The following is a 131,325-nucleotide window of genomic DNA, read 5'->3' on the forward strand; positions in this document are numbered from 1 at the left end:
TCCATCCACCCATGTCCAGCAACTCTCCTCTCCCCTGCCCCCCTCCAGCTATCCATACCCAGCAATTCTCTTCTCTCCCCTGTCCCCCTCCATCCATCCATCCCCAGTGATTCTCTTCTCTCCCCTGCCCCCTCCAGCCATCCATACCCAGCGATTCTCTTCTCTCCCCTGCCCTCCCATCCATCCATACCCAGCGATTCTCTTCTCTCCCCTGCCCCCCCCTAGCCATCCATACCCAGCGATTCTCTTCTCTCCCCTGCCCTGCCCTCCCCTCCTGCTCCCATCCATGTCCAGCGACTGGATTGGCCACTGTTGGAAACAGGATACTGGGCTAGATGGACCATTGGTCTGACCCAGAATGGCTATTCTTATGTTCTTAAGACTTTGCAGCAGAAAAATCACCAAGCTGAAGGGCTGCACAGTAGGCATGCAAAAGACAAACCTGAAATGGCTTCTGATGTAAAAAAACGAACAAACCCAAACCCCCCAAATTTTGGCCCACTCTTTTCCTTCCCAAATAATACAGAATATTTTCTACAGCTTAGGGCTGGATTAAAAATGCTGGCATTATCTGAGGTGAAATGCTGGTGACCCAGTGGGCCTTGGACTCTCTTCCTCCCCCCCCCCCCCCACATCTAGGGATCAAGCACTAGCATTGCTTCTGCCCCCCCAAGTCAAGAGGTGGGTGGGCAGATCAGGGGGGGCTTTGGAGGTTAACAGGGAAATCTTTGTGGGGGGGCTTTGGAGGTTAGCAAGGAAATCTTTGTGGTGTGGAGTGACAGGAGCCTGGTGTGTGAGCCAATCCTCTCACACACTGAAAGGAGGATACAGTAAAGGAGGATGCACTGGTTTTTGTCAGCCCAGTTTTTAACATAGTAACATAGTAAATGACGGCAGATAAAGACCTGAACGGTCCATCCAGTCTGCCTAACAAGATAAACTCATTTACATGGTATGTGATACTTTATACCAGAGTTTGATTTGTCCTTTCCTTTCTCAGGGCGTAGACCGTAGAAGTCTGCCCAGCACTGTTCTTGTACTAAAAGTTCTGAAGATTCTGGAATCCTAGAGTTACAAGATTCTGGAATCCCAATTAGTAGCAACATTCCATGTAGAACCCCAAAGAGTAACATAGTAAATGACAGCAGATAAAGACCTGAGCGGTCCATCCAGTCTTCCCAACAAGATAAACTCATTTTACATGGTATGTGATACTTTATACCCGAGTTTGATTTGTAATTGCCATTCTCAGGGCACAGACCGTAGAAGTCAGCTCAGCAGTGTTCTTGTACTAAGTTCTGAAGCTAACGTCGAAGCCCCTTAAATTTACACTCCAGCCCATCCATATCTATTCAGTCATGATCAGGGCGTAGACCATAGAAGTCTGCCCAGCTCCAGTTTTGTTTCCCAATTACTGGCGTTGCCACCCAATCACCGCTCAGATTCCACGGAACCATTCCTTCTAAACAGGATTCCTTTGTGTTTATCCCACACACGTTTGAATTCCATTGCCGTTTTCATCTCCACCACCTCCCGCATATCCACCACCCTCTCCGTCATGGTAATTTGAATGCTAATAGTTTACTACATTGAGAATAAAAGATTTTTTTTTTTCTTTTTACTACATGCATTTGAAAACTGTGCATTGATACTGGGTGCAACGCACTGAGCTCAGAGCTTTGGCTCCTCAGTGTCTGCACCGGCTGTCACCACAAGAGGGCACCTTAAGACTGGACAAGAGCACATAAGGAGTAATGTCAGAAAATTCTTTCTCACGGAGAGGGTTGTTGATGCCTGGAATGCCCTCCCGAGGCAGGTGCTGGAGAAAAAAATGTTGGCGGAATTCAAAAAGGTGTGGGAAGAACACAGAGAATCTCTAATTAGAAAATGAATGGTATAAAAAAACCCAAAACTTAAAGGGTTGCATATGTGTTTGCATGACAAGTTCTGCTAGATGGCAACCCTGGCTGTAAAAACTAAGGCTGGTGCTGGGTTGGCTTGTAGGATCTATTTCCTTAATATAACAATCCCAGTTTAGGGTGGACTGGAGAGAGCTTCAATGGAGACTCCAGTAATTTGGAACACAAATGACAAGAAGGATTCGGATAGGCTGGAGTGGGCTTATGACAGCAACTCCAGTAGTTGGAACATAAGGACATAAGACATAAGCATCGCCACACTGGGACAGACCAAAGGTCCATCTAGCCCAGCACCCTGTCTCTACTACTACTACTACTATTTAGCATTTCTATAGCGCTACAAGGCATACGCAGCGCTGTACAAACATAGAAGAAAGACAGTCCCTGCTCAAAGAGCTTACAATCTAATAGACAAAAAATAAATAAAGTAAGCAAATCAAATCAATTAATGTGAACGGGAAGGAAGAGAGGAGGGTAGGTGGAGGCGAGTGGTTACAAGTGGTTACGAGTCAAAAGCAATGTTAAAGAGGTGGGTTTTCAGTCTAGATTTAAAGGTGGCCAAGGATGAGGCAAGACGTAGGGGCTCAGGAAGTTTATTCCAGGCGTAGGGTGCAGCGAGATAGAAGGCGCGAAGTCTGGAGTTGGCAGTAGTGGAGAAGGGAACAGATAAGAAGGATTTATCCATGGAGCGGAGTGCACGGGAAGGGGTGTAGGGAAGGACGAGTGTGGAGAGATACTGGGGAGCAGCAGAGTGAATACATTTATAGGTTAGTAGAAGAAGTTTGAACAGGATGCGAAAACGGATAGGGAGCCAGTGAAGGGTCTTGAGGAGAGGGGTAGTATGAGTAAAGCGACCCTGGCGGAAGATGAGACGGGCAGCAGAGTTTTGAACCAACTGGAGAGGGGAGAGGTGACTAAGTGGGAGGCCAGCAAGAAGCAGATTGCAGTAGTCTAAACGAGAGGTGACAAGGGTGTGGATGAGGGTTTTGGTAGAGTGCTCGGAAAGAAAGGGGCGGATTTTACGGATGTTGTAAAGAAAGGAACGACAGGTCTTGGCGGTCTGCTGGATATGAGCAGAGAAGGAGAGAGAAGAGTCAAAGATGACCCCAAGGTTTCGAGCTGAGGAGACAGGGAGAATGAGAGAGCCATCAACAGAAATAGAAAACGGGGGGAGCGGGGAGGTGGTCCATCCAGGTCACAATCACCCGACAAGATCCACGGAGCAAAGCATTTTGTACTGCTTGTCCCAGGGATAGTGGATTTTTCCTTACGTTCCTTTAATAACATTCTATGGCCTTTTTCTTCAGGAAGCCGTCCAAACCTTTCTTAAACTCTGCTAAGCTAACCGCCTTAACCACATTCTCCGGCAACGAATTCCAGAGTCGAATTACGCGCTGAGTAAAGAAAAATGTTCTCTTATTTGTTTTAAACTTTCTGCACTCCAGCTTCATCGCGGACTTCTATGGTCTATGTCCCAGAAACACCAAAGAAAGACCATGAACAATTATATAATATCACGCTCATTGTTGACTTAATCTTGAATTGATAATGAATGTGACTGTTGGGCAGAGTGGATGGACCGTTCAGGTCTCTTTATCTGCCGTCACTTACTATGTTACTATGGGAATAAGTATAAGTTCTTTGATATGCTTATGGGTATAACTCTTATTGTCTGAATGGAAGGGTAATACTGAGTTGAGTATGAGTGTGAGGGATGGAATGTTGTGCGTCTCATGAGAAAGTATGAGGAAGTGGCTGCTACACATCTAAGCAAAGGCCTAGTGGTTAGGGTGGTGGACATTGGTCCTGGGGAACTGAGGAACTGAGTTCGACTCCCACTTCAGGCACAGGCAGCTCCTTGTGACTCTGGGCAAGTCACTTAACCCTCCATTGCCCCATGTAAGCCGCATTGAGCCTGCCATGAGTGGGAAAGTGCAGGGTACAAATGTAACAAAAATAAAATAGATACTATTGGATATTCTACATGGAATGTAGCTACTATTGGAGAGTCTACATGGAATGTTGCTACTATTGGAGATTCTACATGGAATGTTGCTATTCCACTAGCAACATTCCATGTAGAAGGCTGCGCAGGCTTCTGTTTCTGTGAGTCTGACAGACTCACAGAAGCAGAAGCCTGCGCGGCCACATTGATGATCTGCAAGGGCCGACTTCTACATGGAATGTTGCTAGTGGAATAGCAACATTCCGTGTAGAATCTCAAATAGTAGCAACAGTGGAGGAGTGGCCCAGTGGTTAGGGTGGTGGAGTTTGGGGAACTGAGGAACTGAGTTCAATTCCCACTTCAGGCACAGGCAGCTCCTTGTGACTCTGGGCAAGTCACTTAACCCTCCATTGCCCCATGTAAGCCGCATTGAGCTTGCCATGAGTGGGAAAGCGCAGGGTACAAATGTAACAAAAATAAAATAGATACTATTGGAGATTCTACATGGAATGTTGCTATTCCACTAGCAACATTCCATGTAGAAGGCTGCGCAGGCTTCTGTTTCTGTGAGTCTGACATCCTTCACGTACACTCACAGGAGCAGAAGCTTGTGCAGCCACATTGGTGATCTGCAAGGGCCAACTTCTACTTGGAATGTTGCTAGTGGAATAGTAGAATCTCAAATAGTGGCAACAGTGGAGGAGTGGCCTAGTGGTTAGGGTGGTGGACTCTGGTCCTGAGGAACTGAGTTTGATTCCCACTTCAGGCACAGGCAGCTCCTTGTGACTCTGGGCAAGTCACTTAACCCTCCATTGCCCCATGTAAGCCGCATTGAGCCTGCCATGAGTGGGAAAGCGCAGGGTACAAATGTAACAAAAAAAAACAAAATATTAGTTTACCTTCACTTTTCCTTTAAAATAAACTCATCCATTTCCTCCAGGCTTCTCTTTTTACCCTCACTTTAAGAAGGAAATAAGTTATACTCTTTTTTTAAAATATATATATACTCTATAAAGAACCAGGCCCTACTGAAACTCTTAGCAGCATTACGATTACTTAAAAGGCTAATCAAAGAAATCACTAAATCACATATTTAACTATTACTGATGAAATTTTATTTCCGGGTCTCTAATTAGCAAGATTAATCCCTTGAATTAAGCCTAGAAAACAAACATTACACATCAGATTGATACAATACAGTTCTAAATTCTGAAGCAATAGGGCTAAATCACTGTCCAGCTTATTTTCGAATGAGAAGGCCGGCCATCTTCCGATACAAATCGGGAGATGGCCGGCCTTCTCCTAAAGCCAGCCAAATGGGTATAATCGAAAGCTGATTTTGGCTGGCTTCAACTGCTTTCCGTCGCAGGGCCGGCGAAAGTTCAAGGGGGCGTGTCGGCAGGGTAGCGAGGGCGGGACGGGGGTGTGCTTTGAGATGGCCGGCTTCACCCGATAATGGAAAAAAGAAGAGCATCACTGGCGAGAATTTGGTCCACTTTATTTGGTCCCTTTTTTTTCAGGTCCAAGTCCCAAAAAAGTGCCCAAACTGACCAAATGACCACCGCAGGGAATCGGGGATCGCCTCCCCTGACTCCCCCAGTGGTCACTAACCCCCTCCCACCCTCAAAAAAACAACTTTAAAAACTTTTGTTGTCAGCCTCAAATGTCATACTCAGGTCCATCGCAGCAGTATACAGGTCCCTGGAGCAGTTTTAGTGGGTGCAGTGGACTTCAGGCAGGCGGACCCAGGCCCATCCCCCCAACCCCACCTGTTACACTTGTGGTGGAAAATGGGAGCCCTTCAAAACCCACCCGAAACCCACTGTACCCACATGTAGGTGCCCCCCTTCACCCCTTAGGGCTATGGTAATGGTGTAGAGTTGTGGGGAGTGGGTTTTGGGGGGGGCTCAGCACCCAAGGTAAGGGAGCTATGCACCTGGGAGCTATTTTTATTTTTTAATTTTTAGAAGTGCCCCCTAGGGTGCCCGGTTGGTGTCCTGACATGTCAGGGGGACCAGTGCACTACAAATGCTGGCTCCTCCCATGACCAAATGCCTTGGATTTGGCCGGGTTTGAGATGACCAGCCTCGGTTTCCATTATCGGCGAAATCTGAGGCTGCCCATCTCAAACCCGGCCATCTCTGAGATTTGGCCGGTCCCAACTGTATTATCGAAACGAAAGATGGGCGGCCATCTTTTTCGATAATACGGTTCAGGACCACCTTTTGTGACGGCGGTCATCTAGATGGCTGGCGCCGTTCAATTATGACCCTCCACGTTACTGCAGGGATCAGTCCTATGGCTGGCTCTTTTTAACATCTTTGTAAGTGATGTGGAAGGACTGGTCTGGTAAGGTTTGTCTCTTTGTAGATGATACCAAACTTTGTAATAGGGTGGACACCCCGGAAGGTGTGGATAGCAAGCAGAGGGATCTGGCAAAGCTTGATGAATGGTTCAGCAATTGGCAACTCAGATTTAATGGTAAAAAATGCAGGATCCTACACTTAGGTTGCAAAAATCCAAGGGAACGGTATAGTATAGGGGTTGAAGTACTTCTGTGTATGAAAGAAGAGAAAGACGGGGGTGATTGTGTTGGATGATCTCAAGGTAGCCAAACAGGTAGAAAAGGCAACGAAATGAGAAGGAATGAGAGGGCAAAGGATGGCGTTAAGAAGTTATAGGCGCAGGAGTAATATAAGGCAGGGGCATAGCTACGTGGGGCCACGGGAGCCTGGGCCCCTGTAGATTTGGCCCTGGACCCCCCCCTGCCAATGACCCTTTCGACCCCCCTCCCACTGCCAACCTGCCATCAACCTGCCATCGCCATCTGCTACCTTTGCTGGTGGGGGACCCCAACCCCCGCCAGCCGAGGTCCTCTTCTTCATTCGTTCTGTTTCTGAGTCTGACGTCCTGCACGTACAACCTCGGCTGGCGGGGGTTGGGGTCCCTCACCAGCAAAGGTAGGCAACGGCAATGGCGGGGGAGGGTTGGCAGCGGGAGGGGGGGTCAAGAGGGTCGTCGGCACAGAGGGGTCTTGCCCCATCCTTGGCCACCTTTAAATCTAGACTGAAAACCCACCTCTTTAACATTGCTTTTGACTCGTAACCACTTGTAACCACTCGCCTCCACCTACCCTCCTCTCTTCCTTCCCGTTCACATTAATTGATTTGATTTGCTTACTTTATTTATTTTTTGTCTATTAGATTGTAAGCTCTTTGAGCAGGGACTGTCTTTCTTCTATGTTTGTACAGCGCTGCGTGTGCCTTGTAGCGCTATAGAAATGCTAAATAGTAGTAGTAGTAGTAGTAGGGGTCGAAGTTGTGGTTGTTGGTGGGGTCGGTGGCACTGGGAGGGGCTAAAATGTGCCCCCCTCACCTCGGGCTCTGCACCCCCCCCCCTCCCGCTACGCCCCTGATATAAGGAAATACTTTTTCACAGAAAATGTGGTGGATGCGTGGAATGGTCTCCCGGTGGAGGTGGTGGAGACAAGAACTGGATCTGGTGGGACAGGCACGTGGGATCTGTTAGGGAAAGGAGGAGATAGCGATTGCTGTGATTGGGCAGACTGGAAGGGCCATTTGGCTCTTATCTGCCGTCATGTTTCTCTGTTTCTATTACGAAAATAAATTATTTAAAGAAAATACGGACATCATTAAATGCTTTTTGTCGAATTGGGGATTTGTAGTTTGCAGGTAAGTATACATTGTGATCTGGGGGTTGGAGGGGGGTGTTCTCTTCTTTATTCTTCTTTTTGTTTGTTTATAAAACTAAAAGTAGTAAAAACTACGCTCGACCACCTACATTTCCGAAAAGTCCTAAAAACAAACCAGTTCAGAAAGGCATACCCCACCGAGCCAACATAAAAACCTGGGTACCTGCGACATAACGAAACCGAAGACCGAAATGGACATATCCAAACTCTTCCTCTCCCTCTCTAAGTTCCCCCCTATGTATTTACATGAACCTTATTCTACCGTAATATCACCTTGTATTTGTTCATACCGGAACTGGCAAACGCCGTTACGGTACTATGTAAGCCACGTTGAACCTGCAAACAGGTGGGAAAACGTGGGATACAAATGTAACAAATAAATGAATAAATAAATAAATAATACAAATATTGACCTGAAAAAGGAGACGCGAATGTTGCAAAATAACTCTCCTCTCGTGTGTCTGGGCAAAAAACTCTTTATTTGGGAGTCAATCCCCTTCTTATATACTCTATGAATATTCATGGATATTACATGTATTATCATTACTATTGGTTACATTTTGCTTACACAACCATGATCATGCATTGCTTACAAGAACAACTCTACATGAACAGCTCGTGAACCTGCTCAGGAATGTACAAACATCACCTGCTATTCTGCTACTTTCTCAGGAAAGAACAAAAACATCACATGCTAGATTCTCAGGAATATACAAAACATCATCTGCTGCCTGTATCCAAATACATTCTATCTACATCTCCACCTTTTTTTTTTTTTTTTTTTTTTTTTTAATGAAATCTCCGTGGTGTGCCAGCTGGAGATGGAGGTGGAGATGTTTGTAATAGCTTATAAACATATTGAGCAGAGTGACGTGTTGGAGCGAATGGACGAGGAAAACATAAAGAAAAAAGGTTAGGAATGCATTGTATACAACAGCAAAAAATAGTGAAAACAAAAATACCAATGACTAAATACTGGATAATAGGGCGGAGCCAGGTCCAAGGGATCCATTGCCACAATTGATCCCATACATCAGAGAGTAGGTTATTATGAATAGTAATATGAGTAGTTAAATTCCGTAGGAAAGCTAATTGTTTGTCAATGGCCTTTGAATTGTCAGATAAATTAAAACAGCACATGTCCTGAAACTCTTCGCAACCATGATGGTTAAGTAATAAAAGATAATCAATGGCTGCTCGATTTTGTAAAACTCCATGACGTAATTGCTGTTGCTCAGCATTAAGTAAACTAATAGCAGTGGAGGTTGCATTGATTGATTTAATTGCCCAACAGGCTAATTCACGAATATTTTTTGCATTTGCCGCTGCCAATGCAGGGACACCTATTAATGAAAATGCAAGTGCCAGATATTCAGTTTGACTCAGAAATTTAACATTATCATTGCAATTGGCAGCAAGGGTCATACGCTTGGATCGCATATGTGAGGAGTTAGAAAATAAAATATGTTTACTGGGAAGTACCATAGTGAGTCGACTTAGACAGCATGTAGTACCATCAGATATATTAGCTGGAATATAATTAAAGGTATACATTCCACATGACCAAAACCAACCAGGGGGTAAATGAGTAAATTTATAAATATATGAAACATTTTCGTAGGAGCTACAATTTAACAAAGTTGGTCCAAAATTAACACAATTTGATCGGGTACAATTAACCATACGAGCACATGTCATATTGATACTAGCTATTTGATTGGTTCTCACATGCATTGCCAAAGTAGGCGGCAACAGGGTTTGTGTTCCCCAATTATGGTATTCATAAGAAGCATTTCGATAGGATGAATTAACAGGAAGCTGTGAATAAAACCAAGTATCATTTTGCATATCTTTAGGATCATGACATACTGGAATCAGGCAAGTTGCCAAAACTTCTCCAACTGCCTTTTGATGAGAAAGACAGAAATCAGTTTGGTTCAGTGAAATTGCAAACGCTTCCCAAATATTTTTTGTGGGAAGTAATTGTGACTGTCCACAAGGTATGTACAAACAACAACACAGTAGAAGCAATGTAATGGAATTAGCATTAAGCGCTGCAATAATAGCCACTACGAAGTTATCATCAGTCTTTTCAATATGAGCTTTTTCTAAAGTCTCTGTAGCTTGTTGACTCAAGGCTTTAATTTGTCCCCAAGTAACAGGAGCATTAGGTTGACGAGTCACTGACCGTTTGCGTGTTTGCATCTGCGGTCCTTGAAGGGTGAGTGTGAAATTGGGAATTGGGTTGTGAAGACCTTGATGCCACGACATGAGGTTTCACCCACTTTGCTGGAATCCACACCGGGCCAGAATCTGTTTGAACAGCAGCGTAACCACGACCCCAGGTAAGGAGAGGCACAGGGGAACTCCACTGATCAGAAGGTAGTTGTCGGTATATGACCAAAGGACGAGATAAAGGTGGGGCAGGAGTACGAAAATGTTGTTCAAATCTGGAAGAAAAAGTTTTTGTAGCAGGATTATTGATGAGATTGAGATGATTCAGTGTGTAAAGGATTTGTGCTAAGCATTCATCAATGCTTACTCTATGACGGAGAATACCGTCTTTTTTGTAGTCAGATTACTTAAAGCAGTTTTCAGTGTGCGATTAGCACGTTCAACAATAGCTTGACCAGTGGAGTTATAGGGGATACCAAAAGGTGCTCAATATGCCAGAGGGTCAGGAACTCCTGTAAGGAGGTGGAAGTATAAGCAGGGGCATTGTCTGTCTTGAGAGTTTTAGGAACACCCATGACCGCAAAAGCTTGGAGAAGATGAGAGCGGACATGAGATGTAGTTTCCCCTTTTTGTGCAGTGACCCACAAAAATCCAGAATGAGTATCAACAACCACATGAAGCTTAGACCATTGACCAAAAGGGGGAAAGTGAGTAACGTCCATTTGCCAGAGGCTATTAACTTCCAGACCACGAGGATTAACTCCAGGAAAAAAGGTAGTAGGAGCTGAAAAGGAACATTGTGGACAATTTTTGATAATAGCTCTAGCTTCTTCTAAAGAAATTTGAAACTGGCGAGCTAGGCTAGGTGCATTTTGATGATGAAGTTCATGACTGCAGTGTGCTGTGGAGAAAAAATGAAGATGGCGATCCGCTCGAGCATTCCCTTCAGACAGACCACCAGGAAAAGGTTGATGACTGCGGATATGACCTATAAAGAGAGAAGAAAGGCGATTCTCCAAGTAACCTTGGAGGGTTAACAGTAAAGCATAAAAAGAGGCATCCATTTTGAATGATACATAACTGTCGGGCATGCGACGGACAAGATTAGCACAATATTGACTGTCAACAATAAGATTCAGTGGTTGATCTGAAAATAAAGAAAGAGCCAGGATGATGGCAGCAAGCTCTGAACGTTGAGCAGAGGTTTGTGGAGAGGTAAATTTGACGTGCCATTTGTTAGTGGGTGAATTTAACATTCCCTGGGGCAAAACTTTCCAACAATACCTAGTAGTAGGGTGTGCATTATTGTAAACAGGTACAGTAAAAGCAAAGTATTTATAATCTTTTTCCTGGAGAGGAATTGAAAAAAAACAATCCTTCAGATCTATAATAGCTAATTGATAATCATAAGGAATCAAATTAGGATTTGGAATACCACATTGTAACGGGCCCATTGGTTCTAAAATCGCATTAATAGCTCGTAGGTCATGTAAAAATCTCCATTTTCCGGATTTTTTCTTGATCACAAATACCGGAGTATTATATGGAGAATTGGTAGGCTCAATGTGATTTAATTGTAATTGTTCTTCCACCAACTGATGTAAAATCAACAGTTTTTCTCTGGTAATCGGCCACTGCTCTACCCAAACAGGTTTGTCAGTTTTCCATTCCAAAGGAAGAGAAAAAGACATATTTATGAACTGTTAATCAGGTAGGATCAATGATGCATCTAATTGTTCCAAAAGGTCACGACCCCATAAATTAAAGGGTACTTGTAAAATACAGGGCTTAATATGTCCTAGAACCTTGGTATCGTTAGGATATGTAATAGATAACCATTGAGAACTTTGGGAGGCTGACTGAGTTCCCCCTATTCCTGTCACATGTGAAGTATCTTCAATGGGCCATTCCACAGGCCATTGTTTATAAGCTATGACAGAAACATCCGCCCCGGTATCTAATATACCAACAAAGGGCTTTTGTTGCAATAAAATTTGAGCAGTGGGTCGTGCATTAGAAACCGGTTTTAAAACTGCACTTACCTGTCGCGTAGATCCAAAGCCCCCTGTACGAGAGACAGTAGAAGGAATAGGTGCTGTAAAATATGGTAAAATAATTAATTGTGCCCACGAGTCCCCGGGAGAAATTGTTAAAGGTGATGAGGACCATACTTGAATTTTAACAATGCCTGTGTAATCAGCATCAATAACTCCAGGGATAACATGAATACCTGCCTTCGATGCAGAGGAGCGAGGTAATACTAAACCTACAGTAGCCGCTGGAATGGGTCCTTTAAAGGTAGTATTATATACCAAAACTTCATGAGGTAAGATGGCAGTTTTACATTCCGCTGCAATAAGGTCAATTCCTGCACTACCTTGTGTAGCAGTAGTACTATGAGCAAAAGACCCTTGCACTCCCTTTGGACCGAGGTTAGGAGTTAACCCGGAGCAAAGTTTTTTGGGGGTGGCGGTGTGGAATTAATTGGATTAGAGCGACATTGATTGGCCCAATGATATCCTTTTTGACATCGAGGACATTTTCGAGAAGGTCGAGAAGGTCCTTTTGCAAAGTTGGCACCCCCTCCTGGGGCTCTACACTGAGCTCGAAAATGTCCTGGTTTCTTACAATTAAAACACGTCCCCTGTGGCTTATTACCTTTTTGTATAGCTCCTGCTAACAAATTCATAGAATAACCATGAGTCCCCACATCTGCACATGCGCTCAATAAATCTGCTAAAGTAATTCCTGGGCGATGAGCTACAGTCTGCAATGCCTTTTTGCAATCTGAATTTGCATTTTCTTGGGCTAATTTAATCAATAACTCTGTTTGCGCATCAAGATTATCAATTTGCCTAGTTACAGCTTCCTGCAATCGATTAACAAATTGAAGGTAAGATTCGGTTGCACCCTGTTTAATTGATGCAAAAGATTTTGTTGGTTTATTCCCTTCTGGTGTTCTTTTAAATGCTCGCAAGATACAAGTGCCTATGGCTTGAAAACAGGTATCGTTTTGTTGAATTTGCATATCAAGGGTTGAAAATGGTCCCGATCCATAATTTGATCAGGCACCAAATTAGTCCCAGTGATAAGTTGTGCTGCTTGCTTATATTCATTATCCCACACTACATATTGCGCAGGAGTTAACAGCATACGGAAAAGGTCTTTCCAATCTTTTGGAGTCATTAAGTAACCGTTACTAATCCCTTCTATCATGCCTTGAACAAATGAACTTTTTAAACCTGATTCTACGATAGCTCTACGTAATTCTCTCAAAACTTGATAAGGTAGAGCAGTCCATTCTGCATGATGTGTTTCGTTCCCTGCCTCTATTGTTGTAGTTCTAGTAACTGGGTATAAATTAGGATTAGGTTCCGAATTATCCCATAGATCATCGTTCCAAATGAATTCACCATTTTTTCGTGCTTGCTGTATACCTAATTGAATTAAACTAGGTCGTTCTACGCTCTTTGGTGTTTTGGTAATAATAACGCTATCATTAGCGTTGTTGTTTTGGATATTTTCAATTGGTTTATTAGGGGTAGTAGTAGTAAAGTCAGGAGTTTTGTTTTGCTCTTCCCTTCCCATATCGGTGGCCAGCCGACAAGAAGGAGGAGAAGGTGTAGGTCCAAGAGTCGCGGGAGGTAAAAGAGACCAGGTCTTGCCTGGCAATTTGTTGGATATATTTTCGTTAGTAATGCCTGTCAATCCAGAAGAGAGAATTACTATAGTAGAATATATCTCTCTCCAAGTCAATAATATAGGAGTCGAAACTCTAGGCTCTAAACGAAACTGCTGCCCTATCTTTTCCCATGTTTGAGGATCGAATGATCCCTTCTCTGGATACCAGGGACATTGACAAACTATTTCCTCAATTAAACGCTCTATATCTTTAAGAGTTATTGGATTTCGGGAGGAACCATATCTTTGCGTTATAGTATATAGCTCCTGTGCATGTTGTTTATGTGATGATGTTAAATTTCCCCCCATACTTACAGTGTTCCGTAGAAGGAATGGCGCGCTGACTGTTCCAGTCGTAGTAAGTACGTCACGTTTTCACCGATCACGTCGGGGATCACCAGATGTTGCAAAATAACTCTCCTCTCGTGTGTCTGGGCAAAAAACTCTTTATTTGGGAGTCAATCCCCTTCTTATATACTCTATGAATATTCATGGATATTACATGTATTATCATTACTATTGGTTACATTTTGCTTACACAACCATGATCATGCATTGCTTACAAGAACAACTCTACATGAACAGCTCGTGAACCTGCTCAGGAATGTACAAACATCACCTGCTATTCTGCTACTTTCTCAGGAAAGAACAAAAACATCACATGCTAGATTCTCAGGAATATACAAAACATCATCTGCTGCCTGTATCCAAATACATTCTATCTACACGCGAAGGAGACTATTGGAGCCAAAAGAACTTTCAAACGATGGCGAAAGGATCTGAATGAAGAGAACAGGAAGCAGCGTAAATAATGCTAAGTTAAATGCAAAGCATTGACGAGGAAGGCTAAAAGAGAACTTGAAAAGAAACTTGCCATAGAGGCAAAAGCTCATAATGAAAACTTTAGCAGATACATTAGACGCAGGAAGCTTGTATGGGAATCAGTGCATCTCGACCCGGTCCTCAGGGCACACCCAGCCAGTCGGGTTTTCAGGATCTCCACAATGAATATGCATGAGATAGCCTTGCACACCATGGAGGCAGTGCTTGCAAATCTATTACATGCATATTCATTGTGGAGATCCTGAAAACCCGACTGGCTGGGTGTGCCCCGAGGACTGGGTCCAGAAGTCCTGCATTAGATCATAGTAAAAGGAGCACTCAGGGAGGACAGGTCCATAGGAGAGAAACTAAATGAATTCTTTACTGAAGAAGATATGAAAGAGCGAATCATGCCAGAAATGGTATTTACAGGTGATGATTTTCAGAGGAACTGAAACACATCTCAGTGAATCTGGAAGATGTAATGGGCCAAATCAACAAGCTAAAGAGCAGCAAATCACCTGGAATGGATGGTATACACCAGATTGAAAGAACTGAATGGAATTGCAGGTCTACTATTAGTAATCTGTAACCTCTTCAGATTAAGGAGTCCATCCAGCCATTGGGGATACTTTTTGATTCCAACTTTACCTTTGCTCCCTACATTTCTAACGTAGAACAGAAGCCTTTCTTTGCCTTTTGGAAAATTCATTTTCTGAGTCCATATTTGAACACATACACAATAATTCTATAATCCTAGGGGGTAATATTCAGATTTTAAGCCGCTGACTACTGTGGGCAAAAGTGACCCTGGATGTTCAATTCTGAGCCACGTCTGGGCTCTGGCATTGAACATTCAAGTGTGTGTGGCCACCCGGAAGTTAACCACCAGGCTCCAACTGATATTCAGACCCTCTTTGGATCCACCTCACTACTTTGTTTACCTCATTTCTCCCTTTTTCATAGCCAGGATGACACACGTGTCTGATCCAAATTATATGGCAATATTTTCACTGAAAGTTCAAACAGTATTTCGCAGCAATTCGGTTTCCAGTTCTGGCTTTCAAATGATGTGAAATTTTGGGAGATGTCTTTCCAGCCTAGTTGCCTAAGGCTGTCTTTCTCAGTATGACCCACAGTGAAATCATAGTAATCTCAAGCAACAAAGATCAGAGCGAATCTCCCTGAAATACTCTCCCATGACGTTCACCTGACCCACTTTTTCAGTGTTGTCACTGCTAATTGTTCACAGAGTTCCTGATATTTCCACCCACCCAGTGCCGTAGCGAGGGCGGCTGACACCTGGGGCGGTTCGCCGCTGCACCCCCCCCCCCCCGGGTGCAGCACGGCGCACCCCCCTCGGCACATGCACACACCCCCCCGGAGCGCACACCCTCCCTCCCAAGTGCATTCTTACCAAAGGGGACGGGCGGGAGGGCCGCTCCACCCCGAGTATACGTCGCTGGGAGCTGCGTCGTCTCCGCTGGTTCCCTGCTCTCTCTGCCCCGGATCAGGAAGTAACCTGTTCCGGGGCAGAGAGAGCAGTGAACCAGTGGAGCCGACACCCCCCCAGCGGCGTGCACCCGGGGCGGATCGCCCCACCGCCCCCCCTTCCTACGCCACTGCACCCACCCCAGTTATTTCTAGGGATTTTAAAATCCAACTGTGTGGCAGTGAGTCAAAGGCCTTATTATAATCAATCCAAGATATATCGAGTTCATTTTTTGACATTTGCAGTTTTCCAGGATCATTTCATCAAATCAGAAGCTGATTTTTTCAGCCTCTGATGTTTTCCCACAGTTTCCTTTTTGTTTCCTTGGAAGCAAATTGTTTCTTTCCAAGTGGTCCTGGACGGTGTCTGTTATTTATTTTCTTTATTTAATTATTGGGATTTATTAACCCACCTTTATGAAGAGATTCACCCAAGGCGGTATACAGCAGGTACAATTTAACATAAAACTGACAATTTTGTTAACAGCATAACAATGGTAAAATAACCAAGAATAAACGTAAATGCATTAAATGAGGTAAACTTGAAAACCTAATAATAGAACTACCATGAAACAGTATCAAAAATATACACATTTAACAGCATTGGAATTCAAATACCAAAGATGTGATACAATGTAGGATAATACTAATACACCTAATAAGCATTAGAACATTCAACTAACATAGACATGATGCTAAAGATTTTCTACAGTACAACTTACCATACAGCTGAAGGGCCAAATGCAGATATATAGATGGGGACAAGATGGGTGGTACAGAGTCAGTTGGGATAAATATTTGGGTGGCTAAACTCAAGGCAAGTTCTTTGTATAGTTAAGCAAGAGATAAGGAACTGATCTAAGTTACAATGTACGTAGCAAGTTAGTCCAGGTGCAGAATGAATGTATTAGTCAGTCACCCTATGTATTAAAGGCTTGGGAGAAGAGCCAGGCTTTGTACCTGCTTCCTGAAGTAGAGGTAGTCTCCAGTTACATGTAGCCCCGCTGGGAGTAAATTCCAGAGCATGGGGGCTACTCCTGAGAATGCTCACTGGCAGGTATTACAAGTACAATTTCCTTTGATGAGGGGACCTTAGAGGTGTTAAAGGTGTGTAAAGGGTTAACTTATTTTTTTAAATACTCTGGCTCATTTTGTTTGAGGACCTTGAAAATCAAAATTTAGCCCCGTAAGATACTGGTAGCTTTCGCAGGAAGGGTGTGATGTGGCCACTCCACTTGCAGCCTTCTTTCAGTCCTACTGCATAATCTGAATTAGTTGGAGCTGATACAAAGTCTTTTTGGTTTGGCCAGTGTACAGGGCACTATTATTATTCCTGTCAGCAGTTTGAACATTGTTGTCAGACAGGTTAGTGGCCTGTACTTTGTTTGGGACGGTCCCATTTGCTGGGTCTTTTAGCTCTAGGGTATATTTTACCAGTGCATCAACTTATTAAAGTATCAAAACTTTGCGTCCCCTTCTGTCAGAGGCTACAACCAAGTAGCCCAATAGATCAATACAGCATCAGTGCAACAGCACTTAAAATCTATAAGCACACATTACATAACCCACCCTGACCCCTCCCATTGGTAATCTTGCTGCTGTGTTTTCAGACAATTCCAGCCTCCAAGTCTCCTGCTGTGAAAAACCCGCATAAGCCACCACATTACAGTAATCTAAACTCAATAACATCAGAGATTGGCCAGATGCACAAACTCTTCAGAGACTCATTGGGTCCCAACTGATCAATCAAAAAAAACCCTGATTCTTAAACAACTACTGTGAGCCCTAAAAGATTTCAAGACTCTTTACTACTACTACTTAACACTCCTAAAGCGCTACTAGGGTTACGCAGCGCTGTACAGTTTAACAAAGAAGGCCAGTCCCTGCTCAAAGAGCTTACAATCTAATAGATAAGAGTGAGACAAATATAGGACAATCAAGCCATTGTGACATCACTGATGAGGTTGGCTCTTAGGCATTGGTGGAATGAGGCATTATGACATCACAATCTCAGCTCTGGATACCAGAGACTGAAACTCTTCACACTAAGGGGGGAAGTGGGCCAAGTATAGGACAGTCGAGCCATTGTGACATCACTGATGAGGTTGGCTCTTAGGCATTGGTGGAATGAGGCATTATGACATCACAATCTCAGCTCTGGATACCAGAGACTGAAACTCTTCACACTAAGGGGGGAAGTGGGCCAAGTATAGGACAGTCGAGCCATTGTGACATCACTGATGAGGTTGGCTCTTAGGCATTGGTGGAATGAGGCATTATGACATCACAATCTCAGCTCTGGATACCAGAGACTGAAACTCTTCACACTAAGGGGGGAAGTGGGCCAAGTATAGGACAGTCGAGCCATTGTGACATCACTGATGAGGTTGGCTCTTAGGCATTGGTGGAATGAGGCATTATGACATCACAATCTCAGCTCTGGATACCAGAGACTGAAACTCTTCACACTAAGGGGGGAAGTGGGCCAAGTATAGGACAATCAAGCCATTGTGACATCACTGATGAGGTTGGCTCTCAGGCATTGGTGGAATGAGGCATTATGACATCACAATCTCAGCTCTGGTTAAATCACTGCTATATGTAATACTACTACTACTACTTAACATTTCTAGAGCGCTACTAGGGTTACGCAGCGCTGTACAAAATAAGCAAAGAAGGACGGTCCCTGCTCAAAGAGCTTACAATCTAATGGACAACATGTGCAGACAATCAAATTGGGGCAGTCTAGAGTTTCCCTGAATAGAGGTAGAATGGTTAGGTGCCGAAGGTGGGCTTTGAGCAAGGATTTGAAGAGGGGCAGGGAGGGGGCTTGGCGTATGGGCTCAGGAAGTTTATTCCAGGCATAGGGAGAGGCGAGGCAGAAAGGGCGGAGCCTGGAGTTGGCGGTGGTGGAGAAGGGTACAGAGAGGAGGGATTTGTCTTGTGAGCGGAGGTTACGGGTAGGAGCGTAAGGGGAGATAAGGGTAGAGAGGTAATGAGGGGCTGCAGATTGAGTGCATTTGTAGGTTAGTAGGAGAAGCTTTACCACCTGGCTAAACGATACCAGCAATACTGATGTGACAAGAAGGATCTTTATAGTTTAGTTTATTTGATATACAGCCTATAAAAAAAAATGTTTACCTAAGCTGTGTGGTGAAAAAGAAAAGTCATTTATGGGGAAACTAGGAGGATCGGGAGGCTCATAAAACAGAAGAAAACTGGAATTAGGTTGCTGCAATCAAGTGAGCCAGCAAACACGCCGGAACTGGGTAGGGAAAAAGAATGACTCAAGGGTTAGTCAGGTGGGAAGGCCAAGGGAGTTTAGGGCTTTGGGAAGGCAGTGAATATGGTTTCAGCATGCGGCCAAAATTCACTGCTCAGTTCCATCTGAAAGTGAAATTGGTCCAAATGGACCAGTTCCCAAATGGGAACAGGCCCCACTCCCTCCTTCCTCTGCCACCACGCCCCCTCCAAACCAAAGAAACTCCCTTCCCATTCCCCCTGAACAGAAGAAGCCCTCCTCCTCCCCCCTCCCAAGTAGTCTAGTGGCGAGTCGAGGTAGGACCGATCCCCACTCATTTCCACCCCCGCTGTCTTCATTTTGACTGCAAAGGGATTACTCCTGCCCTGACTTGCCACTAGACCAATGCCGTTGGAAGTCACATCAGACGTTTTGACTACAGAGTTGGCGTAGGCGGGAGCGAATGGCGCTCAATCCTGCCCCAACGTGTCACTAGATCACCAGGGCAGTATGGTATACCCAGTGACCTATGGGTAGGGTCTGGGAGGGGACTTTTTCTGTCCAGGTAAGGGGAAAGCTGTTTTGGCTCGGGGTGAGGAGAACCATGGGACAAAAACTTCACTTTCAGCCAAAAATGCACCAGCATTTTCAGCCGAAACAGAAACAAGGCCAAATGCAAATTTTGGTTGGCCTCTAGAGGGTAACCATGAGATTCTGGTGAGTGGAATGAAGACATCAAGAAGGTTTATAAGGGATGAACAGGCTGAAAACAAATGTTGGACAACCAGAAGGTAATCCACCTAAGTGGATGAACACTAACTCCCACGTAAATGTGGCAGTGTAAAGAGAGTGGGAAGTGGACCAATGACTCCAGGAAAACGGGATATAAGATTTCAGAGTACCACTTTATTCAATGACTCGACACAGAAACTGTGTTTCGGCCACATGCCTGCCTCAGGAGTCTTGGATGATCCTTGTGGTTCAAAAAAATGGATGTTGAAGTAAAGTGGAACCACAAGGATCATCTAAGACCACTTTACTTCAAGATCCATTTTTCTGAACCACAAGGATCATCCAAGACTCCTGAGGCAGGCCTGTGACCGAAACACAGTTTCTGTGTTGAGTCATTGAATAAAGTGGTACTCTGAAATCTTATATCCCGTTTCCCTGGAGTCATTGGACAACCAGAAGGACAGGTGGGCTACGGTAAGAATCTTGAAAAGGAGCCAGTGTTCGGCAGTAAGGAGATGGGTTACTTTGTCTTTGGCACCATGGAGAAGTTTTATGGAGATATTTTGGATAACTACTACTACTACTACTATTTAGCATTTCTATAGCGCTACAAGGCGTACGCAGTGCTGCACAAACATAGAAGAAAGACAGTCCCTGCTCAAAGAGCTTACAATCTAATAGACAAAAAATAAAGTAAGCAAATCAAATCAATTAATGTGAATGGGAAGGAGGAGAGGAGGGTAGGTGGAGGCGAGTGGTTACGAGTCAAAAGCAACGTTAAAGAGGTGGGCTTTCAGTCTAGATTTAAAGGTGGCCAAGGATGGGGCAAAACGTAGGGGCTCAGGAAGTTTATTCCAGGCGTAGGGTGCAGCGAGACAGAAGGCGCGAAGTCTGGAATTGGCAGTAGTGGAGAAGGGAACAGATAACTAATCTGGGTATGGAGTAAACCTTGATATAGGGAACTACAGTAACTGAGATGTGATAAAAATCAGGGAATGTCTCAGAAGGGCAAACTGCTTCAAGAGAGGGTGACAGCATGCAATAGTCTAAGGGTGAAAAGATTTTTTTTACAAGACTGGAGATTTATGTGTGAAAGCTGAAGTGACTGGCTAGGATCACACCCAGTTTAATTAAAACAGGACTCCATTAAATGTTAGGTATGACCATCCCTTGCTGGGTTGTGCACCAAGAGACAATGTCTTTGCTGGATTTCACATCAAGCCATTGTTGGTGATTCAGACAGCAGTACAGACAAGTTTGGCAGATAGGGAGATAAGAAATTCTGATGAATATGAGTGGATGTTGTGGGCAGAGGTGAACAAAGAGAAGTCCATCAACTTATAAAGAGAGTTAGGGGAGCTAGAAAGGGCATAGGGCAAAGAATAGAAGCCTGGGGGAGGAGCTACACCAGTCAACAGGGGAGAAGCAAAGTCAAGCACAGGCCTTTCCGGAAATCCTGCGAGTAAGGATGGCGTGATCAATGAGACCAAAATATGGCAGATCACGGGACAGTCAGGCATTAGGACGTGATATGGCCAGATTTTAACATCCTTTACTTAAAGGGCCCCTATAGTGATCAGCAGTTAAAAACAGCCCTCACAGCTGTAGCCTTCTAACAATGGAAAAAAAGGAATATAAAAATCAGATCTGACACAGTTTTAAAACAGAGACTCAAACAATTCAAAGCTCTCATCTTTAGAGAGTATTCGCTGCCCAGTGTTATACAAAACGCAAAGGGCCCTTTTCCTAAAGCCCGGTAGATTTGGCACATACCACAGGGTGACAGAAAAGATGAGCATGGCGGACATAGCTGCAGGGGGCGTGGCCTGCATCTGCCCTGCATTTACCACATAGGTATCATCAGTGTATTTTTTCTAGCAAAAAAGGTGCCAGTACTCAAATGCCAGACCACCCTTCAGGGGTGGGGTGATCACTGAGGGACCCACCCCACAATAGCCAGGCCCCCTGCAACCAGTCACAGAATCTATGACCAGTGGCTTAGGAAGGGGGGGTGGGAGGGGTGGTCCGCCCCAGGTGCACGCGCTCGGGGGGTGCCGGCCCCACTGGTTCCCTGCTCCCTCTGCCCCGGAACAGGTTCCTGTTCCGGGGCAGAGAGAGCAGGGAACCAGCGGGGCCGACGCAGCTCCGAGTGATGTGGAGGTAAGAATGTGGTCCGGGGGGGGGGGGGGGGTTGCGCAGCGGCGACCCGCCCCGGGTGCCATTAGCCCTCGCTACGGCACTGTCTATGACAAGGCAGAATTGGTGTGTAGAGCCTGAGCTCTTTCATTAAAACTTGGGGACCCTGGGTCAAATTGAGCAGACAATGGAAAAGGTGCCGGTACTCAGTACCCCCAAGTACCCCCTCAAAAAAAGCCCTGGGTATCATGATACAGGCCTGGGCTGATAACATGAGTCCTCCCCCCTATCAGCCCATATACATAACACAGCCTTGACACTGTCAAGCTGACAGAGGTCACAACCCATTACCAGTTCCCCCATCCCCCTGCACACATCATAAAGCTCTGCAAGCTTCCCCCCCCCCCCCCCACACACACACACAAGGCTCCCCCTGATCCTCGTAATCCCCCCTGCTCAGAGAATACCTCCCAATCCTCCCAGAAATATACACTATAAAGCCCTCCAATCTCCTTGCACATATCATATGGCACCTCCGAATACCCCTTAGAACGTTCAAATCCCTCCATGCACAAGGCTGCCCCTTCAATAAACCCCACCCTGGCAGCCAAGCCTTGCCCCCAGAGCCCTTCCCTCCCATGAACATTCAAGGGTCAGCATCAGTGGTGAAGTGGTCCCTGGTGGCAGCGATTCTCCTCCGCAAATTCAGGTAAGACTATCAAGACAATTAATAATAAGTATGCATAATGAAATATATAAACTATAAAAACAACCAGGCACGTAGGAAGTGACATCACTGACGAAGATGGCTGTCTCGAGTTAGAGCTCCGACTGCCTATCTTATATCTTTGATAGTTTTACCTGCATAGAGGGTGATTTTGGCTGCTGTTTATATTCCTTGTTGTAGTTCTTTTGAAGGCATCCAAGAAAAAGCTTGAATAACTCCGCAACATGGGAGGAAACTGAGCACGGAGTCGACGGCTCCCGAGTTTGAAGCTGAACTTGATCCCAGTTCTGAGGAGGAGACCCAAGAAGAACTTACGAGACTGGAAGACTGGACATCTAAATGGTAGATGATGTTTAATGTGAGCAAGTGCAAAGTGATGCATGTGGGAAAGAGGAACCCGAATTATATGCAAGGTTCCACATTAGGAGTCACCAACCAGGAAAGGGATCTAGGCGTCATCGTTGATGATACATTGAAACCCTCTGCTCAGTGTGCTGCGGCCGCTAAGAAAGCAAATAAAATGTTAGATATTATTAGGAATGGAATGGAAAACAAAAATGAGTATATTATAATGCCTTTGTATCGCTCCATGATGCGACCGCACCTTGAACACTGTGTGCAATTCTGGTCACCGCATCACAAAAAGATATAGTATAATTAGGAAAGGTACAGAGAAGGACGAGAAAAATGATAAAGGGGATGGGACGACTTCCCTATGAGGAAAGGCTAAAGCGGCTAGGGCTCTTCAGTTTGGAGAAAAGATGGCTGAGGGGAGATATGATAGAGGTCTATAAAATAATGAGTGGAGTGGAACGGGTAGACATGAATCGCTTGTTCGCTCTTTCCAAAAATACTAGGAGTAGGGGGCATGCAGTGAAGCTAGAAAGTAGTAAATTTAAAACGAATCAAAGAAAATATTTCTTCACTCAATGTGTAATTAAAATCTGGAATTCGTTACCAGAGAATGTAGTAAAAGTGGTTAGCTTAGTGGGGTTTTAAAAAGGTTTGGATGGCTTCCTAAAGGAAACGTCCATAGACCATTATTAAATTCGACTTCGGGAAAATCCACTATTTCTGGGATAAGCAGTATAAAATGTTTTGTACTTTTTTGGGATCTTCCCAGGTATTTGTGACCTGGATTGGCCACTGTTGGAAACAGGATGCCGGGCTTGATGGACCTTTGGTCTGTCCCAGTATGGCAATACTTTTGTACTTGTGTAGTTAAAAGCACTTGGTTCAACCTCCCCGATGGTTCCCAGAACTCAAGAGCAAATTACATCTGATTCTGCCAGATATTCAGGGAGTGGTGGCTGACAAAATCAAAAATTAAGGCTCTGGTCTGGGACAGTGGCAAGCAGAGTGTGAGGCATGCGTGGCCCAGTGTGAGGAGGGCATTGCTGATCTGCACTCCTCCATGAAATCACAAGGTACTGACTCACAAGCACTTTGGGATAAGGTCGAGGACCTAGAAAATAGGTCTCAGCAACATTACTTGAGAATCAGAGGAGTACCAGAGATGCCACGATATGAGGAATGTGGCAAGGTGGTCACTGATACTGCATTGCATGTATTGGTCTCAACGTCCAACTCTCCTAACCATCCGGCTGAAATAAAATTTAACAGAGTACATAGAGTGATGGGCCCCCGATGGAATAATTTACCCAGGACTACGAAGTGAAAGAAAAGATTCTTACAGCAACACGCAAACAGAGGACTATTACATGGAAGGTCGTCTTGCGGGTGAAAATATATCAGGACTTTTCAGCTTTGACCCTCCAGAAGCTTAGGGAGTTGGGTGGAATCACAGCATTTCTCCAGACAGAAAATATCCATTTGCTTTGGTTTGTACTGTGAAGGTGCCACCTATTATAGCTGTAGGTCGTGAATCTATCTGCCACCAGTGGGGTAAAAAATCTCTACTCATGAAGGAAGTGGCATCACAGAACTCACTCCTGCCTCAACCACACAACTGGCATTATCCAGTGCCATCTGTAGCTAGCAAGCTAAATATTTGATGCCCGGTGAGGTCTTAGTATTGTTATCATGGGTAAAGCCCCTTCTTCTGCGAAAAAAAGACGGTGAACACTCCTCGGGGCATGTTGCAGCAAAGGGCACCAGATGCTGCGTATCTCCTGCCCCGCTCTCACCCTCCGATTCAAACTCCGCTGTTACCCGGCGAAGAGAGATCTCTCCCAAGAATCGAAGCAGAGATTAAGACATCCAAGGAGGAGATATTAGAACTCATGGCGTCCCTGAGTGCAGACCTCTGTGAGTTGGGCGGCCGGGTGGAAAATATAGAACTTAAGCTCGATGAGCATGCAGAGGCCCTGGAGACGCAGATCAAGGACTTAGTAACGAAGCATGAAGATTTTTATAAAATGGACGATAGTGAGGGCACTTTCGGGGGGTCCTGAAGGGTGGGGGCTGACAGAGAAAGTGGCAGTAATAGTGCGCTCCAAGCTATTGGATTCGGACAATGTAGTTAAGTCTTCGGACATAGAGAGAGAGAGAGAGCACTGCTTCTCTTGGGCAGCAGCAAGATAACAAACCCAGAGGCATCGTAGTACGTTTCGCTAAGTTTGCTGACAAAGAACGCATTCTCCAGCAGGCTTGTCAAGTATCTTTTCTGGATTACAACGAATCCAAGATTTCCGTCTATCAGGACTTGACACAATTCACCCTGTCGCATCGAAAGCTTAAGAAGCCTGCACTTGACATCTTGTCTAAGGAGAAAATTGTCTATCGATGGGGTTTCCCCTTCTCCCTTTGCTTCGCTTTACAAGGCCGGCAGCACAGGGTCCGGTTGCTCGTTGCTGCCTGGAAGCTCCAGCACGTGGCAGGCTTTGCAACTACTAATGCGCTGCCATAAGTCCAACAGTGGCCAATCCAGGTCACAAATACCCGGCAAGATCCCAAAAAAGTACAAAACATTTTATACTGCTTATCCCAGAAATAGTGGATTTTCCCCAAGTCCATTTAATAACGGTCAATGGACTTTTCCTTTAGGAAGCCATCCAAACCTTTTTTAAACTTCGCTAAGCTAACCGCCTTTACCACATTCTCTGGCAACAAATTCCAGAGTTTAATTACACGCTGAGTGAAGAAATATTTTCTTCAATTTGTTTTAAATTTACTACACTGTAGTTTCATCGCATGCCCCCTAGTCCTAGTATTTTTGGAAAGCGTAAACAGACGCTTCACATCTACCCGTTCAACTCCACTCATTATTTTATAGACCTCTATCATATCTCCCCTCAGCTGCCTTTTCTCCAAGCTGAAGAGCCCTAGCCGCTTTAGCCTTTCCTCATAGGGAAGTCATCCCATCCCCTTTATCATTTTCGTTGCCCTTCTCTGCACCTTTTCTAATTCCAGAATTGAACACAATATTTGAGGTGCGGTCGCACCATGGAGTGATACATTATAACTTCCTCATTTTTGTTTTCCATTCCTTTCCTAATAATACCTAACATTCGATTTGCTTTCTTAGCCGCAGCAGCACACTGAGCAGAAGGTTTTCAACGTATCATCAACGACGACACCTAGATCCCTTTCTTGGTTGGTGACTCCTAACGTGGAACCTTGCATGACGTAGCTATAATTCGGGTTCCTCTTTCCCACATGCATCACCTTGCACTTGCTCACATTAAACGTCATCTACCATTTAGACGCCCAGTCTCCCAGTCTCGTAAGGTCCTCTTGTAATTTTTCACAATACTCCCGCGATTTAACGATTTTGAATAACTTTGTGTCGTCAGCAAATTAATTACCTCACTAGTTAATCCCATCTCTAGGTCATTTATACATATGTTAAAAAGCAGCGGTCCGAGCACAGACCCCTGGGGAACCCCACTAACTACCCTTCTACATTGAGAATACTGACCATTTAACTATACTCTCTGTTTTCTATCTTTTAACCAGTTTTTAATCCACAGTAGGATGCTGCCTCCAATCCCATGACTCTCCAATTTCCTCTGGAGTCTTTCATGAGGTACTTCGTCAAACGCCTTCTGAAAATCCAGATACACAATATCAACTGGCTCCCCTTTATCCACATGTTTGTTCACCCCTTCAAAGAAATGTAGTAGATTGGTGAGGCAAGATTTCCCTTCACTAAATCCATGTTGACTTTGTCTCATTAATCCATGCTTTGGAATATGTAATTTGTTCTTAATAATAGTCTCTACCATTTTGTCCAGCACCGATGTCAGACTCACCGGTCTATAGTTTCCTGGATCTCCTCTGGAACCTTTTTTAAAAATCAGCGTTACATTGGCCACCCTCCAATCTTCCAGTACCACACTCGATTTTAAGGATAAATTACATATTACTAACAATAGATCCGCAAGCTCATTTTTTCAGTTCTATCAGTACTCTGGGATGAATACCATCCAGTCCAGGAGATTTACTACTCTTCAGTTTGCAGAACTGCCCCATTACATCCTCCAGGTTTACAGAGAATTCATTAAGTTTCTCCGACTCGTCAGCTTCGAATACCATTTCCGACACCGGTATCCCACCCAAATCTTCCTCGGTGAAGACCGAAGCAAAGAATTCATTTAATCTCTCTGCTACGGCTTTGTCTTCCCTGATCACCCCTTTTACTCTTCGGTCATCTAGCGGTCCAACCGATTCTTTTGCCGGCTTCCTGCTTTTAATATACCTTAAAAACATTTTACTATATGTTTTTGCCTTCAACGCAATCTTTTTTTTTCGAAGTCCCTCTTCACCTTCCTTATCAGCGCTTTGCATTTGACTTGATATTCCTTATGCTGTTTCTTATTATTTTCAGTCGGTTCCATTTTCTGAAAGATTTTCTTTTAGCTCTAATAGCTTCCTTCACCTCACTTTTTAACCATGCCAGCTGTCGTTTGGTCTTCCGTCCTCCTTTTTTAATACGCGGAATATATTTGGCCTGGACTTTCAGAATGGTGTTTTTGAACAGCATCCACGCTTGATGTAAATTTTTGACCCTCGCAGTCGCTCCTCTAAGTTTTTTTTAACCGTTCTCATTTTATCAAAATTCTGCTGCTCGACTAATATTCCGCCAGGGTCGTTATGCTCATATTAGCCCTCTCCTCAACTCACTTCACTGGCTTCCTATCCATTTCCACATACAGTTCAAACTCATCTTATTGACCTATAAGTGCATTCACTCTGCAGCTCCTCAGTACCTCTCCACTCTCATCTCTCCCTACATTCCTCCCCGGGAACTCCGTTCATTGGGTAAATCTCTCTTATCTACACCCTTCTCTTCCACTGCTAACTCCAGACTCCATTCCTTTTATCTTGCTGCACCATATGCCTGGAATAGACTTCCTGAGCCGGTACGTCAAGCTCCATCTCTGGCCGTCTTCAAATCTAAGCTAAAAGCCCACCTTTTTGATGCTGCTTTTAACTCCTAACCCTTATTCACTTGTTCAGAACCCTTATTTTATCATCCTCACCTTAATATTCCCTTATCTCTTGTTTGCCCTGTTTGTCTGTCCTAATTAGATTGTAAGCTCTGTCAAGCAGGGACTGTCTCTTCATGTTCAAGTGTACAGCGCTGCGTACGTCTAGTAGCGCTATAGAAATGATAAGTAGTAGTAGGTGTTTTTGTGCAGTGCTGGAGGGGATGCAGGGAGCCTGGTACCATGGGTTATATATGGTGGACCTGTATTAAGGCTCAGGCCTTTTGGAGGGCGATTCAGCAAAGGTTGCAGTGCTGGCTGGGCTGTCCGAGACCTTGGTCCCCAGTCTTTCTCTTATTTCCCAAGAAGGGGCCTGGTCTTAAGCCACCTCGAGCCTTGCTAGTATGCCACGCTGTATGTGCTGCTCGAGTCACCTTGGCTACGCACTGGAAACAACAAAGAGTGCCACCCTTGGCTAAGTGGCTTAATAAACGTTGGAATATGAGTGATATGCCCCATCCTTGGCCACCTTTAAATCTAGACTGAAAGCCCACCTCTTTAACATTGCTTTTGACTCGTAACCACTTGTAACCACTTGCCTCCACCTACCCTCCTCTCCTCCTTCCTGTACACATTAATTGATTTGCTTACTTTATTTTTTGTCTATTAGATTGTAAGCTCTTTGAGCAGGGACTGTCTTTCTTCTATGTTTGTACAGTGCTGCATACGCCTTGTAGCGCTATAGAAATGCTAAATAGTAGTAGTAGTAATATGGAGAGATATTAGCTGTTAGACGCCATCTCGTCACAAATGGGAACTGATTTGGGAGCCTTTCATAGGACATTGTTCAGCTTGAATGCTGCTTATTCTTTGTTTCTGGTGTTTGGGTCTGGACTTACATGAGGAAGGGAAGGGTGGGGGGGTTAGTTTCAGGGGGGAATTTGTGTGGGGTATTCTTTCTAACATGTACACCTGTTTTTGAAAAATATAGACATAGAAACTTTTGAAGTTTGCTCTGTTTACCAATTGTGGCCAGGGGTGTGGCCAGGTAATTCAGCTGAAATGTCCTCTGCTTGGCACGGTCACACTGTCTTGCTTTTTCTATCTTTTATAGAGTTGTACACGATGTTCTGTACCTTTTGGTTTTCAATAAAGACTTCTTGCAATTTAAAAAAAAATAAATCTCTACTCATGTCTCAGTCTCGTTGGCAGAGGAAGGAACTAGGAAGGTGCTTCTGGACTGGCCAGACTGTCTGACTGCAAGGTCCCTTCCTCGGAGCAACAAAGGACATCTCCAGTGCAGGAGGGCTGACAGCTTGCTTTTTTGTGATTTTTTTATCTCCTCTTTCAAAGAGTAGCTACATCTTTAGCAGAACAGTACTTGTCTGGGGGTTTTTTTCACTGCCACTATGCTCATTTTTGCTTGTTTATACATATTGACTGACCATATGATAGACACTAGCTTGGTTGCTTATACCTACCCTCAGTTTCTGGGTGAACCCCCAATCCAGGGGTTCAGTTTGGGTCTTCATCACACTAGGCTGTACATAGTTTCAGTGGCTATAATAGCTTGTGTCATATACGGATTGCCCTACGGATTGCAGGGGTTGATGCTCTACGCTCTGCCTCGGTGTCAGGCCTATTTGTCGAGTAGTTGGTTCTTTCTCCAGTGCACGATATCAGAATGTGTGCCAGGTTGAAGGGAGGAGAGGGAGAGGGGGGTGAGGGAAGGGTTTGGGGAGATGATGGGTTCAGTGTTGTTTAACAGTACTGGAGGGGACAGTTTCTTGTTTGGTATGATATGAAGGTAGAGGAAATTGGTTTAGGGGGTTCATATGAACATAAGAGTAGCCATATTGGTTCAGACCAATGATCCATCTAGGCCAGTATCCTGTTTTTCAAACAGTGGCCAAGCCAGGTCACTAGTACCTGGCAGAAACCTAAATAGTAGCAACATTCCATGCTACCAATCCCGAAGCAAGCAGTGGCTTCCCCATGTCCGTCTCAATAACAGACTATGGACTTTTCCTCCAGGAACTTGTCCAAACTTTTTTTAAAACCCAGATATTTATTTTATTTATTGCACTTGTATCCCACGTTTTCCCACCTCTTTGCAGGCACAATATGGCTTACAAAACATCATGGATAATGGAAATGAGAAGAGGATATACATTTGGTGTTACAGAAGGATGTTGGATTGCTTGGTGATGGAATACATGATAGTAATATAATAGAAGGCATTGTTAACATATCTGGAAATATGTAAGAGTTTCACATGATTTAATCTTTGTGGTATATCTTGTCGAAGAGATGGGTCTTTAGTAGTTAATGGAAGTTGGTCAGTTCATAGGTCGCTTTTAGGTTGCGTGGCAGTGCGTTCCAGAATTGCGTGCTCATATAGGAAAAGGTTGATGCGTGCATTAATTTGCTAACTGCAGTTACTACAATCTCTATGAAAGAGTTCCAGAGTCGTCGAGTGAAAAAAATATTTCCTCCTGTTTGTTTTAACAGTATTTCCCAGTAACTTCCAAATAAGTGTCCCCTTTTGGAATGAGTAAAAAATTGATTTACTTCTACTCATTCTACACCACTCAGGATTTTGTAGACCTCAATCATGCCCCCCCCCCCCCCTCAGCCATCTCTTTTCCAAGCTGAAGGGCCATAACCTCTTTAGCCTTTCCAGGAGGAGTTCCATTTCCTTTATCATTTTGGTCACTCTCCTTTGAACCTTTTCTAATTCCGCTGTATCTATTTTGAGATATTACAGTTTGTATTCTTCATGCTGTAATGTCAGGGATTAATCTTCGGGTGGGTTCCCTTAATGCGAAAGGTTTAAATTCCCCTCATAAAAGGAGTTTATTATTTAGAGAATTAACACATTTAAATCTGGATATAGCGTTTGTGCAAGAAAACTCAACTTTTACCTGGGGCTGAATTCTCATTACGTCACCCTTTATACGCATCTAATTATTTTAGCTGTAACAGGGGTGGGTTAAATGAAGAGGTGTGGCCATAGGATAATGATACACCCCAACCTTGCTTGGCAACTATTGCACAGTGCCAAAGACAGTGAGGGGAGACTTCCTTTGATTACCAGAGGACTTCAGGGGATTACAGTATCCCTGATGAATTTAACTAAGCTGTATTTCTCGGTTATGTACTACTACTACTACTACTACTACTATTTAGCATTTCTATAGCGCTACAAAGCTAATTTCTAAAACGCTACTAGACGTACGCAACGCTGTACACTTGAACATGAAGAGACAGTCCCTGCTCAGACAGAGCTTACAATCTAATTAGGCCAGACAAACAGGACAAACAAGAGATAACTTTCGTAGATCTCTGAAGACCTATCTCTTCGACAAGGCATACCACAATGATCAGTAACTGAAATCGTAACACATTACCACTCTACCTTATATTCCGAATGTTTTCTTACTATATCTGTTTGTTTGCTTAATTCAATTATGTCATTCATGTTCTCTATGTAACACCAATTGTATCTTCTACTCTGGAACAGCGAAAGCCGTGACAGAACATTGTAAGCCACATTGAGTTTGCAAATAGGTGGGAAAACGTGGAATACAAATGCAACAAGTAAAATAAAAATAAATAAGGGAATATTAAAGTAAGGATGATAATGGAATTTCTATAAGAACGTGCCAAGGGGCATTTACGAGTAAGGGGAGATTTTAACTTGCTCATCAACCCATTAATGGATGCTACTCCACTTAGACCTCCTCATACTAAAGGTGTGAAGAAAGCGTTGCCTACTTGTTAAAAGACTATACATTTACGGGTTTGCGGAGGGCGCACCATCCGGCTGCAAAGGAATATGCCTTCTATTCTGCAGTCCACGATTCCTGTTCTCAGATTGATATGTTTTGGGGGGAACCCTTTTGGTCCCTAAGTTAACTTCTATTGAGCCTATGACATACACAAAAAGTAGCACATATGAGTTAATCTTGTTGGGCAGACTGGATGGACCGTGCAGGTCTTTTTCTGCTGTCATCTACTATGTTATGTTATGACATGGTCTGACCATGCTCCCCCCCACCTCCCAATATGGGTAGATTTTACCCTTAAAGCTCACAGTTCACCAATATGCTCCTACGGGGCACAAAACTAAGGGACCCTTTTACTAAGGCGTGCCGCAAAATGGCCTGCGCTGGTGTAGGCGCATGTATTGGACGTGCGTAGGTCCATTTTTCAGCGCGCCTGTAAGTATCCTCCTACGGTTACGTGAAGTACATATGTATTGCCATACTGGGGCAGACCGAAGGTCCATCAAGCCCAGCATCCTGTTTCCAACTGTGGCCAACCCAGGTGGCAAGATCCCAGAACAGTACAATACATTTTATGCTGCTTATCCTAGAAATAAGGATCTTGCCAGGTATTTGTGACCTGGATTGGCCACTGTTGGAAACAGGATGCTGGGCTTGATGGACCTTTGGTCTGTCCCGGTATGGCAATACTTTTGTACTTATGTACTTGGGATTCTGAATGGAATGTTACTACTCTTTGGGGTTCTACATGGAATCTTGTTCCTCTTTAGGATTCTAGAATCTTGCTATTGTTTGCAGTTCTACATGGAATGTTGCTACTCTTTAGGATCTTGCCAGGTACTTGTCACCTGGATTGGCCACTGTTGGAAACAGGATGCTGGGCTTGATGGACCTTCGGTCTATCCCAGTATGGCAACACTTATGTGCTTGGGATTCTGAATGGAATCTTTCTACTCTTTGGGGTTCCACATGGAATGTTGCTACACTTTAGAATTCTGCATGGAATCTTGTTGTTCTTTAGAATTCTAGAATCTTGCTACTCTTTGGGGTTCTACATGGAATGTTGCTACTCTTTGGGTTTCTGCCAGGTATTTGTGACCTGGACTGGCCACTGTTGGAAACAGGATGCTGGGCTTGATGGACCTTCGGTCTATCCCAGTATGGCAACACTTAAGTTCTTATATTGTATGATGAGCTCTCCAAACCCCACCAAAAACCTACTGTACCCAACTGTACACCACTTCAATAGCCCCTATGTCTGCAGGTATCACCTATATATGGGTACAGTAGGTTTTTGGTGGGTTTTGGAGGGTCACACTTTCCACCTCAAGTGTAACAGTTAGGGTGTGGATTATTGGCCTGGGTCCCTTTCTCCACAGTGCACTGACCACTAGGCTATTCCAGGGACCCTCTTGCTGCTCTAATAGGACTGGCCATAACATCTGAGGCTGGCATGTACTGTTTCTTTCACAGCTTTGGGGGGTTACCATATGTCCGGTTTTTGAGGACATGGCTGGGCAACCGGGCGGGTTTTGCAAGTCTGTCCATTTGTTCCTTGCTGACGGTCCTGGCGCCGTTTCAAAACGGCCACCGAGAGTTGAAGTCTTGCAAGGCCACTTCAACTCTCGGTGGCCATTTTGAATCGGCGCCGGGACCGGAGCAGCAAGGAACAGTATGCAGGCGCTCCGAGCAGGAAAGAGGGGGCTCTTTCTTTCCTGCCCCAAAGAGGTCACTAGACCACCAGGGCAGTAGAGTAAGTTAAGGGGAGGGGAGGATAGGACACCCTTAGGGGTATGTGATGGGGGGGGGTTGGGGTGTGTGTGTGAAAGGGGTGGGATGGGGCGTGACATGGGTGGGGTGGGATGTGGTGGGGCGTGGCAGGGGTGTGGCTGGGCGGGGCATGTGTCCTCTTTTTTTCAGGGGGGTGGCAGCAAATATGGTAACCCTAGGGAGGAGGTCAGAGACCACTAGGGAAATAAGAGGGGGCTATGCCTTAATTCCTCCAGTGGTCATTCAGGGCATCTTTTATTTTTTTATTTGTTACATTTGTATCCCACATTTTCCCACCTATTTGCAGGCTCAATGTGGCTTACATTTAGTTGTGATTAAAACAGGTCTATTGCAGAAAACCATCTCTCTTTTGATGCTGCCCACCTCCTGCCCAAAACACGCCTCCTGGAAATTTGGACGAACCATGGAGCACGCCCTGGTGAGCCCACTTTAGCCTGACTGCTCCCGATCTGGAGGAAAGGCGTCCCCCACTCATTTCAAACGTTGACATGGGGGGGGGGGAGGGGCAATTGCTCCAAACGGGTCCGTTTTGCGCATACAGCAATGAACCTCATTCCTCCCCCAGTGCCCCGAGCACCGCAGTTCTGAGCTCCGACCCCGGCTGGAGTCACTTCTCAGCCCCGGACCAGAGCAGCCAATGGCAGCGCTTCACCTGGGCGGGTCACGTGCTGGTCGCACACCTGGACTATAAAAGGCTGAGGAGTGGGCGGGGCCGCGCAGAGACGACCCGAGTTAGCGGATAGCGGACACCGATCCTGGGAGCTGGGATTCTTTAATACCGGAGATCTTTGTATCGGTACCGAACCCCGGATCCAAGTACCGGACACGATCACCGGTTCGGGAGCGGCGGAGGCCCCGGCCACTCTCTGCCATGAGCGTCCGCTCCTTGTGTGTCCTCTGCCTCCTCCTGCAGGTAAAGGTGGCCCGACTCCGGGGTCTTCTTCCCTCTCTCCACTCTGTCGGTGCTTCTCTTCCCCCCCCCCCCCCCCCCGGGGCGTCTCCCTCCATTCACAGCCTTTCTGGGGAGGGGGCTTATTCCTGTCCTGGTATGTTGGTCTGGTCTGTCGTTACCTTTCTCATCCCTCGGTGCCCCTTAGCCGTTCTCCGGATATCAGGTTCTATCAGGATCGGGACCCCCCCCCCCCCCCCCAATGATCTCTCCCCCTCCCATCCCGGCTGGATGGAGCTCCTAGTTTGCCTCTTTGGTTTTGACGGTAGTTTGTTCCGGGGGTTCCTGCCACCATGAGCTCATTGTCTTGCGCCGATCACCCCTTCCCCTCTGTTAACTGGGATCTTTTTCTTTGCCTAGGTGGGGCGAGGTTTGAGGGCGACAGAACCGTGTGAGCCCGGCTTTAGCTCGGACATTTACACCTTCCCTGTGGACCGGAGCCGGCTGGAGAGCGGCATGAAGCTGGGCAAAGGTAAAGGGGCGACCTCCCTTGATTTAAAGGAGGGAGGGGGCGACCTTAATTTAAAGCCAACAGAGGCGCTTTTACTGTATTAGGTGAGCAGGTTTGGCTGCTTTTGGTCGGTTTCTCTCCCTTCAGCAGTACTGTGGTTACTCTGTGGACGTCTCACCTACAACTTGGTCATTCCACATGGAATCTTGTCACTCTTTACGATTCCAGAATGTTGCTACTCTTTGGGGTTCCAGAACCTTGATATTCCTTGAGGTTCTATATGGAATGTTGCTATTCTTTGGGGTTCTGCATGGAATCTACTTTCCATGTAACACTAACTGTTTCTCCTAATCTATCCACTAATAACGACACATTGTAAGCCACATTGAGCCTGCAAAGAGGTGGGAAAATGTGGGATACAAATGCAATAAATAAATAATCTTGTCACTCTTTGGGGTTCTGCATGGAATCTTGTCACTCTCTAGGATTCCAGAATCTTGACATTCTTTGGGGTTCTATATGGAATGTTGCTATACTTCGAGATTCTACATGGAATCTTGTCACCTCTTTAGGATTCCATAATGTTGCTACTCTTTGGGTTTCTGCCAGGTATTTGTGACCTGGATTGGTCACTGTTGGAAACAGGATACTGGTCTAGATGGACTATTGGTCTGACCTGGTATGGCTGTTCTTATGTTCTATGTAGCTTGACAAATTGTCACTGTATTATGGTTAGGTCTAAATCCTGGGCAGATGCAGTTTTCCTAGGCTCCTTTGTACATAAGCATGGAGGAAAAACTGGATGTTGCTGTGCTGCTTGTTATCAAATCTTTTCCTCATACCAGTGCAAAGTAACTGTAGAGGGAAAGGAGCTCTTAAAACGTGTATTGGGAGGAGATGGAGTAATAGGGCAGTGGGAGGGAGGTGGACGGAGGTAAGAGGAGTTCGCTGGGATGGAAACTGACCAAATGTCTCTCTCCCTCACCCCCAAATCTCTATATGGAAAGTGTTACTTTCATGGTCCCCCTGACCTCTTAAACCTGCTTTCCTGAAACCTGGCTCATACCTCCCATGATAACTGCCTGTCTCTTAAGGGTGTGAGCCAGGTGTTAATCTCCTGAAAGCTTTTTATTGGGGTGGGGGTGGGGTGTAGGAACAAGCTGAGAAGGAAGTTAAGCAGTCTGCCTCCGATACAGTCCTTTGAAGGAGCACAAAGGGGTGATAGGTGGGATTTGGGAACTCCCAGGAGCGTTGCTGCCTGGGGAATGTTGTCAGTTCAAAGTAATTTCATCAGTGAAGGGGGAGGGGGGAGACTCCCAAGCAAACCTTTCTTAGCCTTTGGTATTAAAACAGCCAAACAAAAGTGTGATTGTTCCAGTGGGTAGAAGATGCCATAGCAGTCCAGTGGCTGTCATGCATACAAGTGCCCTGGAATTTTCTTTAGTCACAGAAACTGGCACCGGGAAATAACATGAAACTGCCCAGGCGGCCTGTTGCCATCCTCCCCACCGCCCCCCAGCACATCTTTTTTCCTGTCCTGCTAGTGCATGATTGACAGTGGGGGAGGGGCTGGGAAGCTTAGAAGGATCTGGAACTAAAGCTCTGGGTTGGCTGTAGCCGGGGCTTTTTATGAGTGGGGGGGTACTTGGGGGTACTGAGTACTGGCACCTTTTCAATTGTCTGCTAAAATTGATCCATGATCCCCCAAGTTTTAATGAAAGCTCTACACAGCAATTCTGCCTTGCCATAGATTCTGTGACTGGTTGCAGGGGGGGCTGGTTCCTCAGTGATCACCCCACCCCTAAAGGGTGGCCTGGCATTTGAGTACGGGCACCTTTTTCAGTAGAAAAAAATGCACTGGCTCTAGTCCTGGTGGCTCTCACTGTATTGGGGGAGGGGCTACTCATTTGCTCTCCTACTCCCCGGTTCCTCTTTACCCTGTAAATCTGTTACCCCTAATGTCTTGTCTGTCTGTTTTACCTAGATTGTAAGCTCTTTGAGCAGGGACTGTCTCTCTGTCAAATGTTCAACGCTGCGTGCGTCTGGTAGCGCTATATAAATGCTATTAGTAGTAGTAGGGGGTGATTGAACAGTTTGGCAGTATTTGACTCTCCCCCCCCCCCCCCCCGGAAAGATCCTCCTGTGTACAGCTGTGCCACAGATGGGGAAAGTGGGTGGTTCTGCTGCTGTGGTTAGCACAGAGCAACATGTGTGTTGGAGCGTGTGGGAAAGGTGAAGGTTTGAGGATAGAAAGATTTAACACTACAAGTTCAAGGTCTTGGATTTGGTCTGCAAAATCCTAAGGGAGCCCTGCAGTATAAGTGATAAAGTACTTCTGTGCATGAAAGGACTGGACCTGGGTGTGATCTGTCAGGTGGCCAGGAAGATGCTTTAGGTGCACAGGAAGAGGAAAGGTCAGCTGCAAAAGGAAGTGAAGTTGCTTGTGTCCCTGGTGACACCTCTCTTGAAGCAGTGTGTGTAATTTCACACCTTCAGACGGATATAAAGTCGGTGTCCATAGGGCGGGCAGCAACTAACAGTGTGTTTCCCAAGTCCAGTCCTGGAGCACTTCTTGCCAGGCAGGTTTTCAGGATTTCCATAATGAATTTGCCTGCTCTACTTTAATTACAGAGGAAGAGGGGACTTGGCTGTTTGGGTAAATTGGTCTTTCTGCCATTCTGTTCCCTGTTTTACAGGGAATCTGAGGGAGGATTAAAACTATAAGGCCTGTCTGATTTCTTTCCCTTTCACCTGCTGGAGGATGTGGTTTGAGGGATAAGTTCCTGGAGGAAAAGTCCATAAACTATTAGCTGGGTGCAGTTTGGTGAGCCGTCGCTCATCCCTGGAAATAGATCTGCGTTTTGTGGTCTGCGGGATACTTGTGCCCTGTCTGGCCTCGATGGAGTTTTTTTTCTTATGGTGTTCTAGGATAGTTAATCTCTGCCTTTTGTCTGGTCCATTGCTCTGGGGTTCTGACATAGGAGAGAGACCTGGAGAAGAAGGGCTGGGGGAGGGGGGGGCTGGATACACCTGAGGGCTTTATAGTTTGTGCATTGTGTGAGGGCTGGACAGGTTCTCTATCAATTGAGCCCCAATATAGCCGTCTGGGACTGGGGATTTTCCATTCAAGTCAGTGTGTGGAAATCAGACCCGATCTCCATTTTCCTGCTCCTCAGGGCCTTATTTTATTTATTTATTGCATTTGTATCCCACATTCCCCCACCTATTTGCAGGCTCAATGTGGCTTACATAGATTTGAAACATTGTGTAATGATTAGGAGAGGTAAGAGAAGGAGGAAGAGAGTAATTTAGGATAGTTTTTTTTTTTGTTTTGTTACATTTGTACCCCGCGCTTTCCCACTCATGGCAGGCTCAATGCAGCTTACATGGGGCAATGGAGGGTTAAGTGACTTGCCCAGAGTCACAAGGAGCTGCCTGTGCCTGAAGTGGGAATTGAACTCAGTTCCTCAGGACCAAAGTCTACCACCCTAACCACTAGGCCACTCCTCCACTGTTGCTACTATTTGAGATTCTACATGGAATGTTGCTATTCCACTAGCAACATTCCATGTAGAAGTCGGCCCTTGAAGATCACCAATGTGGCCGCGCAGGCTTCTGCTTCTGTGAGACATCTAGGCCACTCCTCCACTGTTGCTACTATATGAGATTCTACCTGAAATGTTGCTATTCCACTAGCAACATTCCATGTAGAAGTCGGCCCTTGCAGGTCACCAATGTGGCCACGCAGGCTTCTGCTTCTGTGAGTCTGACGTCAGGACGTCAGACTCACAGAAACAGAAGCCTGCACAGCCTTCTACATGGAATGTTGCTAGTGGAATAGCAACATTCCATGTAGAATCTCCAACAGTAGCAACATTCCATGTAGAATCTCCAATAGTAGCAACATTCCATGTAGAATCTCCAATAGTATCTATTTTATTTTTGTTACATTTGTACCCTGCGCTTTCCCACTCATGGCAGGCTCAATGCGGCTTACATGGGGCAATGGAGGGTTAAGTGACTTGCCCAGAGTCACAAGGAGCTGCCTGTGCCTGAAGTGGGAATCAAACTCAGTTCCTCAGTTCCCCAGGACCAAAGTCCACCACCCTAACCACTAGGCCACTCCTCCACTGTTGCTACTATTTGAGATTCTGTTGCTACTATTTGAGATTCTACTATTCCACTAGGAACATTCCATGTAGAAGTCGGCCCTTGCAGATCACCAATGTGGCCGCGCAGGCTTCTGCTTCTGTGAGTCTGACGTCCTGCACGTACGTCCATTAGCAACATTCCATGTAGAATCTCCAATAGTAGCAACATTCCATGTAGAATCTCCAATAGTATCTATTTTATTTTTGTTACATTTGTACCCTTCGCTTTCCCACTCATGGCAGGCTCAATGCGGCTTACATGGGGCAATGGAGGGTTAAGTGACTTGCCCAGAGTCACAAGGAGCTGCCTGTGCCAGGAATCGAACTCAGTTCCTCAGTTCCCCAGGACCAAAGTCCACCACCCTAACCACTAGGCCACTCCTCCACTCCTAGTTGTAGCAGGTAGGCATTCTTGATTGGGTTAGTGGGGTGACTTAGTAAGGCTATAGGTTATCATTGTGGGACTAGCAGAAAAAGAAAAGTCTTCAGGCTTTTCGAAGGATAAATCTTTTCATTGATTAATTTAGTGAGGCTATAAGTTCTCATTGTAGGCCTTGTTGAAGAAAAATGTCTTCAGGGATTTTCGAAAGACTGTTTTGCTGATTTTTCATTTGACTCACAGGCTGTTTCACTGTGTTCCATTTCTGGCTACAGCCGTTTTTCAGAGATCACCTTCTCTGATGGCATTCCTTTCGTGCTTGGGTAACTGATAAGCATCAGCACAACAGTCTCTCTAGCCCATGGCCCTGGGGGTGACTGGAGGCACTTGAAACCAATAACTCTCAGTAGGGCGGGGAATCCAGGCTTAAATCTGACTGAACTCCCCCCCCCCCCCCCCCCTTATGTGAAGTGGCTTTCTCTGTATTCCTTTGCACTTGTGTACTTTTTAACAATTTCTGGATGTTTCCCTTTTGAGGATTATTGGTTTTATTAAACTCTAGATTTTTATTTCATTGTGAACTTAACTTCCCCTGAGCACTCAGTAATGAGAAAAGGCGAAGAGGGGGTGTGATAAGTAGAAACTCTGCACACATCCAGGGTCTGATTGACTAAGGAGTTAAATTGTGATGGAAGCCCCTCACCTACCCCTTGTCAGCTTGCTCAAGCCCAGTGGTACCAGTTTTAAGTCCAGCCCAAGCTGCAGGAAGTGCGGGTTATTGTGGCTGGTGATGCTGGGGCTATGGGATAATCATTTTATCGAAGACTTTACACTGAAAATGCTGGGGCTGTTCAGCAGGACGCTGAGCTCAGACTTAAGTTCTCCCCTGCAAGCGGTGTTCAAGCACCTACCCCCCCCCCCCCCCACCCCCAAGGATGTCCGCATCATGGGTAAGTAAGGGAGGCCAATGGATGGGGCACAGTTTTGGCACTTCACCTCCCTTATGCCTCTGTGCAGGGCCGCTTAGAGCCTGGCCCGGGGCAAGGCCGCCCCCGGGGCCCCGCTGACGCCCCCCCCTCCGTCCACCACCGGGCCGTGTCCCCCTGAATTCAAATCATAGAGCTTCACCTCGACCTCGCTCCGTGTGAAAGAAGCGTGGCAGTCTGCAGATCATCTCTCTTCGGGCCTTCCCTCCCTGTGTCCCGCCCTCGCGCAAGTTACGTCAGACGAGGGTGGGACACAGGGAGGGAAGGCCCGAAGGGAGGCGATCTGTAGACTGCCGCTGCTGCACTTCTTTCACACGGAGTGAGGTAGAGGTGAGGCACTTTGATTTGAATTCAGGGGGGGCCTGGCCCGGTGGTGGACGGAGGGGGGCGGGTGGAGGGGACTGTGTTGCCGGGAATTTTGTCCCCCCTGCCCCCCCACTTGGCTGCCCTGCCTCTGTGTGGCCACATACAGCTAACTACAGACCTGGCTGTGGATTAATTTGCCCTTCAGAAAATGGGAATCGATTAATAAGACCCCCCCTCTCCAGCAGGACCTGGACCCCTGTATCAGACTGAGCCAGTCTGCACAACATTTCTCTTTGCTCTGCTCTTCCTTGGAATATCGGATCTTGGAATCAGAGCTGTTGCCCCTCCCCCTCCCCTTAGGAGAATAATAATAATTAAAATTTTGGCAGTGAAATGGAGCATTCCACTGAACCTGCCGATCCTGGGCTCTCTCAATACCTTCTTTGATCTGCAGTCAGGTGTTGGCACGTTCTCTGTACTTAAGCCCCTTCTAAGAATATCTCCAGAAAAAGCCGGCCTGGCCTTGCAGTTATGAACTAAGCAAAGTGGGTCTGATCAATAGGAGTCCATTTGCTTTAGTAACTAAGATCTGCTTTGTCCTTGGTGATTTGCAGTAATTCACCCCCTCTCCCTCCCCTCAGCACTGTCCTGTTTACTGGACACTGTTGAACTCCAAAGGCAAAGACCCAGACCTACTGCAGCTCTGTTTGCAGACAATTGAGTTTATTGGTTTTATCTGGGCACACCTGAGCCCAGCATGGGGTTAATGAGCTGCGGGGAGAAGGGTGGGGGGTGTAGTTAATATGTCACTTCCATCCCATAGTGGTGAGATTCACTGAATCCCTCAGTTTCTATTTTGCTGCCCTGTTTGGCAGTGTGGCAGAGGGTCAAACCAGCAGTTGAAAGTAGAAAATCAAGCTTTGGAACTGGAGAAGAAAACCAAGGGAACAGGCTGTGAAGCAAGAGGCCAAGTATGTTTCTTGGCTGCTTCAGGATGCCGTCTTGGCTCAGCTCCACATTTCTGCGTTAGTTGCCAGCTTAAAAGAAAAGAAAGCTTAATATCTCAAGGGCACTAATTAGTCGGTCTGTCCCTTTTCAGCACTTTTTTCCTCCCCGGTTTTTTGTTGGCGGGTTGAAGGCTCTTAGTCCCTTGACTTTGCTCAGTCTCAGGAGTGAATGTGGCTCCTTGGAAACTTTCTGTCTTCCGAAGGTCCTTTATTCTCCCGAGGATACCACGTTGCTACCTGCTCTGTGTCTACAGAACTCTTCCCGGCATCAGCTTTCCATTTCAAAGCTAAATGTGCCGAAGAATCATTTTCTTCATCGTGGACCTGAAACTGAAAGATCAATCAATACGCAATGTCCATTTCAGTGCCATCATGAGCTATTACCGAATGCTGAAGGGCTAGGGAAGGATTTGTGCTTGGATAACCTGCCCCAAGGAGCTAAGGTGGAACAGCAAATGTGTACTAAATATTAATCATTGTAAAGTTACCGGTAGCGGAGGAGGGGTGTAGGGTGGGCACTTGACTGTCAAGAGCAGGGGAGCAGCTGGATCTCCACATCCTGTGTTTGCAGTCTTGTTGGCCTAGATGGTGCTGGGCCAGATGCTGGGGGGGGGGGGGGGGATCGCAGTGATCAGGAGAGGCTGCACCTCAGCCTGGTGAATATACATGATTGCCTGCACTGCATCCTTTCATCAGGGTAATCCAGTTCAGTGGACCCCCTGCCCCACACCCACCACCATAAGCCATAATTTATCAGTTTAAAAGGAGGTTTAGAGCTCTCGGAACCCCACCTCACCCCATACCTTGATATGCATCCACCACATTTCAGTAGAAAGCGGCAGACAGCGACAACAATTTTCATATCCCGTCAGCTGCCGAGCCCAGAGCTCCTCGCTGCTGCTGCATCCCGCCCTTGCGTAAGCAGGAAGTGACATCAAAAGGGGGTGGGACGCAGCAGCGAGGAGGCTCTGGGCTCAGCAGCTGGCAGGATATGAAAATTGCTGCCGTTGTCTGATGCTGTACTGAAATGTGGATGCACATTAAGGAGCAGGGAGGTGTTCTGAGACAGGACGACAGAGATGCGGGGCCCCTAGGAGCATGTGGCCCTGTGCGACCGCCTCTGCCTCCCGGTGGAGGTTGTGGAGTCGAGGACTATTCCAGAATTTAAAAAGGCATGGGATAAGCATGTGGGATTGTTTTTAAGGGTTACAGAGGATGGGTCATGCTGTCATGTTTCTTTGCCTAAAACCAGCCCTGCAGGTTTGTGCATAAAGGTTGAGAGGGCTTGACTTTCGGTTGAGTTCCCTGTAAATGAGGTTGGTTTTGGAGGATACTGTCTTTGGGTGGGATCGTGAGGTAGGTTTAATGTGCTGAGACAAGCAGGCAACAGGTCCGGGCTCACTAGCCCTGAGCAAGCAGAATAGGGTCGACTTCAATGAGACGATTCCAACAGCGTCAGATCTTGGGCTTCTGCTGACAGGTTATACAGGGCAGGATGACCAGCTCATTTGCCCTTCACTAGGGATTTACCATCGCTTGCCATCTTTGCATACTTCCTGTATCAAATACTACATAAGTAGTAAGGGACATGCCAACATCTAAATTTAAGGAACTGATTCACCTGAGCGGTTTCAAGTTGACTTCCTTCAAGTCCACATCCAGAGTGTGAAAGCAAGGCACTCGGATATAACTGTACCCTCCCCTGGAAGCAATCTTCTGTTCACTACTACTTAACATTTCTAAAGTGCTACTAGGGTTACGCAGCGATGTACAGTTTAACAAAGGACAGTCCCTGCTCAAAAGAGCTTGCAATCTAAAGGACAAAATGTCAAGGTGGGCAGTCTAGATTTCTTGAATAGAGATATAATGGTTAGGTGCCGAAGGTGGGCTTTGAGAAAGGATTTGAAGATGGGTAGGGAGGGGGCTTGGCGTATGGGCTCAGGAAGTTTATTCCAAGCATAGGGAGAGGTGAGACAGAAAGGGTGGAACCTGGAATTGGCAGTGGTGGAGAAGGGTACAGAGAGGAGGGATTTGTCCTGTGAGCGGAGGTTTCTGGTAGGAGCGTAAAGGGGGAGATAAGGGTAGAGAGGTAATGCGGGTCTGCAGATTGAGTGCGTTTGTTCAGCACCCTGAGATAACTTTCTGCTTTTCAGGGTTGGATGGAAAATGGGGAGGATGGGTGTAGCTTGGGGTCCTCAAGGTCAACAACCCAGCCTGGTTTTCAGATTTCCACAATGAATATGTATGAGATCTCTTTGCATTCATTGCTTCCATGGCATGCAGATCTCACATATTCATTGTGGAAATCCTGAAAACTGGGCTGGATTTCGGGACCCCTGGTGTAACTTATTGTTGCAGCAGTGATATCTACTAAAGGCCTGCGCTGGGAGTGCCCATCATGGCAGCCGCAATCAATGCAATACAATCAGTGCGTTTTTCTAGCAAAAAAGGGGCCGGTACTCAAATGCTAGGCCACCCTTCAGGGGTGGGGTGATCACTGAGGGACCCACCCCACAATAGCCAGGCCCCCTGCAACCAGTCGCATACTCTATGACAAAGCAGAATTGGTGTGTAGAGCCTGAGCTCTATCATGAGGTCCTTGGGTCAATTTTAGCAGACAATGGAAAAGGTGCCGGTACTCAGTACCCCCAAGTACCCCCTCAAAAAAAGCCCTGAATACAATAGAGCTGACAGTGACACCTACTGGGAGGGTGGGTACTTTTCAAGTGGCCCCTTTATCTGAGTAAATGACCCTAGAAATTGGCTTCACATGCACAGGTGAACCTGTAAAAGTTTGGTCAAATGTGCATTTTTACAAAAATTGTTCTTGGGGGGGGGGGGGGGTGCTAAAGATTTAGTGCACTGGTACCTTTGTCCCAGATCTATGTATACAACAGAAGTATGTGGGAGACCAGTGGCTCTCGTCTGTGATCTAAGAAGGAAATAGGGCTGAAGGGGTCATGGTGGTGGTCTGGGTGACCTTCAGGCCATGTCTCTTACTTGAAATCAGTGAGGTCCAAGCTGGGCCCACATAACCTTGACTTTCTCTGAGAATAAAGCCAGAACCTCACTGAATGGTTCACAGGAGCCCAGAACAAGTTTAACGGGTTATTGGAGTCCTGCTTTCCCTTATTCCTTCCTTTGTCACCCAATGCTCCTGGCCCTGCCTTGCTGGCTCACTGCTGACTATGCCGGGGGGGGGGGGGGGGGGGGGGGGGGGGGTGAAGGTAGCCACCTTGAAAAAGGAGCTCTTCCAGGCTGCCCATGTTTACTGGGACCATTTGCTGCTTCCCTTCCAGTCTGAAGCTCTTCAGGGCAGTGTGGGAGAACTTAACCCTTCAGCTGCTGACCTGTTCTCTCTGTAGGCTTTCAGAGGCTGCTTCTGCAGCTGTGGTATGAGATGGAAAAGCTTTTAAACTCTGTAACCTGATGCATGGTAAATGCAGATGTAATAATCCTGCACTTCTCTGACATTTCTTTGTCCTCAGCAGAGAAAATCACTTGTTTAGTACAGGATTTTTCTGTCAAATTATCCTGCCTTTTTGATCCCTTTTTAACTCAAACTAATGTACATAAGTAATGCCACACTGGGAAAAGACCAAGGGTCCATCGAGTCCAGCATCCTGTCCACGACAGCGGCCAATCCAGGCCAAGGGCTCCTGGCAAGCTTCCCAAACGTACAAACATTCTATACGTTATTCCTGGGATTTTGGATTTTTCCAAGTCCGTTTAGTAGCGGTTTATGGACTTGTCCTTTAGGAAACCGTCTAACCCCTTTTTAAACTCTGCCAAGCTAACCGCCTTCACCATGTTCTCCGGCAACAAATTCCACAGTTTAATTACGCGTTGGGTGGTGAAAACTTTTCTCAGATTTGTTTTAAATTTACTACGCTGTAGTTTCATCACATGCCCCCTAGTCCTAGTATTTTTGGAAAGCGTGAACAGACGCTTCACATCCACCTGTTCCACTCCACTCATTATTTTAATGCTTGTAGTAGTGACTTACCTGAACCAGATTCAACATCCAGTGTCCCAGCAATGCAACCAAGAGCGCTGCTGACATTTCATTGCTGTTTGGGAGGAGGGGGTTCTCCTGCCAGCGTAATGATCTCAACACTTTGCTGTCTGGGCTGATTTTTCTACACTATTATGTTGGCGGGGTCAATATGGGAAATATTTGCTGAACAGGAAGTTACTCCTGATATATATATATATTTTAATCCCTTCTAATGGTAACTTAGTCCAAATAGATCTTCGAGTGGTGGCCGGGAATTCAAGGCAAATGGCAGCGATAATACCTCGGATTCACGTGAGGAACGGTTGATGTCCCCTGGAGACCCATAGCTGGGGCAGCACTGGCCTCTTCAAATACTTTCACTCAGCCCCCCCCCCCCCCCATCTCTAGTTCAGGCTCACTGTGGGTCTCGCCCAGTGGAGGCAGTGAACTGGGGTATCCCCACCCCAAAATGAAGGGCTTTTGAAGACCCCTTGTGTCTAGTGTCCATGAATCTTCAACAAAGTCAAGGTAGAAATAATGCCTTCTGTTTTCTTTCACATGCGCTCTGGAATTCTCTTTGATCGGAAACTTCTCCTCTCTAAAGACCCACCTTTTCCAAATTTCATCTATTAACTTTTTTTTTTCCATCTGCAGAGGGATTAGTGTTTCACTCTGGTATGAATGAATACTTCCATTTTATGACATACCTTTAATTGACTGTAAACTTCTTTAACTTGTACAAATTAAGCAGTATCTCAACACTTTAATGGTTATCAGATACCGCATACAATTGAAGCTTCTCCTCCTTACCTACAAATGCACCCGGTCTGCTGCTCCTCATTACCCTCATCTCCCCCTAAGTTCCCACCCGTAACCTCCGCTCACAGGACAAATCCCTCCTTTCTGTACCCTTCTCCACCACTGCCAACTCCAGGCTCCGCTCATTCTGCCTTGCTTCACCCTATGCCTGGAACAATCTTCCTCAACCCCTACGCCAAGCCCCCTCCCTACCCATCTTCAAATCTCTGCTTAAAACTCACCTCTTCAATGCTGCTTTCAGCACCTAACCTTTCGAGAAATATAGTATGCCCTAACAGTTCGACTCTACACTTGTCTTTTAGATTGTAAGCGCCTTGAGCAGGGACTGTCCTTCCATTTTAAATTGTACAGTGCTGCGTAACCCTAGTAGTGCTTTAAAAGTGTTAAGTAGTGTTAAGTAACACAGTAACATAGTAGATGACGGCAGAAAAAGACCTGTACGGTCCATCCAGTCTGCCCAACAAGATAAACTCATATGTGCTACTTTCTGTGTTTACCCTACCTTGATTTGTACCTGTCCTCTTCAGGGCACAGACCAAGTAAGTAGTAAATATCACGCCACGGTACAGTTTTTACGACTAGTGTGGCTTTAACATGCCACTGACTGAACCATAATAAGCTCACTTTCTAGCTTGGACACATTTTAGTGCAGATCTTAACTGTTTTGTTACCTCAGCCCGATAAATGAAATGGATTCAGCAGTGAGAAGGTCCACTCTGCAGGGTTCAAAGGTCCTCAAAGCCCGTTAGGTTACTGTGAGCAGATTTGGGGCTGGCCTGTTCCCACGGGAGAAATGTTTCACCCCGGTGAGGTCAGATTCTCATAATTGGTTTGACATCTTGTGTTGCCAGAGTTAATACATGATGAGGGTTAATTGTCTAACAGGGCTGCCTAGACTGAAGTTCAAGTGGCGGCTGTTTTTATCACAGATAAAGTGCGCCGGTCAACATTTTATACCTGTTGTGAGCATGTGGGTTGTAAAATAACACATGTGCTCCACCCCCAGACTGCATCCCTGAACATGCTACAGGTGGGACACATTTACATGCCTTGTCCCGGCATAGAATCTTTGGGGTAACTTTTGTTAAAGGCCTTTGCTGGTCCCAGTTGGTGCCCCTCCTCCATCCCTGGACCTTGAAAGCTGTGTGAAACTTGCTAGTCGAACACGGGACCAACACCAGCCTGCAAATACACTATCCATGCCTTCATGGGCCCGGGTGGGCACAGGCTTATTCACTTTGGACTCAAGCCCATCCAGCAATGTGGCTGGTGGGGATCCCCAAGCCCTGCCAGCTGAGGACTCCCAGCATCTGTCCCTCCAGGACCCCTCCCCCTTCTGTACTTCTACATCCATTAGGTCACATTCTCTCTGCTCACGGTGGCCTGAGCTTTCCCTCTGATGCAACTTCCTGTTCACGAGACCAGGAAGTTGCGTCAGAGGGACGGCATGCAGCTGGCACATGCAAGGGGAATGAGTTGGCTGCTGGCAAAGACTTAAAAGGTTTTAAAGGTACAGGGGGTGGAGTTAAGTAACCTCTCGATCACGTGGGTTGGGGGAGATGAGTGGGATTGTCATACACACCCACTTTGGGCTCAGACCCGCTCAAAATTGGGTGGCTGGCTGGCTCACTCCTGCCCTAGCAGAGATCATTTTCATGTACCTTTCTGGTGCCACATTGTTTTCTCTTTCTACTCTCATCTGTTCCACCCGATGTCTATTCAAACGTTGAATGGCACATTGTGTTGACATTGTAAGCAGCAGACTGTCTTGTTGTACTGTTTGAATATTTTAATTCTGTCGCTTATGTTTGACGTATTCTTGGGTGAATTTCTTCAAAAAGGCAGTAAATAAATCCTAACTTTTTTTTTTGCTGACAGTGGACACTTGGGTCCTTCTGTATCCCCAGCATGTGTCCCAGGTGAGGGAGGGCGATGTTCCTGGACCCTGAAGGCAGTGTAGGCGGTACAAAGGATCTCTGTTCAGGCCTTTCCTGTTCTAGGGCCTTATAGAAGGCCGGTTACTGCTGGACTCGGTTTCTACGAAGCAGGAAACTGCTTATATTGCTGTAAGCCGCAGGTGGCAGGTGTGTGGGTTTGTTCATGACTTAGTGCATCCAGTTAATAGCTTAGCCCCAGGCTATAAACACTTTTCTGCTGCTTGGGAAAATCACAAACATTGTAGTTAATCATTTCAGGTTTACTTCTTTGAGAATGGTCCTGAACGCCAGTCTGGGTTTTTAAATATTCTAGAGCTGGCAAAATCCCAAGCACAGCACTTGTTAGCATGAGACCATGCCAGGGATACAGGCAGAAGATGCCCAGGGGAAGGCCATGGCCTAGGCGTGCTTCCTGAATAGAAAGATGGGCAACAGGGAGTGCTCAGGTCTTCAGGGTGGGAGTTCCAGGTTCGTAGGACAATTGCAGTGTGCTTAATAGCTTCCCACAGCCAAATGGGCCCCAGGTGGAAAAATTGAGATGACCTCCTTTAACACCAGGCTCCAAGGTAGTTGGGGGCAGGAGGAGTGTAGAAAAGTGCACGTTTCCTAAACCTGACATTAAAATACAGAAAAAAATATTTTTCTACCTTTTGAGCATTGCTTTAGTCCTGGTGTCTCTTCTGCTTTTCTGTCCTTAACTGTCCAATGTCTCCTGTCCTTTTGAGGTTTCTTCTGTGTCCATCATTCATCTTTCCTGTGTCCCTCTGTCCCTGTCACTCCTTTTGTCCAGCGTCTCTTCAGTTTCCTCCTACACTCCACCCCTGACTCCTCTCTCTGTTGGTCCATCCACCTGTTCTCTGCTTCCCATCCCCCCCAGTCCAGTATCTGCCCTCTCTTCCCCCTCCCTTTCCTCTAGTTCTTTCTTTCCTCTGCCTTCCCTCAAATCTAGCACCTCCCTCTCAGCCATCTCACTATACCTTCTCCCGCGCCTGGGTCCAGCATCGCTCCGCCTGCTAGACCTCCACATGCTACAGCAGGGATCGTGGCAGAGATATCCTGAAAGCTGCCACACTGGCTGGTGAGGCCTTTCCTCTGGGTGAGATGCAGCAGAGGAAAACCCCCATTGGATAGTATAGCAAATTTCAGGGGGGGGGTTGGGGGGGCAATGCTGGGTGAGGGTGTGGGATCAGGTGCATGGCAGCCCTAGGCATTTGACAGGCTCGCTCAATGGTATCGATGCCCCAGCTTCCTTTGAGGCCGACTCCATTTTCAAACTGGTTTCATGTCCGAGGCCCATTGTTCAGCTGGTATGCAGTAGTGGGGGGGGGGGGGGGGGGAATAGAATCTGGGAAATTGCCACATGCTTGTATTCTGATCCATTTGCTGTAACTTTTTTTTTTTTATGTAACAGGAAGTCTTTATTAGTTTGCACAATACATACAAAATGAAATGCAATGACTAACAATTTCAATACAAAAAGAAACATTATAGAAATAACCTTATAATACCTACTAACCTACAAATGCACTCGATCTGCAGCCCCTCCTTACCTCTCTACCCTCATCTCCCCTTACGTTCCTACCCGTAACCTCCGCTCTTAAGACAAATCCCTCCTTTCAGTACCCTTCTCCACCACCGCCAACTCCAGGCTCCGCCCTTTCTGCCTCACCTCACCCCATGCCTGGAATAAACTCCCTGAGCCCATATGCCAGGCCCCCTCCCTACCCATCTTCAAATCATTGCTGAAAGCCCACCTCTTCAATGTCGCCTTCGGCACCTAACCTCTACACCTCTACTCAGGAAATCTTGACTGCCCCAACTTGACATTTCGTCCTTTAGATTGTAAGCTCCTTTGAGCAGGGACTGTCCTTCTTTGTTAAACTGTACAGCGCTGCGTAACCCTAGTAGCGCTCTAGAAATGTCAAGTAGTAGTAGTACCTACCTATTTATAGTTATTTTACCAAACTCCATCCCTATTGCATATAACCACAGGAGGGGGAGGTGGAGGTCGCACACTGTAAACCCTCGATAGGAGTCAACTGCAGCAAAAACGTTAAGGGAAGAGATTTACCAGTTCAAGCTTGTATGCGTCAACGCTCCCAAGTCTTATCCCACCTGGGTTCAGCTTTCCTACATAAGGCAGTCAATTTATCTATCCTGTAAACATAACTAACCAATTACGGAGCACATAGACAAACATGGTTTAATGGGACAGAGTCTGCATAGGTTCAGCCAAAGGAAGTCTTGCCTCACCAATTTGCTTCATTTCTTTGAAGGTGTAAATAAACATGTTGATGTAGTGTACGTAGATTTTCAGAAAACTTTTGACACTTCTTCCTCAGGAGACTCCTGAAAAAAATGAGTCATGGGATAGGAGGCAATGTCCTCCTCTGGATTAGGAATTGGTTATTGGACAGAAAACAGAGGACAGGGTTAAATCCTCCACACGTAGTTAGAAATGTCTTATAATATCTGCTTGTCATATTACTGTCATGGAAAAAGAAGCCAGCAGATCAATATAGCATCAGAAAGATTTTATTGAAGATACCGCATGTAAACAAATTGCCCGACACAGGCCGTGTTTCGCCCACCAAGGGCTGCGTCAGGGGCTAATTTGAAACCTTCTGAAAGGAGCAACTCTAAAAACGGAAAACTTGTGGTGTATAATTGGAAAAAACCAGCGCATACAGCAGATGCCTAAAATGATGTGACTCTTAACACAACGCAAGCAGATGCACTGCTGTCAAACCTGGTTTCAAATTAGCCCCTGACGCAGCCCTTGGTGGGCGAAACACTGCCTGTGTTGGGCAATTTGTTTACATGCGGTATCTTCAATAAAATCTTTCTGATGCTATATTGATCTGCTGGCTTCTTTTTCCATATTGGATTTTGCAGATAGTTTGCCTTGTTGTTTTTTGGCATACTACTATCATGTCATCATTGTTGCCAAAATTTTCCGTAACACTAAATGCCTATTTTTCTATTATATTTCCATGTATTGTAAGCCACATTGAGCCTGCAAAGAGGTGGGAAAATGTGGGATACAAATGCAATAAATGGCCATTTTTCTCTATGGAGGAGGGTGAATGGTGGAGTGCCACATGGATCTGAACTGAGACCAGTGCTATCCTATATAATAATTTGCACCTCCAACGTTCTACATCTGGATGCCTGGGTTCGTAACATCCATTCCCACTCATTGCCCCACCTTGCGTCAAAACGTTATGTCAGAGGGCAGAACAATGAGGGGGAAGGGAACGCTGGAGGCGAGATGTCAGGAGGAGAGAACCGCAGGACATCAAGAGGAGGGAGGAAGGGCAGGGCAGAGGAAAATTGATGGATGGGATGGGAGGACAGTCATAGGTGCCCCGTATAAGAGGCTTGGGGAGGCTAAGCCTCCCCAGCCCAACCATGACCTTCCCCTGGCTGCTGCCCCCCCCCCAAACGCAGGGCTGCCTGGCGCAGCAGCACTGCAGCCAGGCAGCTCTCGGATGGTCCCGCCGCTCCTTCCTGCCCTCAGCTCCCCCGATCGACAGCCCTCCTCTCCATTCCCCCCCCCCCCCGCGTGTTTAACCCTTTTACTTTCAGGTGCAGCGTCGGCAGTGAAGAGGACAACACAGCAGGCTCACCTCCAGCTTCTCCCTTCCCTCACAGTGTCCCGCCTTCTGTGATGATGCATTTCCTGTTTCCGTGAGGGCAGGACACTGAGGGAAGGGAGAAGCTGTGTTGTCCTCTAAACTGCTGTCGCTGCACCTGAAAGTAAAAGGGTTAAATGCACGGGGGGGGGGGGGGGGAAGGAATGGCGAGGAGGGCTGTCAGAGCTGAGGGAGGGCAGGGAGAATCGCTGGACATGGATGGGAGGGCAGGGGGAGAGAAGAGATGGCTGGAATTGGAGAGGAGGGCAGGGGGAGATGACATCGCTGGGCAGGGGAGAGAGAAGAATTGCTGGACATGGATGGATGGAGGGGGCAGGGGAGAGGAAATTTGCTGGATATGGATGGATGGAGGAGAGGGCAGGGGAGAATGGAGAGTTGCTGGACATGGATGGATAGAGGGGGAGGGCAGGGGAAAGAGAAGAATTGCTGGACATGGATGGAGGGGGCAGGGGAGAGAGGAAATTTGCTGGATATGGGTGGATGGAGGAGAGGGCAGGGAGAATGGAGAGTTCCTGGACATGGATGGATGGAGGGGAGGGGATATTATAATGCTTCTATCGCTGCATGGTGTGACCTCACCTTGAGTATTGCGTTCAGTTCTGGTCACCGTATTTCTAATGTTAGGGGAATTAGAAAAGATTCAAAGAGCGACCAAAATGATAAAGGGGATGGAACAGTTCTTGTATGAGGAAAGGCTAAAGTGGTTAGGGCTCATCAGCTTGGAAAAGAGACGGATGATTGGGGTCTACAAAATCCTGAGTGGTGTAGATGGGTTAAAATGAATTTTCACTCTTTCAAAAAGTAAAAAGATCAGGGGGCACTCGATGAAATTACATGGAAATACTTTACACATAGGAGAAAAAATATTTTTTTAATTCAAAGAATAGTTAAACTCTAGAACTTCATGCCAGAGGATGTGGTAACAGCACTTATCTGGGTTTAAAAATGTTTGGACAAGTTCCTGGAGGAAAAGTCCATAGGCTATTGATAGACATGGGGAAGCCACTGCTTGCCCTGGGATTCGTAGCTTAGAACGTTGCTGCTATTTGGGTTTCTGCCAGATACTTGACCTGGATTGGCCACTGTTGGAAGCAGGATATTAGTCTAGATGGACCATTGGTCTGATCCAATAATGCTATTCTTATGTTACAGGGAAAGGGACTTGATATACTGCCTTTCTGTGGTTCTTGCAACTACATTCAAAGTGGTTTACATAGTATATACAGGTACTTATTTGTACCTGTGGCAATGGAGGGTTTGCCCAGAGTCATAAGGAGCTGCCTGTGCCTGAAGTGGAAATCCAACTCAGTTCCTCAGTTCCCCAGGACCAAAGTCCACCACTCTAACCACTAGGCCAGTCCTCCACTCCATTGGTTCCACTTAGATATGGCAAAACCCGGACGACTGCAACATTCATGAGGCCAGCTGCGGAAGCCTAAGAGGAGACGTATTGAAGCCTGATAGGGACGAATCCTAATTTAAAGAAAGTTGTTTACTTTTGTCTGAGCCTTTTCTACCAATCACATTTTTGGGTTGTTTCTCCCAGGTACTGACTTGACCACTGTGTGGAAAACAGGATACTGGGCTAGGTGGACCATTGGTCTGACCCAGTGTGGCTACTCTTAGGTTCTTATGTACCTGTTTTGAACTACTATTTCTTCTGTACCATCTGCAAAGAGAGATGGTGATATCTAAGAACACAAATTCTCTACCATTACAATTTTATTTTTATTTTTTGACTATTTGAAATTGTTGGTTTTCCTATTGATCAGCGCTGGGAAGATTTTCTTTTCAGGTAGAGGATGTCACCAAATTAAAAAAAAATCAAACTCTGGTGAGTTGAATGTCCTTCATATTGTGTTTAAAATCTCTTCTGTCTTTTATGGCTGTACTAATGGTTGACGCATCTCCTGGAGTAAGGTCCATTTCCTGACAGGAAACTAGCTTCTATGTGAATCCAAATCAAACAGAGGATAAAACACTGACTTCCGTGTGGAGAGTGTCTAAAGATAAATCTTTATTGTGGCACAAACAAAAAAAAAACCCCTGTTTCAGTGGATGTGCCCGCCTGCCTCGGGGGTCAGTTACACTATATAGAAAATACATAAAATAGGACGTCAAATTAAAAAGCACACAATCAACAAAAATGACGAATATGGAGAACAATGAGTTGCACAAATAAGATATTAGTTTGCGTATAGATACATATATATAGAGAGAGAATGAATATGAATGAATAACACTGTCAAACTCTAACACTGTGCTGGTGATTAACATAAAGCTTAAGTGTATATTATTTATTGCATTTGTATCCCGCATTTTCCCACCTCTTTGCAGGCTCAATGTGGCTTACAATACACCATGAGTAGTGGAAATATATAAGAAAATAGACATTTAGTATAACAAGGATCTTGGGTAACATGATAGTAGTTTGACAAGCAAATATTGGAAGGCAGTTCTGGATATATGTAGGAGTTCATATTTGTTGATCTTTGTGGTATGCCTTGTTAAAGAGACGGGTCTTCCGTAGTTTGTGAAAGTTAGTTCATAGATCGTTTTTAAGTTGTGCGGCAGTGCGTTCCAGAATTGTGTGCTCAAGTAGGGAAAAGGTTGACGCATGGGTTAGTTTGTATTTTAGACCTTTACAGTTGGGGAAGTGAAGATTAAGGAATGTGCGGGATGATTTTTTTTGGCATTCCTGGGTGGTAAGTCTATCAGGTCTGACATGTAGGCTGGTGCGTCTCCGTGAATGATTTTGTGAACTAGGGTGCATATTTTGAACATGCCTTCTTTGAGTGGGAACCAGTGTAGCTTTTCTCGCAGGGGTTTTGCACTTTCATATTTAGTTTTACCAAATATGAGTCTATTACTGCTAGCTGCAGTGTTCTGAGCTGTCTGAAGTTTCTTATTTGCTCTTTGCAGCCAGCGTAGACTTCTATGTTCACTGAAATGGTTGGTGGGATTAGCCTAAATAAGTGGAAAGGACAAAAACATAAATAGAAAAATGAAAATGAGCTAGAGAATAATGGGACCCACCTTAAAACAGCAAAGCCTGGAGTGAAAACAGCTGTCAGGCATAGTCGGCTGTAAAGGTAAAAAGAGTAAAGACACCCACATGAGTGACAAAAAAATTACATAAAAACATAGACCATACGTATCCACAACTCTAAAACCTCGGGTAAAAATATCACAGGGTTTCCTATTAAAACCCACCATTAAGCCCTGATGAATTAGCAAATTGTTGACCAATAGCAAATGTTCCACTTTTTGCAAAGAGAGCAGAATCTGTAGCAGTGAGTCAACTATTCCGTTATCTGGAGACCAGTCATGTTTTTCTCGGTTATTACATGATTCGTTGATAGCTGACATTAGAAAACTCTTATCCAGGGAGAAACCAGCTGCCAGACTAGTGAATCATGAAATTATTGGAACTGGAATTTCAGGCAGTTTCAAGGTAATCAATAGAAATAAAACAAAATAAAATATGGAACAGAAAATAAGATACCTTTTTTATTGGACATAACTTAATACATTTCTTGATTAGCTTTCGAAGGTTGCCCTTCTTCGTCAGATCGGAAATAAGCAAATGTTGGAAGATGACAGTATATATAAGTGAAACATCAAAGCATTTCAGTGACAGTCTAACAGGATGGGGGCTTTCTAGTATCACTATCCCATGCACTTTTCTGCTGTGCAAAAAAGGAACAAGCACGTTGGATTGGTACACAAATTTGACATGAACAGGTGAAAAAGTGTACTCCTCACATGGGTGTTGGATATGCCAGGGGTCAACCCAACCCAGTTGTGACACTGAAGCAATGACCCTACTGGATTTAGTTTGCTGCTTCAAACTTGACTGCCTGTTTATGCAACATTTTGAACCTGGTTAAAATACCCCGTACAACAAGATGGGCAGAACTGACAGACCCAGTTTCATCGCCAAAGTCTGAAAAAACCTGGGCGAGCCCGCATTAAGGGCATACAAACTCTGCTTTTGCTGTAGTGAAGCCCACTGTCGCCCTCTATCTGAAACCTGAGGCAATACCTTCATTCTACAACACTTTAGCCATTAAGACACCATTTCACTTGTCCTTTGCTAATGAAAAAGGATGTCACCCACTGCTAATGAATGTTTGTGACAAACTGTCTTTAAGAAGTGCTACTTCCGCCCTCAATTGCTGTCCCACTCATTCTCATTATATAAATGTATTACTTAACAGCACTGATAATGGTGCAGCATTTAAATAGTAATGAATCCCACACATGCAAACACCATTTAATGCCCCAATTTTGAACCCCCCCCCCCCCCCGTGTTAAAATTGCACTTTCTCTCCTGTGCAGTAGCAAACAGAAAAGAACAGCCTCACATCTGTGTAGATCACCAAAATGTTGCAGTGAAATTATTTAATGCAAAATTATAAGGATCCCCCCCCCCCCCCCCCAATTGATCAAATTGAATTGGCTCCCAGGGTGGGCTTGTATAAATTTGTGTATTTTTAACGGTGCTGCTTCTGACTCTACAATCATTACTTTTCCTCCAGTAAAAGCTATTATGGTATAAATTTTTCATCCATTGCGCATCGAGTTGCATTGATGTGCGATTCTCTGCCTTTCAGGGTTAGACTTCAATCCAATTAGATGCAGTTCAGGAAATGTTTTGAACACTCATTTAAAACCATATTAGATTGGTGAGATTTTCTTAGCTTAATTGTGGAACATAAGTGCTTGTCAAGTTACGTTTTTATACAAATGTGTTTTTAATTTTTCATGGTTTTTGTTCTGATTGACCCTTATTTTTCTTTTGAATTTAAGCTCAGAAGGTTTTATTTTCTGTGGTTCATTTCAGACTTATGCTTTTTTTTGCTGCTAATATGTATGAGTTTTACCCTCTCTCCCCCCCCCCCCCCCCCATAAGGCAGGCCTAATTGACCCATGATGCTTTCGACTTGGTATTTCATGTTTTTGCTCACACTTCCTGGCATGTTAACACATGTATTGTGTGTTCATATACTTTCTGGCCATATAAAATACATGTTGATAAGTTAGAATTATTTGAAATATCTTGGCATCATTCAAATATTCACAGTTTAAAAATTTAGAGAAAATCTTAAATATAAATTCATTCCTTCCTCCCCTCCTCCTTATACAGCTCCATTTAAACCCGTGGGGGGGGGGGGCAGAATATAATAAAGCATGAGACTGTGTGCTAAGATGGCCACCCAGCATAGGAGCAGACTCTGTGGGTGCTTGAGCCACCCCCAATATTGAGAAAATTCCTTGTATGTGTCCAAGGAGGGGTTATTTCCACTGGGCTTAGCACCCCCAATAATTTTGAAAAGTTGGCTCCTATGCCACCCAGGGTACAGTTCATTTAAATGCAGTGGTAATGAAGGGGTTAAACACAAGTGAAGAGAAAGCTTAACGCCTGGTTTTCTAGTGTTGGGTGTTTAGATTTGGGTGTGAGGAAGAGTAAATGGAGTGAAGGAGTGGCCTAGCGGTTAGAGCACCGGCCTTGGGTTCAAATCCCACTGCTGCTCCTTGTGATCTTGGGCAAAGTCACTTAACCCTCCATTGCCTCGGGTACAAACTTAGATTGTGAGAGAAATTTCCAGAGTACCTGAATGTAACTCACCTTGAGCTACTACTGAAAAAGGTGTGAGCAAAAATCTAAATAATTAAATAAAGATTCCATTCAGAATCTCACAGAATAGCCACATTCCATGTAGAACCCCAAAGAATATCAAGATTCTGGAATCCTAAAGAGTGACAAGATTCCAAGCAGAATCTCAGCGTAGCAACTGGAGTGGAGGAGTGGCCTAATGGTTAGAGCACCGGTCTTGCAATCCAGAGGTGGCTGGTTCAAATCCCACTGCTGCTGCTTGTGATCTTGGGCAAGTCAACCGTCCATTGCCTCAGGTACAAACTTAGATTGTGAGAGAAATTTCCAGAGTACCTGAATGTAACTCACCTTGAGCTACTACTGAAAAAGGTGTGAGCAAAATCTAAATAAATAAATACATAAAGATTCCATTCAGAATCTCAAAGAAACATTCCATGTAGAACCCTAAAGAATATCAAGATTCTGGAATCCTAAAGAGTGACAAGATTCCATGCAACATTCCATGTAGAACCCTAAATGGAGAGGTGGCCGGTTCAAATCCCACTGCTGCTCCTTGTGATCTTGGGCAAATCACTTAACCCTCCATTGCCTCAGGTACAAACTTAGATTGTGAGCCCTTCTGGGACAGAGAAATATCCAGAGTACCTGAATGTAACTCACCTTGAGCTACTACTGAAAAAGGTGTGAGCAAAATGTAGTCTGCTTTTCTGTGGTTAGCGTTACCGAAGGGTTTATGCCAGTTTTGTTGCACCGACTCTGCCAGAAGAACTACCAAAGGAAGAGAGGGATAATGGGTAGGTGGGCTCAAGGTGATATCAGCACATCGGTATCCAGAGGAGCGGGCACGATGACAGTAGATGGATTTTTGTATTGCTTGTATGCCAGATGTGGCTGCAGTGGCTTGCACTTCCATGCCTCTTATGCTTTTATCCAATAGATAGCCAAGAAAATTCCAGATATGTGCATAATCTAATCCCTTATATGTGCATAAAGTGTAATATTAAAATAGTGCCCCAGATCCTGTACAAAATACTGTACTCCCTTCCGTGCTGATTGGCATAACCCCTTTTTTTTATTATTTTGCATCCGTTTGCATATAATTGTACTGCATCAGGTGTAAATATTTTGAGCAATGCATTGAAGCTCAGTGCCTAGTTCTCATTTATAGCTGTTTACATCGCCCCCTATGGGTCAGCACTAATATTTCACTTGAGTTCTAGACTTTAGTCTTTGAAATTCTGAGTTTTCTGTGTAGAATCTGATCTTAAATATTAGAATCAGGCTCTAAATATGCCAAATTTGCTCTTCTTCAAAGCTGTTTCCTTCAGTGCCAGCGGATCTGGTTTCTCTAATATTACAGCATTAGACACTTCCCAGCTATTCGTAGTCCTGTGACTGAAGAATGTCTTGGATCTAGCGTCAAATGAATGTGACGGGGACATTGTACAGATTGGTGCACCTGGAAGGCTATGTACAGGACTGCTCTCCCAAAAAGAGGGATCTCTGGACAGGACCAGATTGTGATGTAGGGTTCAGGGTCTTTGTCGCTTGAGATCCTGCTCTGAACCCACACAGTGCACAACACATAAGATTAAAATGGATTTCTTAACTTGTTTGTAATGTATTCTGGAATGGATCAGCTGTTCTGAGACTTTCAATTCCCTCGTGTGCCATTTTGCAATAAGTTGAACTAACATCTTAGGTTTCAAATGGCATTCATAATTTTCAGAGAAACAAGATTTATCTGAAACACTGGCTGGTAATAGGCTGGGAGTTTCTGAAGCTTCGACAGTATTTGAATTGTAGAATACTTAATTTCTAAAGTCTGCCGAAGTGGCACTCCAAATTAAACCTCCATTTTCATTCAATGACTAATCCGCCTTGAGCTAAGCAGAATGAATGTCATTTAAACTGTCCATTTAGCAAAACAAGTTCTTGCAAAAGCCCCATTACTCAATATTGGGAAGGGGGAAATTCCATAAAGATTTCTCAGTCCCAATGCACTGGTTGCATTAAATAGCTGTCCTGTTTGGCACTCTTGGCATGTAAAGCAGGGGTCCCCAGACCTTGGCATGCTGTGCATTTTCCATCACTCACAGATGTGGCCTGTGGAGGGGAACCTTTCAGTGGTGGTTCCCAGGCTCTGCCAGCTGAACTCATGGGCACAGTCGCTAGTGTGGAGGCCAGACCTCACCAGTGGGATTCGGGAAGATGCCGAGGAGTGAGGGGACCATTCCTTACCCACCCCTCCCACACACAAGGGCATGTAGCATCCAGCTGTTACTGTTAGTTTTGGCAAGGAAATGAGGATTATTTGTCTAGGTGAGAACATTAAGGGATTGACCTTTGTCAGATTCTTGCATGTTTTAGCTCAATACCTAGGAATGCATTTCCTAGAAAACATAAACTTGGAGCCTGAGGCTGGAGAGCTAGACATTCCCACTTGATATGTTGTGCATCGGACATCAGGACATTTTTTTTCCATGATGAGAAGTAGACTTAAGTTTTTAAAACTTCAAAATCACATTGGAGAATGGAGAGGCAACCAAAGTTTTTAAGATGATTCCAAAAATACCTGTTTAAGATCCTTAATCACAAAAGAATCCATCCCTCTTCCTTCGCTCCCACCCCCAATGTACCGAGACAAGAATATAAGAAAGATGTGAAACACTAGGGAGGGAACCGGATAAGTAACCGGATAGGCTTTAACATTTCATATGGAGACATCAGTCTGCATCATTGAGAATGTAAAAAACAAAATGCTACTTGCATCAAAAACTCTTTAATTCTCAACTTAATTTTGTCAAGGTCATTCACTTTCACAAAAGCAAAGTTGACTGTCAGCATTTTCCTTTGAACTATCACTGGTGTGTGGCTCAATAGCTCTGTCCTAACAAACATTTGGACAGTTTGACCAGAAAATTTACACAGCTCGGATGGGCAATTGGAAGCATTAGCATCATGAAATCAGTCTCTGTAGCTCTACATTGGAGATTCCCCTGACTCCCAAACCCAGATGGAATGAGCTTTACCTTTTTAATTTTACTGAATAGTTAATGATCTGAAGTGAGTTCTTTCAATACCTTAGGGTGCATGCCATCCGGTCCAGGTGATTTACTACTCTTATGGGTAAATCTTTATTAATTTCAAGATATAAAGGGGAATATAAAGAAATAGGATATACAGCAAACATCAATATACCCGCCCTTAAACTCTTTCCTCCCAAATCCCCCCCCCCCCCCCCCCCCCCCCCACACACACACACTTACTATTCTTGGTTGATTTGGCTTGGTATGTCTTCAGGTTCATTGAGATTTTTCAGTTCCTCCACATCGCCCTTGAAAACCATTTCTGGTACAAAAGCCCACCTCTTTAACATTGCTTTTGACTCGTAACCACTCGCCTCCACCTACCCTCCTCTCTTCCTTCCCGTTCACATTAATTGATTTGATTTGCTTACTTTATTTATTTTTTGTCTATTAGATTGTAAGCTCTTTGAGCAGGGACTGTCTTCTATGTTTGTGCAGTGCTGCGTATGCCTTGTAGTGCTATAGAAATGCTTAGTAGTAGTAGTAGTATAAACAGGATGGACTCGGTCTAGAAGGTGACTACAAAATTGGTCAGCATATAGTAACAGGCTTATAGACCTATTTCAGGTCAGTAGCACTGCTACCTCTCTTCCAGGCAAAGAACAGAAAGTAACTTTCTTTGAATATAAAGTTTATGCCCTAACTACCCCTTTTTTTAAATGCACTTGGCTGTTAGAGTTAAGTTTCTGCCTCTAGAAGAAAGTTTGTTTAAAACTGAGAAAAAGGGTTGTACAAAATGGAAACTAGTTAAAGCTTGCTTCTTGTTTAAAATAGACTAAACTAGGCCTGCTGTGACTTCTAGAGGCTGTATGCTAATGTTATGGTTCAAGTTTTATGGGGAGAAGGGTGAGGAGACTAGTGAATTTGCTTTTTTAAATTATCTTTATCAATAAACCTACCTTACCTCTTTTAAATCCTGCAGAAGTCCCTTGGAGTCCACTCCTCAGACTGGGGGGGTGGGGGGTGAGTGATTGAAGTCTGTACTCAAGAGGCCTACTTGGTGCAAAACTAGGCACTTTTTATATTTGTTTGAAATTCAGTAGCAGTTCAACTCTCCTGAAACCCTGGGGCCCGGGGAATAAGTTCTGTTGGTTTCTGCAGCCCAGCTGCACCTTCCTCCTTGGTTTCCTCTCAAATTGATTTTTTTTTCTCCTGCTCAGTCTGAAACCCTCAGTTGAAAAACAGTCTGTAGAAGTTCAGTGTCACTGCTCGGAGGGGCTCGGTGAATTCAGCCATTTCCTGTGGATTTTCATGGACCTGACTCCCCAATGGAATTTACTCCAGATTTTGCAGGTGTAACTCTGGTCAGGCACCAGCTATCTTGTTGCAAGTCAGGGGCACCTGAGCCCAGGGCCACAAAGAAAGGGGATCTGAAATCCACTAAAAACACTGCAGCTTTTCTAGTCACACACATTGAGCTGGGCGCAGGCCAGGGCTGGATTAAAAATCCAGAAGGCCATAGAGTTTTGAGCTGGGGCTTTATTTCTTGATCTCTTCCCTTTACCAGTCCTGGGAGTAGATAAATTTCACTCACTCAAAGACTCCAGTCCAGAAAGTTATGCAAAAATAACTAAACTTTTCTGAAGATTTTGCAAAAGGCAGTTCAAACCTTCTTTCAACAGTCAGTTTGTAATCTATCGTGATATCGGAGGCAAACACACCATCCCATCCCTTCTTTGTGTAACATTTTGGTTACTCTTCTTTGAACCTTTTCTAATGCCACTATAAATATATATATATGTATATATATGTATATATATATATATATATATATATATATATATATATATATATATATATACAACCAGAACTGAACGCAATACTCAAGGTCAGGTTGCACCATGGAATGATAGAGGCAATTATCTTGGGCTTATTTTGCATCCCTTTCCTAATAATTCCCAGCATCTTGTCGCCCCCATACTGGGCAGAAGATTTTGGCATATTATCCACAATGAGCATCAGGTTACTATGATTTGGATTCTTTCCAATGTGTGCATCACTTTGCATTTGTCCACATTAAATTTCATCTGCCATTTGGATGCCTAGACTTCCAGTTTCCTAATCCACATGTATTTTGACAACTTTGAATAGTTTTGTCTACAAATTTAGTCGCCTCACTTGTTCCAATTTTCAGATAACTTATGAATGTTAAATAGCACAGGTCCCTGTGGGACTCCTACTATTCAGCCTCATCCATTGAGAAGTGGTCATTTAACCTTTCCCTCTTTTTGTTCAATTAACCAATTCTTAAGCCACAGAAGGACATTCTCTTATCCCATGACTTTTTAGTCTCTCATGAGGAGCTTTGGCAAAAGCTTTCTGAATATCCAGATACACTACATCAACTGGGCTCACCTTTATCCACATAGTCACACCTTCAAAGAAACGAAGCAATTTGGTGAGACAAGACTTCCCTTGGCTGAACCCATGCGGACTGTGTCCCATTAAACCATGTTTGTCTGTGTTGCATAATTTTATTCTTTATAATAGTTTCCATTATTTTGCCCAACACTGAAGTCTGGCTTTCTGGTCTATAATTTTCCAGATCACCCTGGAACCCTTTTTAAAAATCCTCCAATCTTCAGGTACTACAGACTATTTTAACGACAAGTTACAGATCGCCAACAGCAGATCAGTAATCTGGTGCTTGAGTTCTTTCAGTTCCTGGGGTGTATACCCTCTCCCTTGAAAGCTATTTCCGGAGCAGGTAGATCTTACTACTTCTGTAAAGAAGGAAACAAAGAATTCCATCTCTCCGCTATTTTGCTCCTTCATGATCTAACGGTTCCACGGATTCCCTCTGGCTTTTCTGCTTCTGATGTACATGAAAAAGATGTTCTGTCTCCACAGCAAGTTTTTGTTAATATTTTTAGCCTTTTTTATCAGTGCTTTGCTTCTAAGCTTGTTGCTGCATTCAGATCCTTTTCCATTCTTTGGCTCTAACGGCCTCTTTCGCTTCACCTTTTAACCAAGCTGGCTGTCATTTGCTCTTCCTTCCATCTTTAATACATGCAAGACATCTGGTTTGGGCTTCCACGATGGTATTTTTAAACAGCGTCCATGCGCGATTTAAAGTCCTAAAATTTGCGACCGACCCTTTCAGCTTTTTTTAAACCATTTTCCTCATTTTGTCAGTCACCCTCTCGAAAATCAAATGCTGCCACAGTAGATTTGTTTAGTGATGTCAACTCCAGATAGCTCAAATTTGATCATGTTCGGATAACTGTTTCCCAGCAGACCCAACACCGCTACTTCTCGTACCATGCCCTGCATTCCACTAAGGACTAGATCTTAAAATAACTCCCCCTCTCGTTGGTTCCACGAAGCGTCTAGGAATTTTATCTCCCTGATGTAACATTTATCCAGTCAATATTGGGGTCATTGAAATCATTGATGTATTATAATGTTGCCCAACGTGTCAGCTTTCCTAATGTCTATAAACATTCCTTCATCTCTATGTTCCTTCTGTCCTGGTGGACACTCCTTCCCTTCCACTCTGCTATTGGTTTCATATAGAATATTTATTTTGACTCGCTTTCCTCTTTAACATATAGCACAACCCCTCCCCCCCCCATTTGATCCACTCTCATTGTGATATTTGTACCGTAACTGTCCCATTGATTGTCCTCCTTCCACTGGGTCTCTGAGATGTCTCTTTTTATCTACCTCATCACTTAGTGCTATATATTCCAATTCTCCCATCTTTTGTTTGCTTCTAACAATTGTATATAGACATTTCTCTAACTTTTCAGGATCCCAACCCCCTTGTGCTGGATCCTTTACCACCCACAACTCCAGAACCCTCCCCTCAAATTCTGTAGATCTTTAGTAATCCCCATTATAATGGGGGATACACAGGCAATAAATCTCTATTCTCTTTGTTCCAAATAGGGACTCTGGCAAGTTTAATACTCTGTTCCTTGCTCAAAGGGACAGGATGAGCCTCCGTCACAGGTGGGTTCTCCCTGACTAGCCTGAGACGAAATGGCTAGTTGCAGACACACAGGACTCCCGGCTCCAAAAGCCCCCCTCAGGTTCTAGTTGGGCTAAAAACTCGCTCCTTCGCTTGTATGTTTTGTTATAGCTTCATATTGTTAAATAAAAAGCATTTGATAATTGAGCGTAAATCACAAGCGACCAGCGCCTGTACTGCAGTGTGACTCAATGAGGCCTTTTCTGTCTTGGAGACTTGGACCCTGAGGGAACCTTCAGAATCCAACGCTGCAAACAGCTAATTTAAAAAGCCTTTTTGTGAATTATCACATCACCGACACTGCTTGAAACTTCTATTGGAAAGAAATTGTTCTGCAAGTCCATTGTGGTTATTGGTGGTTTTAATTGTTTTATTGTAATTGGTAATCTGCCAAGAACTTTAGATCTTGTACAGCAGAAATTGCTGAAATACCATCCCAAGCTTCCTGGCTTCAGGGAGTCTGAGGAGACATTATCCCTCAGTCACTTGAATGATGTACTGCAGTCCACATGGGTAGTTTTGGCATAAACCATACCCCATTTAATGGAGGCAAACTGAGGTGGATGTGCAACTCATGCCCTAAATCCAAACGGTCAGATCGGGGCTCCCAAAAGTAACCTTAAACTCTGGACAGTCTGGTTTTGTGTGAAATACAGTCTTGAGTATTGTGTATTGACCTGTCTTCTCATCCCACAGTGCACTTCAGGGATTGCCAAGGACTGGTGAAGCCACAATATGTCGTGGGGGACCCTCACTTTGGGGTGTCAGCTGACGGCACCCTCCTAGTGAAGATGCCCACAACCCTGCGAGAAAGGGGGCTCAGCTTCCCAGTGTCTTCCTACGAGAACTCTGGCAAGACGTTTTCCACTTTGGTCACTGTCGAGAGCAAGGGGTATCTGCCCGTGCAGGTAATTTAAGCTCTGTGGCTCCAGATGTTGGCTTCAGCTGGTTTTCCTACTTTGGAACGGACTGAATATACTGACCAAGGGAGCGTGTGAGCCTTCTGTTTTGTGACAGATTGGGTGTTAAAGACCCTTTAAAAAAATAGAGCTTGAATTATTCTCTAAATATTTGTCCCCTTATAATATTGTAAACATTAATCTACAGAAAAATGTATTACAGTTGTCTCACATCTTAACCTAATTTTAACTCATTGCTCGGAGCTCTCCACGTGAATGAGCCATCCCCCATCTCCCTGATGCCATGAGTTTGCTGCTCATGAATCATACCCGTCAATCATGCAGCAAAGTCAGTGTCATCTCCCACCCCAGCGATGTGTGCAAATTGCTCTTCTGAGCTGGAAAACGCTTGTAATATAATGTAAAGTACGATGTCTCTTTGACTATAAACGCTATTGAAGTCTTGGTCAGAGGTGTGACCCAGGAGGACAGGAGTTACGAGAGCTAGTGCTGGAGGAGAGAAACAAGTAGGGTACCCGGCACTATGAGAAGCCCCCTTGCTGAAGCTGGGTGATGATTGCTAGTGGGTCACTGGCTTGGTTTCAGGTTTCCATACAAGCCCTGGTCTGAAGGCCTCTCATTGCTCTTGTGATTTGTGCATGGGAGTTTGAGTAACTGTCTTCTGGTCTGTATGTACAGGATAAGTCCACACTTAACACTTTAAGAATGAGCTCTTACAGCCAGCTGGTTGACATTCTCATTGTGAGATTTAGCTTCCAGCTCAAATATTTTTCTTTCAGCTGTTGGGCCTGGAGCGGGTTCTCTTCCTACAAGCATAGTTTGTCAGTCTGAAAACCAGTTCTGATCCAGATGGGTCTGCCTATAGTCGGACTGGAGACGGTCCTTCTCTTCAGTAAGAAAAGAGCTGCTCTGTTCTGTGATGATGCTCAGCCTTGCCTCTGGCCTTTATTTCAGAAATAAATGAATGAATTTCCCCATTGTAGATTCATTACCAGAGCACGTGAAGTGCGCTGTGGAAACAGTTAGTCATGAGGAGGGAAGGGACTGATGCATCTCCAGTCTGAGATGGGGTTTTGTGCACCACATGATAGCTCAAGACCCCCCTACCCCCCCTCACTCCCATGAATGGTTTGCTGTTTACCCCAGTATCCACTGTCTGATTAAACCCTTTGTGCTGGAGTCTGACAGGTCCAGCAGAAACGCAGGCTCTCCTGTAGCTGAGTCTGGCAGACTGGAGGGGACCTGGAAAGCAGGATTGTTCAAAGCTTCATTAGATGTTACGACTAAGTGGGAGACCCTGAGAGGGTGGAGTACAGAGAAGGGGGGGGGGGGGGGACTGTCTTGGGAAGAGTGACTTCTGTTCTCAGGCAGATGGGGGGAGGGGGGTATACTGAGTTTAATACAGTTTGACATCTTCTCACTTTATTACAGAAAGATGCTGCATTTCTGGTACTGACATTCCCAGAGTCTAGTCACGGACTGAGGAGAAGGAAGAGAGACTGGGTGGTCCCCCCTATCGCTGTGTCAGAAAACGAGAGGGGCGTCTTCCCCAAACACCTGGTTCAGGTACGTGGGCTGTTGGACATCAATGACAGCTACTCTCTTAATATGTAAATCACCTCATTCATGGTATGAGCTGTTCTTGAATCAGATTAATATAGGTAGGTTTCTTAATAGACTTTTTTTTTTCACTTGTTGGATATAGTTAGTCACAGTGTTCAAGCATACGAGTTGTTTACAGCTCTCTGTACTGATGCCTGCCCTTCAGCTGTCTGTGCTGTATTCATGGCAGGATTAAGCCATTGGATCTTCTCCCATCATCCTTTTAAAACTCCCTCAAGGGCTCCATGTGGCTCTGACTAGAAAGGAAAACAGGCCTGAGGAAGCCACTGGTCAGAAGCCAAGTCTTCCTGTAAACTGGTGGAAACTGGCTTATTGGGGGGAGGGGGGGAAGACATCCATGGGCAGCAATGGCTTTGGCATCCTCTCCCCATCCCCATCCCAACTCAACTTAACCAGGGCACTAGAAGCCACTGAGTTAGCACTGCTGAAATCCCTCCTCACTATTTGGGCCCCAATCACATGCCTGGTCTGCTTCGGCCTTGGCTCTGTTTCCATGTATGTGACGTTGCAATGGGAGGCTCTGGCTACTGGCACAGCAGCTCCTGACTGAAACTCCTAATAGCAACAATTAGATGTTTTCTAAACAAAATTTTAACTGTCCAGTCCTTTTTAAATGTCGTTGACAGCTTTTGTCTGTCCTGTATTCAGGAATGTGTTACTTAAGCAAGTGAACAGAGCTTTTCATTTCCAAATGAACAGTCGGTTCATTTGTCCCGGGCTTCTTGTTGGGAATGGGATTTGTGCCAGGAAGATGGGCCCAAAACCCTTGTATTAAAAGATGGGGGCAGGGGGAGAGTGACACAGGATATCTAAAGGAAGGAGAGATGGTACTGAGTTGATTTTAAATGGAGGAATATAGACTTGGAAGTCTGTCAGTCTTGTATTTACTATTAAAAGGTTTATGGCAGGGGCATAGCTATGTTGGGGACCTGGGCCCCCGTAGGCCCTGGACCCCCCTGCCGACGACCCTCTTGACCCCCCCCCCCCCCCCCCCCCGCAGTCAACCTGCCGTTGTCTACCTTTGCTGGCGGGGGACCCCAACCCCCCCCCGCCAGCCGAGGTCCTCTTCTTCCTTCGTTCTGTTTCTGAGTCTGACATCCTGCACGTTGTACGTGGGGTCCCCCGCCAGCAAAGGTAGGTGACTGGGGAGGGTTGGCGGTGGGGGGGGTCTAAGTTGGTGGTGGTGGCAGGGGGGTCAGCAATGGCGGGGGGGGGGGGGCTAAAATGTGCCCCCTCACCTTGGGCTCTGGAAGTCTGGCTATGCCCTTGGTGTATGGTCTCTGCTTTCAAGACGGATATTTCCAAGCCACACCCGGGTAGATTAACTGTCAGAAAACTGTCTTCACTCCAGTGGTAAAAACAAAGGGCTGGGTTCAGTGCGGGAACACTTATCCCTGCAGGATGAGCTCTGTTGGAGGAGATGGGGGGGGGGGGAATTAGCAGTGATTAAGAAGCTCAATACCTGGTTGTGGTAGCAGATTCTAGGGTTAAAGGGTGCAAATTGTTGACTGCCCTCTGCTGGTCATGGCTTCTCCATCCCCCATGGGGCTTTGCTCCTTCCTCGCTGCCATGGTCTGGCTGCAGCCTTCACCTTTTGGAAGCAGTGGTTGCAAGCAGTTCCAGCTGGTGCCACTAGATGGCAAACCAGAGGGAGCTCTGACTTCACTTTCTGCTGTTGGACTGCTGGTGGGGTGGGGGGCACCGATTGGCTACGCTGTGTGTGTGTGGGGGGGGGGGGGGGGGTGCACTTTCAGCTGTTTTTACATTTATAGTTCATTTTTTAAGGAGTTTTCATGGACAGTTCATATAGCCTGTTTTTAAGAAACATTTTAAAATGTAAAACGTTGAAGATGAAATAGTGACACTAGATTGAATTAACTTAAAATTTTCATCTAAAGGTATTTTTGCAATGTGTAAACACAAGAAGCTTTCCTTATTATCACAGTGTGAGATGCTGATGGTAATTGGGTTTATTACGTTGCATATTAAGTCTAAAAATAGTTCCTGATTTTGTTTACTACATCGGTCCTTAGTGATCAAATTCTCTGCTCATTCAATGAAAGATTGGATTTGTCTAAGTCGGTGTCTGGTAAAACCATAGAGGTAGCAGTGGCCCGATTGTATTCAATATTTTCCTATTCTTTCTTCAGTCTTGTTTACCCACCAGTGACATCAAACTCCTTGAACCACTTATGCTACATTCTAGTCTCCTTATACCCCCTTTTATCCCAAAATAAGGCTGAAAGCAGTTTCTGGCCTCAGAATTTGTTAATCCCTGGCTGAGATTTACTCCCCACTGAAGATTGAGCTGGATTGGGAGCTGCACCCTTCAGATCTACCATGGCTCCCGTAGGGTTGCATCTACTAAAGTGGTTTTCCCATTCTGTCCCTGGAAACTGGTGTCAGTGCACAGTTGCACAATACTATCACCATAGCCCCAAACACCCCCATGAGTGTGCTGGCAGCAGTGTGCCGGCTCTTCCCCCCCCCCCCCCCCCCCCCCTCACGAGCGTGCTGGCAACAGCGTGCCAGTGAGCTCAGGGAGCTACACTTAAAATGGCACTGCAAATCAAAACTAAGTGGCTCACAACGTAACCACGTGTCTGAAAAATAAAACACAAATCACTTCACTTATTTCCCCCATCAGTCTCCCTCTTTCCTGCTACCATGTCCCCTGCAGTCTCGCCTCCTGCTGCCAGAGTGCTGTTCTGCAGGCTCAGCCATGTGATGTAGGAATAATACGCACTGCTATCATGAGACTGGACGTTTAGTAAACTGTACTGTGCCTAGGAAAATCAGGTCTTGAATTGATGGCTTATAAATTTAATACAGTGTAGCTTAAACCTTCTGAAGCAGAACCAGATTGTGGATAATAGGGCACCTGCTGATTAGTGAAACAGGCCCCGATCCTGTGGTGAGGTGGCAGGAAGGGACCCTGAGAGTCTTCCTGTGGTGAGGTGGCAGGAGGGACCCTGAGAGTCTTCAGGTGCCCCCGATCCTGTGGTGAGGTGGCAGGAGGGACCCTGGCACTCGCATTCTGTAGCCAGTTAAGCAGCAATGCATATATGTATTTTTCTTTTTTAGATCAGATCCAACAATGACGGACAGACAAAGATATTTTATAGCCTCACAGGGCAAGGTGCTGACGCTCCCCCTGAAGGAGTCTTCATTATCGACAGACTGACTGGTGAGATCAATGTGACAAAGTCACTGGACCGAGAAGATATCAGCAGATATGTGGTGAGTTGCTTTTCTGCTTTATGGAAACTGTGCTAAGAATATTTTTTGTTTGAAAGTTTGACACAGACTCCATTCTTCATTTGCTCACACTGGTTACCTGTGGAGGCAGGAGGGTATTTAAGATCTGTGGGGCGGCTCCAGAGTTTTTGATGGATCTGACACGCCATCCTTCTTGGCAGCTCCAGAATCGGGTGAAATTAAATTTCCTGGCTGTCAATAAGATTAAACTGTGTACAATCTTCACCTTCGTTTTCATATTTGGTGGTCTCAATCTGTTTTAATTCAGGAGCATCTGTCTGGGTCATTGAACAAACTAAAGTATGTTGTAATCTTCAGGACTGTTAGTCTTCCTTTTAGTTATCCTCGGTGAGCTGAGCAGGTGTCCTGCGGGCTCTAAGAACTAAGATGAAGAGACTTTAGCTGCGCACATTTCAGCCTTCATTTTTCATACTTTGTAAGGAATTTTTCTGGTCTTTTCCGCCTGCAGTGTAAACTCAGGCCAGTAATTTGTGTGTCTCAGTGGTTCTTTTGCACTTGGGTGGTATTCAGCATGCCTATTGGGGGGGGGGGGGGGTTAATAGAGAAATAGGACTCAGGGCTGGCAGCGGTGCAGGATATTAACCCCTCCTATCTTTTAGGCCCTTACCTGAGATTTGATATTAAATCCAGCCCTCTTTCCCCTTTTCTTTCTCAGCTGCCACCTAGTAACCCCTCCCCCCATCCCCTTCTCACTCCTTTCACAGATCTGTCCCTTTATGCTGCCTCTCACCCTTTCCAGCTCCTCCACAGATCCTGGGGTGTGAAGGGGTGGGGGACCTAGGTGAACCTTCAGCCTTACATCACCCCTCAATTTTCAGTCTGTAGCTTGCAGAGCACCACCTCTGACAAATTGACTAAACCCTTTGGTCACACAAGCATCCTAAAATGCCGTTAAAGTATGTTCTGGTGGCTCTGAGATGGTGCTGTTGGCAGGATCTTTCATTTTGCCTTGATTTGCAGCTGTTCTATGCAGCCCCCCCCCCCCCCCCCACTTCGAAAAAAAGCTAGTGCCCTAGATGACTGCCAAGTCTTGCCTAATGATTGATCCAGCCCTGCTTCTGCAAACTTGATTCATTTATATCCCAGATTATCCCAATATATCAGATTCAATGTGACTAACAACTTGTTAAACCATCTCTTTACCTCTCCCTCCACTCCAGTCTCCTCGTCCTCCCTCCCTGCAATCTGAGACCCTTTTGACCCTCTGCCTCCTCCCACCCTAATCCCCCTTCTCCCACCTGCCACCTTGCCAGCTCCTAGTCTCCTTCTCCCACCCCAACATCTGACCCCTCCTGCCTGCCCAACGTGCCTAAATTTCCTTCATAGCAGGATCTTTTTAGTTCTCGCTGCTGGTACTGCTCAGGAGATAAAGTACTTGCTCTGATTTCTACAGCCACTCAGTGTGGTCCTGGGGCTGGAACTGAAGATAAATTCTTCTACGGCCGAGGCCTTGGTCTCTCTTCCCCACCCCAAATTCCCTGTTCCAATGCCTATAGCCCCAAGCCAGACCACTGGGAAGCTTAGCCTCCCTAAGCCTTAACTGGGTGCCTTCTGGGGTCCCCCATCAGTTCATTTCTATATACTGTTAAGCATTGGGAAATGTCTCCAGTTTCTTGTTGTCTTCCGTACACAGCCCATCACTTGCAGGTCTGCCACTTGCTAAGTTAGATCAGTAAAAACAAAAACCTTCATGTTTGAAGTCTGAAATTTACAGGTCTTATTTGTCTTCCAGCTGTTATCACATGCAGTGTCTGAGAATGGGAAACCCGTTGAGGCCCCAATGGACATCATCATTAAGGTGACTGATCAGAATGATAACAGGCCAGAGTTCACCCAGAAACTCTTCAAGGGGTCAGTCAGAGAAGGGGCTTTACCAGGTGAGAAGAGCCAGCACCTTGCAAACTAACCTGCTGTTCCCTCCACTACAGATAAAGCTTTTGCTAAGTGATTTGAATCGTAGTGCTCATGGCCTATGAACAGCAATAACCACTGGTCCCTTCCATTTTTTTTTTTCTGGAAGGGGCTAACTCAAAGACAAATCTAAGTTGGCAGCTATCAGATTAGAGAACGACCCGACACAGGCCGTGTTTCGACGCTAAAAAGCGTCTGCATCAGGGGTCAATAAATACACCAAGTAATGAATGCAAAACGAAGAGTCCTACTTGTATGTGTTGTCAACTCACTGATCATGTAGCACCAAACAGAATATGCTGGATACAAACTATCAGATTTTAGCGTCGAAACATGGCCTGTGTCGGGTCGTTATCTCTGATATAATAAAGACTGTTGGACTCACGTCTCCAGTGGTGAATCGTCTATTTGTCTCTACTTTTGCCTTCTATGATTCGTCATCGTATTTTCCTGTTCTATATTTTGAGCTATCAGATTAGTACAGGAGGAGTGGCCTACTGGTTAGTCAACGTTGATCCCAGCATCCTGGGTTCGATTCCCACCGCAGCTCCTTGTGAACGTGGGCAAGGCACTTAACCCACCATTGCCTCAGGTACAAAAAAGAGATTGAGCCCTCTAGGGACTGATAGTAATAATGTGAGACACTTCTCTGCTTTGAACTTGATTTAGCAGATTATAAATGCTAGAATTACTGATCATATTTCTTTGATTTTAAGATCCATCAGGAAACGCCTTGAAAAGGACTCCCTAGCTCCAACCCTAGGATCCCATTCCACCCACACCATTGCATGATCAAATACCATGTAAAGCCCAGTATCAGCCATGGACATCTCAGTGACCAAGTCTCTACTTAATCAAGGGTTAAAAAAATATATCAATTGGTCAATAATAGCTTAACACCAAATTACATATGACCTTAGGCAAAATCACATAGCTTTCATACATTTATTCACATGCCAGAAACTCAATATATATCTCAATACATTTATTCCTACTTTTGAAACATGAACAGATTAAACCTTGCAGAAAGTTCTTAATCAAGATCATGCCCCTTGACCGCCGTCGAGCGAACCCAACACCATTTAAATGCCCAATCTGATGTCAAGGAGTCCAGTTACTGACAGCTAATGCCAGATTTTTATTCATTGTGGAGGCCCAAACGATACTCCAACTCTTCTACCACTTTCGTGGTTAACTGTCATTTTCCAGGTATTGGTAAACTACAACAATTTCCAATCACAGCTAGTAGAAAAGCTCAGCGAGAAATTGCGGCTGGTAGGTAACTTTAAAATTCATTTATTTAAGCGGTATCTGTATACTATGTTGAGTGATTAACATGTATTGTATACATTTTTACAAAGGATCTCCTGAAGAAGTAAATTTGAAACACGGCCTGTGTTGGGATCCATGTATTTGTTTGAAAACGATTGGGACGTGGCACAGACACTTGCAGCTGGATATTTCAGTCGGCTTTTCTACTAGCTGTGATTGGAAATTCTTTTTTATAAACCTAGATACACTAACCCCTTTAACCACTATTGAGTTAAAATATGTATCCCTGTTTGTGTTAAAAACCATTACTATGTAACTTGGAGCGTCCTTCATCTTTGTACTTTTTGAAAGAGTAAATGGTTGATCCTTGACCTGTTCCACTCCACTCAAGATTTTATGGACCTCAGTCATCTCCCTTCAGCTGTCTCTTCTCCAAGCTGAGGAGCCCTAACCTCTTAAGCTTTTCCTCATATGAGAGGAGGTCAAACCCTTTAATCATCTTGGTCACCTTTGTACCTTTCCTAACTCTGCTTTGGATCTCGAGATGCAATCGCCAGAATTGCACGCAGTACTCAAGGTGAGATGACATGACATGATGGTTGTCGGTTCCTTTCCTGATTCTTAACATTGACTTTTTGGCCACTTCCCCACACTGAGCAGATTTCAAGATATTGTCCATGACATCACCTAAATCTTTTCCCTCGGTGGTGTCTCCTAACGTGGAACCTACTATCATATATCTCTATCTTGAATTATTCTCACTGTGCATCCTACTTTGTATTAGTCCACATTAAATTTCATCTGCCGTTGGATGCCCAGTCTTCCCGTCTTGTAAGGTCGTTCTGCAACTTCTCAGTCTGCATGCGACATCATCTTTGATTTGTCCTCTGCAGATTTGATCCTTATTTATCGTTCCTATTTCCAAATCATTTATAAGTGTTGAGGCACTAGTCCAGTACAGATCCACAGGGCACCTTCCTCCATGGAGAGAAATTACCACGTAACCCTTCTCTTTTAACCAGTTCACAACAGAGCATTTCCTCCCGGTGATCTGGACTCCCAGGCCCCAAACCAACTATCAAAAATGATTAAACTAGATGGAAGCTAAGGGAGAGTGCAACCCTGCGATGGCAAAAGTGGGCCCCGGGGCCTTCAGTATTGTCCCAATGGTCAGTCTTCCCCTGTTGCCTCTTTATCTCATAGCTTTTTAATTTTCTCAGGAGTCTCTCATGACGGACTTTGTCAAAAACTTTCTGAAAATTTAGATACACTACATCAACCGGCTCACCTTTATCCACGTGTTTATTCAGGCCTTAAATTTTTTTAGCACATTGGTGAGGCAAGACTTCCCTTGGCTGAATCCATGTTGGCTCTGTCCCATTAAAACCATATCTGCGTTCAGTAATTTTGTTCTTTATAATAGTTTCTACCATTTTGCCCAGCAAAGTCAGGTTTATCAGTCTAATTTCCCAAATCATTCCTGGAATCCTTTTTAAACATTGGAATGCTAATCTTCAGGTACTTTGGGAGACTTTAATGACAGGTTACTGATCATTATTTTTATTTCCATTTTGCTCACACCTTTTTCCTTAGTAGCTCAAGGTGAGTTACATTCAGGTACTCTGGATATTTCTCTCACAATCTAAGTTTGTACCTGAGGCAATGGAGGGTTAAGTGACTTGCCCAAGATCACAAGGAGCAGCAGTGGGATTTGAACCGGCCACCTCTGGTGCTCTAACCACTAGGCCACTCCTCCACTGTTTGTTTTTTTGTTGACAGGACTGCAGCTGCATTTTTGATATCCCCTAGGAGCTGTCACTCTTAAGTGACCACCTAGTCTTGCTTAAAAGTTGGGCCAGCCTTGGCATCCAGAAGTGGGTCTGATTGATATTCATTGCCACCAGCACCTTGATATGTTGCCTGTACTCAGGGGTGTGCTGGTAAATTTTTAACAGGCTCTTTCTCCGGACATAGCCAGCTCTGCAGTTGGAAGGGCCAGGGGTGGCCGAGGGTGGGGGGGGGGGGGGGAGCAACACTTGCCTCTCTCTCCTCCCTCCCTTCGTGCGGGCACGCTAGGCATACCTTTGCTGGCAGTCCATAAATGGACTGCCACCACTCCCAATGTCTTGCTCTGAGCAGCATGCTGGAACTTCTCTCACATGCTCGAGAAGTCCCAGCCTGATGCCCAGAGCTGGAAACAAGGAGCGGGGAACAGCAGCAGTCTATTTACTTGGCTGGCAGGGCTCAGCATCCCCACCAGCCAAGTAAAAGAGAATTCAGCAGGGGGCCCAAGCCCACATTTTGGGAGCCAGTTAAAGTAGCCATGGACGGCCCTACTTTAACAACCGGCTCCCAAAATTCTTAAAAACTTAACAACCGGCTCTTGCAAGCCTGTGAGAGCCTGCTCCACCACACCACTGCCTGTACTTGTAGTTTGAGATTAAGATGAGTGCACTCAGTAAATCCTCGTTGTACCCTGGTTGAGGGGTGAGGTTCATTCATGTTACAGTGCGGAAAGCAAAGGGTTGTCTAGGGACAGCACCTTCAGATGGGTTGGGTGTGGTAGTTTGACTTGTTTTATGCACTTGAGGATGGCCTGCTTTAACAACCCATGTAATGGAATACGAATACTGTAGTGGCCTAATGGTGGAAGCTGGGGTTACGTGAACACTGTGGCTTGTGTTGCAGGAACCGCTGTGATGGAGGTGTCTGCTACAGATCTGGATGACGCAGAGCTTACTGACAATGGCATCATCGCTTATTCGATCGCAAACCAAGAGCCAAAAGAACCGGCAGACCACATGTTCACCATCAACTCAGAAACAGGCCTCATCAGTGTGATTGCAAGTGGCCTGGACAGAGAGGTGAGTCCGAGATGTAAAAGCAGAGGAGGCCACCTGCACATCGCTGGATTAGAGCCGTGAGTTTCTGGAGCCTGACGTGCTGAGTGTCCACTGTACAGCCCCTGATCACAGTAATTAGAGGCAAGTTAAATGTCTAGTCAGTACAGAAAACAGGACAACCATTCGGGATCAAGCATGAGAAAAGTAAGGTTGGGATGGAGTGGTGATCAACTCTGATCTGGGCTTCTTGACACAGTGAACCATAAATGTGCACGTCTTCCTGAACACACCCCACACACGATCATTGGAATGCACTTCTTGGCAAAGTCACTTTGCTCCCCAAAATTAGTCAAAGTATTGGTTGAGTGAAATGCTATATTTTTAACCTTTATTTTTTTTTTGGGGGGGGGGGGGGGGCTTTCACCACAGTCTACAGTTGTTAAAAACATTTTCCTATGTCAGAAAAATGCTGAATATTCTTCCAAAAGTGGTGACATCTTCGCTGTTCAGCAGATGTTTGAATCCCTAGCTCATGGCAAATAACTGTATTCCAGAGAATCCGCGAATACAACCTGACCGTGAGGGCTACAGACATGGAGGGAAAAGGACTCTCTGCAACAACTTCAGCACTGATCGAGATCATAGACGTGAATGATAACGCACCAGTCTTCGACCCCAGTCAGGTATGTTAACGAAGAGAAGCAAGAACGTGGTGACTGCCGAGCACCGCATTAAGCTTGTTCGTGTCAGGTGAGATCAGACTTCAGAGAAATGCTAACATTCCCTACCACACAGACCCGTTTCCCCCCACCACCACCCAAAGTACTGGTGCTCTGAAGAGACATCTATAAAAGGGTTTTCCTTGTTGCCCACATCGTGGCGAGATCAGTAAGTGGATGTCGGATGTGCCACAGAGGGGAGGAAGCCCTTGCGAGGGTTGTGTATTGTGTTCATTGCCCTTGTTCCTTGTTTTGCAGTATGTGGCAGAAGTACCCGAGAATGAGCTGGGTTTTGAGGTTAGTAGACTGACCGTGGTGGACATTGATGAACCCAAGTCGGAGGCATGGAACGCCGTGTACAAAATCGTGAAGGGGAATGAAAGAGGGCTGTTCAGTGTGATGGTAGACCCAGAAACCAACGAGGGCATCCTGACCACAGCTAAGGTATTGTGTTACATTAAGATGGTGTGACCCGCAGTTGGCACAGGCTTAGCCTGCTAAAGTTTAAAGGAAACTGAAGAAATCCCCCATTAGTCCTTTCTCTGTATATGGGGGAACCTCCTCTCCCTGTGTAACTGATCCCTACACTTTTCCATGGTGAGTTTGGTTTCCCCTGTAGCAAACTGCTGACTTATGTCTGATACATGGTGCCACATTCAACATGGAGAAGCACCTAAGACCATGAGAAAGTCATACTGGGTCAGATTGGTCCATCTAGTCCAGTATCCTGCTTCCAACAATGGTCAATCTAGGTCACACATACCTGACAGAATCCCAGATAGTAGCAAGATTCATGCTACCGATCCCAGGTCAAGCAGTGGCTTCCCCCTCGTCTATCTCCTGCCGATGAAAGGATTGCTTGGTTCCTGGGTGCTGAGCTCTGTATCACGTTCTGTTCTCTCATCCATTGCAGGACTTGGATTTCGAAAGCAAACAGCAGCACGTCCTTCATATCACGGTGGAGAACCAGGTACCGTTTACTCTGACCCTGGCGACCTCCACAGCCACGGTGAGCGTCACTGTGCTGGATGTGAATGAGGCTCCAGTCTTCAGACCACCAGTTACTCTTGTGGACATCGTTGAGGACTTACCGTTAGGACAGAAGGTTGCCTCCCTCGTGGCTCAGGACCCAGATATACAACAGAATCAGATCATCCAGTAAGACTCATTTTAGTGTGCTCGTAGACAGATGTTCAATATAAGGAGTAATGAAAATAGGTCTGGACCCTTGGGAGAAAGGGTGGGGAACCAGCTCAGAGTGGCTACGGAGGGAAGGTCTGGGACTCTCTACCTGGGGAGATTTTGGCATGGAAAATGTTGCTACTAATTGGGCTTCTGCCAGGTACTTGTGACCTGGACTGGCCACTGTTGGAAGAAGGATACTGGGCTAGATGGACCATTGGTCTGACCCAGTATGGCTATTATGTTCTATGTTCTTATGGATCCCTGGGTTGGAGGAGTAAGTTGAGAAGCCTGGTAAGGTTGGGTGAGGATGTGAGGGTGTAGAGAGACAAGCGAAAGGAAAAGGGGGTTGGATAAGGCTGAAAGACTGGATGTAGCACTCAGGGACACGACAAATGTTCACAAGCTCCCTTCATTCCATTCTTCAGGTATCGCATTGGAAATGACCCCGCAGGATGGCTGTTTATTAACCCAGAAACAGGACTCGTAACTGGAAAAGGCAACCTGGATCGGGAATCGCACTTTGTGAAGAACAGCACATACAGGGCCATAATCCTGGCCATGGATAACGGTACAGACCTGTCCTCCTATCAGGGCCATTAGGCACCCTAGGGGAACGTTCAGGCCCCTGAGCTGTTAAACTCAGCAATTATAATTACCCTGTTCAACTGTTTCTTTAAACACATAACCGGATAGCATATGTCCACACTTTGTACATTCATATAGCTAGGACCATTTCCAGCGGCCATTAACTGAGTTTAGCAGGTAAATGGTTTTGTTTTGTTTTTTTGTGAATTGCCTGCCCTCCCTGCACTTGTAGGGCTGTCAGGATGTATTTGCTTCCCTACAGCTGCTCTTTACGGTACCACCACCAGCACCGCCCCAAGAGGCTGTCATCCTAGCAAATGCTATTGGCAGAACGTATTGAGCCTGTTGAAACCAAGGTTTAGGACTTTAAACTGTCTATAAATCTCCTCCTTGTGACTTATCCCCCAAAGCAGCGTAGAAATTCTTAATACACCGAATATACAGTCGGACTAGACAATAAAATGCAAAGCTCACACTAGCTAAAAACCGTAGACCATGGGTAGAAAAGAGCCAGGGCTCCACTCTCTTCCAAAAGTCATAAAGGCCAAATCATAAACACTGCCCCCAGGCCAGTCCACATTTCACCATTTCACCATTTCGTCCTTTTAGTGATTTAGACCAGTGGTTCCCAGACCTGGTCCTGGAGGCATCCCAGCCAGAGTGCATGCAAATCTCTCATGAATATTTATTGTGGATATCCTGAAAACCTTACTAGCTGGGGTACCTCCAGGATCAGGTTTGGGAACCACTGGAATAGACGCTGTGAAACATCTGTAGGATTAGGTGATGCCTTCCCTTCCCCTCCAGGGTTCTGTAGGTAGCAGTGGCAGCTCGAGACAACTTCAGTTGTGAAGTGGAGGGTGGTGCAACTTGGGTTGTCCACCTTTTTAGTCCTCCTAAAACTTTGCCAAACTGATCGAGTGTTTTGCAATGTGCTTTGTTTGAACAGGATCACCCCCCGCCACAGGTTCGGGAACGCTGATCCTGCATCTCCTCGATGTGAATGACAATGGCCCAGAGCCACATCCTCGGAACATCACAGTCTGTAACCGGAACCCACAGCCGCAGACCCTGAGCATCATCGATAAGGATCTTCCACCAAACACTTCACCTTTCACATTAGCGTTCAGTCACGGATCTGAAGCTGACTGGGCTGCAGAAATCGACGGTGAGGAACTGAGCAGAAAGACGGGGCATGTCGTCTTCTGTGCTTTTCGGGTGTGGGGACAGAAAACGTCTGATACCACTGAGCCGTGAAATGAAACGTGTTCTGTGCTGCTTTAGCTTAGCATGTTGGTCATGGCCCCTTTAAAAGAAGCTCTTTGTGTTGCCACATGAAGTGAGAGTTTCGGCATTAATGGTCACACATGAATGGATGAGTGGATCATTCTGGTGTCTGCCAGCACCATGGATGTCATTTTTGAGCTGAGATCAATAGGGGCTGTATGTTTGTGTGTGGGGGGGGTTCTCTTCCCTCCCCTGTAATTTTAATCTGGTGGAATAGCTGCTCTGGTATCTGCTTTGATTCCTGAGTAGATATAAGCGGCATAAAGCACCAGAATAGAATTTTGTTTAGGTTGGAGATCACTAGATGTGAGTATTACAGTACAGTAGTCTCCAAGTCTGTTTCCTAGGACGGATGAAACCTAAAGAGAGCAGAGGATCTTAGTCTGTACATGTCTCCATTGCCCCTGGTACAAAATAAGTACCTGAATATACTGTGTAAACCACTTTGAATGTAGTTGCAAAAACCACAGAAAGGCAGTATATCAAGTCCCATTGACAAGATTCCAGGCACAGAGTAGCAACATTCCATGTAGAATCCCAAAGAATAGCAAGATTCCGGAATCCCAAGGAGTGGAAGAGTAGCCTAGTGGTTGCTACTATTTGAGATACTACATGGAATGTTGCTAGTGGAGGAGTAGCCTAGTGGTTAGTGCAGCAGACTTTGATCCTGGGGAACTGGGTTTAATTACCATTGCAGCTCCTTGTGACTCTGGGCAAGTCACTTAACCCTCCATTGTCCCAGGTACAAATAAGTACCTGTATATACCATGTAAACCGCTTTGAATGTAGTTGCAAAAACCACAGAAAGGCAGTATATCAAGTCCCATTGACAAGATTCCAGGCACAGAGTAGCAACATTCCATGTAGAATCCCAAAGAATAGCAAGATTCTGGAATCCCAAGGAGTGGAAGAGTAGCCTAGTGGTTGCTACTATTTGAGATACTACATGGAATGTTGCTAGTGGAGGAGTAGCCTAGTGGTTAGTGCAGCAGACTTTGATCCTGGGGAACTGGGTTTAATTCCCATTGCAGCTCCTTGTGACTCTGGGCAAGTCACTTAACCCTCCATTGTCCCAGGTACAAATAAGTACCTGTATATACTATGTAAACCGTTTTGAATGTAGTTGCAAAAACCTCAGAAAGGCGGTATAACAAGTCCCATTTCCCTTCCCCCTTTCCCTTATGACATCACAATATCAGAAGTGAGCCAAGTATCGGGCAATCAAGCCATTGTGACATCACTGATGAGGTTGGCTCTTATTGGTGGAATGAGTGGAGGAGTAGCCTAGTGGTTATTGTAACGGACTCTGATTCTGGAGAACTGGGTTTGATTCCCACTGCAGCTCCTTGTGACTCTGGGCAAGTCACTTAACCTTCTATTGCCCCTGGTACAAAATAAGCACCTGAATATATGTAAACCGCTTTGAATGTAGTTGCAAAAACCTCAGAAAGGCAGTATATCAAGTGCCATTAACAAGATTCCATTCACAATCTCAAAGAGTAGCAACATTCCATGTAGAACCCCAAAGAATAGCAAGATTCCGGAATCCCAAGGAGTGGAAGAGTAGCCTAGTGGTTAGTGCAGTGGACTTTGATCCCGGGGAACTGAGTTTGATTCCCACTGCAGCTCCTTGTGACTCTGGGCAAGTCACTTAACCCTCCTTTGCCCCAGGTACAAATAAGTACCACTTTGAATGTAGTTGCAAAAACCACAGAAAGGCAGTATATCAAGTCCCATTAACAAGATTCCAGGCACAGAGTAGCAACATTCCATGTAGAATCCCAAAGAATAGCAAGATTCCGGAATCCCAAGGAGTGGAAGAGTAGCCTAGTGGTTGCTACTATTTGAGATACTACATGGAATGTTGCTAGTGGAGGAGTAGCCTAGTGGTTAGTGCAGCAGACTTTGATCCTGGGGAACTGGGTTTAATTACCATTGCAGCTCCTTGTGACTCTGGGCAAGTCACTTAACCCTCCATTGTCCCAGGTACAAATAAGTACCTGTATATACCATGTAAACCGCTTTGAATGTAGTTGCAAAAACCACAGAAAGGCAGTAGATCAAGTCCCATTAACAAGATTCTAGGCACAATCTCAAAGAGTAGCAACATTCCATGTAGAACCCCAAAGAATAGCAAGATTCCGGAATCCCATGAATAGCCTAGTGGTTGCTACTATTTGAGATTCTACAGGGAATGTTGCTAGTGGAGGAGTAGCCTAGTGGTTAGTGCAGTGGACTTTGACCCTGGGAAACTGAGTTCAATTCCCAGTGCAGCTCCTTGTGACCGTGGGCAAGTCACTTAACCTTCCATTGCCCCTGGTACAAAATAAGTACCTGAATATATGTAAACCGCTTTGAATGTAGTTGCAAAAACCTCAGAAAGGCGGTTTATCAAGTCCCATTTCCCTTTCCGTCCACTGGACCTTGTATGTTTGATTGCATTAATACCACATGTTAGAGCTTGAAAAGCCTGGTACTGAGAATCGGCCTGGTGGGGACAGGCAATGTGCCACAATAGTCTTAGGAAAAATTTAATTCCTTTAAAGGTCAAAACACTTAATGGCTTTCTGTAAATAGCAGAGCCCAACATTTGCAGAATCCGTAGCTTGCTGTAAAGCAGGACTTGAGGGAACCTATATCAGGCTGGTTTGAAGTATTTGTCTTCAAGGCCTGTCTGATCTTAAAGGAATACAGTGAGGCCTCCATTAGGGTGGGACTGCAGTCCAGAGTTCCCACGGCACATATGAGGGTGTCTTGGGCTGCATTTTCCAGATCCTGACTCTCTCTCTTTCTCTCTGTCAACAGGAGACACTGTGGTGCTGAAGCTGCTGCAGAAATTGGAAAAGGGAAACTATAGCGTCTATCTTCGGCTGTTTGACAACCAGAACAAAGACCAGCTGACTGTCCTTGGTGCCCTGGTGTGTAATTGTGAAGGGGAAATACACACAAGCGCGTGTGGACCTGTGGCCCAAGCTGACTTTCCCCAATCGACCATTCTAATCATCTTGGGATCGCTTCTGGCCCTGCTCAGTAAGTGATAGCAAGGGTCCTTGATACAAAAGTTCATAAAGTCTGTGGGACATTGAAATGAGCAATTTCCTGCGCTCTTGGTATTGGCTCAAGCTGCAGCTCTGTGCTTTGCATTTGGGAGCCTGTCATGGTTTCAGACCCATGTCAAGATTCCCCCGCACGTTTCCTCTTTTTCAGGGGACTGTTGGGTCTAGACTTCAACCTGCCAGCCATGTGTTTCTGGGCTAACAGGTTGACAGATGGACGGGGTTTTTTTTTGTTTTGTTACATTTGTACCCCGCACTTTCCCACTCATGGCAGGCTCAATGCGACTTACATGGGGCAATGGAGGGTTAAGTGACTTGCCCAGAGTCACAAGGATGCCTGTGCCTGAAGTGGGAATCAAACTCGGTTCCTCAGTTCCCCAGGACCAAAGTCCACCACCCTAACCACTAGGCCACTCCTCCACTCGGCCTTTTGTAGCCCCCCCCTTCAAGCCTACCGTAGCACATCCTGGTGATCTAGTGGACTCTTCAGGGTAGGAAAGAACTCCAGACTTACCTGCACGCTGCTGCTGACTTCCCCGCTACCTCTGCTTCTTGAAAATGGATGCAGAGTCTTCAAGCGGCAGTCCTCTTGCGATGCCACCGCTTTAAGTCTCGGCAGCCATTTTGAAGAAGTGGCTGCAGCAGGGGAGGTCAGCAGGCAGAAAAGAGTGGAGTTCTTTCCTGCCCCAGAGAGACCACTAGACCTGATCTGCAAGGTTAGTGAGGGGGCATGCTGCACTCGAATGGGAGGGAGAGAAGGGGCTTGTGGATGGGAGGGAAGGGAGGGGGGAAATGCAGCAAATGAACATTTGCTTTTTTGGAAGTTTACATCTTTTCTAATTTTATATTTAGATTACAAAAGAAGTGTCCTCTATTGTGTCTGCAAATATGGTAACCATACATTGGAGGTAGCAATAGGCTCATAATGCAAGTTATAAGAGCCATAAGCATTACCATACTAGGACAGACCGAAGATCCATCAAGCCCAGTATCCTGTTTTTCAACAGTGGCCAATTCAGCCACAGTACCTGGCAAGATCCCAAAATGGTCACAGATTTTATACTGCTCATCCTAGAAATAAGCAGTGGATTTTTCCATCTTAATAATGGCTTATGGGCATTTCTTTTAGAAAGTTATCTAAACCTTTTTTTTTAAACCCTGCTAAGCTAACTTCTTTTACCACATTCTCTAGCAACTAATTCTAGAGTTTAATTACATGATGGGTGAACCTTTTTTTCCAAGTTTGTTTTAAATGTATTACTTAGTGCTTATACCCCCTCTTCTTCCTTGAACAGTTCTGCTGCTGTTAATTCTGCTGCTCCTGAGGAGGAGAAGGAGAGTGGTTAAAGAGCCCCTGCTGCTCCCAGAAGATGACACTCGGGACAACATTTTCTATTATGGGGAAGAAGGTGGTGGAGAAGAGGACCAGGTAGGAGGAACTTGGAGTCTGCACAGGCCAATTCCTTCCATGGAAGAGGTGGTGATGAGTAAACCAGTCACCTGATGGCCCACTCCAAACCCTAGTTCTCAGTATTTAATCCTTGATGCAGGGGCTTGTTCTGATTGAGGAGCTGCTTTTTCAAGGTGATCAGCCTTTCTAGGCCATGAACGGGGCAGCCCATATAACAGAAAGTAGAATTGAGACCTCCAGCTGTAGAGTGGTTTATTTATTTATTGGGATTTTACTGCCTTTTTGAAGGAATTCACTCAAGGCGGTTTAGAAAAGGATATTTCCAATGTAGACCCTTCTGTAAAATGCAGAAATGCTCAGGTATGTGCAAATGTAAAATGGCTGCTCCTGATACATTTGTCAATATTTAAAACATCAACAGAAGGAACTTGGCAATTTGCATGTTGGAAGTGTCCACACTTGCCTCATCTTAAAGGATATTTGGACCATAAATGTTTTGTGCCCACCATTTTGGGGAAACTGCATGTCAAAATGTCCCTAAGAGAGAGGGACTGCATTAATTTTGAGTGAGAAAAATGCTGGGGGATTGAAGAGACACCCCTCCCTGTCCCTTTAAAGCACTGGTGTAGCAGGGGGGGGGGGGTGCCAGGGGAGCAGCTGCTCCCCCAAACGGAGTTCTGCCAACTCCAGCGCCTATTTTTTTCTCAATGTGTTGCATTGAAAATGTGTGCCAGCACGGCAGAAGTCCGCTTTCGCTCCCCCCACGCCGTCAACCTGGCTCCGCTTCTGCTTTAAAGCACTTATACAAAGCCTGCACGCACCCCGGGAGCAACTGTAAATCCCAAGGTTGATCTCTGTAATCATAGGCGTGCAGTTCCCTTCAATTTTAGGTTCCTGCCCAAGCCACACCCCCTTGTCATATGTATGTAGTAGATGTGTAATCCAGCTTTCTATAACTGGGTTTTCTGTGTATCTTTGGGATACATTTAAATGGTGAAATTTGCACATGTAAATCACAAATAGGACTTCTGAAATAAGGACCATAAGAATATTGTACCTGGGGCAATGGAGGGTTAAGTGACTTGCCCACAGTCACAAGGAGCTGCAGTGGGAATCGAACTCAGTTCCCCAGGATCAAAGTCCACTGCACTAACCACTAGTCTACCTCCACTGTAGGATTTATAACATCTGATTATCAAGAAAGATTCAGCTCAAATAGCAATGGGGTCGAAGCCCAGACTCCTTCACCACAGCCCTTTGTCTAGATGTTGATAGTATTATGCTATTATTTGTTACATTTGTATCACAAATTACATTTCCTTTAGTCTGAGCATTAGGGGTTGAACAGATCTAGAACCTCAAACTGGTGATGAATGAAACGACCACCTGAGGCTTTTTCTTTTTTATTCATCACCAGTCACTGCAGAGGTGGTTCTTGGTCAGGGGCCACAGATGAGCTTGGAAAGTAAGCATGCTGCCTATCTGGCCACTAGGTGTCACCATTGTTCAGTGGCTGAGATGCCCCACCCCTGAATTTCACCAGCGTATCCATATGGTACACAAATATCCAGGAATACAAACTGAAGCTGTAATAACCAATAATGTGAATGAATGTGATTAGTGTTCAGAAATAATCCATGTCCTATCCAGACCCCTGATCTCAATCATTGCACAATAGCATTCAAAAGCAATGGTGTAAGGGTATATTTCTAAAGTCTGAAATATGTATTATATAGTCCAGAGAGTCATACACCAGAAAAAAGTTCAACACTTACCTTGTGCCTTCTTCCAACATTAAAAAAAAAAACAGAAATGTGTCAACCCCAACAAGGATCTGAGTTTCACTGCTATGCAATGCTGATCATTTCTGAGCACTATCACATTTATTCACTTTATTACTGTTTGAGTTTGTATTCCTGGATATTTGGAAGGGGAAAGGGGAAAACCACAGGCAGTATATAAGTCCCATTCCAACTATATTCAAAATGGTTTACATAGTATATACAGGTACTTGTTTGTACCTGGAGCAATGGAGGGTTAAGTGACTTGCCCAGAGTCACAAGGAGCTGCAGTGGGAATTGAACTCAGTTCCCTGGGATCAAAGTCCACTGCACTAACCACTAGGCTACTCTTCCACTCCTTGGGATTCTGGAATCTTGCTATTCTTTGGGGTTCTACATGGAATGTTGCTACTCTTTGAGATTGTGCCTGGAATCTTGCTAATGGGACTTGATATACCGCCTTTCTACATTCAAAAGCAGTTTGCATAGTATATACAGGTACTTATTTGTACCTGGGGCAATGGAGGGTTAAGTGACTTGCCCAGAGTCACAAGGAGCTGCAGTGGAATCCAACCCACTTCCCCAGGATCAGAGTCCGCTGCACTAACCACTAGGCTACTCCTGCACTGTATGGTTATAGTATGTCTGAGTATTAATAGAAAAAAAGTTGTGTATTTCCTGCATATTGTGATTTGTTTACCCAGCTGTGCAATTGAACCAAGGCAAAACTTTCACTTCATGACAAATGAAACCAGTTTTTCAGACCCACATGAGAGCTTTCAGTGTATCCAGATTCCATAAGAGCCATAAGTAGAATGTCTTGTCTGTGGCTGCTCTGGATTCATCCGTCTTCTGTCTTCCCAGGACTATGACCTGAGCCAACTGCACAGAGGCCTGGATGCGCGGCCTGAAGTTATCCGAAATGATGTTATCCCCACCCTGATGCCTGTTCCCCAGTATCGCCCTCGCCCGGCCAATCCCGATGAGATCGGTGACTTCATTGATGAGGTATGTGAGGGACAGTTTCCTGCTATCCAGGTGACATGGCTGATTTCCTATCCTTCCCAGAGGGACGGAGGCCCTCTTCCCAGTGTGAATACTGAGCACTAGGTGTGAAATGCATCCTGCCAGCCTTTGTCACTCACTGTTATAGCTAGAATATTCTGATGCAACACAGCCAGGTTAACCCCTTGCTCTCCCTGCCTTTGGGGAACCAGCCTGAAATGGTATAAAGTGCTTCAGTTAACGTCAGTGCTGGTCTTGGATGGCGTGTACTCAGACGCTGCTCTTGTGGTCTTGCTGCCCCTAGACCTGACTCAGTCTTTAATATCTGTTTCCTGTAATTAGACCATCCAAGATCAGTCAGAGCAGGGACTGAAATGCTGATGGGAGCAGAGAGGTCTCCTAATGCATTCTTCATTAAAAATGAAGGCTGATGCTATTGGAGACCTTTCGACATTAGTGTTGTAAATTTGGACCAGGCACTTGCTCTTGGTCTCCTGCTAAAACTCTTTACTGCTTTTCTTTCTGGAGCGTTTCCTTCTGCTCTTGAATCTTAAGGGTAGAGGCTAGTGTGAGGGACTTAACCAGTTCATTCCCAAGAAATCTTGGCTTAGTGCAGTGGGAAGAGTTTCACCACCAAGGCCTTGTTTGCCTTTTAAACCAGAAGGACGAGCAGGGGATGGAGGCTTGAGAGAAGGTGAGTGTGCGAGAGGTCTGGTCAGCCTCGGACACACCCTCCTCCTTTGTTCATGTACCTGAGCCTCATCTCCAGGTGTGTCATGATAAAAATCCATTGTCAGATTGTGTTATTGTCTGTCTTGGTCTTCAGCAGTTTTTCTGCAGATTGTCGGGGCTGGACCTGATGTAACTTGCTCCCAGCTGCATTGTGGGGCTTCCAAGCTCAGTACCTCAGGCTACCCCACCTTTCCTGAACCAGTTTGCATTTTAAATCTGTCCTTTTCCTTCATTCAGAACCTCAAGGCAGCAGACAATGACCCCACAGCCCCACCGTATGACTCTCTGCTGGTGTTTGACTACGAAGGGAGTGGCTCCGAGGCCGCATCTCTCAGCTCTCTGAATTCCTCCAGCTCCGATGGAGACCAGGACTATGACTGTATGAATAACTGGGGCCCCCGCTTCAAGAAACTGGCAGACATGTATGGAGGGGAGGAGGATTAGGAAACTTGGCTCCCACTGAATCATTAAACTCCAGTGGTACCCGTTTCTCATGCAAAGCCAATCTGTGCTCTGATACTGAACCTGGAGGTGCTCTGAATTTGTACTGCAGAATATTATATGCAATTAATCCGACATGAAATTACTTCATTCCTGGCATGCAGGCCTCGGCTATACTCCACCACCCAAGGCCTTTAGTCCATTGCACCTTAAAGGACTTCCTGATTCCTCACTGTGAAGCTGTTAAGGATGGTTATTCCTCATGCACTGAATTTTTGCAATCACATACGGGACTTCTCTGAAAGATGCCAAGTCTGCTTTAAATAGTTATGTTCATCTGCAAATGCTCTGAAGGTTTTGCTTTGTCCTTTAAATTACCGAACAATGCAGAAAAGGGTCAAAGCCATGACGGTGATTTGCATAGGTCTCCCAAACCTCTGGCTGCTTCCAAAGCTTTCTGAAGCATGGAAGAAACAGATTAAATTACAAGCTGGAAGGTGACGTCTGCTGCAGGAGCCCAGAAACTGTCCTTGGAAAACCTACTGATTTTTACCTCTTAACTACTGAGAAGGCTGTGTACCAAAGTCTGGTCAAACTAGTGCATTTTATATAGTTTCCTAAATGTTTGAATTTTAGAACATATCAGTTTTATACTTATTAAAGTTTTGTTAGAAACTCTTGTGTTGGTGTCTTGTTACAAAACTTCACCAGGACCTGAACTCTGGGGGAGGGAGGGGGGATGTGGCATCACCTGTTAATAGGGCCAGTGCACTGCTTCAGCCTCATCCGTAACCCTGACTGAGGGAAGGGGGTATCACAGTCTTATCTATAACCCTGGCAGGGAGGGAAGGGGTATGGCTCGAGATCAGTATATATATTTTTGACCAGAACCATGCTGGGGGGGCGGAGGGGCAGCATTTGCTGTGGTGAGTTTTCTCTAGGCAGTGATAAGTAGGGTTGCCAACTTTTTGACAAGAGAGGGAATAAAAACCTCAGTCTACCCCTGTCCCAGCACACGTGCCCTCTCCACTCCCAACATAACTGCAGCGATGACGGTAGTTCAGGCCTTACCTGCAGATCCACATCAGGAGGCGAGGGGAGAAGTGGCCCTCTAGAGTCCCCTCCTCTGTTCCTCAATATCTATATGGTGTTAAATCCAAACCTATACTGTTCAGCCATAGAACCCCAAACTGTGGCAGGACAAAGCCATTTCTCCATAGCGCTTCTCCCCCCACACACAAAAAAGTTTAGTGGGGTGGGGGTCCACACCGGTAGGCAGAAACCCACTTGCAGTTTGTCCTACTGTTGGTCTTCCATTTTAAGAACCAAATACCAGCCGGTTGCCAAACCTAGCATTGGCACAGTCCTCTCTTCACTGCCAGACAGTGTGAAGGCAAAAGTAACACAAAACTCTGCAGACACACTCTGCTTCCCATAGGACACTAGCACCAGTCTCAACAACTGGACTGTACCAACCTCCTTTTGTCCTCAGCATCAGCTAAGTCGGCCCCAACATCAGATCCTGTCAGCCCCCTTGTTCCCCTCCCCCCCCCTAATTCAGCATCTCTCTTCTTCCCCCCCCCCCCCCCTTAGTGTGGTCCAGCATGTCCCACCCCTGCCAGGGCTCCTGACCAGTGTTGCCAGGTGGGCGGTTTTCCACGACCGCCGCGGGAAATTTTTGCCCGCGGTGGGTTGCAGTTTTTGGGCTTTTTTTTTCTTTGGGCAGTTTTCAGGCGGTTTTTTTTGGCCGCGGGGGGTGGGTTAGTGATCTGGGCGGGGCCAATGACGGGGGAGGCGGGCCCGATGACTGCAGGGGGGGGCGGGGTTGGTGATGACACGGGGGTGGGGGTGACAGGGGCGGGGTTTGAGTTTGGGCGGGGTTTTGGGCTGGATTTAGGCTGGTTTGGGTGGGAAAAAATTTTCCACCTGGCAACCCTGCTCCTGATTTGTCTTGAGATCCATCTGCAATAACATCAATAAGAGTAATTGTAAAGGGGCTGTAGAGTCTTTCAGGCCATCTGCACTTCCAGCCTGTGATGGGTCTCAGTCCCACCAGCAACAGGAAATGTGCATCAGTGTGGGGGGGTGGGATTTGGCCAGAATCAAACCAGGGAAGAATTACAGCTAGGATACAGTCAACCAGCTGAGAATCAAGTAGTGATGTGGGTCAGGAATGAGAACAGAACCCAGGACTAGAGAGATGTGCAAAGAAATAAAAGTATCAACTGGTTACCCACCCCAAATGTCACAGAGTTTTCTAAACAAACAAATATCCCCTCAGAAAGCCATTAGGTTTGAGAGGATAAAGGGAGACTTGAGAAGGTATCCTTCCTTGGTGAAGGAGTTAAGATACTTTCAAACATCTGTCTGGCTTTTTGAACAGGGACTGTTTGCATTCTAGGTGTGGAATAAAGGGGACCTTGGAGGTGGGAAGATGTTCTTAAGAGTGGGAGATGATCCAATCATTTTCTTTCCATCAGCTCTCCCTGCCCCCCCCCCCCCAACCATGCACGCATCCCACCTTCTGACTGAAACAATATTCTGATATAACATAATTGCTAACATAGGCAGCAGCAATCTGAGGCAGTGACTGGCCTTACACCAGGCTTTACTTCCATGATGAGGGACGTCCTAGCACAGTGCTTTGTGCTTCAAGCTTTTGGGAATCAGAGTCCAGGAGCTTTCTCAATCCCCGATGAACCAGCAGCCTCCTCTAGCTGAGAGAACAAGGGCCGGCTGTGTCCACTGTCCTGGAGCCTGGGTCCTCTGACACCAGAACCTCCCTCTGCTGCTGCGACCTGCCCTTGCAAAAGGAAGGAAATTGCGTGAGAAGGGGGCAGGCCTCAGGAGCGCATTTCTGGCGTTGGCATCCACCAATGTAGCTCCTGGTACCTGCCGTTCTTGCATGGAGGAAACGGGATGAGGTGGGGAGGGGTTAGGTGATGGGGGGGGGGGGTGGGCATGAGCCATGTCACATGGATGGTTATCACTGGGCCACCCACTGCCCTGCCTGGTTGCCCCAATCATGGTCTGTCTGCCCCCGCCTATTACAGATCTTCTTACTGTCACTTCTACTGTGGCTCATGAATAGGAAGAAGCTCTACCCCTGGAAAGATGAAGAGATTTTTTTTTGGGGGGGGGGGGGGGGGAAGAGGCCACAGTTCCTGCTACAGGTCATGCAGAGGTTTGGCGGTGGCTGAAGCAGCTGTGTCTGAAGAAGATGGAGCTCAGTAGAAAACTGACTCTTAACATTGATTGGCTTTTCTGTACTACCTGAAATTGATTTTGGAGTCCAGAGAGGACGGAGAGCAGTGGTTCCCAAACCTGGTCCTGGAGGCCCCCCAGCCACTCAGCTTTTCAAGATACAATGAATATTCATGAGAGGTCTGCATGCAGTGGAGGTAATGCATGCAAATATCTCTCATGAATATTCATTTGGTATCCTGAAAACCTGACTGGATTGGGGGGGGCCTCCAGGACCAGGTTTGGGAACCACTGGAGTGGAGATCAGGGTGGTGGTAAACTCCAAAGACAGGGACAGGGCTATGTACTTTATTTACTGCTAGTCCAGCTTCAGGGGGAAAATTCAAAATGTCCACCAAATCCTTTTAAAATAAATCTCTAGGCTGTGGGAAACTTCAATAAACAAAGATTGTCTCCTGCTGTAGTTTGAGACGATCTCTTCCATTTTCCTGTGGAACATCGTTTTATCCTTCATCAGGGCCATAGCTACCCTTGAATGAGGCCGGCAAAATACCCAGGGCCGCCTGAAGTATGCACCTGATTTCACCCCCTCCCCTCCCCCCCCCCCAACGCATATTTCACATGCAACAGGAAGCCGGCAGGACCTTTTTGATGCTGTGACCTGCCCACAGAAAGCTGCTTTAGAGAGCTGTGGCAGAGGGGTATTAACTGTGGCACTATGTTAAAAAAAATAAAAAAGGATTGGGGGGGGGGGGGGGTAAGTTTTTTTTTTTTTTTTTTTTTTTTGCCATGGAACAATTGAAGGCTTTTCTAGGCTTGAAAATTTTCTGCAAGGATTGTTTAGTTTTGTGGTTGGTTATGAATTAATAGTGGGGGAAGTTTCACGTTAAGCTTTTCACTGAATTAACAGTATGCAAATTATATTTTTGATGTTTGATTTCCTTATTTGTTTCCACTTCCACTTTTTTCCCTCCCATTTGTGTTTTCTTTCTTTAGCAAGTGAATACTTGTTGGTTAATGTTACTAAACTGCATAAAATAAAATTAAAAATACTTCACCCACAAGAGAAGTGTAGGGTGCCACATTGTGGCCCTTTTGAAGCAGGAGCCTCTTTGAACTGGGCCTGTCCTGGCTCAACCACTTGCCTTTCTCTAGTCCAGGCCTGTTCTTACCTGCGTTGGGGCCTGCGCTGTGCACAGGTCTAGCTAACAGCTTGACTGGCTGTGTTTGCTTAGTGTTGCTAAGTGTTTGTACTTTGCCCTGGTGAGTTTTCAGTCTTCACCTTCCCAGAAATGAGTCAGTGAGGCCACAGCCTGTGCTTGTTCAATCTTGATGCTGGTTTGAGTATTTGGGTTCAAGGTGAAATTTCCAAAATAAAACCTAGATGCAGAATCATGGACAGCCCCTTCCTTTGTGACTGCCGAAGGGAGAGATTTGGAGTTCCCCTACGTTACGCTTCCACCGCTGTCCTTGTCACGAACAGCTCAAACAGTTTTCCTCTAATCCTTTGCTTTCCTCCCGTCCTACTTTACCAGATTGTCTTTCTGTGGTCCTCCTTTCTGCACTCTGAATATTAATGGTTCTGCCCCTTCAACAACTTTCAAAAACCAGATTGAACTGTTTCTCGCTTTCTTAATAAAAATGTTCAAACCCTCAACTATAACTCATTAACCACCAAACTCCTCCCCTTGGGGGACAGGACCAACAGGCATATAAGTACATCAGTAATGCCACACTGGGAAAAGAACAAGGGTCCATCGAGCCCAGCATCCTGTCCACGACAGCGGCCAATCCAGGCCAAGGGCACCTGGTGAGCTTCCCAAATGTACAAACATTCTATACATGTTATTCCTGGAATTGTCGATTTTTCCCAAGTCCATTTAGTAGCGGTTTATGGATGTCTTTTAGGAAATCGTCTAACCCCTTTTTAAATTCTGCTAAGCTAACCGCCTTCACCACGTTCTCTGGCAATGAATTCCAGAGTTTAATTATGCGTTGGGTGAAGAAAACGTTTCTCCTATTTGTTTTAAATTTACTACACTGTAGTTTCATCGCATGCCCCCTAGTCCTAGTAGTTTTAGAAAGCGTGAACAGATGCTTCACATCCACCTGTTCCACTCCACTCATTCTTTTATATATCTCTATCATGGACCCCAGAGCTTCAAAAACTGCACCCTCCTCTTGGCTGACCCTCTAGCCTCCCACACCATCAACTGATGTAACATGTTCCTCCAATGCCAATAGGCTGGGGGACAATCCGACACCCAGCATTGAAACCAATGTGGTGCTTTTTCAGCTACTGATTTTCTCAAAATTGGATTGCTGCAACACCTTATATTTGGGGTTACCTAAGATACAATGAAGGGCATTGCAGGTAATCCGAAATGCTGCTGCACAGTTAATCATGGGGGCTTCAAGACTTGAACATATGGCACCAATGTTGAAGAGTCTTCATTGGTTACCACTGCAGTATCGTATTCAGTAATATAGTAATGACGGTAGATAAAGATCTGAATGGTCCAATTTAGCCTGTCCAACAATCACACAATCAATTCATGATTAATAGTGTCCAATGTTCCTGTAATAAGCCATATGGGAACAGATTGATGGGAACATCAGACACTACAGGGTTAAATCAACAATGAATGTGATATTATACACTTTATCCCAAGTCTTTCTTTTGTGTTTCTGGATCATCAACTGTAGATGTCCGCACGACTTTGTCCTTATGTTCCACCTACTGGAGTTGCTGTCAAAGCCTTCTCCAGCCTATCCAAATATGTCTTGTCATTTGCGGGATCCAGAATGTAAAAGTCTCCCCAGCACTGTCCTCAGTTCCAGCTACAGAAATTGCCATTAAGCCCTTTCCAGCATATCCTAAACTTTTTCTGACATTATTCCTAAGTCTACCACCCCGCAACCTCAATTCATGTCCTCTCGTTTTACCAATTTCCCTTCTCTGGAAAAGATTGGGAGGCGGGGCTGGTGCTGGGCAAGACTTCTACGGTCTGTGTCCTGAAAATGGCAGATAGAAATCAAGGTAAGGTATACACAAGAAGTAGCACATATGAGTTTATCTTGTTGGGCAGACTAGATGGACCGTGCAGGTCTTTTTCTGCTGTCATCTACTATGTATGTATGTTACTTTCAAGTATTTAAATGTCTGTATCATATCTCCCTATCCCGTCTTTCCTCTAGGCTATACATATTCAGCTCTTCTAGTCTTTTCATACGTCTTTTGGCACAAACCCCACACCATGTTTGTCACCTTCCTCTGGACCACTTCTAGTCTTTTTGCATCCTTAGAATGATATGAACTCCAAAACTGAACACAATACTCCAGGTGGAGCCTCACTAGTGACTTGAACAGGGTCGTTAACACCTCCTTTCTTCTGCTGGTTACTCCTCTTTCAAAGCAGCCTAGCATCCTTCTGGCTATGGCCATCCCTTTGTCACACTGTTTTTTCGCTTTAAGATCCTTGGACACCATCACCCCAAGGTCCCTCTCCATCAGTACAAAGAGTTGACCTTAGTTTACCAGGCACTTTAGGCGGTAGCTTCAGGCAATACAGTTGTAGGTTCTGTCCTATAATGCGAGATACCTTGTGGTACCAGCTCCTAGGACCATTCATTATGCTGTGCTTTTTCTGTAGCAGGGCCTTTGCTATGGAATAAGCTTCCAGGGCCCCTCAGGTTATGTTCAACATCGGAGCAGTTTAAGAAGAGTTTAAAAACATATCTGTTCCTGCAGGCCTTTTCGCCTAAGTAAATGTTTTCTTGGGATATTAATAGGTGGTATCAGGTACTCATTGTGATGGGGTAGGCAGACAGCACAGAGATCAGCAATTTCTGATATGTATGATTTTATTTGTGCCATGTTTTCTGTGGTTGTATGTTTTCATTGCATTATGTATGTGATATCTTTTTTTTGTAACCTGCTTGGTGGTCAGAGGGGTAAAGCACTTGTAGGGTCTGGCAGTTGAACCCCATCAGTTTCCTGCTGGTCCTGTGTGGTCCAGCAGTGACACTTGCAATACTGGATGTTGGAATCATTCTGCAGTTGATGCCACGGTCATTACGTCTCCATCAGTGTGCATGAGCGAGAAGCTCTGCTTTGTGGCCAACTCCAAGAAACTGAACAGCAAGCAGGGCATTTCGTGATGTTGGCGTGACTTGCAAGTGAAAATCCTGTTAAAAGCTAGGAGACTGGAACAGTGCTTGATCTATGAACTTTAAGTACAGCGCATGGTAGTATGTAGGAGTGGAGGGTGGCCTGTCTGGCAACCAAAGTCCAACAAAGGTTAATGTTTCCCCTATGCACACATGATGGAAAGACTATCAGGTTCATTTTCAAAAGAGATAGATGTCCAAAAAGTGACATAAGTCAGCATTTGGACTTTTATCTCACAGAAATGTCCAAATCAGTATTATCAAAACCTCTTTTTGGAGTTTCTCTGAAGTCCATCAGAAGGACATCCAAATCGCAAGGGGGTGTGCTCAAGGTGGGACTACTACTTATCATTTCTATAGCACTACTAGACAGATGCAGCGCTGTACACTTGAACATGAAGAGACAGTCCCTGCTCGACAGAGCTTACAATCTAATTAGGACAAACAGGACAAATAAGGGATAAGGACAAAGAGTAGCAAGATTCCAGAACCCCAAAGAGTAGCAAGATTCCGGAATCCCAAAGAGTAGCAAGATTCTGGAATCCCAAAGACTACTACTACTTATCATTTCTATAGCGCTACTAGACAGATGCAGCGCTGTACACTTGAACATGAAGAGACAGTCCCTGCTCGACAGAGCTTACAATCTAATTAGGACAAACAGGACAAATAAGGGATAAGGACAAAGAGTAGCAAGATTCCAGAACCCCAAAGAGTAGCAAGATTCCGGAATCCCAAAGAGTAGCAAGATTCTGGAATCCCAAAGACTACTACTACTTATCATTTCTATAGCGCTACTAGACAGATGCAGCGCTGTACACTTGAACATGAAGAGACAGTCCCTGCTCGACAGTGCTTACAATTTAATTAGGACAAACAGGACAAATAAGGGATAAGGACAAAGAGTAGCAAGATTCCAGAACCCCAAAGAGTAGCAAGATTCCGGAATCCCAAAGAGTAGCAAGATTCTGGAATCCCAAAGACTACTACTACTTATCATTTCTATAACGCTACTAGACAGATGCAGCGCTGTACACTTGAACATGAAGAGACAGTCCCTGCTCGACAGTGCTTACAATTTAATTAGGACAAACAGGACAAATAAGGGATAAGGACAAAGAGTAGCAAGATTCCAGAACCCCAAAGCGTAGCAACATTCCATGCGGAATCCCAAAGAGTAGCAAGATTCCGGAATCCCAAAGAGTAGCAAGATTCTGGAATCCCAAAGACTACTACTACTTATCATTTCTATAGCGCTACTAGACAGATGCAGCGCTGTACACTTGAACATGAAGAGACAGTCCCTGCTCGACAGTGCTTACAATTTAATTAGGACAAACAGGACAAATAAGGGATAAGGACAAAGAGTAGCAAGATTCCAGAACCCCAAAGCGTAGCAACATTCCATGCGGAATCCCAAAGAGTAGCAAAATTCCGGAATCCCAAAGAGTAGCAAGATTCTGGAATCCCAAAGACTACTACTACTTATCATTTCTATAGCGCTACTAGACAGATGCAGCGCTGTACACTTGAACATGAAGAGACAGTCCCTGCTCGACAGAGCTTACAATCTAATTAGGACAAACAGGACAAATAAGGGATAAGGACAAAGAGTAGCAAGATTCCAGAACCCCAAAGAGTAGCAAGATTCCGGAATCCCAAAGAGTAGCAAGATTCTGGAATCCCAAAGACTACTACTACTTATCATTTCTATAGCGCTACTAGACAGATGCAGCGCTGTACACTTGAACATGAAGTGACAGTTTCTGCTCGACAGAGCTTACAATTTAATTAGGACAAACAGGACAAATAAGGGATAAGGACAAAGAGTAGCAAGATTCCAGAACCCCAAAGAGTAGCAAGATTCCGGAATCCCAAAGAGTAGCAAGATTCTGGAATCCCAAAGACTACTACTACTTATCATTTCTATAGCGCTACTAGACAGATGCAGCGCTGTACACTTGAACATGAAGAGACAGTCCCTGCTCGACAGTGCTTACAATTTAATTAGGACAAACAGGACAAATAAGGGATAAGGACAAAGAGTAGCAAGATTCCAGAACCCCAAAGCCTAGCAACATTCCATGCGGAATCCCAAAGAGTAGCAAGATTCCAGAACCCCAAAGAGTAGCAAGATTCCGGAATCCCAAAGAGTAGCAAGATTCCAGAACCCCAAAGAGTAGCAACATTCCATGCGGAATCCCAAAGAGTAGCAAGATTCTAGAATCCCAAAGAGTAGCAAGATTCCGGAATCCCAAAGACTACTACTACTTATCATTTCTATAGCGCTACTAGACAGATGCAGCGCTGTACACTTGAACATGAAGAGACAGTCCCTGCTCGACAGTGCTTACAATTTAATTAGGACAAACAGGACAAATAAGGGATAAGGACAAAGAGTAGCAAGATTCCAGAACCCCAAAGAGTAGCAACATTCCATGCGGAATCCCAAAGAGTAGCAAGATTCTAGAATCCCAAAGAGTAGCAAGATTCCGGAATCCCAAAGAGTAGCAAGATTCTGGAATCCCAAAGACTACTACTACTTATCATTTCTATAGCGCTACTAGACGTACGCAGCACTGTACACTTGAACATGAAAAGACAGTCCCTGCTCGACAGAGCTTACAATCTAATTAGGACAGACAAACAGGACAAACAAGAGATAAGGGAATATTAAGGTGAGGATGATAAAATAAGGATTCTGAACAAGTGAACAAGGTTAGGAGTTAAAAGCAGCATCAAAAAGGTGGGCTTTTAGCTTAGATTTGAAGACGGCCAGAGATGGAGCTTGACGTACAGGCTCAGGAAGTCTATTCCAGGCATATGGTGCAGCAAGATAAAAGGAATGGAGTCTGGAGTTAGCGGTGGAGGAGAAGGGTGCCCGGGGAGGAATGTAGGGAGAGATGAGAGGTACTGAGGAGCTGCAGAGTGAATGCACTGTGAGAAGGAAGAGGCTGTCCTACCATGGTTAGGCCCCTAGAGGGCGCTGTTCCCCTAAAATGTCCAGGGAGAAGGCCTGGGTGAGTCACCAAAGGGAGCCAGTAAGGGGATGTATAGCAGGAGGTCGCTAGGACCGAGGAGAGTCCTGGGGATAGAAACAGGTGCAGCAGGTTATGGGCTGGGTCCTGTTTGGCCATTAAGCACTTAATACCCCACCTGAGTGTGAGGGGAGAGAAGGAGCTAGCCGCTGCAGAAGAGAGCTGGTAGCTGACGCAGAAGGATCCCCAGGAGAAGTACTGGCTGAGCCCTTTGGACTGGTGGTGAACTGTGTGTTACAAAGAAGGACTGAGTTAATACGGCTGGGGTAAGAAGGCCCTAGAGTATCAAGTATAAGAATTGTGTGTTTAAAGAGGGACTGTGTGTCTAAAGCACTGAGAGAAGCAGGCTGCAAAGCCTGGGGTTGAGAGTCCCCAAAGTATTGGTATAGTACAGAGCCCATGTATCTGTGTGGGGAGGCTCAGGGTGAAGATCTATGAAAGCATAAAGTGTTAAGCTAGAAGATGTGTGCCCAGGAAGCGGGAATAAAAGATTTGTGTGAGAAATATCCTGTTGGTGAGACCTGACTATGTTTGCCTTTTGAGAAGCAGGTCACCCTGAGCAGAAAGGGGTTGTAGACTAATTTGCATATAATCTGCATACTGAGAACCAGCTCACCCTGAGTGAAAGAGGGACCTGGGATCCTGAGGTGGGAGCTTGATCTTCACAATAGCCTCTTCATCTTCACAGCACTTATAGGTTAATAAGAGGAGTTTGACATTTCATTGCTGTTTGGGAGGAGGGGGTTCTCCTGCCAATGTAATGATCTCAACACTTTGCTGTCTGGGTTGATTTTTCTACGCTATTATGTTGGAGTAAGAGTTCGGGTTAATATGGGAAATATTTCAAACATGCGTGGGATAAACATAAAGGAATCCTGTTCTGAGGGAATGGATCCTCAGAAGCTTAGCCAAGAGGCAGGGATAGTGCTGGGCAGACTTATACAGTCTGTGCCCTGAAAATGACAGATACAAATCAAGGTAGAGTATACACAAAAAGTAGCACATATGAATTTATCTTGTTGGGCAGATTGGATGGACTGTGCAGGTCTTTTTCTGCCGTCATCTACTATGTTACTATGTATGTGGAAACGGATGGGAAGCCAGTGAAGTGACTTGAGGAGAGGGCTAATATGAGCATAACGACACTGGCAGAATTTTGAACAGATTGAAGAGGAGAGAGATGGCTAAGCAGGAGACCTGTGAGAAGCAAGTTGCAATAGTCTAAGCGAAAGGTGATAAGAGCTTGGATGAGGGTTCTGGTGGTGTGCTCAGAAAGGAAAGGGCGAATTTTCCTGATATTATAGAGAAAGAAACGACAGGTTTTAGTAATCTGCTGAATATGTGCAGAGAAGGAGAGGGAGGAGTCGAAGATGTCCCCAAGGTTACGAGCTGATGAGACAGGAAGGATGAGAGTGTTATCCACAGAAATAGAGAATGGGGGAGGAGGAGAGGTTGGTTTAGGGGGAAAGATAAGAAGTTCAGTCTCGGTCAAGTTTAGTTTCAGATGGCGCTGAGACATCCAGGCAGCAATGTCAGACATACAGGCTGATACTTTGGCCTGGATTTCGGCTGAGATTTCTGATGTGGAGACTTAGATCTGGGAGTCATCAGCGTAAAGATGATACTGAAAACCATGGGATGAGATCAGAGTACCAAGGGAAGAAGTATAGATGGAGAAAAGAAGAAGTCCCAGGACAGATCCCTGAGGTACACCAACTGACAGTGGGATAGAAGTAGAGGAGCATGTGTGAAATAACTGCACTCTGCTTCCCCTTTTCCTCCTTAGGTCCAGAATAATATTACACTAGGCACTCCACAAATATACATTTGTGTGTCTCCTCCTCCCGTATAGGATCTTAATTCATGGTATAGGGCAGACATGGGAGTGAAGTGAGTGCTTGAACAAACCGACTACATAGTAGAAAATCACTGAGACCTGATGGTATTTGCTCCAGAATTCTGAAGGAACTCCAATATGAATTTACGGAGCTGCTTCTGCGAATATGTAATCTCTTAAATTACATATTCGCAGAAGCAGCTGTCTGTTATCCACTGTGCATCGCATTTGCCCCCTGTGTCCCCTGCTTGACCCCTCACTTATACGCACCCTCCTCCTTTCCATTGTTTGACAATATTGACTACTGCAACTCATTATATGCCAGCCTTCCCCTCTACTCTCTGAAACGCCTCCAGATCGTCCAGTCCACCACTATGAAGATCCTCCACTCTGCTCACTGCTTCGACCATGTCACTCCCCTTCTCTATTCCGAACATTGACTCCCAGCCCCCGTCCATATCAAATTCAAGTTCCTTTGTCTTGTTTTCAAGTCTTGCCTTCCCTTTGCCCCAGCCTACCTTCATCCCCTCCTCATTCCCTATGGCCCCTCTCACTCCCTTTGCTCTTCTGCCTTCAACTTTCTCACAGCCCCCCCCCCCCCTCCAGTACCCAGTGGAAACATTCCATTCCCCTTTTACAACCTGACCCAACCCCTCTCCTTGTTCCCTAATATTCACCAAAATGCCCTGGTGATCTAGTGGGGCCCCCTGGTTCCACCTCTCCTAGAAGTCTCTTTCCTCCCTCCACCCGTTCCCAAAAAATCCCTGGTAGTCTTGTGGGACCTCCCACCCACCCCAAAAATAGCCTCCCAAGCCTGAACCTCAAAGAAGGCAGGATTGATGCCCACTCACTCCTACTTCCAGGCACTGCCATCTGCAAAATGATGGCACCTTGCCCTGCCCTGTCTACCATATAAGGGATACACTGCATGGGGCAGACAGACGGCAGTGCCCAGAGACAGAAGTAAGTGGGCATTGTTTCTGCCTCCTTTGAGGTACAGGGTTGGGGGAGGGGCTAAGCTTATGGTGGGTGGGGTTCCCACTAAACTTCTAGAGATTTGGGGAGAAAGGAGGAGACGGCTAGAGAGAGGGGGCCGGGGGTCCACCAGACCAGCAAATCATTTTTTTATAACATTAAGGCAAGAAAACAGGAGTTGGATTGGGAGGGGGCTGGGGATCCATAGTAAATGATGGCAGATAAAGACCTGTTTGATCCATTCCATCTGCCCAATAAGATAAACTCATTTACATGGTATGTGATACTTTATATGTATACCTGAGTTTGATTTGTCCTTGCCTTTCTCAGGGCACAGACCGTAGAAGTCTGCCCAGTACTGTTCTTGTACTAAAGGTTCTGAAGCTAACATCGAAGCCCCTTAAAATTTACACTCCAGCCCATCCATATCTATTCAGCCATGATCAGGGTGCAGACCGTAAAAGTCCGCCCAGCATTGGTTTTACTCTCCAATTACTTGCTCGCCACCCAATCTCCGCTAAGATTCCATGGAACCATTCCTTCTAAACAGGATTCCTTTGTGTTTATCCCACGCATGTTTGAATTCCATTACTGTTTTCATCTCCATCACCTCCTGCGGGAGGGCATTCCACGTATCCACCACTTCCTGATATTACTCCTGAGTCTGCCCCCCTTCAACCTCAATTCATGTCCTCTAGTTCTACCGCCTTCCCGTCTCCGGAAAAGGTTCATTTGCGGATTAATACCTTTCAAATATTTGAACGTCTGTATCATATCGCCCGTTTCCCCTTTCCTCCAAAGTATACATATTCAGGTCGGCAAGTCTCTCCTTGTACGGTTTGCAACGCAAATCCCATACCATTTTTGTAGCTTTTCTTTGCACCACTTCCAGTCTTTTTACATATTTAGCGAGATACGGCCTCCAAAACTGAACACAGTATTCCAAGTGGGGCCTCACCAACGACTTGTAGAGGGGCATCAACACCTCCTTTCTTCTGCTGGTTATACCCCTCTCTACGCAGCCTAGCATCCTTCTGGCCACGGCCTTCGCCTTGTCACATTGTTTCTTCACCTTCAGATCCTCAGACACCAACACCACAAGGTCTCTCTCCTGAGTCGAGCTTACTAAACTCTCCCTTCCTATTCAGTATCTCTCTTTTGGGTTTCTGCACCCCAAATGCATCACTCTGCACTTCTTGGCATTAAATTTTAACTAAACAACACTTGCAAACCCCCAAACATATATATTAAGGCTGTGGGACTTGGGGGGGGGGGGGTAACAGAGGGAGAGAGCGAGGGAGGGGGGGAGGAAAACCTTGCTAGCGCCCGTTTCCTTTCATACCAAAACTGGCCTTTTTTACTAGTCTTATATAAAATGTAACAAGAAACCCTAAAGTCTGATTGCTTGTATTTCAGCTAAGTAATAATGCCAGTACAAAAGAATTAGAGAGGATTAATCTCTCAAAATCATAGAAAGCATTACTACTACTATTTAGCATTTCTATAGCGCTACAAGGTGTACGCAACGCTGCACAAACATAGAAGAAAGACAGTCCCTGCTCAAAGAGCTTACAATCTAATAGACAAAAAATAAAGTAATCAAATCAATTAATGTGAACGGGAAGGAAGAGAGGAGGGTAGGTGGAGGCGAGTGGTTACGAGTCAAAAGCAATGTTAAAGAGGTGGGCTTTCAGTCTAGATTTAAAGGTGGCCAAGGATGGGGCAAGACGTAGGGGCTCAGGAAGTTTATTCCAGGCGTAGGGTGCAGCGAGACAGAAGGCACGAAGTCTGGAGTTGGCAGTAGTGGAGAAGGGAACAGATAAGAAGGATTTATCCATGGAGCGGAGTGCACGGGAAGGTGTGTAGGGAAGGACGAGTGTGGAGAGATACTGGGGAGCAGCAGAGTGAGTACATTTATAGGTTAGTAGAAGAAGTTTGATCAGGATGCGAAAACGGATAGGGAGCCAGTGAAGGAAGACGAGACGGGTAGCAGAGTTTTGAACCGACTGGAGAGGTGACTAAGTGGGAGGCCAGCAAGAAGCAGATTGCAGTAGTCTAAACGAGAGGTGACAAGGGTGTGGATGAGGGTTTTGGTAGAGTGCTCGGAAAGAAAGGGGCGGATTTTACGGATGTTGTAAAGAAAGAAACAACAGGTCTTGGCAATCTGCTGGATATGAGCAGAGAAGGAGAGAGAAGAGTCAAAGATGACCCCAAGGTTTTGAGCTGAGGAGACAGGGAGAATGAGAGCCATCAACAGAATACAGTGGGGGAAATAAGTATTTGATCCCTTGCTGATTTTGTAAGTTTGCCCACTGACAAAGACATGAGCAGCCCATAATTGAAGGGTAGGTTATTGGTAACAGTGAGAGATAGCACATCACAAATTAAATCCGGAAAATCACATTGTGGAAAGTATATGAATTTATTTGCATTCTGCAGAGGGAAATAAGTATTTGATCCCTCTGGCAAACAAGACCTAATACTTGGTGGCAAAACCCTTGTTGGCAAGCACAGCGGTCAGACGTCTTCTCTAGTTGATGATGAGGTTTGCACACATGTCAGGAGGAATTTTGGTCCACTCCTCTTTGCAGATCATCTCTAAATCATTAAGAGTTCTGGGCTGTCGCTTGGCAACTCGCAGCTTCAGCTCCCTCCATAAGTTTTCAATGGGATTAAGGTCTGGTGACTGGCTAGGCCACTCCATGACCCTAATGTGCTTCTTCCTGAGCCACTCCTTTGTTGCCTTGGCTGTATGTTTTGGGTCATTGTCGTGCTGGAAGACCCAGCCACGACCCATTTTTAAGGCCCTGGTGGAGGGAAGGAGGTTGTCACTCAGAATTGTACGGTACATGGCCCCATCCATTCTCCCATTGATGCGGTGAAGTAGTCCTGTGCCCTTAGCAGAGAAACACCCCCAAAACATAACATTTCCACCTCCATGCTTGACAGTGGGGACGGTGTTCTTTGGGTCATAGGCAGCATTTCTCTTCCTCCAAACACGGCGAGTTGAGTTCATGCCAAAGAGCTCAATTTTTGTCTCATCTGACCACAGCACCTTCTCCCAATCACTCTCGGCATCATCCAGGTGTTCACTGGCAAACTTCAGACGGGCCGTCACATGTGCCTTCCGGAGCAGGGGGACCTTGCGGGCACTGCAGGATTGCAATCCGTTATGTCGTAATGTGTTACCAATGGTTTTCGTGGTGACAGTGGTCCCAGCTGCCTTGAGATCATTGACAAGTTCCCCCCTTGTAGTTGTAGGCTGATTTCTAACCTTCCTCATGATCAAGGATACCCCACGAGGTGAGATTTTGCGTGGAGCCCCAGATCTTTGTCGATTGACAGTCATTTTGTACTTCTTCCATTTTCTTACTATGGCACCAACAGTTGTCTCCTTCTCGCCCAGCGTCTTACTGATGGTTTTGTAGCCCATTCCAGCCTTGTGCAGGTGTATGATCTTGTCCCTGACATCCTTAGACAGCTCCTTGCTCTTGGCCATTTTGTAGAGGTTAGAGTCTGACTGATTCACTGAGTCTGTGGACAGGTGTCTTTCATACAGGTGACCATTGCCGACAGCTGTCTGTCATGCAGGTAACGAGTTGATTTGGAGCATCTACCTGGTCTGTAGGGGCCAGATCTCTTACTGGTTGGTGGGGGATCAAATACTTATTTCCCTCTGCAGAATGCAAATAAATTCATATACTTTCCACAATGTGATTTTCCGGATTTAATTTGTGATGTGCTATCTCTCACTGTTACCAATAACCTACCCTTCAATTATGGGCTGCTCATGTCTTTGTCAGTGGGCAAACTTACAAAATCAGCAAGGGATCAAATACTTATTTCCCCCACTGTAGAAAATGGGGGGAGCGGGGAGGTGGGTTGGGGGGGGGGGGGAATGAGAAGCTGGGCAGTCTTCACATTTTGTGCAATATAGTCTCAAAATAATTAATGCATTCCTTGGTCAAAAAAAAAAAACAACATTGAAATAAAATTGCATACAAAAGAAATAGGAATGAAATTGTTTCAAATATTGGATTAAAGCCCGTAGTAGCTTTTAGCCCAAGGCACAGATATTCAGACCAAGCCAATCATTACAGGTAGTGAACGAAAAATTTGTTTAAACGAAAGACACGGCACGCAACTAAAAGGAAATATATTTCTAGTTACAGTGCAGTACAGCCATGAAAGCATTAAATAAATAAAGGAAGTGGGCACTGAACCACACAGAGACAAACTAAATTAATTTATTTCAGCACAACGTAAGAACATCACCTATCATAAAAAGCAAGTTAAAAGTCATCTTCATTATATTTGAAACAAAAGACATAAACCTTACACTTGTCATTTATAGTGACCGAGTGTCATAAAAAAAATTATATGTATTTCCTGCTGCTTCACAATCAGATAAGGCCCTCAAAATCTAACATAAGTAAAAAGCAGCAAAAGATCTCGTCAATGTACAACACCCTAGTGTGGCCACACAACTTTGAAAAGTAGACAAAATACAGTTATAAACACGACACTATATAACCCTCTCCATCAACACAATATGAAATGAACTGGGAGGGAAAGTAACGGAAGAAAATGATGTTAGTGAATGCCAAAGTGTAATAAATCATATATGCATATAGCAGACATATATACAATGTAATGCGGTAGCAGTTTTCAATCTAAATGTTAAAGTGCTCTGGGCGTTTCCTAAGTCACACACACACAAAAAAAAATAATAGCCCCCAAAATTCACGAGAGAGTTTTTTATATTTTAAAACTGCGACATAGCTACTTAGCTGTTTCCTGGAATGTACTTAAAGCCATATAACAAAACAAAAAAGCACGTACACTTAACAGATAAGCGGTTTAATAATTTGCTTAGTCTATATGATACAAAGCAAGACTTAGTTTATATCATTCTGGAAAAAGGAGAGCATCAAACAGTTGATGGAAATAAGGAAGTGTTGTATTAGCAGAACCCTCGCAAGCTATAGTATTGAGTCAGAGCAGTAAAGGAAGGAAGGAAGGTTTTAAACAGAATTTAAGTCACCTAAACCGAGTACGACAGTCACAACAACTTGTAACCTAAGAGACAAAGAAACAGGGTGGACAAAGTTGATCAGTCTCTATCCAAGTGTTGCATCCCGGATAGGGGCGGTGACCTATCAGCTGCTATTACCCAACAGACTTCGCATACACAACACATTCCATGTGTCCCTCCTCAAGCCCTTCCGTAGGTCCAAGTGGCACCCAGAACCCAGGAAAGAGGTCGTGCCTGAGAGTGATCCTGACCCAGAATATGAGGTGGACCGAATCCTGGACTCCAAGCGCAGTGGACGCAGGTTGTACTATCTCCTGGCCTGGAAACATTTTGATCCGGAGGACAACTCCTGGGAGCCAGCGGACAATGTTCATGCTCCAGATCTGATCCGGGAGTTCCGTGCTCATCATCCCTCGAAGCCCGGACCGAACCGGTGAGGGGGAGATTTTTCCCTACCTTGTTCTTCTGGCAGCAGCCATATTGGCAGGATCATCTGAGCAGCAACCATTTTGGGAAGATCATCTGAGAGGCAGCCATCTTGGAGGGATCATTTGAGGAGCAGCCATCTTGAATGTCTTTTGGGCGTGCCCTATGAGATCTCTCGCCTCTCAGCTGAGACCAGGATCCTCTGATTGGAGGCCTATTTAAGAGCTGGCCTGGGACACCATCTTTGCTTCGTCTTCTATCTTGTTAGAAGTTAGGTGCTTGTATCGTGCGCTTCACTACTTGTCTGCTTTACCTGCTTTGACCTTTAGACCGGACCTGATTACCCGCTGTGTTGCTGCCTGCTTTGACCCTTGGACCGTACCTGCCTACCTGCCAAGTTACGCCCGCTCTTACCACTAGCCATGTCAGTGGCTGCCCAACCCCATCCGGATCCCGAAGTCCTGGTGGCCACCTGCACCTGGGGGCTCAACTCCTGGGGAATGGTGTTCGCTTCCCAGGTGAAGCTAGGGGTTGTCCGGCTACCTGACCGAGTGCAGCGCTGCTCTTCATCCACTGTGCTCAGTCGTGGCACAAGGGCTCACTACCCACTCCTAACAGTAAGCCGAAGCCATGAGCTCGCCGGGCAAGAGCGAGCTCTCCGACCTGGCTCGGGGATTACAGCAGCAGGAGGCCCAGTTGAATCGCCTTTCCAGCGTTCTCCAGGATGTTCGCGCCTAGCTGCCAGGGCTCCAGCATCAACATCCAGCGTTTCCGCCAGGCCTGAGGGTGGAGGATCCTGCTCCGCGTCTGCAGCTTCCGGAGCCGCCCCGTTTTGATGGAACTCCCTCGGCATGCCAGGGGTTCCTAAACCAGTGCCAGATGCTTTTTGAACTCCAGCCTGAAGCATTCCCATCAGAGAGGATTAAAATTACATACATAATCTCTTTGCTCTCTGGCCCCGCCCTCGCCTGGGCATCTCCACTGTGGGAACAGCAAGATCCGGTATTGTCTAATTTGGGGGAATTTTTGCGGCAGTTCCGGATGGTTTTTGATGTGCCTGTCCCACCCCTCGTCGGCCTCGGGGGAACTCCTACGGATCCAGCAGGGGGCTGGGTCCATCGGGGCCTATGCTGTTCGATTTCGGACCCTCGCTGCCGAACTCCAGTGGAATCAGGAGGCCTTAACGGCCATCTGGCAGGGTCTGAACAGCAGAATCAAGGACGAACTGGCCGGTAGGGAGCTTCCCACCACCTTGGATGCCCTCATTTCTGTTTGCACCCGGATTGATGTCCGGTTCCGGGAAAGGGCCCAGGAGAGGGCTACAAAATGCACGGAGCAGAGGCCCATGTTCCGACCAGGCCGACCGGGGGTTCCTAAAAGCCTCTGGGGAAGCCTCGGCCAAATCAGAGGACGGACCTATGGTGGTAGGATGGCACCGCCTCTCCGAGAAGGAGAGGGCTCATCGCTGAAGGAATCATCTCTGTTTGTACTGCGGTCAGCCAGGACATTTCACGAGTACCTGCCTGAACAAGTCGGGAAACGCTCCGACCCGGGCCCCGTGAAGGGAGTGGCTCTGGGTCGGTTGTCTTCCCTTCCCGATAACCTGTTATCAGTTCCAGTGCTACTTCAAGGGAGAGGGTTCAAGGTGTATACCAATGCCCTGGTGGACTCAGGTGCCGGGGGTAACTTCATTGATGTTGACCTCCTATTCCGGTTGGGAGGGCCTACGGTGCCGTGTCAACCGGCCCTCCAAGTTACATCTATTCAGGGGGATGCCTGTACACCCTGTCCCGAGACGAATCTCGGGCCATGCGGGCCTACATCCAGGAGAACCTGCTCAAGGGATTCATTCGGCCCTCCACCTCACCGGCTGGGGCAGGATTCTTCTTTGTTTCCAAGAAGGACGGGTCCCTGCGCCCCTGTATTGATTACCGGGGGCTGAACAAGATCACCATCAAGAACCGGTACCCACTTCCACTGATTCCAGAGCTATTCGATCGACTGCAAGGGGCTAAGATCTTTACCAAGTTGGACTTGAGGGGAGCCTACAATTTGGTGTGAATTTGGGAGGGCGACAAATGGAAGACAGCCTTTAACACACACGAGGGGCATTTCAAATACCTAGTTATGCCCTTTGGCCTCTGTAATGCCCCTGCTGTGTTTCAAAACTTCGTCAACTTTATCTTCCAGGACCTGTTATACACTTCCGTTATTGTATAGCTCAACGACATCCAGAGCTGTTCGATCAACTGCAAGGGGCTAGGATCCTGATCTTCTCGCCTTCCCCGCAGCAGCACCTCACCCATGTCCACACCGTGCTCCAGCGACTCAGGGAGCACCGGTTGTTTGCCAAATTGGAAAAGTGCTCCTTTCACCAGCAAGTTCTCCCTTTCCTGGGATACATCATCTCTGCTACCGAACTGCAGATGGATCCAGCTAAGCTGAAGGCAATCCGCAACTGTCCGGTACCCCAGGGACTTCGTGCCTTACAGAGATTTCTAGGGTTTGCCAGCTATTACCGGCAGTTTATCCATGATTACTCTTTGATCACTGCCCCCCTGATGGCGCTCACCAAGAAGAGGGCAGATGTTAAGAATTGGACGCCTGAGGCACTGTCTGCCTTCTCCACTTTGAAAGACGCCTTCCTTTCTGCCCCGGTGCTCCGCAGCCCAGACCTGACCAAGCCATTCCTGGTGGAGGTGGACGCCTCATCCCTGAAAGCTGGAGCAGTCTTATCGCAAACTCTCACATCAGGCAAGAAGCACCCACGCAAGTTCTCCCCGGCAGAGCGGAACTACACTTTTGGAGACCGTGAGCTACTGGCCCTCAAGTTAGCCTACCAGGAGTGGCGATACCTGTTGGAGGGAGCCGCGCATCCCATCACGGTGATCACAGACCACAAAAATCTCCTCTACCTGCAAAATGCCACCAGTTTGAATCCATGCCAGGCCCGGTGGTCTTTATTCTTCGCCCGCTTCAACTTCCGCCTGATATTCCGGCCGGTGGAGAAGAACATTCAAGCGGACGCATTGTCCTGAATCTTTGAGGCTCCCGAGGATCCAGAGGAACCTCATCCCCTGCTAGATCCGGCCTGCATTCCTTCTATTCCTGGAGCCAGCGCAGCCTGTAGTACGGCGGTTCCTATCCGTCTTCGGAAGAAGGTGCTGCGCTGGGGCCACTCATCCAAGTTCGCAGGCCATTTCGGCTTTCACAAGATGCTGCACTTAATCTCCCATTCCTACTGGTGGCCTCGGATGGCGCAGGATGTGCTCCAGTACGTCTCCACCTGTCCAGTGTGCACCCGAATTAAGTCATCTCGACACAAACCCTGGGGATTGATGCAGCCCATGCCGGTACCTCAGCAGCCCTGGCAAGACCTGTCTACGGACCTGCCTCCCTCTCAAGGGAACACGGTCATATGGGTGGTCATTGACCATTTCTCCTGTATGGCCCATTTTGTTCCTATGAAGTCCCTACCTACTGCTGCCTCTCTTGCGGCCAACTTCATTCTTCACATCTTCCGTCTCCATGGGCTACCCCACAGGATCATCAGCGACAGGGGCTCGCAATTTACCTCCCGTTTCTGGAGAGCACTGTGCTCCGCCTTCGGGGTGACCACCCTGTTTTCATCGGCCTACCACCGCAGACCAATGGCATGGTGGAGAGGGTGAACCAGACCCTGAAGACCTTCTTGCGAGCATACACTAATCAACGCCAAGATGATTGGACCTCCCTGTTGCCATGGGCTGAGTTCGTGTATAATAATAGCCTACATTCTGCCTCACAAACCTCACCCTTCTTCACCATCTTTGGCCGGCATCCTTGTCTTCCGCCACCTGTCTCACCTACTCAGGTTCTGCCCCAGGTGCAGTCTACAGTCACTACTCTGCAAGACACCTGGAAGGGGGTCCAGGACCAACTGCTACGGGCAGCGGCCAGAGCCAAGGTGGCTTTTGATCGCAAGAGACAAGTGGCTCCTACATTTTTGCCCGGGGAGAAGGTGTGGTTGAGCACGAGGTACTTGAAGCTCCGATTACCGTCCCTCAAGTTCGCCCCTCAGTTTATCGGGCCATTCGCGGTACAATCCCGGATAGGGACGGTGACCTATCAGCTGCTATTACCCAACAGACTCCGCATACACAACGCATTCCATGTGTCCCTTCTCGAGCCCTTCCGTAGGTCCAAGTGGCACCCAGGAAAGAGGTCGTGCCTGAGAGTGATCCTGACCCAGAATATGAGGTGGACCGAATCCTGAACTCCAAGCGCCGTGGACACAGGTTGTACTATCTCCTGGCCTGGAAACATTTTGGTCCAGAGGACAACTCCTGGGAGCCAGCAGACAATGTTCATGCTCCAGATCTGATCCGGGAGTTCCACGCTCATCATCCCTCGAAGCCTGGACCGAACCGGTGAGGGGGAGATTTTTCCGGAGGGGGTACTGTTGCATCCCTACCTTGTTCTTCTGGCAGCAGCCATATTGGCAGGATCATCTGAGCAGCAACCATTTTGGGAAGATCATCTGAGGGGCAGCCATCTTGGAGGGATCATTTGAGGAGCAGCCATCTTAGGTAGCTCATCAAGGAGGCAGCCATCTTGAATGTCTTTTGGGTGTGCCCTATGAGATCACTCGCCTCTCCGCTGAGACCAGGAGGCCTATTTAAGAGCTGGCCTGGGACACCATCTTTGCTTCGGCTTCTATCTTGTTAGAGGTTTGGTGCTTGTATCGTGTGCTTCACTACTTCATAAGTTCATAAGTAATGCCACACTGGGAAAAGACCAAAGGTCCATCAAGCCCAGCATCCTGTCCACGACAGCAGCCAATCCAGGCCAAGGGCATCTGGAAAGCTTCCCAAACGTACAAACATTCTATACATGTTATTCCTGGAATTGTGGATTTTTCCCAAGTCCATTTAGTAGCGGTTTATGGACTTGTCCTTTAGGAAACTGTCTAACCCCATTTAAACTCTGCCAAGCTAACCGCCTTCACCACATTCTCTGGCAACGAATTCCAGAGTTCAATTGCGCATTGGGTGAAGAAACATTTTCTCCGATTTGTTTTAAATTTACTATACTGTAGTTTCATCGCATGCCCCCTAGTCCTAGTATTTTTGGAAAGCTTTATCTGCTTTGACCTTTGGACCGTTCCTGATTACCCGCTGTGGTGCTGCCTGCCTCGACCTTTGGACCGTACCTGATTACCCACTGTATTTATTTATTTATTTGTGGGATTTATACCCCGCTCTTTCCCGCTCAATAGCAGGTTCAATGCGGCTTGCATAGTATGGTACAAAGTATCACAGAGATAATACAGGGATGGAAACAATGTATCAAAGAGATGACATGATTACTTAGATTAGGTTCAGTATGGTACGATGTGTCACAGAAATTATACAAAGTATAGAACAAAGTGTCGCAGGGACTGCCTGCCTCGATCTCTGGACTGTACCTGCCTACCCGTCAAGTTACGCCCACTCTTACCACGAGCCAGGTCAGTGGCTGCCCAACCCCGTCCAGATCCCGAAGTCCTGGTGGCCACCTGCACCTGGGGGCTCAACTCCTGGGGAACGGTGGTCGCTTCCCAGGTGAAGCTAGGGGTTGTCCGGCTGCCTGACCGAGTGCGGCGCTGCTCTTCATCCACCGTGCTCAGTCGTGGCACAAGGGCTTACTACCCTGTCCTAACACCAAGGTAGGGTAAACAGGGGATCATCATAGCCCACAACAGCTAGTCACTGTGAGTAATGGTAGTAGGGGAACGATTGCTGAGCAGGGAGCTCACGCCGTTATGCATGTCTGTCAAAGCGCTGTGAGCATGCATAGGCAAAGTGACCGTGGCCATGGCAGCGGTAACACTCAATATACCATACCCCAGCTGCACTTAAGTGTTCTCTGGGTAGACATAAAAGACTCAAAGTTACTCATGAGAAAGCAATTGGATTATTTGCCAATTCAGATGCAATAGATTGGTTTCTCATGGGAGAGCAGCTCTGTAGCTGTCTCTCTGGCTTGAAGTAGGAAGTACACTCATTTTTATATATCCATTCAGGATACGGATAATATGACAGTAAGCACACCTCATTGGATCTATGTTAATTTCATAGTTAACACTGATTGGCTATGGTAATAAGTTGGTTAATATTTTACTGGAAAAGCTAGCAATAGACCAGCTCTTACTATTACTACTACAACTACTTAACATTTCTAAAGCGCTACTAGGGTTACGCAGCGCTGTACAGTTTAACAAAGAAGGACAGTCCCTGCTCAAAGGAGCTTACAATCTAAAGGACAACATGTGCAGTCAGCTTACAATCTAATGGACAACATGTGCAGACAGTCAATTGGGGCAGTCTAGATTTCCTGGAAATCTAAGTCATCTTCCCGAGAAGCCATCTTTGTTCTGTTTCTCAAGTGCATCTGTTACCACACTACTGATAAACGATGTTACTCTGTTCTTTCCCACTCACACCCCTTCCTCAAAACACTTTATATGGCACCTGGTCATCTTCCTGTGGAATTATCCAGTTCTATATTTCTGAACATCTGTTACCACCATATTGCCACATTCATGCAACTCTGCAAGTTAGACCCCAACCCTTGTGTGTTTCTTATTGCTCTGCAGTGTTTCAACACTGGAGTTCAAGTCAGAGACACAGGCCTGTAATTTTTCCCTCATTTTAGATCTTGAACCAAAGTCTCAGGCCTTGAACCAAATAATAATAATATTCAGTGGTTAGTTGGTTGTCACTACACTCTTTTCAGAAGCACTACAGATTGACATTCTTTCCAGAGGTAACTACCTTTGACAGAGTGGTGATTCAGGGGGTCCTTATCTTCCCCTGCCCAGTAAAATATTGTTTTTGTACATCCCATTTGTCTGGTCTTGTGTAGGTGGATGATAAGGAAAATTAAATTTATTCATGTGTTAATTTCTTTTCCTTTAATGCTGCTAGACCAGTCCAGGGCCCACCCTGGAAGACACTGGTGGAAGAGGATATCTTTCAAGTTTTGCCTTCTTTCTCTCTGTGGTTTTGTATATAGTTTTGATGTTTATTAGATTAGTCTTTATGATGCAGTGGCTTCAAAGGGGCTTTTTTTGGACCTGATCCTGCTTTGGTTGTGGCATACTGGAGAATTCCAGACCACCAGCCCTTATGCTGCTGTTACGATTGTGACTGTTTTTCATGGCTGTGCTCACCTCACCGGTGGCTGCCATTGACTGTTTGTTGCTGTTTCCCATGTACGCTTTGTAGCGCTATAGAAATGCTAAATAGTAGTAGTAGTAGTTCCAGGAGTTATTCCAGTCTGGTCCAGATCTTCCAGCCTTCCAGACTGGCTTGGGATTTTTGTACTAAGCAGCACCCTTACCTTCCTTGTAATTGCATTTATTAGGCACCTGGCCCTTTCAGCCTTGCCTTTGCAACTAGGTCGTCAGATGAGTTTTCGTCTATGTGTGTTTGTTGCTTGGTCCAGTGTCTCTGCCTGTGGCTACCTTGTTCTGTTTTGGTCTGTACAGTTTAGCTTTTAGAATCCTGTGTCTTGTGAGTGAATACCCTGAGTCCTAACCCTGTTTCAGTCAGCTTGTTTAGAATCCTGTATCCTGTGTGTGAACCCTGAGTCTAACCCTGTTTCAGTCATCCTGTGTGTGAACCCTGCTTGATTCCTGGACAACTCTTCTGCTCGCTGCCTGCCTGTAGACTCTGCTTTGTCCCTGGATTATTCTTTGACCTGCCGCCTGCCTTAAGACTTTGTTTGTTCTAGGATTATTCTGTCTGCTGCCTGCCTAGAGACTCTGTTTGTTCCTGGATCCTTTTCTAGTCCTGCCGGCTGCCTGCACCTAGGGGCTCAACCCCTAGGGAACGGCGGTCAAGCACAGGTGAAGTCCGGTTGTTCTAGCCCTGCTTATCCCTGCCCGTCTGCAACTGAATCTCCTGTCTTGCTTGATTGCCCCGTCCTGGTTGGGGGTTTTGCCTGCTGCTGCCGCTCAACGGCAGTAGCCTAAGGGTTCACGTTTCCAGACTATCTTCGAGAGACTGACAGCTGCCCTGCAACGGCAGAAGGAATTAAGTCCACTTATGCTGAAAAATAAGTTAAATGCTTATTTATAATCTAGAAAGTACTACATATACTCATAAACCCAGAGGGGGGTGTTAACTCTAATATAAACCAAGGGTTTATATTATTCTTCTCCCCCCCCCCCCCCCCCCCCCCGCAGTGACTGACACTTCTCTCTTCCTACCCCCACCCCGCAGTGACTGGCATTGCTCTTCTTAACAATACTTCTTGTTGGTTGCTGCTGACACTTACTGTGCTGGTTCGAGACCTTCAGCATCTGCGCATGCTCAAGGCCTGCCGGCTGCCATAAGAGGGCAGGAGCTGGTAGGCCTGCAGCATGTGCAGGTGATCAAGGCCCCAACCCAGCACAGTAACTGTCAGCGGCAGCTAGGAAGAAGGAAGTACTGGTTAAAAAAAAGCAATGCTAGTTACCACAGGGTTTGGGGGGGGGGGGGATAGAGAAGTGTCGGTTACTGTGGGTGGGAGAGAAATACCAGTCACCATGAGGGAGGGGGAAGGAGAGAAATTTGCACTGAATCGACTATAAGCTGATATCCCAATTTTTGTGGGTTTGTGCTGGTCGATTATATACAGTATTTCCCAAAACCCTCATCCACACCCTTGTCACCTCTCGTTTAGACTACTGCAATCTGCTTCTTGCTGGCCTCCCACTTAGTCACCTCTCCCCTCTCCAGTCGGTTCAAAACTCTGCTGCCCGTCTCATCTTCCGCCAGGGTCGCTTTACTCATACTACCCCTCTCCCCAAGACCCTTCACTGGCTCCCTATCCGTTTTCGCATCCTGTTCAAACTTCTTCTACTAACCTATAAATGTATTCACTCTGCTGCTCCCCAGTATCTCTCCACACTCGTCCTTCCCTACACCCCTTCCCGTGCACTCCGCTCCATGGATAAATCCTTCTTATCTGTTCCCTTCTCCACTACTGCCAACTCCAGACTTCGCGCCTTCTGTCTCGCTGCACCCTACGCCTGGAATAAACTTCCTGAGCCCCTACGTCTTGCCCCATCCTTGGCCACCTTTAAATCTAGACTGAAAACCCACCTCTTTAACATTGCTTTTGACTCGTAACCACTCACCTCCACCTACCCTCCTCTCTTCCTTCCCGTTCACATTAATTGATTTGATTTGCTTACTTTATTTATTTTTTGTCTATTAGATTGTAAGCTCTTTGAGCAGGGACTGTCTTTCTTCTATGTTTGTACAGCGCTGCGTATGCCTTGTAGCGCTATAGAAATGCTAAATAGTAGTAGTAGTAGTAATAGTGTATATTGGACTTCTGCATATCCCCTAAGTTCATTGCAGAGAAACCAAGCAAACTGTTGTTTTTTTTTTTTTTTCCATTTCCTCATAAGTCAGCCAGAATGGATTCCTGCCATTGCAGGGCAGTATACTGGTGATGTCACTGGAATAGTTCAGTATTTCTACCTCTCCAACTACTTGTGAGGGGGACTCAACCCATTGGTCTGGACTGGTGTAGCAGGACTCAAGGAAAGAAAATTAAAAGGCATTTATGAATACATTTCTCCATCTTCACTTTATAGTCTGATCTAAGCTGGTCTTAGTGAATAGATGCTTTACTCCTGAAGGTGGTTACCTATGTTATGTAGTCTCAAAAGCTGGTGTTTTATCTGGGATTGTTTCTTACAAGAATCATCAGAAGTGTCATCACCGCCTGCAGAAGTTTCAGTCCTAGGTGTCATTTCTTTTGTTTCTAATTCTTTTGATTAATTTCCTTCAGGTTTTCTTTGTGATTCGCCTCATCGCAGGCCCCCACCACCGCCAACTCACTACCCCCTATTGTGGAAGCAGATCCTCTCATCCCTGGAGTTTTCTTCGCTGCCTAGCGCCAAGTGGTCAACCATGCGCAGGCTAGTGTACGCATGTAATGAGTGCAACCACCATGTGGAGACAAGATGGCACTGCCCTGTCTGCGAGGTGTGTGTTCTGCAAATCCCTTTCACTTCACTACCAATTTTGTACTGGGTGAATTCTAGCTATAGTATTTCATGCTTTGAAAATTATTTAAATACTATAATTCTTCCTAATGAATATAAACTTGAAGGTTATGAATTGAGGGGACTATGGTATCAGAGAACTCCTTAGTGGCATTCTGTGATCAAGTAAAGTTACGTAAACCAAAGTGTAGTAATAACATTTTGTAGTTACTTTTTAGTCGCTTTACAGTGCTGGTTTTTTTTTTTTTTTTACACAAATTGTAACTTGTCTAGTTCATATCTCTATGAAGGACCTTTTCTGCTTCTAGCTCTATGAAAGTAACTTTGTAATTAAGACCTTCTGTTCTGGTACAGTTATGACCAATAACCAGCTCAGTATTGACCTTCTCTGTTCCATTTTACAATTTTTTCTCTTTAACGCCAGGGCTTTTTCTGTGTTCATAACATTCTGTTGCTTTTTAGGACTATGACTTGTGCATCACCTGCTACAGCACTAAAAACCATGAACACAAGATGGAAAAGCTGGGCCTGGGCTTGGATGACGGGAGCAACAACCAGCAAGCTGCTGCCACACAGAGTCCTGGTGATTCACGCCGCCTAAGCATCAGGCGCTGCATCCAGTCCCTGGTGCATGCCTGCCGGTGCTCCAATGCCAACTGCTCGCTGCCATCCTGCTTGAAGATTAAGCGGGTAGTGCAGCACACCAAATGCTGCAAGCGCATGGCCAGCTGCAACACCTGCAAGCAGTTTATTACCCTCTGCTGCTACCATGCCAGGCACTGCCAAGAGAACAAGTGCCCTGTGCTCTTCTGCCTCAATATTAAGCAGAAGTTGCAGCAGCGCAGGAGGGTGGCAAGCATGCAGAGGACGGGTGTCGGAGGGCAGTAGCAAGGTCTACCTTCACCAAGAGTTACAGCACCTACAACTCCTCAGACACCCCAGCCTCCAACTCCCAACAGCATGTCCAGAATTCAGCTTTCAGGGCCCCCCTCTTTCTTTTAATAAGTTATAATCTAGTCTTATAAAAAGCTTCTTCACAAGGAGGAAGGGGGAGGGTGCGCGGATAGTGTTAGATACCACCTAACTGAGATCTTCCGAACTGAACCCACACTAATTGAGGATGTGCCTTTGAGAATAAGGTATGGGAGGGGAGGGGCTAGGTAATATGGGATAATCCGCTTATGGAAACTTTTTTGATATGCTTGGCTCATTGCTGATCAATACAATATTTAAATGTCAATAATCTAGGTACTCAGATAGCGAGTAGGCTGGTACATATGTATAAGATGGAAAGGGAGGAAGATGGGGGGGGGGGTTAGCGGGAGGATAAAAGCTGAAATTTGATGATTGTTTTAATGCGCCTGCTTTTGCATTTGTTGTTCTTCTGTTTCATCAATAAAAATGATTTAAACATAAAAAGCCCCTTCCTCAATGAGACTTGCATGGTATGTGCTCATTCTTTGACCTAACTTGCTGTATCTTCATTGCTGGAAAACCCAGTCCTTTCACATCAGGGCTGACTGGGTTTGCTGTACATAGAGAAAGTGGTTTGAAGAAGCCAGAGTAGGGGCCTGACTGGTGTAAGTTTATTGTTCAATTTTTATCCATAGGGCGGAAATGCTGGAATAAATCAGATCCAAAGAGCGATGGCTTTTTGCAGCTAAATTTTGTGGACATGGAGCGATAACTGATGATAGAAGGTTTTGGACTTGTCTTCAAACATCTCTATAAAATCAACCAAATGTTTACATCCCTAAACCACTTCTGGTTCCCTTTTGTGTGTGTTGGGAAGGTGGGGAGTGGTCAGCAGGTTTTGTTTTTTTTTCTGTTCTTTTGGCATTTTCAGCTCATTCAGTCACAGCTGGGATCTGCATCTATTTTTCACAACTACCTGTAGGTTTTCCTCCTGGTTTGTTTTCTATTCTGATTCAGTCAGTCCAGTCATCGATGTGACAGCTGTTGGCTGAGGGGCCAAGTACTAGGGCTACTTTCAAAACCTTGTGATCATGGGCCCTAGATCTGGCCATGAGGTGTGACCCCCCCCCCCCCTAGGGATAGTGGGTGCTCCGGTTGCATTTTTAGAAGATAGAGGCCACTATAAGTCCATTTCATCAACATACCATATATGCTCATGTATAAGTAAAAAAAATTATATGCTAAAATGCCTTCAATAAAAGTACTTTTATCCATGGTTCATATAAAATTAATCCCCCCCCCCCCCCCCAACGGTTGGTGGCATATTCTAGCTTATCTCTTTCCATTTCTCTCCCTCCACCTGTCCGCAGTATGGTATCTCCCCCCAAAGTGTACTTTCAAACTGTCTTTTTAGAAAGCATTGGCAGCCTAGTGATACAACTGGACCACCTGCTCTAGACTCTCCCTCTGACAGAATGGGTGGGATAGATCACAGGAAACACTCTGGACAGGCTGCAGGTGGCTTAGGTGTATCGCTGCTCTTTAAGAGCGGCTTGGGGACTGGCAGTCTCTCCAGCCCCCCCCCCCCCCCCCCCCGACCCTCCCTCCTAACACAAAGGCATGGGAGGGGCTGGCGATCCTGTGGCTACAGTGTCCGCCTCAGCATTTATGGGCTCCCACCTCACTCAACCATATGGCAGCTCCAGCCTCATCCTTGGGGCCCAGCTCAGTACTGCTGGGGGTGGTGATCTTTAGGAACAGTGGTGCACCAGACCTTCCTGCAGTACCAGCTGCAACTACCATTTTTGGAAACAGGTTCGTTGGGGGGGGGGGGGGGGTGCAGTTTACAGTCAACAGCTCTCACACCATTTCTCCATCTCCACTCTTCCAACGTCGGCAGCACAGCCCATGGAGAAAGGAGAAACTGAACTGAAGCCACGAACTAAGTTGGAATTGTCTTAAAGGTGTTTTCATTGGAACTGTGTTTTGACCTGTGCCTTAATCCAATAAATCTGGTTACATAGAATCTGGTGAATTTGGTGTCTGTCTTAAAGGTGCATTTATTAGAATTGTGTTTTGAATCTACACTGCCAGAGACTTAATTCAATCAATTTGGTTACATAGCGTCTGGTGACTCATATACTGTGTCCCTCTGATGGAAGGGCAATTGTATACAGCTCTGTGGTTAAAGACAAAAAACAGAACTTGGTTTTTACCTTGCGAGTTGTCTGAGCATTTTCAGACTTGGTTTGATTCTAAATTGAGGTTACCTGTGTCCTCTCTTTATAGAGGGCAATAAAAGGACAAGTATCTTCATTACACTTAATTGGTCAATTCTAATTCTTGTTTATTCCCTATCGTAATTCACCTTTTCACACTTGTGAATCACATCAATATGACCTTTATTCAGTGCAATACATGTTCTGCTTTAATCCTAAGGCAAACTATCTGGAACCTTAGAACTTGTCCTGTCTCCAAATATCAGCTTTGAAAGATGAGATCAACAAACCCAAGAAGGAATTAGCTACAATTCAAGAAGCATCCAGATTACTAATTTCCAAGCCAATTTACCACCACCACTGCCGCAGAGAATGAAACAACAGAGGAACAGATGGGTTACAGTAGGCTCTGGTAGACAAAGATCTGTGATACAGAAACACTCGCCCTTCCAACCTTTGCCCCTGTCAAATTCTTTTGCAGCGTTGCATCATTATCCTTGGGGAGAAATTCAGACAGTATGTTTCTAGACATTTAAACTAGAGGGTGAGGGTGACAAGGAAACAAGGGGTTTCAGAAAGTCACCCCTAGAATAAACATGATGGCAGAGGGAAAGGTCATGTAAATATAGAAAACCACCCAAACTCACTAAACACATGGAAAGCAAAAAGTAGCACATATGAGTTTATCTTGTTGGGCAGACTGGATGGACCTTGCAGGTCTTTTTCTGCCGTCATCTACTATGTTACTATGTTATCAAAGGGCCTTGCTCAGACAAATAGTGAAGAAACCCATGAGGGAAGGGTCGATGCTGGATCTAGTGCTCACAAATGGAGGAAGTGTTTCCAATATCCGGGTGGGTGCCCACCTATGTAATAGTGATCATCACACCGTATGGTTTGATATAAGGACAAAAGCGAAGTGCTGATGCACAAAACTCAAAGTACTGGATTTCAGACGTACTGATTTTGATAAAATGGGGGAATACCTGAAGAAGGACCTTACGAGACTGGGGAGACTGGGCGTCTAAATGGCAGATGACGTTTAATGTGAGCAAGTACAAAGTGATGCATGTGAGAAAGAGGAACCCGAATTATAGCTACGTCATGCAAGGTTCCACGTTAGGAGTCACGGACCAAGAAAGGGATCTGGGTGTTGTCGTTGATGATACGTTGAAACCTTCTGCTCACTGTGCTGCTGCGGCTAAGAAAGCAAATAGAATGTTAGGTTTTATTAGGAAAGGAACAGAAAACAAAAATGAGGATGTTATAATGCCTTTTTAATATATTTATAAATGCTTTTTAATATATTTATAAATGATTTAGAGATGGGAGTAACTAGCGAGGTAATTAAATTTGCTGATGACACAAAGTTATTCAAAGTCATTAAATCGTGACAGGATTGTGAAAAATTACAAGAGGACCTTACGAGACTGGGAGACTGGGCGGCTAAATGGCAGATGACGTTTAATGTGAGCAAGTGCAAGGTGATGCATGTGGGAAAAAAGAACCCGAATTATAGATACGTCATGCAAGGTTCCACGTTAGGAGTTACGGACCAAGAAAGGGATCTGGGTGTCGTCGTCAATAACACACTGAAACCTTCTGCTCAGTGTGCTGCTGCGGCTAAGAAAGCGAATAGAATGTTGGGTATTATTAGGAAAGGTATGGAAAACAGGTGTGAGGATGTTTATAATTCCGTTGTATCGCTCCATGGTGCGACCGCACCTTGAGTATTGTGTTCAATTCTGGTCGCCGCATCTCAAGAAAGATATAGTAGAATTGGAAAAGTTGCAGCGAAGGGCGACTAAAATGATAGCGGGGATGGGACGACTTTCCTATCAAGAAAGACTAAGGAGGCTAGGGCTATACAGCTTGGAGAAGAGACGGCTGAGGGGAGACATGATAGAGGTATATAAAATAATGAGTAGAGTGGAACAGGTGGATGTGAAGCGTCTGTTCACGCTTTCCAAAAATACTAGGACTAGGGGGCATGCGATGAAACTACAGTGTAGTAAATTTAAAACAAATCGGAGAAAATTTTTCTTCACCCAACGTGTAATTAAACTCTGGAATTTGTTGCCGGAGAAAGTGGTGAAGGCGGTTAACTTAGCAGAGTTTAAAAAGGGGTTGGACGGTTTCCTAAAGGACAAGTCCATAAACCGCTACTAAACGGACTTGGAAAAATCCAAAATCCCAGGAATAACATGTATAGAATGTTTGTACGTTTGGGAAGCTTGCCAGGTGCCCTTGGCCTGGATTGGCCGCTGTCGTGGACAGGATGCTGGGCTCGATGGACCCTTGGTCTTTTCCCAGTATGGCATTACTTATGTACTTGTATTGCTCCATGGTGCGACCGCACCTCGAATATTGTGTTCAATTCTGGTCGCCGCATCTCAAAAAATATATAGTGGAATTAGCAAAGGTGCAGAGAAGGGCGACGAAAATGATAAAGGGGATGGGACGACTTCCCTATGAGGAAAGGCTAAAGCGGATAGGGCTCTTCAGCTTGGAGAAAAGGTGGCTGAGGGGAGATATGATAGAGGTCTATAAAATAATGAGTGGAGTTGAACGGGTAGATGTGAAGAGTCTGTTTACGCTTTCCAAAAATACTAGGACTAGGGGCATGCGATGAAGCTACAATGTAGTAAATTTAAAACGAATCGGAGAACATGTTTCTTCACTCAACATGTAATTAAACTCTGGAATTCGTTGCCAGAGAATGTGGTAAAGGTGGTTAGCTTAGCGGAGTTTAAAAAAAAGGTTTGGACGGCTTCTAGGGGAAAAGTCCATAGACCGTTATTAAATGGACTTGCGGAAAATCCAGTTTTTCAGGGATAGACAGAATAAAGTGTTTTGTACTTTTTTGGGATCTTGCCAGGTATTTGTGACCTGAATTGGCCACTTTTGGAAACAGGATGCTGGGCTTGATGGACCTTTGCTCTGTCCCAGTGTGGCAACACTTATGTACTTAACGAACTAATGGTGTGGGAAGGCATAGGAGATGTGGAAAAACAGTGGTCCAAGCTAAAGGCTGCTATAAATATGGCGACTGATCTTTCTGTGAGGAAAGTAAACAAAAACAAGAGAAGCAGGAAGCCTATATGGTTCTCCAAACAAGTAGCTGTAAAAATAAGAGCAAAAGAGGCTTTGTTCAAGAAATACAAAAGAACGCAATGAGAGGATCACGGAAAAGATTATCGGATTAAACTCAAAGAAAAGAAGAGGGAAATACAGCTAGCGAAAGTGCAAGCAGAAGAAAAAATGGCTAAAGATGTAAAGAGAGCTGACAAGTCCTTCAGATATATTGGAGAAAGGAGAAAAGAGTGATGAAGATAAAGTGAACGTACTAAACAATTATTTCTCCGGTGTTCACAGAGGAAAATCCTGGAGAAGGACTGTGGTTGGCTGCCAAGGGAACACCTGGGAATGGAGTGGATACTGCGCCATTTGCGGAAGAAAAACTTTATAAACAGCTTGAGAATCTGAACGTGGACAAAGCTATGGGGCCGGATGGGATACATCCCAGGATACTGAAGGAGCTGAAAGAGGTCCTGGTGGGTGATCTTTAGAGACGGGAGAGGTTCTGCGGGATTGGAGACGAATGGATGTGGTCCCTCTTCACAAAAGTGAAGACAGGGAAGAAGTGGGAAACTACAGACCGATAAGTCTCACGGTGGTAGGAAAAATAATGGAGTCGCTGCTAAAAGGATAGTTAACTTTCTAGAAGCCGACGGGTTACAGGACCCGAGGCAACGTGGCTTTACCAAAGGAAAATCCTGCCAAATGAATCTCATGGACTTCTTTGACTGGGTGACCAAAGAACTGGATGAAGGACGTGCGCTAGATGTAATCTACTTGGACTTCAGCAAAGCCTTTGATACGGTTCCCCATAGAAGACTCGTGAATAAGCTGAAAGGGCTGCACTTAGGACCGAAAGTGGTGAACTGGATAAGAAAACTGGTTGACCGACAGGTGGCAGAGGGTGGTGGTAAATGGAATCCGCTCGGAGGAAAGGAAGGTGAGCAGTGGCGTTCCTCAGGGGTCGGTGCTGGGGCCTGTTCTGTTTAATATATTTGTGGGAGATATTGCTGAAGGGTTGGAAGGAAAGGTTTGCCTTTTTGCGGATGACACGAAGATAGCCAATAGAGTGGATACCCTGGAGGGAGTAGAAACGATGAGAAGGGATCTCCAAACGTTGGAAGAATGGTCAAACGTCTGGCAATTAAAATTTAATTAAGTTTAATTATATGCTGGGTTTTTAGTAAATCTTCTGTTCCTCAATCAATAAATTGTAACCAAATTAAATAAAAAAATAAAAAAAATGGAAAGAAAAAAACAAAAGACAAAAAATTTCAAGGCAAAATTGAACCAAATCCTATGTGAATATAAACAATTACATTCAGTCTATTTGTGAAATTTTGTGCTCAGTTTTTTTGGTGTATTACACGAGACCCGGAGGTTCAAGACAAGTAACATCACCACAACGCCATCATTGCACAACCTGCCTACCTTCTCCCTAGCATAATTATATCAGGGAACATTTTTTGAATATATTCGCTACTTAGCTTGGGTAGATAGGATGAAGATGGAGATGGTAATTGTTCTTTTTCTAATTCTCTAGTGTACTCGGGTTGCTAGAACCCGGATGTGGTGTAGAGGAATGCCTCCGGTCTATGCAATACTTTTAACTTCAGTTTCACCCCTTTTATCTGCTGTCTTGAATCACAGGTTAAAAGTATTGCATAGACCGGAGGCATTCCTCTACACCACATCCACTTGTGAACAGTATCATCTGAAAGAGAAAATTGTGCTCTACAACACTGATATGTTTTTGTTTTGCAAAGCCACCATTAAGTAGCCATTTACTCGGGTCAAAGTATGTTATATTTTGTCTGCGCAATGTATTGCGTTGGTCCATGATGGCTGAGCCATTATTGGTTATCACATTGAAACCAGCATCCCCATCGCCATAGGGGCCACGCCCGACAGCCATGCAGTAACAGCCACGGGTGGGTATCTTTACTGCAGGATCCCAAGCCTGATTGTGGGTTTCTTTACTGTAGGATCCCAAGCCTGATTGTGTTCCCAGGCCTGCCTTCTTCAGTTACTTCACTGCACAATTTTCTCTTTCAGATGATACTGTTCACAAGCTGATTCAGGCAGACTCTTTTTTAATAATTGGCTTTGAACTTTGGTATATTTTACCATTTGCGCTGACAGTGCCAACTTTGAAGAGATCCTGCAGGGCGGTTATAGATGCTGGTTAGTTGCAAATGTGGCAGTATTATGTCCAGAACAAAAATAATGCTTGTTCAAAATTTCAAGTCCGTATCTTTGTTTGCATGGAAGTTGTTGCGGTCTGAATATTGGTCCAAATATGTTCCGATGAGTCGCGACCAATTTTGATGCACACTTTGAGTCAACTTGTTTGACTGGATTTTGCATCCATAATGTTAAAATGTATTTCATTGGAATTAGCATCAAAAACTGTACAGGATTTGCATTTTTTAGCCATTCTTATAAATGTGTTTGGATTTTATTAGACCCCAAAAATGGCATTTTGGTAAATGTTGCGCGCTCGTGGACTGACAACCTTTCAGAAAAAGGGGTCTAGATCTGCAACTATTGCAGTTAGAGACCTAAAATTTTGGGAAACTTTGTTTAACACCTGACTCGCGCAACAGATAAAATTTGAACAAAATTGGAGAACATGATGGTGGGAAGGTTTAGACCACTTGGCATGGAATGACCTTTTTTAAAAACAACATTTTGAGCTTCTATTGGTCCAGCGGCCCCATCCGTACATTGCCCCCAGTTTTTACCAGGCTAGTGCAATAATAGTTACACCCCCAATCTCAACTCTATTGTGTCGGTTACTCCCTACAAAACCAACGAGTACACCCCTGCCCAATGCACCAAACCCTCATTCCTGATATCCTCCACCCCCCTACACAGTACCCCAGATACCCCTCGGTTTCCACAACATTCCCTGACTGGAAGGGACACCTTCACTGGTCCAAACTACCTTGGGAGAGATGGTATTATAAGATTCCCTGGGCCTGGTCTCCAAGGGGGTCCCGGCACCAGAAGGTTCTGCTGCCTCGGTCTGTCTCTCTACTGCTAACACAATAACCCAGGTCCTGGCACACCGGTGCAGGAGAGACCAAGGGAGAAGGAGACGTAGGAAGCTAAGGAGGAACAGGGGAGGGGGGTGCCGTGGTAGCAGTGGCCCTGCCCCGGGCCTGGCTCTGTCTCTCGGCGGCCCTGGCTTGTGCTGTACAGATCTGTCTAAATGTAGTGACAAAGCTCCGAAGATCAGGCAGAGGCTGCACGGCCGGGCGTAAGAACAAACGCAATCCAGATTTCCTCTTTTTGACTTTTAACTTGAGTAGAGAGATGCAGTAGCCATGTTAGTCCACTTTTAAAGGTAATCAATAGAAAAATAAAAGAAAATACCTTTTTTATTGGACTAACTTTATACCTTCGAAAGCTAATCAAAAAATGTATTATTAGGCCAATAAAAAAGGTATCATCTTATTTTTCTTTTCTTTCTATTGATGACTTTTAACTGGAACCGCTTTCAGGCAGACTCTCCCATCCCATCCTGACATTTTTAAGTGATGAGACGGGCTTGTTTTACCACAGTCTTGCACAGAGCACACTAAGGCTCAAAGGAGATTGAATCCATGGCAAACAGAAAGTGAAGTTTAGTACCTGCGTGCCGTGACACGAATGCTGTGGCAGTCGGCCAACCAAGGTATAAGTGTCATCTCCACCAGCAGGTTTCCTGCCTGGCTGACTGCAGGGTGGGTCAGATGGGAGTGGTGAAGCTAAACTTACTCTCCTTCATATGGTGTTCACTGCACAAAACATACATCAGTTTAGCTGTTTTATTTCCTGTTATTAAGGGAGAAAAGGGAAATTATATGGTAAGGAATCAGCTGTTTTAGGGCTTAGTGGCAGAGCTGTCACATGGAAGCTCCATGCTTCAGTTACCAGATCAGACTGGGGGGGGGGGGGAGTCAAGGTGATCAGTAGGGGCAGGAATTAGAGCCCATGATACAGGGATCCAGAATGAGCCCAGATGCTCAGGATCGAGAGTGGAAGGGAGGAATGGAGGAAGGATCTGTTAATTAGAGGGGAAATCCCAGCAGTTGAAAAGGAAAGTTGGTATGAGTCAGTAGTTTCTGACTGAGCCAGGAGAAAGGGGGAACCACCAGGAACAGAAAAGAACTGATGGGAAACGAGGCTCAGAGTACACTCATGGGGTCCATATGGACGGGTCAGAACAGTACATATTCAACAATATCAGCTGTAGAAACAGGGCACATGATCCAGGAAATACTCAGCTAAACTCATAATACTCCAAGGGGTGGGGCTCTGGGTAACATTAGAAAACATTTATTCAGAGAGAGAAAGAGAGAGAGAGAGAGTAATAACTATCACCACCACTATCGAACCACTAATTGGATCTGCCATTTGTCCTCCACAGTGGTGCCAGCCCAGAGCTGCATCGCTGAAAAGAAGATTCAGCGTGAGACCTGCTAGTCCCTGTACACTGACAGGTCCGATGGTGCTAAAGACTCAAAGGTGACAGGGTCCTGACTGGAGTCTCGGTGCAGGGACAATCCGGCAGGTAGAGCAGAGCCCCCTATGGGTAAAGACTGTCCTTCTTTGTTAAACTGTACAGCGCTGCTTTAGAAATGTTAAGTAGTAGTAGTAAAGCCAAGGATAAGTAAAGAGGACCTTTGATGTTGGGTAAGCAGGGTAAAGCCTTGGATCTACTACTACTACTATTTAGCATTTCTATAGCGCTACAAGGCGTACGCAGCGCTGCACAAACATAGAAGAAAGACAGTCCCTGCTCAAAGAGCTTACAATCTAATAGACAAAAAATAAAGTAAGCAAATCAAATCAATTAGTGTGTACAGGAAGGAGGAGAGGAGGGTAGGTGGAGGCGAGTGGTTACAAGTGGTTACGAGTCAAAAGCAGTGTTAAAGAGGTGGGCTTTCAGTCTAGATTTAAAGGTGGCCAAGGATGGGGCAAGACGTAGGGGCTCAGGAAGTTTATTCCAGGCGTAGGGTGCAGCGAGACAGAAGGAGTTGGCAGTAGTGGAGAAGGGAACAGATAAGAAGGATTTATCCATGGAGCGGAGTGCACGGGAAGGGGTGTAGGGAAGGACGAGTGTGGAGAGATACTGGGGAGCAGCAGAGTGAGTACATTTATAGGTTAGTAGAAGAAGTTTGAACAGGATGCGAAAACGGATAGGGAGCCAGTGAAGGGAGAGGGGTAGTATGAGTAAAGCGACCCTGGCGGAAGACGAGACGGGCAGCAGAGTTTTGAACCGACTGGAGAGGTGACTAAGTGGGAGGCCAGCAAGAAGCAGATTGCAGTAGTCTAAACGAGAGGTGACAAGGGTGTGGATGAGGGTTTTGGTAGAGTGCTTGGAAAGAAAGGGGCGGATTTTACGGATGTTGTAAAGAAAGAAACGACAGGTCTTGGCGATCTGTTGGATATGAGCAGAGAAGGAGAGAGAAGAGTCAAAGATGAACCCAAGGTTTTGAGCTGAGGAGACAGGTAGAATGAGAAAACGGGGGGAGCGGGGAGGTGGGTTCGAGGGGGGAAAATGAGAAGCTCAGTTTTGGTCATATTTAATTTCAGGATCAGCACAAGGGATCTTTATGGCTGGATTAGTGGCCCACCCAGTGGAAGCACACCCTTGCTGTGGATGGTGGAGATCCCCCAAACCTCAGCAGCTGAAGACCTCCCCAGGACCTTTTTAGCACATATGCGATCTAGATATCTTCCCCCCCCCCCCCCCCCAAAGTCCATCTCCCCTCTGGCTTTCACTCTGCCCTCACCCACGATCTTGCATCTTTCTCTCTCTCTCCCCCCCCCCAACGATTCAGCATCTCCTACAATCTCTGACCCCCCCCCCCCCCCCCCGTGTACCTTTTAAAACTTCTCTTCACTTAATCTGGAGGTTGCCACTGTTCGAGGTGGCCCTCGAGCTGGAGCAGTGTGTGTGAATCACCTGCTCACCGAGGGCAACCTTGAGAAGTAAAGATTTAAGGGGTACATGGGGAGGGTTTTTAGAAAGACTGCAGGAGATTTATTTATTTATTTCCAGCACTTGATATATAGCAAGTAATCCATAGAGGCGACTATGTGGTTTACAATTAAAAAAAAAATACAGTCGGGTTGGAGACAGGAGGGAGGGCAGAAAGAAGGGAGGGAGGGGGAGCTGTGAGAAGGTTGAAGACAGAAGAGCAAAGGGAGTGAGAGGGGCCATAGGGAATGAGGAGGGAATGAAGGTAGGCTGGGGCGGAGGGAAGGCAAGATTTGAAAACAAGACAAAGGAGCTTGAATTTGATATGGACGGGGGCTGCGAGTCAATGTTCAGAATAGAGAAGGGGAATGACATGGTCGAAGCAGTGAGCAGAGTGGAGGATCTTCACAGTGGTGGACTGGACGATCTGGAGGCGTTTCAGAGAATAGAGGGGAAGGCTGGCATATAATGAGTTGCAGTAGTCAATATTGTCAAAATAACAATGGAAAGGAGGAGGGTGCGTATAAGTGAGGGGTCAAGCAGGGGACACAGGGGGCAAATGCGATGCACAGTGGATGACAGACAGCTGCTTCTGCAAATATGTAATTTAAATAAGAGATTACATATTCGCAGAAGCAGCTCTGTAAATTCATATTGGAGTTCCTTCAGAATTCTGGAGCGAATACCATCAGGTCTCAGTGATTTTCTACTATGTAGTCGACACTTTACTCCCATGTCTGCCCTATACCATGAATTAAGATCCTATACGGGAGGAGGAGACACACACATGTATATTTGTGGAGTGCCTAGTGTAATATTTTTCTGGACCTAAGGAGGAAAAGGGGAAGTAAAGTGCAGTTATTTCACACATACCCCTAACAAAAAATTCTACTATGAGAGGAGGACAGTACATAGTGAATATGCATAAGAACTGCCAAACTGGGCAACACCCAGTCCATAACAGTGGTCAATCCAAGTCACAAGTACCTGGCAGAATTCCCAAAAGTGGCCAGATTCCATGCTACTGATTCCAAGGATAAGCAGTGACTGTCCCCATTTCTTCTTGAACAATGACTATTGCCTTTTTCTCCAGGAACTGTATTGCCCAGGTCTTTTCTAAACTCAGCCACATTCATTACTTTTAGCAGATCCTCCATCAATGAGGTCCAGAGCTTATGCATTGACTGAAATATTTTCTGCTATTATAGTCTTGTACTTTTTCAAAGTGTAAACAATTGATTTGCATTTACCTGTTCCACTCTGCTCAGGGTTTTATAGATTATCTCCCCTGAGCCATCTATTCTTCAAGCTGAACAGCCCTAACCTCATAAGTACATAAGTATTGCCATACTGGGACAGACCAAAGGTCCGTCAAGCCCAGCATCCTGTTTCCAACATTGGCCAATCCAGGTCACAAGTACCTGGCAAGATCCCAAAACAGTACAATACATTTTATGCTGCTTATTCTAGAAATAAGTAGTGGATTTTCCCCAAGTCAATTTAATAATGGTTT

At 45.7% G+C, this 131,325-nt stretch overlaps 2 protein-coding genes across 2 annotated transcripts; both read left to right on the plus strand.

Annotated features, from left to right (window-relative positions):
• The first annotated feature begins 34,282 nt into the window (after window positions 1–34,282).
• On the plus strand, window positions 34,283–89,413 carry LOC115470979 (B-cadherin-like). Its single transcript, XM_030204641.1, has 16 exons — window positions 34,283–34,463; window positions 34,860–34,971; window positions 65,567–65,778; window positions 67,222–67,356; window positions 70,498–70,653; window positions 72,425–72,569; window positions 76,564–76,739; window positions 77,273–77,401; window positions 77,696–77,881; window positions 78,351–78,595; window positions 79,048–79,190; window positions 80,157–80,375; window positions 83,300–83,524; window positions 84,846–84,979; window positions 87,607–87,750; window positions 88,717–89,413. The coding sequence occupies exons 1-16, from the start codon at window positions 34,422–34,424 to the stop codon at window positions 88,921–88,923; spliced, it is 2,610 nt and encodes an 869-aa protein (XP_030060501.1). The 5' UTR covers window positions 34,283–34,421; the 3' UTR covers window positions 88,924–89,413.
• A 10,146-nt stretch (window positions 89,414–99,559) lies between these two features.
• On the plus strand, window positions 99,560–119,778 carry LOC115470981 (histone acetyltransferase p300-like). The gene is made up of 3 exons (XM_030204642.1): window positions 99,560–99,598; window positions 117,413–117,609; window positions 118,092–119,778. Exons 2-3 carry the CDS (start codon window positions 117,535–117,537, stop codon window positions 118,515–118,517), a joined length of 501 nt encoding a protein of 166 aa, XP_030060502.1. The 5' UTR covers window positions 99,560–99,598; window positions 117,413–117,534; the 3' UTR covers window positions 118,518–119,778.
• Window positions 119,779–131,325: the final 11,547 nt, after the last annotated feature.

The sequence above is a fragment of the Microcaecilia unicolor genome, chromosome 5 (assembly GCF_901765095.1).
Source record: "Microcaecilia unicolor chromosome 5, aMicUni1.1, whole genome shotgun sequence".
In the NCBI taxonomy this organism is placed as follows: Eukaryota; Metazoa; Chordata; class Amphibia; order Gymnophiona; family Siphonopidae; genus Microcaecilia; species Microcaecilia unicolor.

Bases quoted from the DNA above. Each gene is read 5' to 3' on its own strand.
- LOC115470979 (XM_030204641.1), top strand. From the start codon at position 34,422: ATGAGCGTCCGCTCCTTGTGTGTCCTCTGCCTCCTCCTGCAG. The intron at 76,740-77,272 runs GTGAGTCCGAGA...ACTGTATTCCAG, and splicing joins CAAGTGGCCTGGACAGAGAG to AGAATCCGCGAATACAACCT. The intron at 79,191-80,156 runs GTACAGACCTGT...TTGTTTGAACAG, and splicing joins AATCCTGGCCATGGATAACG to GATCACCCCCCGCCACAGGT.
- LOC115470981 (XM_030204642.1), top strand. From the start codon at position 117,535: ATGCGCAGGCTAGTGTACGCATGTAATGAGTGCAACCACCATGTGGAG. The intron at 117,610-118,091 runs GTGTGTGTTCTG...GTTGCTTTTTAG, and splicing joins GGCACTGCCCTGTCTGCGAG to GACTATGACTTGTGCATCAC.